Source organism: Falco rusticolus, chromosome 5 (assembly GCF_015220075.1).
Source record: "Falco rusticolus isolate bFalRus1 chromosome 5, bFalRus1.pri, whole genome shotgun sequence".
Classification (NCBI taxonomy): Eukaryota; Metazoa; Chordata; class Aves; order Falconiformes; family Falconidae; genus Falco; species Falco rusticolus.
The window spans coordinates 70515568-70659746 of record NC_051191.1 but is presented as its reverse complement, the minus strand read 5'-3'; the positions used below and the strand labels follow the sequence as shown (position 1 = coordinate 70659746).

Here is a 144179-nt window from a genome sequence, read left to right as displayed (position 1 = left end):
GCCCCATGGCAAGCAGCACAGTGAGTACTGACACACACAGAGGTATTAATCTGACTAAATTAGCCTAATTACGAGTGTTATTAAGTTTTATACAAACCAGATGCATATAACGCAGCGGGCTGCAATTACCCTAGTTTTTAAAATAACGTCTGCATTAAAACAGAAAATGCACATTCAGATAATAATTTTCCTTAAAACCATGGAAATTTCAGGTTGGTATTATTGTTCTATCCTGTTATGTTGAACAGCAGTAGAATATATGCAGTGGTTTATTCTTAATAGCTTCATTTATTAAAATAGCCTCCCGTTAGGGGTGGTAAATTACCTGAGGCATAAAAATACCTGTGAGTACAGGCGATGGCTTTAGATATCCAAGTATATGACTGCACCTGCAAGTATGGTAGACCTCTAAGTGCCAATATTTTTGCCGACAGTTAATTAGGTTCACAATTATTTTCAGAAGCAAAATTGGGAGTATAAATAAGCTGTTGGTGTTAAGCCAGCCTATAACTATATTTTAATTCAAGTCTTGAGAGGAAGAAATATAAATAGTTTTCCGGAAAAATTCAGTATGTTAAGAATAACAGTTTTCAAGGATGAACCATGTAGACAATATTGACCTCAAAATGTCTGATTGCTCTGTAATAAGGATCTATATGAAAACTGTAATCTATATTACTTTCTCTGTAGTTGGTGGTTTATCTGTAAATTAGGTATGTTCTAAAAAAAATTAAAATCTTAACATAAGTGTAGATTGTATGTCAAATATATTGAGTATCTGGACCTATTTATGAAAAACATAAGGATTTAGTAAACAGATATTTTTTTTTCCAGTTTCATAGTTTGTTTGTGGTTTTTTGATGGGAGTGGGGGGTTACGTATTTTATGCTATTTTAGTCAATAGTACAGAAGATTCAGCAGAGAACTGAGGGTGTGTCCATCAGTTATAGGCAAGAGGCACTTGAACCATAGAAGTTCTTGCTCTAATATTCTTAATGCCTGATTACACTGAAATGTTTTACTAATCTTAGATTTACTTCATCCAAGAATGACGTGGAGAACAGCTTTCTGTACAGCACTCTGTAAAGCAAGCCTCCAGTCCAATGTCTGTCTGAGGTGATTTGGGAGTTGATGACCATGTCTCCTTAAAAGATGTTCTGGTTTAAACAGATGCTAATTCCAGAGAAGCTTTTTGACCTGTTTTACTCAGGATATGAGATCAAGAATCACAAAGGTCCAATACAACCTTAGTCTCTAGATAAGATAAACAACCTTGTCCTAGTATCAGCTCCAGATGTTCCTAAAACAGCCTGTTCTGCAAAACCAAAGCCTCAGATGGTCATTCCAAACTGCTTGCTTTAAGGAGTTCTGAAGCGAGAGGAGGTAGAGGGAAAACTAGGTCTCCAAGGCTCTCAGTTTCTTCCTCTGCCACATAATGTCTCAAAAGAAATATTACACTTGTTGGGCATTCAGAGGTTACTTTTTCTGAAATAGTTTGGCTTTTAGTAAGGAAAATGCTTAAAATATAGCACTTTGTAGTAATATTGAACTGCTTGAGGTTTCTTTAGTACTAACGTAACTTTTCACTAGGACAACTCTTGCTTTGGTAGATTACAAGAAGATCCTTGAGGGCTTTATACCTGGCCTGGATAAGGTGCATTGGCTAGAAAATGCTGTTGAATTCCCTCCTGTCATCAATTTTCAAGCAATAATTCATTGATGTTCTTATTAAGCACTAGAGAGGCCTTAACAGCAAAAGAACTTCCAAGCCTCAGGTTAGGCAGGGGGGAGGATATTTGAAGTTGTGAAAATGCAGGAAAACTGTGTTGGTGGATGGGTGTCAGAGTCTGCTGCTGAGAGAAAAAACAGTGATGCGTGCAAAGACCTAACAAAACTAAGGCCATTTGGCTATATGAGTTTTCTGCCTCTCCTGTCCTGACACGCAAAGAGTCAAACTTTGTATATGTTATAATATGAAACAAAAGCCTTTGATTGTTGACAGCAGATCTATTAAGTATAAGAATTTCCAGTCGTGAAGTGAGAGGAGGCTTTGTAAGACGATTGGAAAAACATAGTCCAGGTATTTGAGCCCAAGCTGTCAAAAGGACCCAAATTCTCACACCTGTACTTAAATTATGGCTTAGAAATGCTGAGGAATCACAGACCTAGTCAAAATCAGTGGGAGCTCCAGGAGTCTAAATGTTTCAAGTTCAGGAGACTTAATTGAAAACTTTGCTGTCTTGGTAGTTTTCTTTTCTGAGAGGCTACAACTGTTTCATGCTGTCAACATCAAGAAATATGAAATCATACATTTAGATAGTATCCACTATGCAATGCGTGGTGGAGTGTGCAGTATTAAAAAGACATCTGAGTTTATTACAAGCTTTTATCTTGCATTGAGTCTAAACATACAGGAGTTTTTACCTGCCCTGTGTACTTGTGCAGTACTTGTACTTGTGCCTTACCACTGAGCGGGTGGCAAGGCTCGGTGGGTTGCATGTGCAGTAATATACTGAAATGTATGGTGGAATATGCAGTGGTACTTCTTCAGGACAGCTGAATAAGACAGGAGACAACTGTAGTCCAACAGTTTATGCGTAAACACTTCGAAAGCTGGAGATTTTCTCTTCCAGTAATGTAGCTCATCTCATTCTAAAATGTTAAACAGTCCAGCCAATGTCCCATAAACTTTCAAAAGGAGTGCAAGGGAACTCTACAGCAGAGGGAAAGGGGAAAATGTAGGAGTGCTTGATCTCCTGAGGTGTGAGATGCACTGCTGATTTTTCCACACACAGCCCTCTTCATCTACCATGGCCTGCAGCCTTAGAAATCTAGTGTTTCAACTGCCTGAACTACTTCTTTTTACATAGAAAACAAATAGGTAAAGTATGTGTGTGTATTGCAGAATATTATTGCTGCTTGAGTAGGAGAATTTCCCTCTGCTTGGTAGTCTTGTTACTATCCAATCTCGTGATAGCTGAAAGGGCTGCTGCCTTTTCTTTCTCTTCTCCTTTCTTACCTCCCCCAATCTTTAAAAGAAAAAAAAAAACCAAAACCAAACCAAAACAAAACAAACCGGTGCTGACCTGAAGTCCCTATGCCATATATTTAGAGTTAGGCTTGTGGTGTAGCCAGCACTCTTTATTGTTTAAGTGTCCAGAGGGGATGTGTTTGGGGGGTAGCAGGGGTAAGCTTCTTTTGCATCTCCTAGGACTTTGCTTCATTCTAAACGCATGATGACCCTGTAACTACAGCCTTGGTGAATTCTCTCTGTGCTCTTTACCCAGTTGTAGGTCAGTTATCTGCTGCACTTTCCGTGATGGTTGCTGGCTTCTCTGAAATACACCGAAAGCATTTCCCTCAGGTGGAGCAGACTCTTTCTGAGGAGGTTCTTCTGGTCTCCTCCATGCCTTGTTTCCACTTAGCTCCTCAGTATATCCTACTTGGAGTGGCTGAGGCCCTGGTAACTCCCTCCTGTAAGTAAAATCTAATAGACTAAAGCAAGAGTGTCCTGATTCACAGAGAATTTTATCAGCTTCCTAAAAATAATTACTGTCATCTGATATTTTATCCCTTGTTCTCTTCAATGGGCTAAATGAGCAGATCTGTGCTTTACCTGCTTCAGAGTAGCACAGTTTGTCTTGCTGGCTGTAGCTCAGTGAGCAATGACATTGTTCCAGATTAACTGGAAGGTAACACAGCCCAGTCAGGTCCCTGGGGTGCATAATCCACCGTTTGGTGGGGGATGATGGGAGTGGTGGGACTCTGGGCTCAGATGCGTGACTGGTCTTGAAGCTGAACCTGCTTCAGGCAGGGGCTGGACCAGATGAGCTCCTGAGGTCCCTTCTGACCTGAAGTCTTCTATGATGATTTCCTTGAGATGGAACAAATAAGCACATGACAGCTGAGCTGTGGTTATGGTCTATGAGAACTTTTTAGACCACAAAGCAAGGTGAAGCAATTTAGCTTAACCATTTTTATTTGTGGACCTAGCTAATGAAATTACTGTGCATTTTTCACTGACACAGAGCATATGCAGGCGAGTAATGCGATTCAACTGACAGGCAGGCTAACCTGGAGAATATTGTAGGCAGATGCAAAATTTTCGTTTGCTCCAATAGGGAGCCATGTGAACATACCTGCACAGAGGATCATGCCTTAACTTGTGGCATGGAACCAGAGATAAGGATTCCTGTTTTGCAGAACACAGGCAGAGCTTAGCTCACACCTGCCATCCATAAATTATGTAGACACACTCTTGATTGTGAGTCTGAACCTTCTTTCCCTTCCATAATTTACCTTTCCACATCTATGCAGATGCTCCTGAGGCTTATTTTCTTCCAAGTACACAGAGTGTTTGCCAGTGTTTTACCTTGCAGACCTTAAAAAAAAATGTTAGCATTGCAAAAATAATCTAATCAACATTCACTTTAAGAGACACAGGTTAAGTAATTGACTAGCTGATCTCTGCAGGCGTTTAATTCTATAGGTTGAGTGTCTATTGTTCCAGTACAACCCCAGAAATCTTCAGATTTTTATTTAAAAGCAGGAAATAACTTCAGTATTTCAGCTTCATTCTTACACTCTTAAGACTACTAAGAGCTGTGGGTCATGGTCTGTCACTGAAAAGGTAATTTTCTCTAGTTTTAAATACTTAGCACTTTTATAATGCCTCTTCATCTGATAGCTCTCAAGTACTTTACTGAGACAGGTTTCTAGGCAGGTAATGTGGTTTCTAGGTTACAGGCTAAGTGTAACTGAAAACTGTGACCTTCTCTGTTTAGCTTAACAAAAAAAAGGTTAGGAGGTAGCTTGCTTAGTCTTCTCATGCAGAAGCATTAGAAGAATTTTGCTGGTAGATTAAGGCTTTTTAATCTAGCATGCTGGGACAGCAGAAGTCCAATGACTGGAAGATGACATTAGCTTTTAGAAAAGAAATAAAGCTCAGTCTTGTGTTTTCTTTGGGGTTGTTTTTTTAAAAATCTTTTTAAAGGATTGTGATTGGAATTTCTTAGGAAAAGTTACCTTCCCCATTTAAATAAAGATCAAGCATCTTGCCAAGAGCTGCAGTTAGAGGTGCAATTGAAGAACGCAGGTAAATTGGGACCAAGTCTGCATTTGAGACTTGCATATAGAAAACTAAATGTAGGTACCTAAACCAGTAGGTTGCTGCTGTAGTTGATGGGAATGCAGGCGTCCCTTCGCTTGCTCACACACAAACGTCTGGCACCACTTCTCATGGAGCACCTAGACTACGCGTGTGGGGCAAGCAGGCTCTGAACTGTCTGTGTGGCCTCCAGCCGCTGCCGGAGAGGAGCATGGTTTTCCCATCGGTCTTGCACCTTATCAGACAGCCCTGTGCAGATGGCTGAGGTGCACTAGAGCATTTCAGGCAGCACTAGTCATCAGGCTGCTGAACTGAGCCTCAGGTTTGTGCTTCAGTTTGAACTGAATTTCTGTTCGGGAACTATTCAGTGGATCTCCATGGATGGTAATGACAGCCTAGACACTTAAATAGTTGTTTCCTCTTTCCTGACATTTTACTGCCTCTCTTATGCAGAAGGTCAAATTCAATTATCATTTACTTGACGTGAAAGTACATGATCCAAGTTGAAGACAGAAATGTTCGCACTTGTAATCAGAGGGGAAAGAGGGGATATCTCCTTTCTGAAGTGCTTGGTTAGAGGAGCTAGTTTTGGCATATTGAAATCTTTATCTACATCAGTGCCCTGATACTTACAATTGTGTTTACACAATATATTTCATTATCTTGTTGATAGGAGGTTTATATAATCATTTGCTTCAGGTGGCATGAGCATCTCAGAATAATATCAGCATTTAATATTTCCCTAGCACTCAGGTAGCCTTTAAAAAAAAAAAAAAAAAGACAAAATAATTGCTGTCCTCCACAGTGTTAGAATTTAAGATCTCACAGGCCTCTGACAGCTTGAATTTGTATCCCTAGCTTGGTTTAAACTAGGAAATTACTCTTTTCTAGACAAATGATTTAAAAGGGGGGCCAACAAAAAAAACACAACCAACAAACCCACCACAAAACCTCCAAAAATACCACTGAAAAAAAAAAAAAAAAGGCACAAAAAAACCCCAAAAAAACCAATACAACTCCATCCTGTGGGACAATATTAGCAGGCATTTGCCCCCACAGTCCATAAGGTTGCTGGTGAAGGGAAGCCAGCCTGCTGGCCACAGCAGCTGTGTTACACTGCCAGTGTCCAAGCCACCTGCTGCGGCGTCACTGCTTTTCCCTACAAAGGGTTAGTAGATTTGCACTGTTTGCTGAAGTGCTGCAAGAAGATCACCTGTCCATCAGAAAGTCTCAGACCACTTAGAAATGGGAAGCCTTGTAACAAACAGCTCTTTTAAAAGGATATATTGAGGATCACTTCACCCACCAATGAAATGCAATAGTCTTCAGGGTGAAATGCAGCAGCTGTTTAATAGTTCCTGGCAGCGCCATGGGAGAAGCGAGGAGCAGAGTATGCAATGGGAGCAGCAGGGGTAATTTAGGCAAGTAGGATGCAGTTACCTGGCCTGAATTTGGCCGAGCTGTGTATTTTACACCCCTGCTTTTAGAAGGGAGGAATAGCCAAAAACTTTTTAGGTTCTTAGTGATTCGTGTTAGCTAGGACACTGATTGTACAATGTTTTAGACTATACTGTTGCATCTACAGATGGTGTCCCAGGCTCACCTGCTTGCTTTTTCCCTCAGACTTTTGGTTCTTATTGCGAATGAGGAAAAAACACTATCCATGTTTGGTTTTTTCTTTACTATGCTTCAAAATCTCTTGTTTGGACATCCAAATTAAAAAGGATGGAAGAAGATGATAATAAAATTTCATTGGTATTCAGAGCTGTTTCAGGCAACTCAGCATCCAAACAGGATCCTCTGCTGACAAAGTTTCTCAAGCTGGAGGTCATTCAAACTCAACTAATAAAGCAGGCTGTGAGAAACTGGGGCTTGGAGAACAAGCATGGATGAGGGCTCAAGGTGTGAAATTAGAAAACAAGGGGTTTTGATAATCAACGAAAGTTACTCAGAACAGCTATCATAAAGGCTTACTGCTACTGTAACTTAGTTTAGTCAAATTACAGCTGGTGGGTTTATTCATAATCATCCATGCTACAATGGCATGCTACAGCTCCTTGTCACCACCATGGCTGTTGCTTCTTCTGGTTAGGCTTCTGGCAAGAAAGTGAAGACCAATGTCTTAAAAATTAGCCAGCAGCTCTGGGGATTTCTCTCTGGGGAAGAGGAGCATTTTCCAGCCTTAAATTAAAGCAAGGTAACTGTCCAAGTTAAGGTAGAGCTCTAGATTTTGGAAGTATTCACTAGTGACCATGCTGCATTGGCTCCGGCACAGGAGGTGCTGCTGTCCTGTGGTTGAGTATCACATCCGCTCTCCTCACGCTTGCTGACTGTGGTGGTGTTTCTCTGGTCTTGCTGTGCCTGAGGCTTTGAAAGGTGAAAGCAACTGTCTGGGTGAAAGGTCTTTACATACTTGTGGAATACCAATAGTTGTATGTGTGGTGGTTTATTACAGAGATTAATTTAAAGAGTTTAGATAATTCTTTGTTAACAGGTAAATGCTAACATGTTCACTTGCCCTTCTGCAGCAAGGATATTCTCTGTAAAATATGGAAAGTCCCTATTAAAGACACTTTGCATTTTTTTTTGTCTTATCTATCTTCTACCATTGTTTACTTCCTTCTTTAATCTGTAACTATATCTGCTTCCTTTCTAAGGTTCCTTACTTTCATTCCGGCTTGTGCCAGAAAGAATTAGAGGGATTTCCATGCATTTTTTAACTCTCTTTAATGGAGCTGGCTGTTTTATGGGAGCTTTCATTGTTCAAACAGCCCATGCGGGCACTCAAGGTAAGAATATGCTCATGACCGGTGTTCCTGAGCAGTTTTCTAATATTATTGATTTGGAGAATTAGGCAGAAGAATTAAAGGTGATGCCAAAGTTTTATTGATTTGCTCTCACAATTAAGATAGAATTAAGATAGGAAATAGCCTTCTAGCTGTAGTCATCCAATTTTAATGAGTCATCTTAGTTTTGATAGAGCTATTGAAGGATGGCATCTTGCAGGAAGCCCTCAACTCCGATCTCTATACTTCTGTCCTGGAAGACAAGAAAATAAATTGTCTAGGAAGCACCTTTTTTTGTTCATGAAGAAGTATGTTCATGTTAGGCATGTTTATGTGGAAGCCTCTGGCCATGAGAGCAATATTAGTGCTTTGAAGAATGGAGAACATAACATGCCAGCCTTTCTATTCCACAGCGTTGCAGGGGAAAGGAGGTTGGGTTGAGTGTTTTAAAGCTCTCTGGGGAATTTGTTCCACTGCTTCCTTACACCTCTCCATCTGTGCAGCTACTGGAAAAGCCAGATTCTGGGACAGTATTGTCTCACTGTGGTTTTACCTTTTGCAGATGAGTTCTGCAATTCCCAGACAACTTAGTGTTTCAAAAGGAGTTATTTCAGATTTGGCCTCCTGAGGAGAACTTAGTATAAGCCCTGAACTGGAGACTTTTCTGGGTTGCTGACTTTCAAGACAGGCCAAAATTGTCTTAGTCTTTTTTTCCTTTGCCAATGAGTCTTTGTTCAATACAGAAAGGCTTGTTTCATAAGTAAATTTTAAAAGTCCTTGACCCAAAGGACAGGGATCCTTTTGCTCACGTGTCTGAAATAGTTCCACTTGCTGAAGCAGTACTTCTAAAGATGCTTGCCATCGATAAGTTTAATTGTTATTGCATTACAGAGAACTATTCTCTTACAGAGCACAACTGCTGGCTGTAATGCACAGCACCGCTGCAGTTACCACAGTTGCAGAACTTTGTAACTGCTCATAGTTAAGATCTGGGTTCTTCTCTTTCCTGCATAAAGAACCATGTAACTTAAAACAAGGGAAAGTGGGTGTTTTGAAAGTGACAAGAAATTTTAATTCCTACTTGCAAGATCTGAACAAACGAATGGTTCTTTGACATGCAGTGCTGTTTTCAAGTTAACTATTCCATTAAAATTTTATTACAAGACATAAAAGCATCACCTAGAGATGGGTAAAAAAAACAGGAATGCTTACCCAAATGAATCAGGCAAAGATCTAATAAGTACCGAGGTATCTAGTGTGGAGAGCAGAGCTCCTTGAATGTCCCCCAGTGGAATAGATCTTTTTTTCACTAGGTAATATGGGTTCAATGAAACTAACACTTCAAGAAAGATTGTATTGCTGACTCCTTTTTTTTTTTTTTTTTTTTTTTGTCCTTCCCCTCCCACTGAAAGTATGGAAATTACTAATTTTGATAATGTTGAAATATTTTGGTTTAGTAAAATTGACATATTTTACTGCACTTTGACTTTACCTATAATTAAATATTTATAAAATAATTAAGTATAATGTCAGTATCAAAACATTTTGCCTACATTGTGCCACGATATTCCTTTATAGAATATTTTTATATGAAGCAAAAAAGGAAATCAGTTTTTGCATTTGGTTTGCAATGCAGTAAATTTTTGTCTTATTTTATATCAAGGTGATTCATTCTTATTCTGTAAGCCTGTATGAAAACATTTAATTGATTCAAAAGAGAAAATGTTCCTTTCTTGCCAGAAATACTTTTTTATAAGAGCCTTCAAATTCTTATATTGGCTGGGACCAAAAAGCCTGTATTCTCAAAATTCTCTGCAGACCACATTTACCATGTCTTAAATCTTTTTGCTCAAGATTTTTGAGTAAATTGAAAAAGTTTCCTGGCTAAAATACTCCTTACTTTTATGAAGTTGGTTGGCCAGCTTCTCTACTTAGCTTTGGGAGAAAAAAAAAAAAAGTGCAACTGATGTCTGTCTGCAATTTTGTCAGACCTCCTCCTGTTCCTGTAGATGGAATGGACCGTGCCATTATCCTGAGCAAACATCACTCCTAAATTTCCAAGGAATTCAGTCTGTAGTCAAGTCAGATCAAGCTGCTGTATTAGGATGGAATAAGCCCCTAAAAAGGGGAAGTCCTTTGCAAAACTTGAACATCTTCAGAGAAAATATGGTGACAAATGTTTAATGTTTGCTCTGTTGCTGTAGTTAGGAGCATTAGAGGTTACTTTCCCTATTAGTATGTAACAACATGTTATTGGGCTCTCACATTTTATTTCTAGAAATAAGTGGAATCTCACTGGGTATCTTCTTCTCAGTGTTCCCTGCTTGAATGAGATTAATTATTCTAAGTTACCACAGTTCATGCAATTCACAACTTGTAAATAATGGAGATATTCCTCTATCTTCATTTGTGTTGTTATGCTTCAAGCTGAAGACATAGTGTGTTCCTCTACTCGTGGCAGCTAGACTTTTGTCCTGCTCACTCATAGATCAAAATAGGCTTGGGATCAGACTTCTGTAGACTGTAGTGTGGTACAGACTATAACAAAACCAAAGAGGCAAATCGGCTTGGTTTTGTTTTTCTCCTAGTTTGATAGGAAATGTTATATACAAAACTGTCTTGTTCCATTTGTATTTTTTTCCAACTCTTCCACTGTGCTTCTTATGGTATTCTTTGATGCTTGTGATGAAGAGTGTAAGACCAGCAAAATAATATTTTTTGTTAATTTATGAAGCCTAATGTTTACTTATGGAAACTTCTAAAGATGACAGCGCTTCAGAGAATAAAATTGTGACCACTCTTAAGTCAAACTAAGGTCAAATGACACAAATTAATCTCTCATTACTGACATTTGATATTTTTTTCATCTCTTTTAAAGAGCTTGTAAAAGATTTGGAATCTGGACAATTTATGGAACTGGGGGTAAATCAAACCAACTGAAACTTTTTTTTCCTCTCCCCTAAAAAGCTGAACTAATTTATTTATATTGGAAGATCAAAGTTCTGTCTCTTTTGCTGAAGGAAGATGATAGTGTTTATGCCATGGATTTGTAAGATTTAACAAGGCTTAGCGTGCAACTCTTGGGCTATGGCTGCTTTTGTCTTGTCCTGTGATTCTTGTTTCACTAAAACCTGAGCCAAGACTATTTCTGGTTCTCCCATCTCCAAGCAATGAGACCGTGTTTGCCATGAAGCAATTCAGGGTACAGTGAAGTAGATCCTCCAGTGTGTATTTTGAAGTGCTGAAGCACAGAGGGTGTTGACAAAATTTAAACATTTTTGTATCCTATTTCATGTCACTAGTTTAGAGTTTTATTTGGGTTTTTATTGGCAAAGTTGATCAGATATCAGTCACATTCAAAGCTGCATTAATCATTTTTAACGCATTTATGGAGAATGGTGCGAAGATGATAAAATAAGACTTTTTAAAAAATCTGACGAGTGCAAACAGATGATGGGTGACAGTGATATTTTCAGTACAAGCTGGGAAACTGCTTTCTTTTGGATCTCTTACCTCTCCTAACATTTTAACGGAAGAAGATGCAAGACAAAACCTGTCCTCCTATGCCAATCATTTCAGAATACATTTCTCTAAAAATATTAATGTAAATATGTAAGGAGAAAAAAGGGGGGGGGGAGGGGGGGAAGGGAAGGTCAGAGGTAGGAAACTACTCTGAACACAGTTTTCCTGCTTGTATTTAGAGAACTGAGGGGGTTTTGTGGGTTTTTAAGGGCAAGGGGTGGTTTGGTTGATTGGTGCTGTGGGTTCTCCCCACCCCCCCAGTTTGGAACCTTGTGCGATTCTAAATACCAAAGATAATAAAGCTAAAGGATATTTCTTTCAGTCCAGATGGTGGTGTCCACTGGTGCCTACTTAGCTAATAAGGATTAGAGGCAGACTGAGACTTTAATTTGGATATGATTAAACACTAAATATATGCCCAGTAGCATGATGAAGTGATAGAAGGCAATACAATCCTTTTGTAAGACATCAATTAATTTTTTCTGTGACAATAGTCCGGATAGGTTGCAGGATAGCTGTAAAAATGCAGGAATCCATACAGAATAGACTCACTTCTGGCATGTGACTGTTTTGCTCTGTCTTCTGTGTTTTCCCAATACTAAAATGTGACGGTGTTATTCAGTAATCCAAGCGCCTCTTATGCAACTTTGGGCTTTGTTGTGAATCCCTTGAGAGCTCCAAGGGTGCTGTTGTAGTAACAGATACCTGGTATGCACTAGTATATTTCAAAGGCTGGCTTACAGCCCTTTCCACGTCATCTTTGATGGATAGCGTTGCCAGCAGTTTGTCGCTGTCAGTCATCCACCAGAAGCAGCCCAAGAAAGTGGGTGGGTTTTTTTGTCCATGTCCTAAATCTTGCTTCACCCACTTTTCTGTCTGTGTTAGTAGGATCGAGTGTTTTCTCTTGGTATTGTGTAATGTTCCTCCTTCTTGTACTACCTGAGCATTTTTCAATGCAAAATCGACAGGACTGTAAAATGTCAGTGAAAGTTTACCAGGCACTTTATTTCAACGATATATGGTATAGCAGGCTTGAAGAACTGACTTTGCCTAGGCTTAATCTTCTAATTTCTTCTAAATTTGCCATGAAATGCATAACTGATTCACCTCTAACCAATAAGAAAAAGCTCTTTAAAATATACACAGCTAAAGGAAACTTCTGCTTCTCTGTGTTGATTCCTGCTACAAAGTATTTCCATTGTTGGAATAAAAATGGAAATCAGGAGCTTGTTGTAGAAAGTTAATTCCCAGTGAGCGATTATCTATGTGGCGAACCAACCCTGTAATTGGCACTTCTGTTGGCAATCTCCATAGAAAAGTAAAAGATTGACAGAACCCAAAGGCGATGTCTTTTGGGGGCAAGTGAATTGTCAGTATATTGCATGCTGATTCAAGGATGAGGAAGTGCTGGACTCTTCCAACACAGCAGTGCCCAGGGCATCTTACTCCAGTAAAAACAAACTGGCCCAACAACTTCCTGATGTTCGTGGCTGGGAGTGAAATCCTGGAAGTATGAAGCCCAAACCCAGTCAGTGGAGGGTGCTAGAGTCTGTGTTCAGCTGGTGGAAGCTGTTAGTGGGATGAGAGGTGAAAGTGTCTAAAGGGTTTTCATTCTAAAATGAAACACATGGGTGATGTTTTAACACTGGTGGCTGTTCTCCCAAGGCTTGCTGCCAGCACAGGATCCCCTGTGCAGTAAGTGTAGGTAGAAGTGAATGTAGTCCAGGTTTATCCCCTCTTTAATGGAAAACCAGCTTCCATTTAAAAAGGGAAGTAAAAATGAAGTAAATGTTTTTGGCTGAAAATAGAAAACGGTTGCATTAATCTTTGCTGTATCCACTGATGAAAATACGTATTGGCAGCAGGATAACAGTCTGGATATCTCTAGCACTGGTGCCACCCTTGTTTCTCCATAGAGGAAGGCACCCCTGACAAACCTTGCTACCTCTTGCTGAAAGGAAAGGAAAGAAAGCCTTGCTCCTTCCTCTTGCTCTGGATGGAGCAGTGAGCTGAGAGCGAGGTGGGGAGGGCTGTGGGAGCTGGAGTCTTACCATGCCCAGTCTGATCCTGGCCCTGCCTATGCTGTTGCTCTTATAATACAGCATTTTCCAAAGGCTTCGTGGTGGTGTTCTGGCCTCACTGTCTGAACGCTGGTGATTACTACAGATGCACAGAGGAGACAAACCCATGATCCACAGGCCATGGAGGAGGCCAGTGGCGAAGTGGGGGCAGAACCCAGACCTCCTGCTTGCTGTGCTGCCCTCTCACCCTGATAACACCAACCGTTCCCACTCTCAGCACTTCAATATGGTGCCTTTGCTAGCATTAAGGTAGTTTCAAAGGTCTCTTTTACTCCCTTCTCTTAGAAGCTGCTAAATTCCTCTTTCCTCCCCCCCCCCCTTTTTTTTTTTTTTAATTCCTTAGCGCTATTTTTACATACATAGTACCTATTCAGGTTCCATTGTAAACGCCATTCCATTAGGAAGCTCCTGCTGCTCATATAGTTAGCCTAGCCAATGTAAATAACCGAGCAGACAGTGTGAACTCTGCTTTGACAAGCTGTAGCGCCGAGCCCCATGCCTGCTTTCCCTTTCATCAGATACACACGCTCTCTCCGTGACTTCTATCGGCCACTGGGGGATGTGAAATGAAAAACTACCTGATTGTGAATTATGACAGTAAAAGTTTATAAGCTACTAAAATGAAGTTATAGCACCTAGGAGCTCAGTCAACTGACAATGTTAAATGATACGTTTTAAAACTCGCTCTGAGATAATGCTACAAAAGGAACCGCACATGCCGCGGTGAGGTGGGGCTGCTCTGTGACAGGCGTGGAGCAAACTGTGGAGGAGTTAGGGAAAACTGCTGCACTGATGACAGTTGTTCTCCGTTAATCTCAGGAGAGGTAAAGGTAACTGCTTTGAAAAGAAATGTGTTTACAATTCTAAGATGTGGAGGAAAGAGAAAGATGTAAATATATGGAGGGGGGAAGGAGTAGTGGGGTGTCCTTTGACTGCTGGAGCTCCTGGGCTGTGGAACTGCTCTTTCTCTCTAATTAGAAAATGTTGACAAGCTAAGAATGACATTGGATGGCTAAAGATGGCATTAGGGGGCAAAAGAATGGTTAAGGCTGCCAGGCCCATACAGCACAGCTGTGGCAAAGAAGGCTGCTTTTCCTCCTGTCCCTTTCAGGTCATTCCAGTGGTGAATAGCTACTATTCATGTGGGTAGGATTTGATAGCAGGCTTTGAGGGAGCAAAGAAAGGCATCCTTGGACGTGCTGGTGTTCCAATCAGAAGTGTGCTTTTGATCTGAATCTCCTGATCCTCTCTGATTTGCATCATGGAGTGATCTTGGAGCACAAAAAAAATATAATTCTTTCCTTTTGGATGGAACTAAACCAAAAAAATGCTCGTGCCTGATATGTTCCAGCTGTTAGTGGGAACTGGGCTGATGTGAACTCCCCCCTGAGCTGTGTATAGTGTGGACATCACGTTCTCAGCGCTGGCAGTTTCACACTCTGTATTTGCTCCTATTGCACTTCACTACTTGGTAATGAAGACAGGCTCTCTTCTTTAAAAGCAATAAATATCCCATATTCCTAAATAATGTAAAAGGTCGTTACAGCAGTGTAGATCTCTCTCTGATATTCTGTATCTACTGTAACTTCTTTTTCACCTTGGTTTTATGTTTTTGTTGTAGTTGGTTATGGTACTTCAGGTACTGATTGTCTTCAAGCACGGACTGACTGGAGCTGGCTTTCTTTTTAAACATCTTGATTACCATAGTTATTTACCACCTGAGCTTGTTTGCAGACTGGCTCCAATGCACAACATCAAAAGCAGTACAGTTGCAAACTAAAGCACACAAGAATAGAGGCAGGGAAGGCTCCGGGTTTACATAGGTGGTACAATCCTCTGCCGAACAGAGTTTAAGCTACCAAAATGTCCCAGACATCACTGCCAAAAGCCTTGGTAGAAAAAGGTCTGATTCATGCAAATAAACATCGTGTGTAAGACAAGGACACGTTACAGACTCATAGCTATAAAGGCAGCTATAAAGAAAGGTAAAGTAAAATGTCAGGTAGTTTCTTGACAGTGGAGCACCATCCAAAGAACTGAACAAATGCTTTTTATGCATGTGTGCTTTTGTTTTGCTTAAGAAGGGCCTGTTAAAAGCATGAGAGATGTAAATAAGGATTTCTACAGACCACCTTAATTCTGGCTTTTCCTAAAACTTTCACATTTGACACTCATTTAGCTATGTGCACAGGATAATATAGGGGGAAGGTGGCCCAATCATTGCAGAAGTAGCTGTGCAGAGTTAAGTTTTCCAGTACACTTCAAATTTTTTTAGGAAAGTTCTTCCATTTCTCTAAATCTCTATTGCCTATCTGCAAACCGTGAACAAATTACACTGTAGACTAAAAAAACCATAGATGCTGTGAGAATGAAGTCTGTATAAATAGCTACAGGGGGGTTCAAAGCACCTGCTGTGATTGTGTCTTACACAAAGTTATGTTTGTGTCTTTCATATGAGCCAGATCTCATCCTGCAAGGTAAACTAATTCTGCTTCAAATGTCTGCTTTGCCAGGCAACTGGTTTCCACACAAGCTGCATGAAGGTAAATTGGAGAGATTCTTCTTCTTCTTGGCTTCCTTAATGATGGTGAACACCCTGGGGTTCTGGACCATTGCACACAGGTATGTGTGGGAAAATGAAAGCTTGATGTTTCATTTGCAGATATGTGTAGAAATTCTTGTAAAACCTGTAAAGTAGTCTGTAATAAAGAATTGGTAGTGATAGGTCATATGTTATTGTTCAAGGCTCAAACTTTAGTATTTTTTATCTACCTTGAGGAGAAAGATTTCACAGGAAAAAGTATGTGGTAAAGTTAAAAAAAAAAAACCAAACCACAAACCAAAACCAAAACAACCCCACTGATAATTAGCCATAAATATTTAAGAGATCTTATTAACATAAAAATGTCTTGAAAAAAGAGCATCCTCTCCTTTACAGAAGGACATAAATATGTTGGCATAGAGTTTAGATCACATCACCAAGTTGTCTTGGTCATGGAACTGAGCTCTGCTGCACTTGGCTTTGTACCTATATATTGAAAATGTTGCTGTTGTCTTAATGAGCTTACATCTTTAGTATAGGACCATAGGTGAAGGGGTTGCAAAAATGTTACGGTTTAAGCCCAGCCAGCAACTAAACACCACATGGCCTCTTGCTCACTACCCCCATGTGGGGATGGGGAGATAATCAGAAGAGTAAAAGTGAGAAAACTCATGTGTTAGAATAAAGACAGTTTAATAGGTAAATGTGCAAAACTTGCACACACATAAGGCAAAACAAAGAATTCATTCACCACTTCCATGAACACCTGCCTGCCCAGCCACCTGCAGGAAAGCAGGGCTCCATCACACACAAAGGTTACTTGGGAAGACAAAAGCCCTAACTGCAAATTTTCCCCCCACTTCCTTCTTCTTCCCCCAGCTTTATGTACTAAGCATAACTTTCTATGATATGGAATATCCCTTTGGCTAGTTTGGGTCAGCTGTCCTGGCTGTGTCCCTTCCCAATTTCTTGTGCTCCTCCAGCCCACTTGCTGGCAGGGCCTGAGAAACTAAAAAGTCCTTGATTTAGTGTTAACATTACTTAGCAACAACCAAAACCATCCCTGTGCTGTCAGCATTGTTTTCACAGCAAATTCAAAACACAGCACTGCACCAGCTACTAAAAAATAAATTAACTCTATCCCATCCGAAACCAGAACACAAGAAAACAGCAGACTGCTACCGTTTAGTGTGGTATGCAGTGGTTTCAACAGAATAACCCTGAAATATTTTTGATACCCTACCAAGCAATGAGTTAAAAGCAACTTTCTGCTGGAGACAATGGAACTGCTCAATTAGCCCACACACAGGAACCAATTTTGTTACCTGTAGAGCCTAGATTTAATTCTTGCCTGAAATCTTGCCTGAAAATGCTAGGAACTCACAACTGCAATCCTCTTTTACATCCAGGGTAGTTTGAAAGTTCGTCTGCCTCCTATATGCTGGAACATTTAATCACAGTTAACTTTCTGTTGTCAGTGTTACAAGTAATACTCATAGTTGAGAACAGGGAGGGAAGCAAATTGTGCCACCACGAGTGGAAAGGGTCATGTGCGAGTGGCATTCTTTCTTAGGCAGTGGGCTGCAGTTCTATGGAAATCCTTCAGAAACCTTGATGCAGTAGTGATTTGATAATGACAATAATAGAAAATTTCCAAGGGCAGTGTACTTCTGGAACTCTTGAGAAAAATACTGCTTTTTCTATTACATATAGCACTAACTTTGCAGCACCAAAGATTGCCATAGCATCTTGTCAATTATTTCAGCTGTGACCTGAGACACAAGTGTCCTTTTATTCCAGTGGCTAGATTTTGATTCTTTTCTTTTAAATGTGACCCAAGTCATGATTAGAAATGTTTCTCTTGCATGTACTTTGTTTTCCTTTCAGAAGATGAAATTTTATTCTTCTGTAAAATGAAATTTTCATTTGTGACACTGTTGAAAACAAAAAGGTTTTGATTATCAAAAAGTGGCCATAGAATTGGGTTGAACTCAACAAATAATTTTGCCATAAATTAACGTACTTATATGAAGACATCTATTGACCTCCAGTCTTCCAAAAAAATTCCAGTTTTATTTCAAACTGGTATTGCACTTCAAATTTGAGGGACCTCATTTTTCAATAAGATGACCAAAGCCTACATGAAATATGTTTTTGAGGTCCAATGTAACTGTTTCATTTTGTGCTGAATAAGACTTTTCCTGGAAAGGGGAAAAAAGGGTGATAACTATTCAGATAAAGACTGATTTAGGGATAGGGGGTAATCCATCTTTAAAACTCTAAATTAGAAAAAGTACACTAAAATTTCTCTGAGGAAAAAAGCAGGTTTATTTTTAAAAAATTTGTTAAAATGACACAGTACACCTATGATTAACACCTGCACCTCATTTGGCACTTCCCGTTCTGAAAGGTTCTAGGAAAGCACATATCATTATCCTATTTTTCAGGCTGCTTAGAAGTCCAGGACTCAGAAGGCACTGTAACTTGTCAAAGATTACCTAATAAATGAGTGAATTAGGTAAATAGTGAATTTACCTAATAACGAGTGAAGCTAATCCCAGAAAGGATGATTATTTTGCTTTTTCCTTCCCTGTCCTCCCTTGCAGATACAAAAATCTGAATCAGGAATTCACCAATGAGTTCAGAGGAAGTCTTCCTGAAGAAAACCTTTTGAAGCATGAAAAAGCCATCAAGCATTGTGCTGGTGTCCTGGAAAGTTCTCCCATTTTGTCTCCTATGGAGAAAACTTGATAAAATTTCACCCTTTGACTAAATTTTGATTGTGTTATCAACCAGCTTTCTGATAAATTACCTAGCATACTTAAGTGGAACTGCCAATGTTATTTATGAATTATCTTAGGAATAATGTTATTTATAAGTTTGCAAAATAGCAGTCATCGTAGAACTTAACAGTGCAACATCCTGCAAGGCCGTAACACATCAAGGGCAAGCAGAGCTCACTGCTTGGCGTGGTTGATGGAGAGAGGCTTCTAACCTCTGTAGGGAAACAGGCATCCATGTGTATTCGTGCTTAGTAATGGTTCAAAATTAATAAACTCATGTATGCATTTAACAAATTACTTTGTGACTATCACTTACAAATAATTTTGGAGTCTGGTATTGACTGCTTGATACTTGCAAAGGTATACTGGTGTGCTCTTTTTGGCTGTGCTACTTATCTGCTACCCAGTCTTCAGCAAGTTGCTGCTTTACCTTCAGCAAAACGGACACAGCTGCACTAACCTTCTTTGCAAATTGCTTTGAGATCTACCAAAAAATATACTGGAAACTATATAACAGTAATAAGTCTGTAAAGTATGTCATGAAACGCTGATGCTGAGGCATCTAGTCTTTTATTTGGCTGAAGCACTGTGAGATTTGTCGTTCCTAAAGGATGATACACAGAAAATTGTTAGTAGGAGAACTGGAGACCAGGAATTTTTTACATCAAAATTACTAATTGTAGCCCAGGTGAAGGGAATTAGGAAAAGAAGATTGGGAAAGGGTAGCTGCAGGTGGAAATGGGTGGAAAAAAATCATCAGTAAAATGCATTCCACTTTAAAGATCTGAACAGTGTTAAACACTCCCCAAACTGGCTGACTTGGGTATTGTGAGTGATGCTAACCTAGCACTTAATATTGCATTTTTTAAAAGTCATATTACTAAAAAGAGTGAGGATTTAAATTATGTCCTTATGTGATAAAGAGACATACCAAACCCAAAAACTAAAGGAGTACTTTTATATCAAGACATTTGTATTGGAATTGGTAGTCAAGCCAGAATGCTTGTTAGATATGAGGAATGCTCATAGGAGAAACTACGTCAAAGGAATATAATGCACATAGTGACACAGAGGGTAATTTGTGAGCTGAAACTATGGAAGAGTTGGTAAGGATAGTGTCTCTCCACCTTTAACAATTTTTAATGCTGTACCTTTGGGTTGAATGTTGTGAAAGGGGGAGCAAAATGGTAAATACATCTAAGAAGTAGTAAGGAAAGCAGTCAGAAGCTGTTAGTTTGATCTCGCTAGTATTTAAGGTTGTAGTTTTTTTAAATTAAAAGAGAATATTTAAAATCATGAGATAAAAGGAAAATTGGATAAAATGCAACACAGATGTATCAAAGGTAGATTCGCCAGCCTGCCTTAATGCCTGTGTGTAATAAGAATTCATTTTCTAAACACAACATGGTAGACATGATCTGCCTTGACTTCAGTAAAGCATTTGACGTGTGTCCTATGGGAAATAACTTATGAAGATGGAGATCAGGGTCAGCAGAAGAGCTACAAGGTGGCTGAGGGATCTGTTAAAGCCCAGATGGCAACAGATATTGTAGAAAAGGAAGGTACCCATCTGGAAGCGAGGTTTTTTTGTGGAACCTGCTTAATATCTTCCTTTGTGGTAAAAGAGACGTGTGGAATGTGTATGGATGGACGGATGGTGGAGCTGAGTATACAACTCCCTGTTTGCCCTGTAAGGAGGATGGGGAGAAGGCTGCCTGCTTGCCTTGCCCTGCCTCTTGCCCTGCCAGCAAGAGGCAGGTTCTTTCTCCAAAAGTAACTGCATAAGCTGAGCTGGTGGTGGGGCTGTGAGACAGAGAGGCCGCAAAAGCGTGAGGGACCTAGTCTCCAAGGGCACCGAAGGCTAGGAGGCAGCCTGATTTCCCCATCTTTGAGTAAATCTGTCCATCCCACCTGACGAGCAATAAACTCAGCTTTAAGCTACAGAAGCTCCTAGTTTCTTTCCATAAAGAAAAAGTGACAAATTCCTGAAGACTTGACTTGACCTTTGTCTTGGCACAGAAGAGCTACAAAGATGCTGGCTGGAATCTGCTAACAAGAAGTTTGTGGTTGCTGTCAATGCTTTTGATAGTTATACACAAAAAGAGAAGAACTATGTAAAAGAAAAATCTAAAATTTAAGCTAGTGAGTATAATTGGGCTGGAGATGCTTTTAAAACTTCATGATATTTTGTTTGTTTGTTTGTTTTAACTGCAAAAATAACAGCAGTTGGGAACAATTTAAATCAAGAACAGGAGAACAAAAAAACTTTTTTTTTTCAGATAGTTTCTTCTGGTCCATGCTCAGGCTGAATGACCTCAAACTTCCTAAGACCCTTTTCTTTTTCCCCCTCAGAAATCAAAATAGATGACAGCAGAGAATGGAATGCAGCTATTGCAGTGTAATTGTCTGATGAAGATCATTCTGCAAGAGGATTATTTAACTTCCTGGGCAGGACCTCTCTGTCGTGCAATCACGCAAGAAAGGCTTTGAGCAATGGAGGAGAAAGCAGTTGGGCAGCCCTCATAAAGAGGCACTCTGGAAGATTCAGGTTAGAATGGGCTTTAGGATGAATAGGTGACTACTGAAAACTGCCTTCTTCACATAGGGTAAGGCTTCTTCTCTCAGATTTAGTTAAGAATTTGGCCTTTTGGATCTATGGCAAAAGGAAAGGGGTGCTGATTGCTGGATTTTTACTTATTTCAGCTGGTGGTGCAGAGGAAGCTATATGCAGAAGTCTATCAATCATGCTTGCTGTTATGACACAGCAATTTAGTAGCTATACCCACCAGACAGGGATGCTTCTTGAACTGAAGCATCTGGGACTCCATACAAAGCTGATGGACTTCTTTGCACTTTCAAAGCACTGCCTAAATTTTGTAAATCTTGTACCAGCACACAGTGAAATTAGTATGAAGGACTCTATAGGTTTGGCCTTGACTTTGAAAGAAGCTGCTTTTCAAATCTGGTTTAATACAATAGAAAAAAAAAGAGGGGACAGAAAAATAAGATGTGTTTGCATGTGAAATGTTGCAATAAGCAAATGGAAAACATTAGAAAACTGCCTTTTCTGCAGCATTTTGCTGATCTATGGCAGTTTTCATAGGGAGATAACAAAACATTCTGATCTGATTGCCTGTGTTTGGGGTCATCTGTTGATCTTGTTTTGCACAAAATAAATCTAAGATATGCATGCTTTAATCTTCATCATAAAGGATTATAGTTTTGAAATTTATTGCAGAAAAAATTACCTCCTAAATGAGGTTAGGAGTGACCAGAAACATCCCAGTTCAGTTTTGTAGTTTTGAGTACTGCCTAAATTCTCTAAATCTTGTCCCAGCACACAGTGAAATTAACATAAAGGACTCTGTAAATTCAGTCTTGCCTTTGAAAGAAGCTGCTTTTTTGCTGTCTACCAGCTCTAGTTATAACTATTTGAGTAGGTGCTGTGCCCAGTGGAGGTCATTACTAACCTTGAATAGCCATATGTATGTTGATTACTGCTTGTACAGTTTAGGGTGGGTTTTTTTTTAAAGGGTGAAATGTGTGTTTTATACTGTATTTGTGTATGCATATACAAAAAAATACAAGTTCTGTCCCAGACAGTTCAGTGAGCACCTCAGTTAAGTCTAAATGCATGGGACACCATTTTGAGTGAGGAAGGGTGAAGAAAGCTCGCTGGAGAGGATTAAGATCTCCATCTGTTAAGTTTGCACTGATGATAAAACACATGCTCCCAGTTGGAACAAGATGCATTAAAAGAGCAATTTCACTTCTACTGCCTAGCAACAATGTCATTGAGCACCTGCAATAGTTTAAACATTAAGCATAATTGGCTTTGCTTGACATAAATCTGTAGTTTTGTAAATAAGAGCAGTTGAGTTTCCATGTAATACCAATTAGCTATAAGGAATGCTTTGTTTGCTGAAGCCTGCAGCTTTGCAGAGGAAAGAGGGAGTTGTTAAGACTCAGCAGTAGTAGTCAGAAGGTAGAACCCAGATCAGACATTACATCGGCTTTGAGTGTCCTTATGCAAGTTATTTAATCCATTTCGGTCAGGTTCCCTAGGTATGAAAGGAAGAATATTCAGAAGTCTTTTTTTTTTTTTTTCTTTTTCTTTTTTTTTTTTTTTTTAAAGAAACCTGAGTAAGTCTGATTCAAATACTTTGGAGGTAATTTGACAGCATTAAACCAAACTGTATGGGTCTGTGCTGGATTTCTTTTCCCTTCTTTTAGCTGGAGCTACTATTGCGTCTTGAAAGTTCTTGTAAATTTTCTAGAATCACTTGCTTTCTGCCAGTGATGGAAAAAAGCTGTTTGTGACACACTTGATATGAAAATCAGTCTTGTTCAGCTTCGGTGGGAACTCTGCGTTGTAAAGATGAGGTAGGGGAGTGCCTTCCTTGTGGCCCTAGGACAGAGCTGCAGATCAGAACTAAAGCTTTTAGAATTTAGCCTGGTGTTTGTTGCTTGTGACATGTACGAGTTTTGCCTTGGCAAGGGCAAATACAACTACCTTCCAGAAGATTATTTGAAATCTCCTGTGTTTTAATATCAAAAATTCCAAAGTCTCCTCATCATGTCTCTTTTCTGAATAGAATAAAAACTACCTTTTCTTTTCTATCTACCTGGTCTCTAGAAAGTCCCACCACAGAAATAATATTCTGTTGATGTAGCGCTTTAAATTATTCTATTTTCAGTCTCTGTCTGTAACCATAAATATAGATTTTCTCAATTCAGAGGAGGTTGGCTTTTGAACCTTAATGCAGTTTACTAGTACTGGTGCTGACTCTTTAAAGTTAGTTACTCAGTGCTAATATTCAGTGATAGTAAGACTGAGAAGAACTGCTCTGACAATGATTTTTCAGTGTTTTGAAGACACTTCATCTCTGCAGCGTACTTGATAGTGCATCCTAAGACTACCAAATTGTGGATACGGTCTACACATTTTGTTGGAGAACACATACTCTAAAAGAAAATCAGCAGAAACTTTCTGTAGCATGTTTTATGACCAGCATCTTTTCCTACCTTGCTTTTTTCTTTGGTTGGTTTTTGTTTGGGTTTTATCTTTTTTTGATGGTGGGGATTGGGTTGGGTTAGTTTGAGGTTGTTTTTTTGTCTCATTGGGTTTTTTTCCAGATTAAATTAAAATGTGTAGTATTTATATCTACAGTTTGTCTGGGGAATAGTCCACGTCTTTTCCAAACACCAGGATTTTATGTAGAGCCTAAATATGCTCTTTCCGATTACCTAATCCACTTTGAGGAAAAGGCACGTCTAGAAAATACTGCAGGTATTAACCTTACACTTTGAGGGTTAGGCTTTTTTCCTGTTACTGTGGGAAACTCCTGTTCAGGTGCTTGCTTGGTCACATCTGGAACAGCTTAGCTTAGAACAGAGGTCTTGAAGCTGAGTCTTGTATACCCAGTGGAGTGTGCTGACTGGATGGAGACTAAATGTAGAAGTGCATATTTTCTGGATACTCCTTTTTATATTTTTTTTTTCCTTTTTCCTTTCAGATAAGAAGAAATGTTTTGAAATCTAAAACACTTTACAAACAAACCAAAAAACTCAACCATGATGATGGGGGAGGGAACCAACAAATAAAACCTTACAGCAGTCAGCATTTGTCTTACCTGCTTTGTAGCCTGGTAAAAAGCATCTTTTGAAACCAGATCCTGAATGCTTTTATTATCATGTCATGTGAACTTCAGAAGCAAGATTGCTGATGAGGCTGGGGATAGTAGTTATAGTGGCACTTAGTAAAAAGGCACAGCAAGTTATCTCAGCTTTGTTTTTTGGATGGTCAGCGAATGCAATATGAAGGTACTGTCTGTTTATCTGGCAGAAAGAGGCAATCTTTGATACCAAGCAAAATCATAAATTCATAACAGATGTTAAATAGTAAACCAGAGGTTGCAAGATGCTGCTGCTTGAAAGCAAATCCAGCACTACATGCAATTCTGAATTTCTTTACCTTGGCTCATAGAGTTTTCCTGTTGTCTTGAAATTGTTCCTTTTTTAAATATTCAGGTGAAAAACCTGAGAGATTTTAATATCATGCTAACAGATGATAACCCCCTTAACAAGCTTTGTCACTGTTTATAAAGAGCTGTCATTTAGTGGAAACACTCTTTAAGCTTAAGCTGTTTGTAAGCTAAACTTTAAAGTGAGACTGTTGTATAAAACCTTGAGCATCCTGCCTTACATATTCTGTGGGCGGAAAAAAAACATCCTATGGAATGTATGTGACTTCAAGGGAGAAACTTCATTGCAGAGATCCAAATACAGAAATTATGCAGGTCTTGCAAAAATAAGCAAATAGTTTCAACAACAGAGAGAGCATCAAACTGCACCAAGGTGTAAGAAGGTGATTATTACCTATTTGAAAATGATATTGCTTCATTATGGAAGAGCTTTTGATTGCTAATCTTTGCTTGGGGTAGGAAGTTATTTTTGAGAATAAAGGAGAGTGGATGAAGGTGTTGTCTGTAAGATTGCATAGATGTTAAAAAGTCTAAGTAGAGTGGCACTGAGGGCACACCTAAATTATGTATTTCTTGTATTTAAAAAAAAAAATGACCAGAAAGAGGGTAGGTACCTTTGTAGTTCTGGCTGAAACAGTTGAAGTTTATAACTTAGTAAAACCAGTGCTTCTATTCTTTTCAGTTCCAATGTGAATTACCAGTCAATTGATTCTTGCCTCTGCAAAGTTTGTTCATCTGATTCATGGCTAAAGTGAACTATTCTCTGTCAGTTATTTAAAATAACATTCCCTGTTGTAGTAAGGGTTGACTAAATCATGGTTATTTTTTCCCCAGTTAGCATTTTCAAGCTATCTTCCTATGCACTTAGTGAGTGTTACACCTACCTTTCGACATTCTTTAGAAAACAATATTCTCACTTTCTTCAAGCCTTTTTAAGATGCACTGAGTTCCAAATAATCACTTGCACAGATGCTCATAAATGCTTCTTTTTTTTTTTTTTTTTCCAAGATACTTGTGCAGTTCCAACACAGGCTCAGGCATGTAGATCCTTCAGAAATGCTCAGAGAGAGTGGCCCAATTTAAATTATCTATTGAATGCTGAAACACAAATTGCACATGAAATCCCCAAGCTTCAAGGGTCTCTGGCAGGTCACATCCTACCAGTCACTCAAACATTTAGTCAGTGCTACCCCCATGCACCTATGAAACTGAGGCTGTTTGACACCTCTGAGAATATTTCTCATGTTAGATCTGTTGTAAATGAGCACATGGTCCAGAATAATTAATGGTAACACTTCAGTCCTTTTTTGACAGAGTTGTGTTTCTTATGCAGTTTGCGCTGGTCTGTCTATTTAACTGCAATCAGCCATGCCTGAAAGACAGGAAAGAACAAGACGGACAAGTGTGTCAGTGAGTGAACCTCTTTTCTGTAATTAGAAATGCACAGGGAATAAATTATTCTCTAATTCAAGCTGTCCAGCTCACACTAATAATAACAACCCAAGAAGCAATCTGTTTATAAAAATTAAAACAGAATTTGTGAGACTCCTTAGTGCAAGACGGGATTTGCTGTGTAGTCTTTTTCTAGTTTATCATCCTTAAAGGGCTCCATTGAGGCATTGTGAGTGTTTCAGGCTGGACCACACAGCAATTTCATGTATGTATTTTCTATCACACAAGAATAACCAAAACTTAATCAGAGAGAACTGTAGCAATTCTGGGGCAAATTCTTCTCTGCTAAATTAATGGCTGATAAAGAACAAATGCTATAGAATAAAGGTATGAACAAACTTGGCCTAAGCCTTGTCCCCACTTCTGCGGACACCTTTTAATACTTCTCCGTTCGATTGTCTTCCAGCTCGCACAGGCAGAACCTTTGCTGTGGAGGTACTGAGGAGGACCCTAGCAATGGCTTGATAGTTTTTGTTTTACCTAAACAATTCCTATGAGCCTGGTAATTCTTTGTAAAGACTAATGGGGTTCAGTTGTATCTTTAGTGGCTAAAGATTTATTTTAAATTATGCCATGGTAGGCCTTAAAATTTTCCAACCGCAATAATACTAAAACTGGAGGAACAGACTGATTCTGAAAGGTCTGTCTTACTATACAGCCATAAGACTACAGGCTAAACTCCTCCTGCTCTAGGGCAAAGAGAGTGGATAGTATCTTGAACCTTCGGGCCCCAAAATGTTTGCCTCAATGGATTTTAACTGTTTCTTGATATTTTTTTCTCTTTTATCCTGTTTTTTTCCCCTAAACTTGCATAGGTCTTAATTATGGCTGACTTCTGATTGTAGCACCTGATTAATGCAGAGCACTCTCACTGGACTTCAGCTTCCAGTCAAGTGGACGTGTAACGTCTTGAGGGTGGAGGAGGTGCCAGAGAACCAGCTTTCTAACAACAAGTCTGAAAATGAGAGTGCACAGTCTCCATTTTAAACCTGGGAAAGTAATCAGGTCTGGGGATTAGATATGTTACTTATCCTCCTTTAGAGCCAAAAGCTATAAAGAAACCACTCAGAATTTGAACAGCTGTCATAAAGCATCCCTGACATTTTTAAGCAATCTCAGATCTTTGGATGAAGAGTCATGATAGTAACTCTTATTTTGGGAAGGCTGAAACGTACACAATGAATTCTCTCTGTCAGACAACATGCTGCAAAAGAGAGTGTTGACTACAAGAAGTCAGCCTAACAGGCAACAATTTTTTATTATTATTGTGAAATCTCAGCAAATCACTTTATCTATTTTATTCTTCATACAAAGCATATGTATTGTGGTCAGTTGCTGATCTGAAAGTATAGATGAGATCCAGGGGAGGGAACAAAAGCTATCTAGGTTTTCTGGCACACTTGTGTATATACATCACTTCAAACTGAGGAGAACAAGCTTGAAGATTCACTGGCCAGTAATTCAGAGTACCTAATTAATTTAATTGCAAACCATGAAATTCTCAAATTAATTTATTATTCAAATGTATTCATGCACTTCCCTTCCCCAGGGCTCTCCCCCTAAAAAAACCTGCCTTTTCATTGCAGCTCTGTTTTGTGAACATCTGAAATCCAAACAAAAGAATATCCAGTGTGTCAGACCAGTCAGTCTTCTGATGGTGTGTGAGGGGAAAAAATACAGAACAAAATACAAAACCCTTCTGGTAAACATTTCCAGGCATCCAGGCTGAAGGAGGTATCCTTAATTCTGTTTTTCTGTTCATCCCGATAGCTTATGTAACTAATCAAAATGCTAATAACTAAACATAATACTAATTGCCAGTTCAGCATGTTACAGTGAAATGTGCAATTTAGGTGCTTGTTTTCAGTTTCTATCTCTTTTTAGTATCTCTGCTAGTGCTTGTGCTCTTGCAGGCTTCTTATGCCTTGCTCTTTGAAGTCCAAGGCAAAATCAGCCATGGCCCACATCCTTCGCTGATTGTGATTCTACAAGTAGTAGGAAGAGGGGAGAAAGGATGGAGGAGAGAGAATAAACTCACAAATCACCCTCACAGCATGCAAACTCTTCAAATACTATTTTGTATGAGCAACTGCTGCTCTTCCCATAGCTTTGTTGTTCACCATCTAACATCAGTGAGCTGTGCTAATAGAAGGATGTGGGGACAGAGGAGGGAGCTGGTGCTTTTTGTGGTGCAACTTCTCATTACAAGCATGAACAAAGTCATAAGTTATCAGAGCTTGAGCTTCCTAACTCTGCAAAATAGACACATGGTTGATTTGAAATTCGCTTTTGAATCTATTAGCAGGAATCAAAAAATAGGATGACCTCTTTCCTTTTTATCATAGTAAGCAAGGCACTTGGTCCTTCCTTGATGGCAGAATTGGGTCTGGCTTTTTATCACATGACAAAAAAAACCGAGTTGATGCTAACACCTCTGCTTCCTACACCTTCACATGAACTTGAACCTCTCATACGACCTGACCTCAAAAGAAGGATGTGTAGTAGTCTTCCTGGTGTATTTCGGGATTTGTTTTTGTTTTCTTTTGCCTTTTCCCACTTTCATCCCATCAGTGCCCTCAAAGCTTTGATATGAAGAGTACCCCATAGCATTACAGATGTTCTCTTGTTATTACAGCTCTTTTGGATGCTTTTGACTGGCAGCTGCTGGGTAGTCTTATGCTGGCATCCCTGCTCCTGCTCACCTTTCCTCTCGCCTAGGTGCAAAGGCCTTTTCTATTTGCCCCTTTGCACGCCACGCTCTAATCCAGGCTTTCTGCACATCTCAGAAGTAACTCTGCTTTCCTGTCTCCCTCTGAGGATCTGTCACCCAGCCTCACTCGGCGTTGCATTATTAAGCATTGAGCAGACACCGAGTGAACTTGGTGAAAATTGTATTTGGGGTGTTTCTCTATCAGCTTGTGTGATGTGCTGTTCCCCTGCTCTCTGGGTTGCTCCCACACAGGCAGGCGTGTGTGTGTGTATCTGCGTGTGTTGGGGAATCGACTGCTGTGGGAATCATCTCTACCTGCCTTCTTGCATGCTCCCTGCTCTTTGTCAGACCTGCTGGTTTTGTAACTGCTGCATTTGAGGAACGGTGGGGACATCCAGCGGTCACATGGGTGATAATTAATTACTCCCGATCCCGTCAGTAAGATCAAATTTCCAAGCTTGCTTGTTTTCTCAGCGTTTGACTTGTTTTTCATCGTAGCTCATTATGCTGTAAAGTGCCTGACAGGTTGGGATGACTTCTTTTTCTTGTCTTTTTCTTCCTCCCTATGTGATGTTGCTTCATATCCATCAACAACTGAAATCAGGAAATTGAGCCTTTCTCAGAAGAATATCTGAGGATATCTTTTAATTGCTTTTCAAATGGAAAATTTGGAAAAAAGAGTAAGAAAAATATTAGCTATTATTTTGAGTGTGTAACAGAGGAATAAATGGTAAATAAATGTTATTGCTAAAGGTGACAGATATATTTTTTTTGTAATTGATGACAAATAATCACAACTTCAACTTTTTATGCAACTTTTTCAAATTACCTCCTGCATAATTCATGTGTACCTTGGTTCATCTGGAGTCTGTAATGAGACTGAGAGGAGCTGTCTCCTTCCCTTCTCTGAATCTGGCTGTGATCAGATTCACTCACTGCTCATCGGGGGAACGGAGTCTCCCATTGTACTGGCTGAGTGGGCTTTTCTGGAATAATCCTAAATGGGAGAGTTTTTAAAATAAATGGATAACAAAAGACCCGTTTTGTGGTTGTCATAATGTAGAATAAAAACATCAGTGAATTCCAGACCTTGACATCAGAAGGTGGAAAGTGTTGTTTGCCCAGTCTGGTGACTGCTTGTTATATGATCATGCAGAGGAGTCAACTGTCCTTTGCCCACTTAGTAACTCCAGAAATGACACCAGCTGTAACTAATCTAGTTAGTAGCATCAGAACAGCAATATGTCTATCTGCTGTGCATCAGAATAGCCAACTTTGCTTCCTAGTTTTGTTCAGAAATATGAAAAAAGAAAATGAACCCTCCAGGGATCGAGCAAGCACATCAAAATCTATCTTTTTTTTTTTTTCTCTCTTAAGAAAAAAAGAATGTATGATAATTTTATGTAATATTACTATATTCCTGTTAATCTATCTAATACAGGAAACATTGCCCTTTTTTTGTTGTCAAACTACAAATTAATTTAAACAATATGATTGTTCCTCTGCTGTTTTTTATTTCCACATTGAGATAAGATTTGTGGAAGCCATGGGAGAAATTCTAGTAAAGGTCACTGGCCTAATCATAAAACGTCTTTAAAAATTTTATGATCCTTTAATGGAGTGCTATTGGGTAATTCCTCCTGGAAAGGACCTAGCTCTGTAATAAAGCCTTTCAAAGGAACATGGCAACTTTGGTACAGCTGTCAGCAACTATTTTCCCCAGGTTTGCACATGGTACCTTGGTGGCAGTGATCAGCAGAAATGCTTTAAATGTTTGGAAAACATATGATGCACAAATGAAGCAAGAGAGAAGTAATGGATTCTAAACATTACCTTGATGAAAGAGTATGACAATCACAACAAGCGAAATGCTTATAAAGGAAAAACATTTGTAGAAAATGCATTTGTCATCTGAACAAGTTATATTGAATTATCTCCACTTTATTTGTGAAATAACTGCCTGGTTTCAGTGTAACACGATGGTGAAATTTCAACAAATCCTTACTTTTGCCTGGGTGATGGAGATCGTGGGAATGCTATACTGGAAAATCTGTGGTATTCTCCCATTTTCTGTTGTTCTTTGCTGGCATTTTCCCCATGCACATTCATCTTCAATTCCTGCTTCAAAAATTCAGATAAACATCATAAGGTAAATAAGGGTTGTGACTGAACTTATGTCAGAAGTAAGTATTTGCATACCCTAATTTCTAAAAACAAGTGTTTCTTTAAGCCAGACCTGGGCCTTTTATCGTCTGGTGGAAATCTTCCGAATATTGAACTGTTCTTACTGATACCAAGCTTTGAAACAAACTAATTTTGAAGGGCTGAAGAAATGTTATATACATGGTTTTCACATGTTGCTGACACTGTAGTATTGAACTTTCTCGTTTCCTTACAATAAAATGGAATTCTAGGGCCATTTGAGGGGGTGCTCAGGAAAACTCGGGGCTGTGCATCCTGTGTAGCAGGTCATTAATCAGCGCAGTAGCAGAGCTGAGGCTGCACGGCAGCTCACCTGTTTCCTCCTCCACTTCTTTCTGGAGGGAGCTGCTGCTGCTTCTACTTAATGTCTCCAAACAACCTACAGTAATATGCATTTGAAGTTCTGCCAAAGGAAAGTGTAACAGTGCTTTGACGGTAGCGGATATTGTGAAGATAGGGGGTTTTTTTGTTTGTTTTTTCATTTCTGGAGATGAGCCTTTCCGTTTTTGCTTGAAGTTTTGCTTGATTAATGTATTCATTAAAGAGGAGTGACGGTAATGATTAAACAAAAACATCTTTAAAATGCAGAGTTCATTTCAACCCATTTGGTTTTGTTGCACACAAATTGGATTGGCATTGCATCCTGCACAGCAGGTACTCCACTTGAAATCAAAGACAGATGCTTTTATAGGATTAGAAAGGATATCTTGAGGGGTGGAGGAAGAGATTGAGGCTGGGGGGTTTTGTTGCTTTTTCTTGTACTTTTTAGTAATAATGGTAAATGAATAGTGATAATACTGCTGTTTTGTCTGCCTTGAGTACTAATAATGTTGTTTGCTTACAATTAAAAAGAAATAAAAGCTCCATTGTAACTTGAATTGTTAACAAATCAAGACTACTTAACTGAGATTCTTTCCCTCATAAATAGCTAATGACACCTGAGTCTGAATTTTAATGCTAAATATCTCTGAATGAAAATATTTGACTGCTGAATCATGCCAGGCAGCCACATTGATTTTTTTATTATTTATTTTGTTTTTAATTATCTGGCAGCACACATGTCTTTTAAGCGCTTCCCAAATCACTTAACCTAGTCTGTGCTCAAATAGAAACCTGGTGAGGGAGCTGGAGCTTGCAGGGAATTGTAGCTGGTTATAATAAATACAGTTGAAGCATCTCTCTCGAATGGGAGATCTCCAAGACTGACTTGTGTGCAGAACTGCTGAAGATGCTGATCTTCCTCAAATGCACTGCAGCTAGTTGACTAAGGAAGCAGAGAGGGGGGACAGGTCTGGGCTCCTATGATTCTGGCAGTACCTTCCAGTTGAAATGCCCATTCTGGGGCAGTTGGGTCATGTGCACCCAGTGAAAATTGAGTTTGAGTGAAATATCATCCTGAGCACCCAGACCCCATTTGTCAGCAAACTACAAGCCAGCGTTTCCCCCAAAACATTTTGAGATTGATTGGCATGAAAGGTGATGGTGTCATGTTATTTTTGCCGCAACAGTATTTCTGCATATTATAGTCTTTCTGATAGTGGCTACTGTAGCTTGCACTGTTTGGCACTTTCCACGTAAACCATTCTTTTCCACATTTATGTTTACAAAATATTTAATCTCTTTCTAAAGATATATATTCAAAGAACTCCTTCCGCTTCTTGACAATGTAAAGCATCAAAACCATCAGGGTTTCCCACTGTAATTGTAAATTTTTCTTTTTTTATTATTATTATTTAAATACTGTATTATTTTTAATCAAACCTTAGCCTCACCTGTACAGACGACAGTTGAAGAGAGGACCCTCTTGCTGAGAATATTCACTTTTTTTTTAGTGTTGTTGTTAATTTCCTTAGTGTGTCCAAAGATTCAAATTACATTCAGGGTTCACTTCTCTGTGCGTTTACTGAATACAACAGATGGAGCTTCTCTAACCCTAGGAACTTGTTGGTGCCTTTTGAAACAATGAAGAAAAGAGTACTGAGAAACAAGAAAGAAATATCACGTTCAAAATTTTTGTTCAGCTAATGTCTTTTGATAACATCATTTTGTGTGATTTGAGTTTCATTTCAGCTGTTGGTGAATAATATCAGTTCTAGATGACGAGAATCATGACTGCAGTGGACTCTTGTTCAGGGATTAATAAAACTTGCTTTCATTTCGCTGCCTGGCTTGACTTAAAGCCCTTTATGGGGGTCTGAGTGTGCCCAGTACAGTTCATATGAATGTGTGGCATGACCTATAGGATTTTTCAACCATAAAGTCCTAAAATTGCCATAAGCGTTTTCTTTATTGTTGTTACTGGCTTTTGTTACATTTCCTACATGTTATCTGCAAGGTATACGGTTTACAGAACCCAAAGAACTACATTTAGCTATTGATGATCATACCATAGTAAGGTGTGGCATTTTCTCATACATGACTTTACTGCTGCAGACACTAAAATCCAGGAATCTAAAAATTATAATTATTGCCCTAGACTCCTACCTGACTTTACTTTCAAAACTGATCTCTATTGCAGATTTAACCATATATTTTTCTCCTACTTAAATCCTTTTCAAGGTTTGTCTAGCTCTAGATTTCTTTAACTGTGTTCAGCGTGTATTCCTAGACTGGCATTATGAATTCTTGATGGGGTTGGGTTGGGTTGGCTCCCAGAATAAAAGTTCTTAACCTATATGGTTCACATAGCCTGGACCAAGGGAATAAATCAATAAGCTTCTGTTACGCATTTGTTTTATTATCCCACTTGAGAAATAAACTTTGCCATTAAACTACATGCAGGGCAATAACTGTCCCTTTCATCGTGTTTCTCATTCCAATCTTAAATCAACCTACAAATTCCAGAGGAAGATGTTCATTCCTGAAAATGAATAGACAGCTGGAATGCAAAAAATATAGGTCAGCATTTGTAGAGGAATTTTTTCTAATCCTAGTATTTTTGCATGAGTCAGTTTGCTTTTTTCTACCCTCATTATTAGTATATAATCTCTTTAAATGGCTGAGACTTTGAAGAACTTCGTAATGAATGTTTGCTTTCCATTGAACTTTCGGGAGAGAAATGATGCGTTCTTTTAAATTCATGAACTTAGAAACAGTTTGCTTACTCAAGAACAGTATCCCCATTGAAGAAAGATGTGGTGTTTATCATTCAGCAATCAACTTAATTGCCTTCCATTATGAAATTGGCTTGGATTTTTGGGTTTGCGCCACAACAGTTTTTAATAGCACAAATGAATTTTTCATAGAATGAGAATGAAAATGAGTTCAAAATTATGAATTCAAAGATACATTTTTCCACTGTGCATTCCTCTCTACTCCTGTTGGAAATTAAGTCGTATGTTGTTATTTCTTGTCAGAAAGACCCATCCAGATGGGAAGTCCCGCTATTTTATACTGACAGAGGCTGTAGGAAGCCAGAAATAGCAAAGCGGAGACAACCTCGAGATCTTCCAGAACTGAATGCACATGAGCACTTGAGAAGTTTTGCTTCTACCTGGTTTCAGTAGGAGCTCAGGTATCTATATAGTCATACTACTACGAGTCTCATCCCTGACCTGCAAAACCATTTAATGCTTATTTTCTCCATCGTGGGGGGAGTATACAACAGGTCAGGCAGTCGCCTTCCTCCCATCATGGAAATGACGGCCACTTCGGATCCACAGCTGAGAAATGACGCACTGGTGGTGTGTGAGGTTGAGGGAATGCATAGACAGATTTGGAGGAGTTTCTTTCTCAGAAGTGTTTTCCTTTTTTCCCCTCATTCTTTTTGCTTTCCTTTGCTTGGGAACCATGTGGTTCCTCTTAGGTTGGTCTGATGAGCCCTTGCTAACTGTAAATGTTAAATCTGAGAGGGCAGCAGAAGCAACAGAAGTAGTATGGGGGCTTTCCTAAAGGCACTGCTTAGTGAGGGGATGTCACTACATATATGAAAAAAACCCTTTGCTTTAATGAACTTGGACGTTTTTTTGAATACAAAACACATAGCTCTTTTAATATGTCTGATATTAAAGCAGAAGGATCCCTTTCCTCATAGATATAAAGATAACTTCTGCTGCTATAGAGGGTGTTACACACTGGAAGAAAATCTATGTTAGTATATGCCGATTTAACTGTGGCCAGTTGATGTTTGTATCATAGCTATTTCATTTTTTAAAAATAATTGAAAAATACCCCTTATGTTTCTGTACTAGAAGACAAATTTTGGTTACCTGTTGTATTTTGCAATAGGATCTGGTATTCATAAACAGCATTTTGCTACATATTTCACATATTGTTTTCTCAGTCTTTCTCTGTTCCTGCGATCTGAATATTAACGTAGCACTAAAGTTAATTTTTAAAGAGATTCAGGAGGCTTTCTAAAAAGAAACATTTTAAGGATGATGTAAAGTTAAAAAAAAAAAAAACAACAACAAAAAAACCCCACAGCTTTGCAATGCTGCTTCTGCTTTGTGAGCATTGATTTCCTGGTTGGATTTATTGATTTGATTTTATCATATTTGAACTAAGTAATTTACTCTGCATGTTTTTTTAATATTACTGATTTTAATGCTATGTTATTGTAAGGCTATTGTGAAAGATATACTTCTCTAGTCATTTTAAGAACTATTACTTAAGAGGAATTAAAAATTTTACTTAGAATTATCTCCCACGTGAAAAACAGTGCTGAAAGCAAATGTTGCTGTTGAATTTCATGTTGTTTAGAAAGAAGAGAAAAAATTGAAAGCTTTACTGGGGTAAAGTTTTAAGAGGTTTTGCTGGATATTCTTTTTGGGGAGAAGGAAGCTGTCATGAGAAAGAAAAAAATAGATGCAATTGTGATTGTATGGAATTAATAGAACTTTGTAGGTTATGTTGAAAATTATCAGAATCTGTCTAAATTTCTCTAAAAACTAGTTCTGAAGCCAAAGTACTTTGGGAATCTTATAATGCAGGGAAATCAGACCGCTGTCTGACACACACTAGTAAATGCTGACTTCTTCCAGTGGTAGCTGCCGTGTATGCTTGTGGCTGTCAGGAGATCATGTGGTTGCGTTGTCTGATAATAGCTGTATTTTTTACTTAACTGTCAAATTTTAAAGGATGTATTGATAGTGTGCATGGTTTAAAAGGGATGGATGTGGATATATACAGTATATGTCTGACACGGGAAATTGAAAATGTGTGAGTTAATTGTATATTGTTTTGTAGTAGGGTAAATTTTTAATCACATTGCATACATACCTTTTCGGTGAAGGAAGTAATTGATATTTGGGACACTGAGGGGTATAAATATTTTATTAAATCTCCTAAAAATAAAAGGAGTCACATGGGTTCCTTCATGAACTTGTATGTTTATAAGGTTTAAGATGAAGGAATTTATTCATGAATGTCGAGAAGCAAAGATACCATCAGCAGCAACAGCTGCTTAAATCAGTTGAGACAGAAGTGGCTTACATAGTTTTGTTTTAGATTGCTTTTACTTTTGAGGGAAGGGAGCTTGTAAACACTCACACCTTTGTAAATAAGTAAAAATCTCGGTAGGTGGTGACACACCTCCTTTCTCTTCATTTACTAAATCCCATCACCAATTCCTGCGCTCCCATCCCTCTTTGGCACTGACAGTGTGATACACTGTTACCAATATAAGCTGCAAGAAAAGTCCGGAATTTTTGGAAGGGAGGAACTTATTTTCTGAGACACTAATTGGTCTTTCTTTGACAGACCAAAAGAGGCTGAAGCCAACTGTATCATACATGGTGATCTTTTCCTTGAAACAAAACAACATCCACCGAGGCTTTCCGTGGGCTGAAAAACCTTGTTATGCTGAAACCATGAGTGGAGCTTATGGGCACTTATGTGACAGCAGCGTTATGTACTTACTGTGGCTGTTGGTTGTTTTTTAAGGCTTTGTATTAAAGTATTCAAAACCAAGAAAACATCATAATGACACAGTAATTTTTTGTTCAGTCATGCAACTGAGAGAGGTGTGTCAAGTTAAATGCGAGTGGTGACTATTAAAGACACTGCTGAATGTTTTAGGTACCAAACCCCCCTCATTTGTATCCCAAATGCTCCTATGAAACTTCCTGGGGCATTTCCTACCCCACCCCCACACAGACACACCCTTTTTTTCTTTTTTATGAAAACAGAAATGTGAATGGAGTACAGGAAATACAGTTTTTGCCTGAGTTCAGACTGACTGCAAACTGCACCATTAAGCATTACTGTCGCTAGCCCTGCTGCAATGTACCAGATTACCTGGGCAAAGAGCTTTGTACCCACTGCCAGGCTCTGGTTTGGGACAACTGTGATTAAAGCAAGAATCTGAAATAGTGTAGCAAAAGAAATATTATCTGCATTTCCCCCTTTCTTTAAAAATTAGCTATTAAGTCCCCACCCACACACATGCAAACAGAGCCAGGGGCAGCTCCGGTCTGACCCAGGAGCAGGGGTGAGGGCAGAAGAGGAAAGGCAGGACAGGTGCAGATGTGCTGGGGAGGTGTGAGCAGCATACCGAACACTGTTAGCAGGGGGCTGCCAGTCCTGTCAGAGCCCATCCTCTGCTCTCAAAGTCCTGCCTAGTTAAGTGGATGATAAATCCCGAGTTTTTTGAAAAGCTCACCAAGAGCAAGTGTAACAGTTTCAATAGATCTGATCAGCACACTGCGTCGTCCCCTCCCTGTTTATCCAACTTTGACAATGCTATCATCAGTCCCTCATGAAAATATATACCTTAAAATCTGTGGTGTTTGGTTTTGTGGTTGTTTCTTTTCCCACCCACACCCTGCCTTACTGCTTGCTGCCATTTGAGCACAGCACGTTTTTTAAAAAGCCTGTAAAAATATAGATTGGGTGATCTGTCTCTTTTAGACCATTCAGCGATGAAATTTCTACTGTACTACTTTATTGTGACATTACTTGACTAGATAAAGCCATTCTCTGTCTGAGAATGGAAAGAATCTGGCAATGTCTACATAAATCGTGTTACTCATTTCATGCTGAGACAGGGGTTCCCAAAGGGAGATCCTCTGGGACACGTCCCTCCTCAGCAGAAAAACAAACAGGGGCACAGCCAATTTCTGAAGAATGGGGCTGATCAGTTTTATAATGTTGCTGTTATTACAATAAACATTTGTGGTCCAACTATTGCAGTTTAATCTAACAGGTATACCAGTAGCTACTAAAAAGCAGTGTATAAGAAAGAAATACACCCTCCTCCTGCTCCCTCCTTTCCCAAAAGCACTTGGCATCACCTTTGGACTCCAATTTCAGGGGAATGACTGGATATTCTAAAATAACATAATGCGGGATCGTTCATGCCAAAATTACTACTTTGACCCATTTGAATACAATTGTCCAATGTTGGTGTGGCAGCTGTCAGATCCATTTCTGAAAGCACCAGTTTTTAATAGATCACGGTTTTGCAAGGTCTTCATTCAGATCCTAATGTGCTTCATAAAAAGAAGGTAAAATTCCTATCCTTGTTTTTCAGCAGTCTTAAGAGATGGAGAACTGGATAGGGGAGCTGGACAGGACTTCTGGCAAAAACTATTTTTTGTCAGGAAAAACCGATTCATTAAAGCTCTTTTGCAGAAGCATATGTTTTGATGAAACTCCTGGCATGAAGGTTTACTGAAGTCTGGAACAGAATATAAAGACAGAATTTTTATGCTGGTAGAAAAGCAAACATGAACCTTCCTGCATCGCTGTGCAGGGGCCTGGGTCACCCAGCTGGGCTATTCACCTCCTGCTAGACCTGCTGGGCAAAGCTGGCACCTCACTGCAGAGCACCCATGTAGGAGACCAACCGTAAAAACAGTCTAACACCAAGGAAAAACCCACTAGACACCAGCGAAGCAAAAGCTGCTCTTACAAGTGCTTGCCACTCGCTCCAGCAGGAACCATCCGCCCAACCCCAGTACGGCCCTTCGGCACTGAGGCTGTGGTGCCACCATGCAGCTGGAGGCGCAGTGTGTTATCCGGGGCTGCCTCTTTCAATCCTCTCCAGATGCTGTGGTCTGAGACCTCTCTGTGCAGGAAGGAGTGGGGAAGGGGGCAATTTTCCAGTCTGCTTTGTATGACCCTTGGTCTGTCCCTCACCTGCAGGCTGTCCAGGGCTTTCTGTGTGCTGTCACTAGGCAAATACCTGGGATAACTTTGGGGACAAATGCAAAGCAATATAAAACAGTGTAAAGCTGTATACACTGAAGAGCTAGAGCTCAGAAGAGTTACTTGGTACTTGGCAGAGAAAACATTTTGTTCTGTCCTACTGGTAGTTACTGGGAAGCACCTACTGACAGCATCCTAGAAATCAATAACTGTGTATGCACGGTATTTCTGGTGAGGCTGTATGGACATCCTTACTGCTGTTCTTGGCCTCTAGAAAGAGGCTATTTACTTTTCTGGTGGGGTCCTTGATCTGCAATGAACAGCCACAACTCTAAGAATAAATATTCTGCATTTTTTTACTACCTGCTTCACAGCTCAAAACTCCTTTACAGAGCCTGCATGAAACAATGGGATGTGCCTGAGCAGTGGGTAGGATAGTCAGTCTTTTTACAAGTCGGCGAACTGGAGATCTAAAAGACTAGGTGATGTGCCCATGGTCACACGGGAGGTCTGTTGCACACCAGAGACAGAGAACAGAGGTGTCAGCTCCTTCAGCATGCAGAGCTGCTCACCTGTGCTTAGCATTGCACTTCGGGTCTCCTGACGCTCTGTTCCCTGCCTTGCCCGCATTACTACATCCTCACCTAGAGGCTCAGTACTCTAAGAAGAAACTAACATTAAAAAAATGCTACCTTTTACATCGTGGCTTGTTTGGGGTTTTTTTAAACACAGGCCATCTTTTTTTTTTGTCTCCTTTTTTTCTTTTTTTGTCTGTGTGTGCCCACTTTGTTTTCCAGCTCTATCCAAAATACCCAGGACTATGTAGCTGGCTGATTAGTGTCTTCTGGGGTCTTTTCTCCTTTGATAAAATGCTGCTGGCTGTTCTGTACCTGCTACTTTATATCCTTCCCCCTCTCATATATAGCTACCTATATCATATGGAAAGGATCAAACAGTTTTGATTTTTCCCAATGATACTGAGGAATGCAATATTTATCACAGGTTACTCGCAGAGAAGAAGAAAGGAGAATCTAAGAGTGTTCCCTTCAGCTGTGTTTCTGTCAAGGCACGGTCTATGTCCCAGTCCACCTCTGTTTTGCTCAGTGTGTTAGTTCTGCTCACTACGAGGTGTAATGCAGCAAGACTGATAAAGCTGGTTGCCACTGGCCATGTGAAGGAGGAAAACCAACCAAAGCTGGTTGTTCGTTATCCCCACTAAAGTGCTAAACAAATCTCCCAGCAGCTAAACTCCCTTCCCTTTTTATTACTTACTGTACCTTGTAAATCAAATATTTATTAACTGAAAACAGCTTTGCTCACTGACTGATCTTGCAAACATGGGACAAATTCACCGCAGCTGGCTAGTAGCCAATTGCTTATTCAGGCTGCTAAAGGAAATCAGCCTGGTGGAAAGACAAACTATGTGATGATTTTTCTTCCCCCCTGCCCCCTCCACCTTACTTCCCAGGAACAAACTGCAAACGTCACTATTTTGTCTGCCATATTCACCTTTGATGCAAATGAACATGTCTGAATGAGGTCATTACTACTCTTTTGAAGAGGACTTTATTTTTGTCGTGCCTGTGTCAAAAACAGAGCTTTAGTGGTTTGAATTCCCACGAGCAGACACAGATATTGTTTCAATTAGCATATCAGGTCCATCACCTGGTGAAAAGAAAAGATCTTTAAAGCGTCTGCCTCTGTGATTGCAGCCTGATCATCTCTTATTGTCTCCTGGCTTCATGTTAATCCATGGGGGTCCTCAACAGTCCAGCTGCAGCAAGCTGAAGCCTTTGGATGGTGACAGATGACAGGATGCAAAGAACAAAACTAAATCCACACTCACTTTCACTGAAAGTGCTGCCGGTAAACTTGAAAGATCTTTGCATCGTTTGAGGCTTTGCATTTGGTTGCTATAATGAAGGTGATTTGCTGGCCGTCATCTAATAAATATCCCCGGGGAGCATGGAATGTCAGTGCAGTTGCACTCACTCACTGAAGGAAGCAACAGAACAAGCAGGAATGGCAAGACCAACTCTATAAGGAGTTTTTCATGGTCACTGTTTGCACACACACCCCCCCCCCCAATCACCTGCTGCAAGCATACACATTGCAAGAAATGCATGCAGCTGCATGGGTGTTGTCAGTGAGTCAGTTTTCAGTGACTCATTTTGTGTCCAAGGAGCCATGTCTCATGCCCCAAAGTTTTGCTTGACAGCTTTGCACTAGTGCTTGTGTCAGTTGTGGTTGCATTGATTTCACTGATTATTACCAAAAGGACTTTAAATCTTATTAATGCTTTGTGTAATTACCTTTGTTCTCTCTCTAGGACTAATTTAAGGTGGTATACAGCGGTACACACCTCATAGCAGCATTTTCACCTAGCCTGAAGGAGCAGCCAGCTCCTGGGTGTGTGTTTTATTTTCACCCCAAGGTTAGTGTGGGTTGCTCACCCTCCTCCTCCAGGCGCTTGTGGCTTGGTAAGTCCAATAGAGCATCCTGGAGGGCCCTGGGGAGCAGCCACCTCGGGCCCTAGGACTGCTGCTGGACTTCGGGCTTTTCGGCAGTGCTCTGAATCTGTATGTCTGTGCAGCAAGTCGTGGTCTCCTGAGCACTGGTTTTCTGGGCTGCAGCACAGAGCATCCCGGTCAGTGGGACCAGGCTGTGTGGTGGGGCGGCAGCAGCCTGCTCTGTTGGTCACAGCTTTCTTTGTTCCCTTCAGCTGTGAGAGCATTTAGAGCGGGGGGGGTCAGTGCTTGAAGAGGACAGGGTCCTGAATGTGTGTTCCTAAAGTCATAGGTGACCGGTTCTTATCAGGCTAGACATTCCCACCCACCCCCCGCCCAGCAAAGGCTAAAAACTATAATCACATCTGGGTCCTCTGACCCGTCCCCTTGTAAATTATTGCTAATATATTCCCTGTTTTCATTTTTATACCTTTGGATAGTTGAAGATGGATATACCATCTTTAATCACTTTTCCAAGCTGGAAATATTTTTATATTAAAAATTTACATTTTATGTTTGTGACAAGATGCACAGGCATTACTGAGCAAGCAGCAGCTGCCAGAATGCACAAATTTCCGTGTGTGTTTTACGTCCATTAGGCAGGGGCAATATCTATTTTATAGCATGCATTAACAAGATGGTCACCTGAGACTATTCATTTAGATAATGAAATAGCCACCAAGTTACTGTTGCTTTTTTAAATTCTTCTTTTAATGTGTATGAACTATTGTCTTGAAAGACCTGTGAATGCGTGGCAAGAGTGAAGTAGGGAAAGGCAAGATCTGTAGAAAGCTGCTCACATCTGGCTGTAATAGGCAAAACAGAGGGTATTCAATTAAAGGACGCTTTAAGATTTATGTAACATTGTTCTGACCTTTAGTAATTAATGACTTTGTAAAACTATTTGATGTGATACTATCCCTGGCTCCGTCACCGGCTTGCCTACCCATGAAAGATAATTTGACTGATGAAGACACAGATATAGATCGTAACAGCTAGTCTGAATTTTCCCATGTGCAAATGGTCTTCTTCACTATTAAGAATACTTTCCTACTTAGTTAATCTGGGAAATGCAGAAATGGAAGAATTTCTTTATAGCCTCAAGCATCCGTGCGGAAGATGCTGTGCAATATAGCAAAGTGTCAACCTTTATTTGCTAGCTGAATTGTTTGTGTGTTCCTCACAACTTCCCAGACTTCACTTCCAGGTGATTCAGGTCTTTCTGTCTGCAGGGTGCTGGCTGGGGGACAGCACACCTGGATCTCAAGAGGGATCATCTGAGGGAGCCATTACAAACACCCCCCATGTCCTCAGTTACTGGTTAACTGCGGCAGGATGGATGCAGCCTGCTGCTAAGTCCCTCTCCTGCCTTAACCGCTGAAGGGTGTTTGTCTTGCCACAGGTAACTGACAGATGAGGGTGTGATGGGTGTTGTGTTGTGCATAATGCCAGCACCAAAAGGTCAAAACACTAAGTTTATTGTGTGCTTTTCCTGGGTGAGAGCATGTTTATTCTTCTCTGCAATTCCGAGATTTCAGATCTCTTCCCACTCCCTGCCAAGACATCTGCCAGGGACTGAGGAAATGTTTTGAGGAAAAACTTGGACTCAAAGGTGTTTCTAAAGCAGTCTTGTGTTTACACCCCTTGGACACTTAGCTAGAAGTGCAGTTTCAAATCTTTCTTTGCCTGCTGAGTTGATAATTTATTCCAGATAAATATAGAAATTGGAGCCTTCTTACACAAACTTTTCTGATTGTCATGAAGCAATGTTTTGTGAATTTAAAAAAAAAAAAAAAAAACAAAAAAACCAACACAAAACCAACCCTAAACCATCTCCTTGTATTGTGTACTGTATCTTGTAAATTAATATCTTGTTTATGGGAACAGGCCTTGTACACTGCTAAGCCAGGTATCATCTTTAGGTTCAATGTCCCTCTCAGAGGAATGCTTATTTACTTGCTGTAAGCTGTTAGTTATTCTGAAATTGCATTTTATTCTTCAAGGTTTGTTTCCTTTCTTTGGTAGTGGATTTTTTGTGGGTTGTTTGGGTTTTTATTTGCCTTAAACTGGTCCTGATTTTACAAATAGTGCTCTCTGACACTAGAAAGCACCAAGTACAGGATCTCTGGGACACCTTTACTTTGTTATTCACAATATTTTGTGTAAGAGGATTTTAGACTGAAGCAGATACAATCTAATTGTGGTAGTCAGGAGTAACTGTACGCATGAAAATGCATTGGCCCTTGAATTTTACAGTTTCAGCCAACTGCTTAGGTATACCACATCATAAGATTATACAATTTATTCTTTCAAACTCTTCTTTTTCTCTGAACATATTTATTAAAAGGCCAAGCTATGTCCAGTTTGCACCTGATGGACCCTCAGGGAATTCATCTGGTTTGCTGTCTGTAAATGTGGCAGTCAGTTTGCCTGGGGCCGGGGGGGGGGGGGAGGGCGGGCAGCGAGGGTGTGACGAGAGGGCTCTCACCCGTGTAGCACCCAGTAACTGAGGAGAAACACTTTAGTTGGGTGTCAGAACCAGAGCAGAGAAAGCAAGCCTTTCCCACTAATTGGTTTCTAAGCGTTACTCACCGCTCTTGTCACCGTATTCACTCGCGCCCCTGGGAGCACAGCTCCTGGACATGGCTTTGGGTCCCTCTGGGTCTGCAGCGTGTGGCAGCCACCACAGCCCTTGGAGCACCGCACACCCTGGGTGCCGCTGCGGGGGGACATGAGCCATGTCTGCCAGGGGACACGGCTCGGGGGGAGCGGGTGGCTCAGGGGGCGCTGAGCCTTGCACCCCTGCAGCGGGGGTTGCTCAGGAGAGCAGGGAGCCAAGCTGGGTCCTCCTGCCTGCTCCCAGCAGACAGCTCTCTACCAAAGCTTGCCCTTTCTGGCAGCTTCACTGCCCCGAGAGCTGGCCACTGCGGCCTGGGCTGCAGCTCCTGGTCGGTGGCCGTGCTGCGGCAGTCACAGCGAGTGGGGCTGGCCCCACACCCTGCACTGGTACACTGTGTCTCCTGTGGGCAATGCAGTGGGTGAGGGACCCAATCCAGCCAAAAAACAACCTCAGGACGGGGTGGGAAATGGTTGCCCCCCGACGTGGCTAGTTGTGCCACCATGCCAGCAGCTATGACAGGCACAGCACGGGGCATCGGGTGCGCAGTTTGCCACGCAGCGTTCCTGCTCGCTTGCCTCCCTCCTGCACCAGCAGCGGGGCTAGCTCAGGAAACTTCTTGAGCATCTTTGTCTCTACATTCAGGAGGCAGCCAGGCTGCTGTCCTCCCAGGAGGTGACAGGAGAGGGAGGGGAAGAGTGACAGATTGGCAAAAGGAGCATTATACCTCTGACAGCTTATGGATGTATGGGAAACAAGGTTGGCAAAAAGCAGCATTAGGTGTTCCCGCTGCCAGCTAATGGTGTCCAGTCATGTAGGTTAGTCTAACAAAGACAGATAGTAATGGATTAGCTGTACCAGAGCAAATGTTTTATTGGCAAGTAACCATTTACAACCTACTGTGCTCTTCCATCCAGAATTTTCCTACTGAATTTCCTGACAAACCACTGTCCTAGCACCATCTAGTGTCCGACCCGCCAATGTAGGTCCTTAGAGTGGGAATACAGCCAGCTGGGGGGAAAAAGGAAAATAAAAATCAGAGGGGTTCTTTTTTGGTTGGTTGGTTGGTTGGTTGGTTTTGGTTGTGGATTTTTTTAAGCTACCATAGATTCCTACAGCACCTTCAGAAAAATCTTCAGTTGCAACATCTGAAATACTGCTTTTATTTCCAAATCATGCCATTTTCTTAACAAGATTGTCTCTCCTCTTTCATGTCTAAAATATCTCTGCATAGAAAAGGGTAGCAAGCAGGGATGGCACTTTCTTGACAGGGATATTGAAATCCTCGGTTTTGGTAGGAGTATCCTGGCTGAATGAATGAGGAGCACAGAGGTATCAAGAAGAGACTTCATGAAAAATGCAGGTTCTTAAATGTCAGTGGCAAGGCAAGCCAGCAGTTAAAATTCTGCTGCTTAAGTGTGCTGGATTACTTCCAAGAGGATGGAGCAATGGAGAGCAATGTGCCACAAAGAACAACAAAATGAGACCGTGGTATGCCTGGCAGTACGATCTGGCGTGTAAAACTACAGAAATGATTGCAAAGTGTCCTATTTCTTGTGAAATCAGATGCGCAGCAGGAATGTTGGCACTCCTGATTCCAGTCTCTGAGTGGCGTGTATCATCATAGCTTATTGCCAAACACTGAGTTTATTACCATTATAGAGTCAGGAATGTGTATTTGTATCCCTTCTGTCATATTACATCTATGGGGCTAAGTCTTGCAGTTTGTAAAGTGGAGCAGAGTAATTATCATACATAAGAAATTACTAAAATCTGACAGGCACATACCTCCTAGGAAGGATAGCCCATGGGATAACAATGGGGGCCAAAATGGCTTTGAGGAAAACTTTCCCAAATTTTCAGTATTTATCTATGGTGTGTTTCCCTTAGCATCTAACATTAGTCCCAGACAGCAGAAATACTTTTGATCCATGCATCTCAAGATACACTGCACATGCATGGCTGCCAGCGCCAAAGTTCCCTGCTTACGCTCTCAGCCGTGGGCAGCCCTAGCTGCTCACGTGATGGTTCATCAAAGCCATGAAGACCCTCGGTAGAGCCCTGGCCAGTGCTCTGACGATTGCTCCGTCTTCACTAGAGGAATCTTTGGCAACATGCACCTTCACTTCTAAAGGGAAGCCTTGTTTCCCTGCCAAAACCTATTAATTCACACCAGTTTGCCCAGAGCTCACCATTGCCCAGTCCCTGTCCTGCGGTGGGAGGGGGACATGTCGCAAGAAGATGCCAGCATCGTTTGCCAGATGCTTGGATGTTTTAGATGATTGCTGCTTTTAAAATGGAAGGGCAGAATAAATTATTAGAAGAACTTCTGGAAGAGGAAAGGGAGAGAAAGAGTGACATGAATAACATGTATGTGCCCCTTATGAAGCGATGGGCTTTCTGATGCAGGGTCACCTGAACCCCTGGCAGCTGCTGAACACTCCTATGTTAGCTGACGTGAAGACACTCCACCTGAAGTTTGTCACTTTACAAGTGAGACGATTGTTAAGATTTCAGGTGGGGACTTTTCCTGGCAGACGTTTTTCTTCACTTACCATTTGTTTTAATTATTCCTGATGTTTTTGCCTATCAAACTGCAGACTCTTCAAAGGAAAAGGAATAAGCAGTTGTCATAACAACAAAGATCTTCATTACCACGGGAACCTTTGACAGCTTTATTTAAAAATTAAAAAAAAAAATTAAAAGAAAAATTCAACCAATTATTTTTATCAGTCTGATTCATGTTCTTCTTAAACAGATTACAGTGTGTTCTCTAGCAGTTACACTGTGTGGAGGGACTAGGGCATGAATATTTATTATGATGTGAACTTTGGGGGAAAAAAAATTAAAAAGTGCATTTGTTGTATTTATAAACTTCCTGTGGCAATAGCTTGCTTCAGCTTTTAATTACATTATACATTATCAAATTAAAAGGTGGGATTTTTTCTTTTTCTCTTACACTTGTGAAACAAAATGATCATAGTATTAAATAAAAATATGGAGTTAGTCCTTCATATGGTCTAGACAATTATGTCTTCCACTTTTCAAGCCAAAAAAAAAAAAAGGATGTTAGCGTCCTGAAGATAGAGGAGTGATTTGTTTGCTGAGAGATTCAGGCCCTTTGCAAAGTTTACAGCGGACTCCTGGGTTTAACCTTCAGTTTTCTCAAGCTGAAGGAGAAGGGGGGAAAAAGATGATCAGCCATTGCTGTACCACCTTACAGAATTGCTTACTGCTTTCCCCACTCCCAGTAAGCAACCAGTTAACTGGGAGGTGTGACCTGCTGGGGCTGATGAAGATGTCTGATCCGTGGGTAGAGTGCTGCCTGGGCAAAGGGGAACGGGAGCCAAAGCTTCCTTGTATTTTTTCACACAAAAGAGGTAAATAGCTCCCACTACCTTCTGTTTAACTTGTGCACTCAAATTTGAAAGACGCTTTTCCTGATTTCACATTCTAATTTTTAGTATGAAATAAAGGCTAAATGCCTTTCATCTTTTTGAGGCATTTATAGTATCCTTAGCAAAAGGATTTTTTTACAGCAAAGTGAAGGATAATACTGGAATTGTTAAACTTGTATCCCTTAAAATAATTTACATTTGTCCTCAGTTTGAACAGAGATGTTTCTTGCTGGGCGTAATCAACAACTTAATTCTCTCCCTAAGCCAAGGAAAGAATGAATATCTGCAGAGACCTATCATTCTGTCTTCCATCCATAAAGAAATATAAAAAGCAGCTGTTGCATTCATCTTAAGAAGATGATAGCTGTAAATTACCTTGTCTCACTGGCACTTCTTCTGCAGATGTCCATAATTCCTTTGTCATGGCGATGACCATGAAAAGCAAGGAAAATCCCAAATATATAAGGCCAGACTCCTTTCCCACGAGAACAGATCACTTAACCTCAGGGATGAGAATAGATTACCTAACCTCAGGGATGCATTGGGACCCTAGTACCTGACAGTTTTTGGGCAGAGATGTTTTTATTTACTTTTTAAAAAGGACTAGCCACATACGGAGGAGCTTGTTTTATTCCTGTGAGGAGGTGATGGGGTGCTTTGTGTATTAGTTTCCTTATAGCCTACTTCATCTACCCACAAGCTGGGTTTGAAGGCTTCACTCTGATGGGAAATATGGCTGTGGCTCTCCTGTTACAGGAGATGGTGGAGGGAGTTATTATTTAATTATGACAACTACACACATACAAGACATTGCATTAGGAAACACACACACACCATCTGCTAGATACCATGATTTAGCTGTAGGCGTACAAAAGCGGAGTCTTATGAGCATTAACTTTATTCTAGGAGACTATAAATGTGGGTCTCCTTGCACAGCACTGCCGAGGGAGGCATTCAGGGGAAGAACATTCCTCGATGATATAGTCATTACTGTTTCAGCAAGACATTAATTTTTACAATAAATAAGCTTAATCTTTTTATGCAGATCGTTTTAGAAAATAAACAGGCCATTTTTATGAGCTACTTAGAACTGGGGCTGGGATGGGATTTGCAGTAAGATCCTACATACACTACAAATTGTAAGCAATTTTTAATTCCTGGGGAACTACTGCAGATCATTATTTGCTGTTGTTTTTAAATAACTTATAAACACAACATTTTTGTGTGTTTCAAAGCATTTAGAAAGTAGAAGAATTGCACGGTGGAACTAAATTGCTGATTACTAAAGAAAGAAGGTGAGTGTAATCCATGCACTGAGCTTGTAGTTTTAACACGCCAGCTTTTCTGATCGCTTCTGGAGAACTTCTATGGAAAACAGGGCATGTGGGAGCTGGCAGGGGAGGGCCTGACCACTGTCCTCAGAAGCATGAACTCCCCTGAGCTTCAGTCTGGTCTCCTCTGCTAGCCACCTTTGTAACTTCAGCAGAGGTTAGCAAACAGCAGGCAATTCAATTCTAGTATCTTTAACCACTGACCTCACTTGTAGAAAGAAAGTGGTAACGCAAATCTGGACTCCTGAGAATATGACTGTCCTGCCTTACGTGGGCTGTGAATAGTAACATACAATGAATGCATAATTCTGATGGGAACTGTCAATTAATGTTTGCTGGAGAAATAATGTGGCTGCTATCTTGATGATAACAGAGGTGTCCTTTTGATGAAGTATTAAAGAAAGAAACAATATTACTAGCCATAGTTAGTCATTTAATATCTTGCAAGCGAATCTTGAGAGGGTACTGATTTTGCCTTCTGGCCAACTCTGAGATGATTGCATTTATATAACAGTCTCTGTTTTGACACTGGATTTGATACCATGTCCTGGCCAGGAGGTTTCACAGGTTTGGTGAGATACTGTGAAGGATCTGAACCATTCCAGCCCAAAACAGCCTTGTTTTCAGAAGAGAAACGTGGCCTGTGGTTTGGGCCGCTACTGTTGACCTTGCGTGATGTGGGCTCAGTTCACTGCTCTGCCACCTGTGTGCCTGCCTGTCAGCCTGGACAAAGCAGTGTAGTCTGAGCCTTCGGTCCTCTCTTGTAAACGAGCTGATCTCATATTCTTAGGAAATTTCATTCTCTCTTTAACTGTGAAAATGATGCTTGGGCACTGTGGAAAAGGGGATCACTTAACTAGGTTAGTTTTGGTTGCATGAAGCCACGTGGTTGTGTTGACCCCAGAGGCATCCTCATTTCAACAGCTACAAGTTTATGTAAAATGCTTCAGTTCCCCGTGTCACAAAAGTTCAGTACAATTGTATTCCTCTTCTCACTATCCACTGACCCAAGCAATTGTGTCTCACAATTACAAGAAGAAAAAAATAATATCAAGTCTGGCTTTATTAGTGGAGCCCAAGGGAATTCCACCTCCAGCTAAAACTCTGCTAATATCCTGCAGAGAATATGAGATCCCACATCACATCAGGCAGCACCCCTGGATTGCATGTCTAGCTCTAGATACACCACCACCTAATACAAACACAAATGTCAACTGAGGAGCCAGGTGAACGACTCAAGCCATGAAACCAGGGCTTGAATAAACTGGCAGCAAACTGAAGCTGACCCTAGGGACATACTTGGTACATGCTGAATAAACAACTCTTCCTCCATACCCTTGGGCAGAGTCAACCTGGGTTCTTTACACCATGCAATTGTCCAAAACTTTTATTTTAAAATATCGGGTTTTAAACAAATCAAATTCTGGGCAAAAGAACAAGCACATGAAAACATCAGTAGTTTTGTTTGGTAAGGTAGGTAGAGGGTTTCTGTGGTTCCTTTTTTTGAAGAGTGTTTTATAATGTAAATATAATTGGGATGATAAAGAGAAAAAATGTTTTCATCACGAAAGCAACTGTAATTCCCAATTAAACAACGCCTAATAAATGTTGGTATTGTTCAGTCTTCATGGAGGCCACCACTAACATCACACAGTGTGTAGGCCCCCAAAGCTCTTGCTTGTTTCTAAAGGGATCAGGTCACACCACTCTGTTCCCCCCAATTTATTTAAATCTGTTACTTTATTTCAAGTGCTAATTATCTCTCACAACAAACAGAGCCTTGTCGGCTGCAATTACTGGCATTACAATAGATTATCAACAGAAAAGTGTGTCTTGAAGCAAGAAGTGTTGCCTTGGTTACCAACCCAAAATGCTCCTGGATTGCATCTGTAACCACAATTTCCTGATTATACCTGAAATATTTCATGAGCAAGGCCCCTCTTTTCCTCCTAAATTAGCGCAGGGCACCATGAGCCAAATTTTACCCAAAAGAATTCCAATTTAAATCAACGGATGGTGCAGGTTGGGAGCTGGTGGTAGGTTATCCTAAAGGCAAAAGAGAAAGGGTTTACATTTTGCATTAATAGAGGGGGATGTATTTTGCTCTTGGAGTTAGAGCACACAGGAATAATTCCTCTGTCTTCGCAAGTGTTACGCCTGACTCGTAAATGAGAATAGGCTCTTGTCCAGTAAACTGGAGCAGGTGTGTTTCATAAGGCTGTTCCCCTTCCTACCAAACACTCTGACGCATGTGAAGAGCTGGCACCGGTTAGGGAGCCTTGGACTGGTTGTAAATGCAGTTTTCAGGATAGTTGTGAGATAAGGTTTTGATTTGACTTGGCAGAAGGAGAAATGTCAGCTGTGAAGGAAGCATGAGTTCAGGCGAGAAGTTGGGAGGTTGGGTACGTCTCTCATCCTGTGTCACACAGCCAAAAGTTAAATGCCTCTGATTTCCTAAGAAACGTGCGCTTGTCTTTCATTCCACATACAGTTGCTTAAAATAGGAGGGAATCAAAGCCAGCGGAGGTACGGTGCTGAAACTTTGTTACCTTGCCCGTTGAACGAGCTTTCAGGACTGTTCAGGGAGGTGCATCAGCCTCTGAAAGGGAAGACTGAAAAACAACTGGGATATCCAAGCGATACTTCCATTAAGTGTAGTCAAGTATATCCTAAGCTGCAGTCCTACAAAGCGTCATTTATCTGGACCCCCAGCTTGTGACTCGTAATCTTTCATGGACGATTTTCTCCTTATAGGCTTTCCAAAAGCATCACAGTCAATGTTAGTGCACAGAGAGCAGCTCCCTGGTCTTGAAATGGCTGAAGAGCTCAGTGCCTGTCTTTATGCCTAAGCCTGATCAAGATCTTCAAACATGACATTCATACATTTGCTTCTCCCAGAGAAGTGTGAAAATTTTGGGATTGCCTACCAGATTGGGTGAAACCTGGTGGCAGCCTCTGCTTTCATGTAAGTTCTGGCTTAAAATGGAGCTTTTCTGATTCTGTGCAGTGGCTCAGTGTTAGGACATTTGGCCAGAAAGGAGGAGCCCCAAGTCGGTTACCTCCCCTGCCTGAACCCCACCATCTCATCTCCCTGTGCGTGCTCTTGTTGCCGGGATGGGGGCTGCATTTTCCAGCCTCCCCATGGGACCTGTGCCATGGCACAGGAGAGACTCAGCAACGATTCGGGCCAGAGGGAGGGACACCATAACCAGCTGCGTGGCTATGGTGTTTAGTTTATGTGGTGAGTTGACCTTGGCTGGAAACCAGGTGCCCACCGAGCCCTCTATCACTCTCCTTCTCAGCAGAACCGGGGAGAGAAAATAATATGGAAAAAACCCACTTGTGGGTCAAGCTAAAGGCAGTTTAATGAAACAATAGCAAAAGTCATGTGCGCAGAAGCAAAGGAAAACTGAAATATTTATTTTCTACTTCCCATCAGCAGCGGATGTTCAGCTGCCTCCCAGGAAGCAGGGCTTCAGTATGCGCAGTGGTTGCTCCTGAGGACAAATGTCATAAATAATGAATGTCCCTCTTCCTTCTTTCGCTTAGCTTTTATATCTTAGCAGATGTCATATGGTGTATGTTCCCTCCCAAAATTTTTCCCACCCCCTGCCTACTGGTGGTGGGGGAGCAGGCTGGAGACACAGCCTTGATGCTGTGCGAGCGCTGCTCAGCAGTAGCCAAAACACGGGTGTGCTATCACCACCTCTCTCGCGACCCATACGAGCACAGCACTATGGGGGCTGATATGTGACTCAGTCAGACCCGATACAGTTTAAAAGAGGGAGTCCTGAATTCCAGTCCCAGCTCTTTCTGTACTTTATCTGTATAAAGTCCATGCAATGTAAAATAGATCGCTGTCTAGGAGCATAGACTGGGACCAAAGGCTCTTGCTCTCAGAGGAAAGCTCGCAGTAATAATCTGAAGAGTTGTGGTCCCTCTTGCTTGTGCACACTCATTCTCCTCTCCCCACAGCCCACTTAATACTGAAGCTCTTTGGCTTTTCAGAGGACTCGAGTGCAGGCTCCCACCTTCGCTCACGGCTGTGCTTTGGCACATTGGCGTGCACCCATATAGGCACAGTGTTGCTCCGAGGCTCTCACCTGGCGGTTAGAGGAGGGCTTGTGGATCTGACTACAGTTACAGTGAGAAAAGACTCACGCCTGGATGTACTGGATCTCGGTTAAGCACTGTAATGCTCCAAAACCCTATGGCCAGCGGTGGCAAGCAAGGCTGAGCCCGATTTGCCTCTGTGAGGAGGCAGTGCTCCCCGACTTGCTGTCCTCTGTCACCTAATCTTGGTTAGCTGCTCATCTAGGGTGCTGCTGGCTTTTTGTGGCTGGTACTTTGGTAGCTGTCACTCTTCTAGTCATCTTACAGGGAGGCCAGGCACATCAGTATCAGGTGATTGGGGATGTGAGTTACGCAGCCTGTGAGAAACGGCGTGCAGCTTCTTGATCCTGCAGGAGCCACGCAAGCCAGGGCAATTAGTGACATTTTGCTTAAATCCGTTTCTGCATATGAATCTTCAGTTCTTAACACAGGACAGGCACTGCCTTATGTGGCTTATTTATTCTGTGTTTATAAGTAGTAAGGTCTCACCTGCTGAACTGAATGTTGAAAAACAACCATCCGTGTTCCTACTCCACTTAGTACTGCAGTGCCAACACAATTCAAAGAGAGTGAACATCGTTTGGTTCCCTCGTGTGTGCCATCCACAGAAGACGTCTGGGATTCTCCAAGCGCGCTGCGTTTGGATGACAGGGTTGCACGGCCATTGCCGGGAGCTGGGATGGCTGGCAGGGCTCTGCTGGTCACACAAACACCCGGACCTGGGACTGGGAAGGCAAAGCTCAGCTGCTGGTCCAAGCCAGGTGAGGAGTTGTCATCATCAAGGAGCTGTTTATTGGCTCTGGCTGATGTTACAGGAATTATTCATGCTATCTGGTGCTTCCTTTGGTAATATCAACAGAAATGAGAGGCAAGATATGCAGTTTCAGAAGGCCATCCCAGTCTCTTTTCTCAAATGCCACAGGTTTGGGGGGCTCAGAGCAGAGGTGTGATTTCTCAGGAAGTCTAGATCAGTGGGACTGCTGAGAATAGTAAATCATCACTGATGGAAATATTGCCTTTGAACCAACCAAAAACTACTTTGAGGAACATGTTTTTATTTCAGCTTTGGAATCACTAGCTAGGAACAAATAACAGGGTTTGGGGGGTTTCTGCAGATCATTGGGGAGCACACTGCAGAGTCACCTCTTCATTCATGTTTTTCATTCTCTTGATTTTTACAGCATGAACACTGATCTGTACTCACAGCGTGAGTAACTGGTTTCTGTTTATCCAAAACCAAATGTAAATATTTCCATAAAGATAAAATTTTAATGTAGGACTTTATGACAAAAGCTGTTATTTCCAGGCTGCTGTTAACAGATCCATGCTGCTGTGGTTTAAATGGAAAATTTTAGAGCTGATTATAAAATGTTGAAATCAGACAGAGCTATGAAGACTTGCTAACACCTGAAATGAAGAGAAGGTCCTGTCAGAGATTAAAAAAAAACAGAGTGAAGGACTGGAACCCAAATATGAAAGCGCACAGCCAGCGTCCAGCATGGCAGCACCATCAGAAGAACATCGTTATCAGTAGCGTAATAAGGCTCTCCCCCTGCACGTGTTTCTTGTGCTTAGCCCAGGAAATGAATGGTACTGTAATACAGCTCCTTCACACATACATTTTGGCTGCTTCAAAAATTAATTAATTAATTCTAAATAAACAGCAATTTCAATAAAAATAGACTGCTTTAAGAGGAAGTAACTAGGATAGAGGGGGAGTGCTGGGGAGGAACAATAGTGCAGAGAGAAGTCTGGGCATCCAGAGAGGGACAGATTTAAGGTTACTTCATTACGCTCTTACTAAAATTAGATTCTTTCCATTTTTTCCTATCTTGGGCTTTTGCATATGTTTTTTTATAACACTCCCTCTGATGCCCTAAATACATGCTTGGAAAGTAATGTAGATTAATTTCTACCAGCCCTTGATATTTTCTGTGCCTGGCAGTGTTCCACACCGCAGAGAATGAGGATAGCTGCCCTCTGAGTGTGGTTTACAGGACTGCTCACGGATGAAGCGGGCATAAGCAGGTTACTGTCATTGTTTAGATGTGGCATTTGAGTGGCCTCTAATGCGTTTTGTCTGCATGGAGCCAGCCCTGCAATATGTCTGAAAGGCTCCCCTAGCAGAGTGCAACAGGTTTTGACAACCACCACTGCTCGAAGGAAGAGCAAATGTGTGATTTAGACCATTGTTAGGGACTGTTTTTTGCAACGAGTTGTCACATTGCAAAATTGTGAAGCTGCGTGTAATAGGATGCTGACTGCAAAATGCGTTCCAGTCATGCTCTCCTATTATGTAAGAATGTAACTATGGCTGTTTGCCAGTGATAGATTGCCAAACCACAGAGGAGCAAAATACTGAAAAACTTAGCATGTCTAAACCAAAATTTTGTTCTACCTGAGGCTATGCTATTTTATTTTAAAATTTTATTAAGAAATATATTTATTGTGCATTGTTTTCCTTAGAGGTGAATGGTTTTGACACTCTATTCCTTCTTTCCATGTAGCCATGCTTCAATGAATTTTGAAGTTTTAATGAAAGTGATCAGTTTCCTTAAGCAAGTTGAAGAAATTGTTTCTCATTATTTCATTAACAGCGGTGGTGTAGTCTTCTTGTAATCACACCTAGCACCTAGAATGAGGTGAAGAAATTAGTCTGCAGTGCACCTTTAAAATGAATGGATACATAAACTCCAAAGAAATGAAAAGAACCACACAACCACAACTACTTTAGATTGATTCTAGAACTTTTGTTTAATGCCAACAATGGAAGTTTAAATGAAGGTGGGGGGGTGGGGGGGGGTGGAGAGACCAGAAAAGTAAAAATAACACTATTCCAATGGATAGTTTTCCTGTCATAGACTAAAATTAACAGCACGGCACCATGCAAGCACAGAACAAAGGGAGCTACTTTGCTCTATAGCCTTTGCAATAAGAAAAATGCAATTAAAAATGCATCCAGGTCCTTTGATTTTCTTATTTTACTACTGTTCTCTGAATGTCCTTTATTCATAATGCTTTCTTCTGTGTACGTTACAGCTCCCAAATTCTTCAGCTCCAGGATTTGGGGGCACATGAGGGCTGTCAGATCAGGCTTTTGCTCCACTTCCTATGGAATATGCTCCCTTCCCAGATGGGGAGCTCCTCTGGAATAGAAATAAGTAATGATAGTGTGACTACTTGAAAGCCACATAGAGAGAGGGAGGAAAGAGATGCTATTCACTTTGGCAGTACAAATAAAGTGAGAGCTTTCTTTCTACAGGCGTGTGTGGGAAGGGCAACAACAGAGCAATTACATGGTGGGTGGGAAAGGGGATTTTGTCACTTTGGCAGTGCTGACAGACAGAAATAAACTGCTTCTAGGGGGATAGCAGGGTAAGAACTTGCACATCAAGAGCATAAGCAGAATTAAAATGGGCCCTTAAGGGGATTTATTGAGGGCTGTGGTGTGGTGTTTTTTTTTTTTAAAGTGCCTAAGGCCCATACTATTTCATTGTGTGCAAGCCAAGAATCAGGAGTGGGGAGAAAGAGTGAGCAAGTTGCATCCAAACTAGTAAGAAACAGTTCTGATTGCAAGAATATGATTGCAACCCTTATGCAGCCCTGACAGATGTGGAAGAACAGCAAGTTCAGTGTGTAGGGCCAGCAAGGGAAGGAGTTGTGGTCAAGAAGACAGCATGGAAGAAACCACCTCCCCTTTTCAAAGCAATAATGGAGTCCCTTTCCTCTTTCTTGTGCATAAAACGATGTCACATATTGGTCACAGTGTCCGGAGAGGTGTAACACTGCCTTAGGGCACATGACACATTGCCAGGATTTGAACTAGTGTGAACTGAGACGCATGGGCACTTGAATTCCCTCTGTCTGTGACAGACTTTTTCAGCAGGTGCGATTGTGCTACTCTTTTTCTTGGTTTCCCTGGCATTCCATATTACTCATACAAAGGCAGAAGGCAAAGTCTGCTCCAGTTCAACTGGAAGAGGGGAATGAAGCACAGCTGCTCTGTACCCTTCTTGCTGTTGTGCTGTTGGCCTTCTGCAGGAAATAAGTAATATTACTAACATGGGTTAGAATAATGATTCTGATCACGGGGGTCATTTTACGTCATGATTTTTTCTCTCAAAAAGAAAACTAGTGATTTCCAGCAATATAGTTCGACATGGACAGATGTAATGCAATAATTCTGAATTGGAAATAGCAGACTGCTGCAAAAGGAATGTAAGAAATATGATATATGGAATACATAGGGATATGTTTGGGCACCACAGGTTTGTTCTACCCATCTCTATCCCTTATGTCCACCTCAGTGGGACCCTTCTGATACAGTGAATCCAGCAACTTCCCTCACCCTTTCCTTTCCAGAAGAAGTGACGGAGGGGATGTCAACCTTCTCGTCCAGTGCTGAGTGCTGCGAAGGGCTGGGTAGTGGCGTTTCCCTTTACACATAAAACATGCACTGCTATTTCATGGACCCTAGGTTTTGCCTGAGTTGCCAACAACCAAATTTGAGAGTCTCATCATTTAGCCGTGCCAAGACTGGGCAAGTCATTATACTCACTTGGTGCAGTGTTGCTTGTAACAGCAGGCTGTGCTGCCATGCAGTGCGCTACAGCTAAAAGCGAGTAAGCCTGCCTTCAGCAAGACAGCCTAGAGATTTTTTAGGTGGCAGATGATTGGTGATGTCACATAAAATTGACAGCTCTTCAGACAAAAGGAAGAAGCTTGACTTAATGAGTGCTATGGGTGGGTGTATAAGCAAAGATTTTTCTAAGAATTATCACTACCTGGGAAAGGCAATTTTCAGCTGAATTGACATTCCAGTAATTAAGGGCCAACGTAGAGAATCTTGGTCATTATAACTATTTAAATTTCCAAATTGCTTAGTTAAGAATTGCTTATGGTTGAACTGCTACTGACAGCTCCATCACTTTCTATTCTCCCCTAGCTTGATTGGCAAATTGATGAGGTCTGTACCACGCAGCCACGGCTCTATCTTGGTGCCAAAAATCACTACCTGGCACAGAACAGTGAGTAGCAACTACGGTCAGATCAAATCACGATGAATCCAAGCTTTATGTTTGCTTCTTGATCGTGAATATACATGTTAAAGGGGTCACTGGGTGGCATGTTCTTGAAAACCATGGTGTAGGATGTCATCATATTTTAGTTATTTAAATTTCCTTTATCAGTGTATGCTTTTTATTGGACTAGTTGGAATCCATATTGCTGGGCTAATACCGAGCTTAATTTTTTTCTGGCTTTTTTCCTCTGTGTTGACAGTTTTGGGTAGACAATGCTTTTCAAATGGCAAATGTTATTTTGTGGTCATAGGAACTTTCTTCCAGAGAGATGGGTAAAAGAAACATCTGGAGCTTTGGAGGAGTTTGCATTATGTCTTGAAGCAACTTCCCTAATTTTGAAAGTGAACTGTTACATGTTCTGTCTGCCAGTTGTTTTAATTCTCTTGTCATACCAAAGTCAAACAGACTGAGAGAGACAAACCATATTTTTATTTTAACAATTTAGAAGACTTTGTGCATTATTCTGCAAGAATGGAGACACTGGATCTCTTTTAGCTTTAGCATGTTGGCCTCCTTTTCTCCCTGCAAAAATGTATTAACTTATCATGTACTTTGTTCTACTGACTTAGAGAGATGATTTTATTTTTTTTAATCCCTCTTCCTCTCTACTGTCACTTTTGATTCACAGTTGCTAAGCGTTGCAAAAGCTCACCAGAGGGACACTCTTACAGTGTGATTTGCAAACTTTGAAATAACACCCACCAGCAGAAGCACCATATGCTACGAAGTTGCACAGTAAACTGACAGCAGTATTTCATTTATAATTTGAATTTCCAAAAATGTCAGCATTTTTCACATCAACAAATGCCTCAGCTTGCAGTGCATGACTCCTCTGAGTGGACATTAGTTTATGCCAATTCTGCTTAAATTTCTACACACTTTATTAATGACAGCCACATTAAAATCAATTCATTTTTATGATGGTAACTTGTGGTATTGAGACAAAATAAATCTGTGAATTTTCTGAATGTGTAGCTAAGTCGCATACTATACAAATGTGTGTGGTTTACGGCATGTGGACTTTGTGGCTCTCTGTAACATTGATAATTCAGTGCACCCTTTTTGATAATAAAATAAAGTACCAAGGAATAGTTTTTTAATCAATCAAAGGCAAACTTCACATAAAACACAAGCTGTTCCCTTCGTGGTTAATTTTCATCCAGCTGCACTTAAGTACAACAGAGCCAGCAGAGAAAACTACTTGGCAACACTTCCTAATTAGGGGACGTTAATTACAGCTAAATACTATACAATTTCTATGTTATAAGAGTTCATCTAAATCAATGTTATTATGGTACTAAAGGAATTAATAATGATTTCATACTTAGAAGCTGTTGCCAAACTACCCATTAGTTCAGAGTTTAAAATGACTTTACAATGAAATCTCTAAATCTGCATTACATAAAACACTGGAGCGTTCACAGACAATCACACATGGCACTTCTATTGTGTATTAATAACTGTGCCTGATGGCATCCCGTTTTCATGCTGGAGTGTTGATGGGGTGGGTGAGAGAGAGGGAGGAAAAGGCCCTGAGGGATAAGGCATGCATCCTTACAAACTGCGAAAGTGAGATCTCTCTCTGAGGATGGAGACCAGTCCTTCCACTGGGAGATCTGACGGGGGTGCCATGGGGCAGGGGCAGGCAGACCCACCAACAGCACCACAGATACGGCATACGTGAGCAGTTCAGATGCTAATGCTGAAATAGTAAACTGGGGGGGCATAGGGGTCGTGTGGTGGGATCACAGCCCCTCCGTTCACTGAGGAACATGGCTTGCTCCCAGGCCACCATTTCAGACGTGCCCTGCCACCTAGAATGTCAAACTTGTTATGGAGCCGATGATACATGCTAAAAGGTCCTTCACAGCATCTACTCATATTCTTGTTTTAAATACAACACAATGACTAAATTACTTTTTGTTGCATCTTGCATTTCTAGCAGCATCTGCCTTGTTAAAATTATGGCTTAGCATTTCTTAATCAATCCAAATTAGAAAAAAATGGAGAAACAATAACCTACTGTGCAGATGGAGAACTTCTCTCAGGTTATTTCTTATTAAACAGGGTTGTCCACAAGTGCCTATTACTGTCATAGAAGCCACTGCTTAGCAGCATTGTCAATAAAATGGGATGAGAGACCAAGACCAGTCTAGATGCACAGAGCAAACTGACACCTGGTCTGTACAGTGGCGGGGAAGCTACTGAGGTGTCAGTCTGCGGTGCCTCAGCACAGGCTTTGCAGGGAGAGAGTCTGAACGGCTCAAAGCCCTCTTTGTGCCCACTCAACCTGAGACAGCTCCAGTCCCCCCAGCTCCCCTTAGCACCATGTGTACAGCTGACAGCACTCGCCCTGTGCTGCAAGAGCTCGTTGGTCTTCTCCCCCACCCAGAGTTGTTGCTACCCTGGAAAACAGCTGTACCCTTCATTTCCAGTATCTTCCTTAATGTCCAGCTCCTTTTTATCTCATTCCGCCCCTTTTGTTTAATGTGGTGAACAAGGTATGGTACATGCAGACATACCTGCGGGGGGGGGGGGGGGGGGGGGGGGGGGGGAGGCGCGGCGGGGGGGAGGTGCTTTACAACTTTATTGGTTTATTTCTGAGAAACGGACAGAGAAAGATTAGTGTTGTTGTAGGGAAAAGAAGCTCAATTCATATGTTGTAAAGCAAATCAGGATCAAAGCTGTTTATTGATTTATTAATGACGCGTAATTAACTGGCAATCAGTGAACTATACATCCAGGGTCAATATCAGCAACACAACAGATAAAATGCAATACAAGATGCTTACAAAATGTAAATAAACACTTGAAAATTCAAGAAAGGGCTTCCATAAGTAGTCCCACCTTTAACACCACAGCTTCCCACCACATTCACCCCGGGTGGGGGCGAGGAGGGATCCCACAAGGCCACACATGCCCGCCTGCAGTGCCAGTCCCCACGTTGTGCCCTGGATTATCAGTCCACGCACAGCACCCCTGGGGAGGAGGCACTGCCTAGCCTGGATGGAGATGGGGACATGAGTGGGTCTAGGTGAGTGTGGGCCCACAAAAAGGGTAAAAGAACCTTGCAGGAATTTAAAGCCTGACAAAGGAAAAGCACTTTTGGCAAATACACACAGAATTTTAAAAGACAGCTCCTCATCTGCTGGCTTTGAAGAGCTGACCTCCAACCAAGTTATGAAAGTTGTTTTGGTGCGCTGCCCCAGGATGGGAACATCAGAAAGATCAGTAGATAGATGCAAAATTAACCCTTTCTAAGAAGTCAGATGTGGGAACATGCAGAGAAAATATGTTATATCAATACAGGTATTCACAAACACCTAAAGAAGATGGGCAACACTGGGAGACCTGAAAGCTTTAACTGAAACAATCCCCCAAGCAAACTAAAGTTTTGTTCCATCTGTGACAGAAGCAGTAATGATCAGACAGGTTTGCTCATCCAAATGTATCGAAAGCAGCTGGCCCTGCTGAGTACATGTGCATGGCACCCCATGCGGGACACCCCAGTGCCACCCCAGGAAAACAAGAGGCACAATGCCAGCCACCTGAAGGCATGCCCAAAGTAGAAACCAGGAAGGCTGCAACGCTGCAGGTAGGTTTATGTCCTGGCCCAGGGCATCACTGGCTTGGGGCAGAATTAACTCTTGTGCCTGTATCTTGTATCTAAAGATACCCACACATCATCGTTGCTATTCTTTGGATAGGTAACAGAGTACTCTGCCCGCAAACCACAATCTTTTGCCTTTCTGTTTATAGTGAAAGCACTTTTTAAGAAAACATATCTATATTAGTACTAAAATTGTATTTTGGTGAAACATTTACTAATATTTACACTAGAAGTACACTAACAGATAGTGCTGCATCTTTTTATGTATGGAGCAAAAGGTTGACTTGCAACAGACTGCTATTTTGGTAAGAATACCTTCTGCTTAGGAACTATTCTTAAGTTTATTTTTCAAGCGTTATTCCAAATCCATGTTATAAAATGTTTATACATGCACTTAGGAGCATGGTTATGGCATAGTTGTAAAAGAAAAAAAACCACACCCCACCCCACAACTGGTGTCTTTTTGCATACTTAAAATGTCAGAACGGATTTGCAGCTTCTCTCACCCTCGGGCCGTGCAAAGCTAACCCTTACAACCAGGGGGGGCTGCCACAGTGCCCCTATGCCCCCCAGGACCCAGCACACTCCCGTGGCGCTCACCTCCACACCATGCACAGTCACAGGTAGCCCATGATATCCGGAGGGAAGCAGAGTGGGTCTGTCACCTTAAGGATGTGAAAGGAGATGTTCCTGTGACAATAAAAGCACTCCTAAGTGCATCTCCAATCATAAATCATTTTCAAAATTGCTCCTGGCTTTTTAATTTCTTTCATTTGGAGGATTTATAGCACGCTGACATGCCAGAATGTTTATTCCATGGGCTGCCCATCACGTGGTGCCCCCTTGGCAAGGTACCAGGCTCTGGTCTGCGTTAATCTAAACCTCTGCAATGATCATCTGCAGTTTCTAATAAATGACTGATAACTCTGTGTGTAACTCTTGCAGTGATTAAAGTTAACATCAGCACAGAGTGCAGGCTGTTTCAGCCATTTTTTGACAGCTATTTGCCATTCTTCCTTTTTAGTATTGCCATCACTGAAACAAAAAGCTTCTTGTTTGAAAATTATTTATGGAGTGTTGCAGAGCTTTATAAGATTTTCATACACCACTCTGTGAGCTGGTATCCTTTTGGATTAGAGTGTACTCTCAATTTCAGGCCATGGATGAGAACAACTTGATTTCTTTTCATAGTTTGCAGCTCCAGAAATGTCCACGAATATGTATCGCGTCTTTTGACACTCCTTTGCGCCAGCTTTTGGGGAAGGCTGTGCAGAATCACAGCAGTTAAAGGCCGAGTGGACCCATTAGACCATCCAGCCCGTCTGTCTCCCTGCACAGGCTTGCACTTTCTGAGCTTAGGTGTCTCGTACTTGGTCAGGTCCCAGCTGAGGGGCTCCAGTTGCTTCCCCGGTGGGGTGCCAAGCAGTCTTGCCTAACTATTTGCAGAAAGACTTGTTGGTACTCACCTGAGATTTTCCAATTGTTATTTTTGCCTGGTGTACCTGATACAAACCCAGTATTTTGTATCAAACCATTCTCCTCCATTGCTGGAATTCACATTTACCTCCATCAACGTGCTATTGTCTGTTTGCATTGGTGATATGCAAGGGCACTAGCCAGGAACCACAACACATCGCAGTAAGGGCTGTGTGAAAACAAAACACACAAAAAAATCAATCCCTGCCTCAAGGAGTTAATTGCTTAGATGAATTAACATTACAACATGCATGACAAGACACAAGGAATAAAAGCTGAGGTCTGGGGGGTGAAGCATTTCACAGTCACAAAATACAAAGTACCAAGGTTGCCCATGCCACTGTATCTCAAACTTTGTAAATTCCGCTTTCAGTGACAGTGTTGTTCCCTGGTCCGTCTGTCTCTCTCTCTTCCAGCCATTCCAAAAATTAAGCTCATGGATGGCAGATTAGGCCTGTGAACTGTTTTCCTTGGATCTCAGTATTCGCCTCCTGATGAGGCACCATGTTTCTGGCAGGTTCGCTCCCACTCTTCTTGCCTGGATCACCTCATTCTTGTGGTGCAGCTCCCAGTTCTTGCTTCTGGTCTTATGAACCATCATCCCCCCGCCCTATCTCCCCGCGCCCCCTTTCCTACCACTTTCCCTGCTCACACTGGCACCCCTCGTTTCCTTTCTTTCTCTAACCCATGACAGTGTCTTTCTCCCTGTCTAGTCTAGCTTTTGCCTGCGGGTGGAATCAGACTCCCTGCTGGCACCACCGGCTGTACTGCCATCAGGGAAGGCAGGTGATGAGGACTGGGACCATTCTCCCCCTTGCCACAGGTTCGCGCTTTGAAATGTGGGGGTTTCACAGAGCTCAACTGCCACAGTTTCTAGGTGTGGGCTGAAAACCCCCAGCCCACTCTGTATTTTTATTTAGCTTTATTTTCTGACTCTTTTTTCAGAAGTTCAGCTGAGGAAGACATTTACCTAGAAAATTTCAGCCCAAGCAATTAGCTCGCCAACGCCACAATTGGAGCATAATGGAAAATATAACGTTTATGACTCCTGTGTTAGAGTCTCTAACTTCTGCCTAGAATAAGCGCAGTTTCTAAGGAAGGTTTTAAAGCTGTACTTGTGCTTTGCTCATGCACTTCACTACTCTTCCCTGGAAACATACCCTATTGACCAATTACGCTGTGTTCAAACACACAAGCAGCAATTAACTTACTCATCTGCCTCACCTGTCACACATGTATTTAAAATTCTGCCTTAGCGTCTCGGCGTTTCTTAATCTCATCAGCAAAACCCAAAGCACTGATGTATTCTGAGGCACTGCACTTTTTTTTTCTCTCCGTGTGTTGCATCAGTTTTACACCCCATTGAGTTCAGGAGAGCTATACAGCAGGAAATTAGGCCCAAAGTACATATACAGGTTTAAATCCATTTCTAAAACACTGTAACACACTGCTCTGCAGCCCTCTAATGGAGAAAATGGCAGACACGTTCAGCAAAATGAAATGGAATTAACACTTAACAAAGAAATTTTCCCTGGAGGAGGCAGCTCTGAAAAGTGGACAGATATTTTCCCGTAGTTGAAGCGACTTTTATTTATGCATTTATTTGTTTATTCAGAGCAGAAGGTCATGAGTTTTTGGTGAGGAGTGGGGAGGGGGTGTGTGTGAATGAAATGAGATTAGAGGGAAAAGCTCGGGTGAAATCTCCTGGAGACCACAGCCTCCCCACCTTCACTGGGGAAGCCGTTATTGCTGGGGACATCCCTTCTTCCCTGCTGTGTCTCTGAGAGACAGTCTGTGGGCAGGGGTGGTGTGTGTCCAGCGAGCAGCCATTAGCACCCAGTGATCCTCTAGGAAAATGTTACGTATTGCTAATAGCATCTCCTTTGGCTGAAGCCTAACACAATACCTGTAACAAGCAGGGTACTCTCCCATGGTGCTACCGCAGCCGTTTCACCCTGACTGGCTGCTCCTTCCTCTCTGGCAAATCCTAAACCAGCATAATGCCAAGCTGTTCCTGCTCATCACTGGTTCTCGTTAGGAGGGCTCTGCATTGGAATCTTGCCTGGCATTTTCAGGACAAGCTTAAAAAAAGTTCAGCTTTGCCTTCAGCGTGCTAGGGATACCTTTTAGGAAGCCTTTTACTTGTCTCAGCTGCCTCCTTAGCTTAAGTGTCTTAAAGAAATAGCAGTTGTGGGAATTTGCTCGAGATAAGGGTAGGGAAAAGTTATGATATTTTTCTCAGACACTGTAGGAATGTACCTGCTCTGGATCTACTAGAACAACCTACTGAGTTACTCAAGTACGTTGGACATTCACACTGTCACAGTAGCCAAAGACATCTGTCATTTCTGACTTCCTGTAAGCTGAGGCATTACCCACACAGCTGTGCCTTTAAAAAAAAAAACAAACTGTTCCCACACTCAGGAATAAAGGAGGAAACGATATAAAGATTATTCTCATTTCATCAGCTAATCTGAACAAGCTAAACGACCCAAGCCAACTCTCCAAGAAACGTGGTGGTTCCCAGTCCAGCCTCAGCACATCTTCAAGGTATTTATTTAAAGCTCCTTGAGCTTTAAACAAGTGCAGGGCCGGACACTTTTCAGACCATGAATTTCTAGGAGCCATTCTGAAGCACCGTTAGCAGAAGAGACGTGAGATTACACTGTTTTAGAGCGGCACTGGTATTTTTGCAAGTACTTGCCATCTCCAAGGATGGGTGCAGTCCGGCTGCCATGTGGGGGAAAATATGTGTTTGTGTAGATCTCACTCTGCTGTCATCAAACACTGAAAGAGCCTGTTTAAAAGTGCTGAAGAAACTAGAATGAAGTCCCTGGTGCCCAGATCTATAGTTAGAGGGGCGTCACTGGATGATGTGATCCTACCAGATTGCAGGGTTTATTTTTTTACATTGAAGGACTTGTCAACCCTGAAGGGACTAAGGGAGGAAGAATGGAGAGGATGAAACCACCTGGATGAGCAGCACTGCAGGTTTAAAGCTCCAAGTCCCAGTGCTCGGTGTACGCAGTGCATCTGTTTAACATTCTTGCTGCTTCTGGGCTTCACCCTGAGAATTGCTCCAGCACCACGCACCGCAGAGCATCCCCGCTGCGCTCACATTAGGCTTCTCTTAGTGTTCAGAAGAAAACAACAAAAGTTCCCCTTTTCCTTTACAGCTCTTTCACTTTCCATCTAATGAAGGTGGAATATAAAATGTTGAAGGAAAAAGCAGTTTTCTCCCTACAGTAGAATTTCCTTTTCAGTTATTTTTAATCTGACATCTGTTTTAACATGCAGTCACACACTACATTTATTTTAATTTTTTCCCTCCCTTGTGTTTTATTATTTACCTCCTGTTCCAAAGAGATCACAAAAGATTACACTTCTGTGAAGCAGTAACAGCAGTGGCAACGATCTCTTACTTCTCACAACTTCTCTTTTTACCCCTCTGTTTTTCCTTTATCTACATCTTCCTGTCACTGCCCTCCCAGAGGTCTCGTTACAGTTGCTATCAGATGGGGTGATGGCATTCACAGGTTCTTTTGGTTTTTTTTGAATTGGACAGATTTGTGCTAACTAGAACACAAAGCACTTCTTGTTCAGAGCTGGATAGACATACTTCGCTCTGGTTCAATTCATGACTTTAAATAACTTAAGAGTGAGAAATCACACTCTGGGTCAGCTGGTGCCTGCACTTCGAAGAAAGCCCAAGACTCTGCTGAAGGCAGCAGAAAGCAGGCAATGCTGAGATGTGCCAGCCTTCAGCCAGCCTTCTGGCATGACGCTGGCTGAATGTTTCTTTTCCCCTGGAAATGAAGATAACAACTTTAATCAACTTATGTGTAATTAAATTAAATCATGGAGAATATGCTTTCTCCAGCTTCTCCTCAGAAGTTGGTTGCTTGGGTCTGAGCACTAGGGCGGAAAAAAAAACCAAAACCATTCTCGATGGACTGGTCATCGCTACAGACGGTTTTAGCACCTTGCACCCCCAGAGCAGGCTCTCAGGCAGTAAGAGCACAGGCTGGTGCAGCCGGCAGGCACGATGGTCAGCCTTGGCAGGCGCCTCCACCAGCCCTCTTGCTCTCCAGGTTGTGACAGTGGCGGAGACCCCTAACCCGCAGGGGTACCAAACCAGCCTTGTCACTGGCCTTGGCCCAGACGAAGGAAGTGAACTGGTTGGCTGGTTTGCTTGTTGGCTTGCATGTTATCACTAATAAACAGGTGAGAACTCATATAAGTCTTTGAATAAAACCAGAGCTTGTGCTATTATTGAAATGGAAAAATGAGCTCATAAAGTTTCCCCTTGTTTTTCTGGGCAAACCACCATCCATTCTGGGCCTTAGTTTTATACAAGACTACCGTGGAGAGATGATGCAAATCTCCACCAGCTGAGCCTGCAAAGCTCTTTCCTCTACTCCTCCCACAGAGAAAGCAAAACTTGAAAAAACAAGTGTAGTCGATTCCAGTATGGCTTCCTCAGTTTGTTAACATTTTTTAAAACATCCTTTGTATTCATCTCAGCTAAGGAAGCAATTCTAAATTGATGCTTTTACAATTCATTGTTTTCAAACACTCCCTGTGATCTTGGAGATCTGAAACTTTTATGCCTCAAGAAAGCTTTGCCTCCAGAAGACCCAGTTTTCTGCAGCTTCCAACAATTAGCAATCCACAAGATGTCCCCAGTGCTCAGAACAGACATGCTTAAAATCACTAGACTCATCAGGAATGGCTAGAGCATCTTCTTGGCACTTCTTCATTGCGTCAATGTTAAATTTCATTAAAGGATATTGAAACAACTTTGTCACACTTTCTCTTGGTAAGGGGTTACTGTAGGTCCTCACAGAAGGGGAAGGATCTGTCAATTGTCTGGAACCGAGGAAAGGTCTCTACTGTATAGCTGGTTGGAACCTGGTAGTCTCCTCTTGCTTTTAGGGAGTGCAAGGACTGCAAACTTTCTCGATGTTTCTTTCTTTTTAAGGCTTATAACCCCAATTCAGCACAGTTCTGGCTTTCTGGGATTTTTAATAAAAATGGTTAATCAGTAATTTTACCTATGGTGACTTTGCATATTAGGAATACCCTTATCCTTGGTTGCCCTATTAAATAATGACTGACCAGATGGACAATTCTGTCTTTCTCTCCTGGGCAGGTTACATCTAATTAAAAGCAATTCCCTCCTTCTACCCCTACTGCACACTATACATATCATCCAGATGTCAGCTCTAGTAATTTCAGCAAAAGCTCACCAAGATTTAGATAAAACTTGCTATTGTTGTTTTGTGTTTTTTCCCCCCAGGGGAGGCAGAGAGCCAAAGTTCCAACTGAGCAAAATAAAATTAAAAGTAGATCAGTTTTTTCTGTCTCAGCAGCATGTGCTAGGGTATGTAATGTATGTTCCCTGCTTCACAAAGGAAATGAAAGAACGAACTTATACAACTGATGAAATAAAGATATCAAAGTATTACTTGCCCCAGTTGATATGTACACTTCACATATAATTACTATTTAATAACTTTGTTTCCTAAAAAACAGGAAAAAAGCTTACCCTCTCTCCCAATTCCCTCTTCTTGTAAATAAACTGATGCAGAATCTTCTAGATTTGCAGTTTCTGCTTGACTTTCTTCTTGAATTTATTCTCTTCTTTGCAAAGTAATGTGGCCTACAAAATGAAGCTATTTAAAATCCTAAATGACTAAGTGTTACAAAAATAATAAATTAGTATACAAGACTGACTTGCACAAAACATAAGTTATACTCTGAAACATATTTAGATGGGAGCACATAATTGCCTGTTCCTTTTCTAATGGCCTGAAGCACAACACAAAATCTGAACTTTTCCCAAAGTCTATGCAGTGATGGAGCGCTGCCCCCGCCCTGGTTCCCGACTGGGTTCAGGTCCCCATCGCCTTTCATGAGTTGTCTGCAGGACTGACAACCAGCTGCAGCAACCTCGAAAAATCACAACCGCCCCATCACCACAGAACTAAATAGCAGCAAACAGCCATCAGCGACAGGAAAGATAGAAGACAGTGGAAGTGCTGGTCAAGGGGAAGGGCAGCAAGCCTAGGAGACCACACTGCAGGCACTTCCAGTTCCCTGTGGGTGGGGGTGTAGGTCCTGTCACACCAGCCTCCCACCTAAGCTTAAAATGCATGTTAGTCCCTCTACCTCACATTCTTCGCTCTCAACTGGCTCGGTACTGGAATAAGACCAGCAACTGCTCTGGCCCTGCTCAGCCTCCCCCCACCCATGGCAGGGGTGCAGGAGCCCCACTTCAGCTCAGCCCACAGCCCTCAGCGGCTCCCTGAGCTATGCTGCAGAAGTGATGGTCTCCAGCTGTGCCTCCACCTCTGGGATGGACCTCAGACCTGCACTGTCGGTAGCTATCTCCAGGATGGGCCCCTTGGACATGCCTTGTCACATGTCTCCAGCCCAGTCCCTGCTGCTCCTGATGGGACCCCTAGCCCAGGTTCATCCCCTTGCATTGCCTAGGACTGTCAACAGACCAATACCTGGCTGGTACCAGCAGCTTCTGGGGGGGGCGGAGGGGAGAGACAAGGCTCTGGGTCACGTTGGGGGTCCACAACCACAGACAATATGAATACAGCGCACTTGAGTGAAAGAGAAGTTAAAGATAACCAGTCACTCTAACACTGAGCCTTCTGCTTATTCCTTGAAAAAACCCCACCCCAAAACCAGCATCATCTTTATTTGGATGTGTTTACAGATTGTTACCTTTACATTTTTTCTTACACACACACACACTCCCCACCCCACCCCCCAAATTAAAGGTTTCAATGGAAAAAATATTTAAATTACTTTCCAGTCCAGCTTCTCCTAAAACACTGGTTGGCTTGGAGTTGCACAGTATTTCACATCGGTGTGTTCGCAATGTTTCTGGGAAAGGGAAGCAGCACCGCCTTGTAGTTCCCATAAAATCCTCCATCCACATGGCTTTCCAGGAAAAGGAACCTCTCCCTCTGCAAATGGAGCCTGTTCCGTCTGAAGCAAAGTAACCAGCAGCAGGCCACGTGCACATCAACATGAAGGGAGCCATTGACAAAAATATAAACAATTCCTCCTGGCAAGTTAATTAATCGACATGCAGCTCCCATGGAAACAGTGAGGCTGTTCTCAGAGGCCCTCACATTAAATAGTTAGGTGGCAAAGTTGGACCTTCATTGATTTTAAGGAACTACACAGGGTCCTTCACCTAGAAATGAAAGCATCTCCCAAAAATAGCTTCTAGCTTCGCCTTAAAGGTCCAAAAGACAACCAACCACAAAGTGTACTTTGCAAGTGAAGTAAATATTTCTGTTGTGAACGTATTGAAATGCACTCCAACATTTTTACGGCTATAGCTGAAGAGCAGCAAAACCCAGTGCATGGCTGCTGGGAGGGCATGGCAGAGGGTCACCCTGGCAAGCACCTGGTAGGAGCTGACTGCACACAACAGGCTCTGTATTTCTGAAAGCTCAGCAGCAGAATTTTCCTCTAAATATGCAAAGAGCCAATGGATTCTTCCTTCAAGAAACTGGCAGTGAAATCAAAAGGAGTACCCATGGCAAAAAAGGCCACTTTCCAGGAAAACAGATGTGTGGATAATACAGCCACAGCTCAGCTTCATTTTCTGTGGTGAGACCTAAGCCAGAAAAAGGCTGAGCCTTGGATTAACTACTTCCTGGGAAATTAAGGCCTATTTTTAGTTCTGAGCACTGCATATAAGATTTTGATTTCTGTATATGTTTTTTCTCTGATATTTTTTTTCTCCTGTTCAACTTTCCTATCTGTCCAAGGTGTTCTGTCGAGCACTAGTGATTCAGGTGGTATAACCAGATAAATAACTGAGTTATTATCTTTATGAAGCACAGATCTCTCTGTAATGAATTTAACTTGTGGCTTGATTTACAGCAAAATCCTCCTCTTACTTCCCCGATGAGACCTACTTAAGTCAGTGAGACTAGTCAAGATGATAAGATAATTAAGTTTTTAGTACAACTCTGGTTAGTGAGCAGAATGCAGTTCTGAAGTAATGAATCTACTAGCTCTGGTCTGATATTCAAAAGGTGATTATGATTTCGGTATTGTTCTTAATGTGCTCTGAGAAAAGTACTTTTTACATTAAAGCTGTACCCCCTGTATAGGACACAATTCAAATCACCTTTTAAATCAAAGAATTGCTTTCAGAATGGCAAAGTTGAAGTTCAACCAGCTTAACAGTGACACCTGCAAACTGACAGTCAAACCCCCCTACATTAAAATGGAAAGATTTGCATGAATGTGTTTTAAAATGACAGGAGACAGGAATGGGAGCTTCTAAGCAAGTTAGACTAAAATTTTAAGAGTGAAATGCCTAAAAATAGGTCCCTGAATGCATAGTTAGGCACCTATGTAGAGGCTGCTTGATTTTCAGTTGTTCTGATCACCCAGAGCTCCCATTAACTTCAGGAGCAACTGTGGATACTCAGCTGTTCTAGAAATCAAGCCACCTTTATTCAAGGGTCTAAATATGGATGTCTGTGCCCAAGTTTGGGGGAAAAAAAGACACACAAAAAAAAAGGCGGGGTTTTTTTTGCTACAGAGACATTTTATAAAAGAAAGTAATAGTCAATTTTCATTTTCTCAGATTACAATGCCTGAAACCGAATCAACATAACAATTAACAGTGCAACACATCTATAGTAGATTTTGTCTAAGGTGAATGGAAAGCTATTCCAAGATCTATAGCTCTTAATTAGCAATCTGAAACATTCCATAGATATTTCATACTCTGCGACTGCAAAGTGTTACCAGGCCACCTAAATCTTTTTCATAGTATTTCAGTGTTGCCATTAATAAGCTTTTCAGGCTGGTCTGAGGAAGACTTTGCAAGATTAACTTTGCAAATCTGTAAGTATTAACTATTTAACTATTTTAGAATTACCATTTTTTCTGCTTTTGGATCAAGTACAACCAGCAGACTTGAGCATATTTTTAAATACTATAAAATATGAAGAAGGGAGAATTAGGCCTTTAATTCTATCCTATGCACTTGCTTGTCAGAAGACTTGTGAATGCTGTATGCTTAAAGACCTCTTTTGTAAAAGTAATCTTGAGTTGATTTTGTGTCTAAGCCATTGCCAGGTCATGCTGAAGTGCATAAGAGCCAGTCACATGATAGAAAATCTGCAAGAAAAAAGAAAATTTATGATGGAATTATATATGACTATAAATCTGAAAGTGTCAAGAAAGTAACAAATTAAAGTGATGCCAGATGAAGATGATGGATATCTGTTTGTGTGTGTGTGCATAAAATATGATGTAATATACCTTTACATACTTGTTTATAGGATCTGAACTCAGGGCTCTTGCTGCTCTGCTTGTGAAAAAAAAGAAAAAAGCAAAGATTCTTGCTGCTTTTAACTAAGCTTTCAAAAAGAGCCAGGTAGAAGACAATGCTTTACTCTTATTGTAATCTCATTTTGATGCTTTCAGTATTATTTTGTGATATTCAAAGTATCCAAAATTGCTTATGCTTTTATATGGCTCATTTCAAACTAATCTTTTAACTGTATTGTCTTGGAGGTGAGGGAGTGTTCTCTCCATTTTCTGTGTTTGTTTGGTTTTTTTTAATACCTATCTGTTTTATTGATTATAATGATTGGGACATTTTATTTTACGTGCTTTTAGATGGCACAGTATAGCAGAGCTTTGGTCATGACTGGGGCATTTGTGCGATCCCTGTCAGATAAAATGATGCTACCCTTAGGAAATCGGAAAAAACTGTGTGACACAATCACTGGCTGTGTTGTAAGACACAGCAGTGACAGCAGTGGAAACAAGAAAGTTCATGCTGCTTTGTCATAACCAGAGACATGATTTTAGGTCAAGAGTGAGGCAGAGGTAGTCTGGCAGTGAAGAAAGCCAATATCATTCTCATTGCAGGAGTGAGCCAGGGGTTTTCAACAGTCATGAATATTCACCTGACATCTCTCAGCTGTTCTGTATTTCTTCAGACATGTCCTTTTTTCAGTTGCTAGGGAAGGTGGGAAGAGGGAACAGACTGACACTTTTTTTTTCTCCCCCAAATCCACTACATCTCATGTTCTCCCACCAGCAGCAACAGCACAAGGACTCTCAGACCATTTTCTTGGTTAAAGCTAGCATCACCTCATCTCCTGGGTTTAATGAACACAGGAGTGAAGTCCAGCAGCCCTAATGGTTTAGTACTTCCTATGACACTGCACTGTTCTCAGCTATGCTGTACCCTTCAGGGCTGATACTCTGTGCCAGTGAGGCAGGTCATGGGTAGTGAGGTCAGAACCCTTCTTCCCACCAGGAACTACACATAGCCACTGCACCTCATACACTAATTTGTCTGCCAGCGAACACAGTGACCAGCCTGCACAATAATAAAATCAATTAGAAAAATGAGGCTTTGTAGAATGCAATTGCTTTTCTTCCCCAGGAAATAATCAATATGTAAAACCTACTCTATATCAAGCAGTACCATATGTAGCATGAGATGTGACTTTCTCCAAAGCATGGAAATGTATTGCGAACAGTTGGGGCACAGTGATACAAAGGGTCTGTGAGATATTTTGAGGGTCAGCTGAACTGGCAGCAGCCAGGAGTGCAGGGGAGTGCACTGCCATGTATTTGCAAAAGACTCCATATATATGCAAACTGAGCCTCTTTGCTCACTGCATTGCAAAGCTGGCCCAGGCACTTGCCAGCTGGTGGAATATGACAGTCCCAAATGTCTGTAAATGACAGGCCAAATTTAAAGAAACACTGGGCTGGAAGTGAACCTATCATTAATAATTAGTTATATGTATGTTCTATTATCTTTTAAACAGCACCAAAAAGAATATTCTGCAAAAACAGTAAGCCAGCACATTTAGAAAAACTACTTTTTCTCTCCACCAAGCTGGAAACTGTTAAACAACTAACCTGTCTCTCAATGTCTTCCAGCAAACTACTGGCACCCAGGCGAAAGAGCTCTGGTGTTAGCCATTCCACTCCCAGTTCCTCCTTCACCAGCATAAGCCAAGTAATAGCTTCTTTTGCTGTCCGAATGCCCCCAGCAGGTTTAAATCCAACCTTTATATAGGAAAAAAGAAGTGCAACACACATTTTCATTCATCAGTAACCCTAGAAGAGCAATCAGCATTTGTACACCTGCAGTCTCTAAGTGCCTGTGGTGTACGTAACAACTCTGCTCGGTATGTATCTGACTGCAAACAGTATAAACTCTGGACTAGCGCTGAGAGCTATCAAGCCACAGCCATCACTGCGAAAGATAACATTTTCATCACGAGGGACAGCAACTGAGGGAGTAATGCTTTCTTTGACCCCAGTGCACTTTCTCAGGAGCTGGGCTTGAGGTCTAATGGGAGTACTTTGCCTGTAGTGCTGAGGGATTCAGGCAGAACCTGGGATGTCTGTGTATCACCTACTGCCCACGTCACAAACTAATTCCAAATATATAACAACAAATATACGTGCAATAACATAACACTAAACGTGCTGAAATAAAGCACATGAGCCAGCCAACTCATGTGGAGAGCAGTGAGAGATGGTTGTACATTATAAAACCCCTGTGCACTACAGTTATACATGACTGGGCTGCATATTCAAACCTATCAGTGGTTTAATTTTTACTAAAATTTTCTAAATGAGACTTAAATTAGGTCTGTCTTTACCATAAATTGAAAGTTTTGTGTTTCACAGGAACTGCAAAACTTGTCTCCCAATACATTCTGGATATGCTTTCAGACACTTGATGTGACATATGTCTCATACACGGTCAGGTGAAATGCCACATATGCAGAGGCATACATGCCAAGAAGAACCTATCTTTGAGGTGAAGCATGCCTTGAATGCCATGCTCAACCTGCAGTGCAGAGCCAGCACGGAGGTGACTTGGCATGTATGCCTCATGCCAGTCTTTTGGTTACGTGCCATTTAAACACATCTCATTCTGACGCAGAGCTTGTGACATGCAGCTATCAAACCCCGTACAAAACAATTTGTCACCTGCATTAGCCGAAATGTTGGCCTGCAGCAGATTACTGAACTCTTCAAAAACAAGAATTAGGAATACTTTTCTGCACTAAAAAAAAAATAAAAATCTGAATGATCTGTACTGTAGCGCACAGTGATTCCTTCTACATTTCCCTCTGCCACAAACCTTTAGCTTGGGTACTCCTTCCCATCAGCCTCCTTCTGCAAGAATTATCGTTCTGATTTCCGTGTATATGTTCCTGAAACCTCACTGTATTGAGGATTTCTTTGTGCCTTATGGATATAACAGTAGAACCAAAAGCATCTGTTTTTAAATCGTTTGGTCATTTTTTTTTTATAGTGATCTCAGGACAAACGAACACAGAATAAATCCTTCTCTCATAATGAAGCATTGTGATAACAGCATGTTTCCAATAAGATTATAAAGAACAATAACAGGAAAAGCTTGATAAATCCAAAACATGAACACTGTTTTTTGTGGATGGATGGGTGCACGAGTGTATGCATACATCTGTTAACACTAGATTTTCAAAAGGAATTTAATACACAGCAACTGGAAAAGCATCTTCTAGACAATAAATTAAAATAGTGGGAATGTGTTTTCCCTCAGGAAGAGAAATTCTAATGAAATTCAAATTTAGATTTCTTCCTAGAAATATTACAGCTCTTTTGAGATAATCTGTGGCAAAAACAAGTAAAATAGAGTTAATAAGAGAATTAAAAACATCATGCAGAATTCCTTCTCCTTTTAGCAAATTCGGAAAGCTCTTTTCTTTGCAAAAAAGCTGACAAAGACGAGCCTGTCCTCTCCTCCATTTACCCGCTTTCCAAATGGCACATCTGACTGCCATAAAAACGCAAAAAGGAAGGGGGGTTGGAATTTAATTCAAGAGCTGTACAAAGTCCAGCTACCACTTTCCTGCTGTTTCACAGCATTTCATTATTTTGCTTAATAAGTTCATCTCCTCAAGAATTTTCTCTTCACCTTATATTATTAAAAGTAATAAGTTTTTCTGGATTGGGGGTTTTCCCAACAGAAAAACCAATTTATGTATGTCTTTCAATAATGACAGGAAAAGATTATTTCCCATTATATTGCACACTTTTCATATCACCACCACAGCTTATCATTCAATAAATGTTACTCTGCAACTTGTTCCTTTCCTCGAAGAAGTTTAATTTCTGTATTAACCTGTTTTTCCCAGCCAACGCCTTGCCAGAAAGCATCCCTACAGCAGCAAAATTAGTTTGTTAAAGAAACCATTTAGAAATCTCTTGTCACTGATAATATTGTCTTCAGTTAATAAAATCACATAAAGTCAGTTTACATCTAATTCACTGACATACACATGCACACAGACATAACCACTCATTCTTAATAACACATTTTATACCATGAATGCATCCTTTTAAAGAAAAAGGTGAATTCAACATTTATATCCAATTATAGGTACAAAGCTGTGTTAATGCAGCAGAGCCCAAGCTCTGGCACACAGCTGCTGTGAGCAGCACAGGCACTGAGGTGAGTCGCGTGGTCCCAGGGATATGGCTCAGGCTGGCAGGAGTGAGGATGCTCCCTCAGAAGCAAGACGATGGGAGCTGCTTGAGTTGAGTGGCAGAGAGAGATGCAGGCTGGGGAACGGAGGAGTGAGGACAGCCCAGGGATCCACACTGGCCTCATCTAGATGACTACAGAGAGCAGATGGACACGTCTACCCTGTTGTCGTGTGCTCCTCAAACTCCAACAGCCCCTGAAGGCACCTGAGCCCATATCCCACTTCTCATCCCATGTCCTAACATCATACCTTGAAAGGCCACCTGCAGAAGGGACAGAAAGGTGAGGTGGAGAGGACAGAAGGGTGACCCAGAAATGGGGAGAGGGTCTCAGCTAGGGATACAGTTTCCTTCCCTGAGGCTGCAGGCGAGGACAAAGCCCTCTGCTGAACACCAGCACCAGATCTAACTGGCAGCCCCCACTTGCCTGTGGATAAAGGAGGTGAGAGGTGACTTAAGCGTTCCTGTATAACCTCCTCCTGTCTCATTGCTTCAGTGCAAGGATGGATGCACAGAGAGTTCATCACTGGCTCTGCCCTATGGTTCCTGCTGCTCTTTGCTTTCACTGACCTCACTTGACAGTGGTTTGACACAAAAATGTTCTGTAACAGAACATAATGTTCTTCCAGGCCCTGTCCCTTCCTCCCTCCCTCCCTCCCAAACAACAGGATCCAACTGGATATGCCTTCTTGTCCCCTTGGAAAGCCCCTCTGGCGAGGGAGGAAAGGGCAGAATTTATCCCTTGGGTTGCCAGAAAAAAATTTAAAAAAAACAGTTGTGTACACTGGACAGACTCTTGATGGCTATAAATTTATATAGCTCCGCAGAGGTTTGTGGGAGTACACTAGTCACGGTCAGCTCAAGATTTGCCCTGTTATTAATGGAGATGAACATTTAAATACCTTAAATGGTGAAACAAAACAAATCCAAATGCAGCAAGGGATGCATCAAATTTCATGAACTTTTAAGGAATGAAGTGACACTTATTCGAGGAAGGAAAGCCAAAAGTGTTTTGTTGGCTTTTGGGGGTTTTTTAAGTATACAAATATTAGCAAATCCAATGAGGCATACAAGAGAGAAGTCCCATTACCTATTGCTCATATAGCCATGGAAGCTAATCTATGTGGATTTATATGTACTGCATTTTGAAGCGATTACACTTTCATTTCTTTCTGAGTGAGCGTGTTTGGTTAATTTTTATAAGATAGTGAGAATTACCTTGTTGCCAGTTTGCCAGTAGAATTCTCTAATGGCTCTCATCATAACTACTCCGACTGGAAAGGTTGCATTTTCCACCTCCTTTCCTGTAGATGTCTTTATAAAATCAGAACCTGTAAGGAAGTAAAAAGCTTTATTGTAGTTTTAGAACAAGAAGCACTCTGCATATACATAGTTCACTCCCTCCAAAGATGTTCTTATTCTTCACAACAATTAGGAAGCATTCCTTTACACGTACGTCCCTGTGGTGTCGGTGCTAACCTTGCTCTGGTTGAGGCTAGAGCAGGATGATACCCACCTGGTTTCAGAGAAAGTCAGACATCCCAGCAGCTAAAGGAACATCCCAACTCTTAGGTCTTTGCTTTAGCTATTAGACCAACAATGTCTTCAGGTCAGTCCAACATAATATATGTTCCTGTATGGACACTCAATAAGTATGTATATATACATGAATAGGAATGTGTCTGATTAACCACAACAACGGGGATTATTTCCTCCAAGCAAATTTTGCACATAAATCAAAATTTTATTATTTCCACATGGATCTTTCTAAACAGAAACAATTTTCTTTTTTTTTTAATTGAATTTTACTCTATTTAGTCTCATATTTGACAGCCTACTATTGTATCTCTCACAGCTGTTTGAAGTGAAAGAAATCCCACGTGTACTTACAAAACCAGCTGTGGCATACCATAAACTAAGGTAAATCCCCCTTCTCATGCATTTTGCTGTTGTAACATTGCAAATTACTCTACTTAAAAGCCATGGTCCAATATAATGCAGTAACAAGGTCAAAACATCCGTATTATTTAAGGAAGGAGAGTTAGCCTTGGCTTATTTTTTTTTTTCCTGGTTTCTCACTTGTGAATGATATTATCCACTGCCTGTTCTGAATACTTGTGTCGTGCTCTTGTGCATTCTTGCTGTTCCAGGTTAGCTTAAAATGAATCCTGTAGAACAATGTAACAAAAAAGCTAAGAAACTAACCAAAAAATTTGCTTTGCAGTGTATGATCCTGCACTGACACAATACAATGACAAAACTTCTTTAATTGCATTAGGGCGCACTTCATCCCAGGGAACCCACTTAGAAAAGGTGTACTGTGGGATCATTAATTATCAAAAGTAATCGGGAGAAGAAGAGGAATAATTCAAACATCGTGTAGTAGTGCATCATCCACTTAAGTCAATTGGAACTGCATCTGCTTCCACTTCAAATTTGGCTTAGGGTCCGTTTTCTCTCTTATTTGAATGATGATGCCTCTACAACATCCCCTAGAGTAAGCAAGGAAAGTTTCACTACTGGCTCAAACTAAAGAGTTGCCTAGATTACATTTTGACAGTGTGCTGTGGCACACTCCAGAGACCCATCTTCCTGATGACACAGTCGATTGGCATACAGCGAGGTCTCAGCCTGGTGGAAAGTTAAGACAAAGCCAGGCATGTTTCTGTGCCTTGTGGTTTAAACATAACCGAATGGTATCGCTAGCAGCACGTCTTGTAAGACCACGGTTTTCTCCTAGGCACTGACTAGGCACCCACTGGTAATTAAATTGCACCCTCCCGCAACAATTCCCATTCTAAAAAGAAACAGTTATTTGTGAAAAAAGTTCTAACTCCAGAGAAAGTGCAACGTGCAAGAGAGGCAATTAATAGTTGATTGAGCTTTGCAAAGAATGGAGCACATAGGAGAGACAATTGAGTTACATATTTCAGCTACTCCCTTCCAGAGAGACACTATGGACATCTGATAGTCATATTAAAACAAGTAACAGTGGAAGTGAAACTTCAACATCACCAAATTGTATTTTTAATTTCCCTTTCAAAATGTAGCACTTAAAGTCCTTCAGTGCGATACTTTTCATTTTTTCTAGTATAAGGTAAGTCAAAGCTTTTATAAGTCTTATAATTACAAGTCTCTATGGTACAGTTTCATTAAAAACTTTCATTAAACAACAGCTGCCCTTGTATATGGTCTTCTAATCAATTTGGTCAAACAGAATGACTTCTAATCAGCTGTTGATAAAAATAGAAGATGAAATTTTAATTCTAATAGATTAACCACAAACTCAAGATAGTCTTCAAAATCCATCTAGCTCTATTCTCCAGTGGATTTAACGACTATTCAGCAACTCATTACTAAATAGAACAAGATGAACATTTTCCAGTTCATTAAAGAAATGTACTATGTATTTTTGCATTGTCCTCATGATTCGTTACAGGGAGTCTTAATTACAAGATAATGGATAATGGTTATTAAATGCAGACTCCAGTAATGAAGCTCTATTCATTTGCGAGCCTCAGAGACTGCAAAGAGGGGAAAATAAAATTACTAGCTTCAAAAGATTAACGGATCAAATTATTATTCAATTTTGAAAATCTCATTCAGACTTCATAGAAACAAGAAGAGATTAAAAACTAGTATTAGTACAAAAGTAGTGCATTTATATATTTATTTTTATATAATATCTTAAGGCTATTACCAGAATAATCAGCTTTAGATGTGATTATTAGACAAACATACAGCCAATTTAGTAGCATCCTCTAACAATGAAAACAATAAATTTTTATTTCCTGAACAAATTCTATTTATGACACAAGAGCCTGCCAGCGGGACTGCATGCAGCCTCTCGCAGAAGACAGAAGACGCATGTTAGCAGGGAGCACCACAATGGAAGGTGCTATTAATGTTTAGATTTCAGGAATGAAAAGAGGGATTTAAAAACTGACCACTACCATAAAAAGCACCTCATTAAGTTGAATTTACGCCAACCGTGTAAGGGAGTTTCACCAAGTTTATTTCTTATTCAGATTTTCAAAAACAAGACTAAGGAATGAACTTCAGCAGGAGTTTCATCTGGAAACAGGTGATGATTTACAAACCGAGTTTTATCACCCATCTTATCATCTTCCTACAAATGTATACACCCAAAAAATCAAGTTGTAAGGTTAAAATACATGCTGGATGGCTTTCCTTTTCCATAGAGTAAGTTACATGATTCAATGAAACATTAAAACAAAGACTTCAAAAAAATAGTTCTTCAGGGTAGATTTGTAGGCTCAGTGAGCCTGGAAAATGTGCTGCTCGCTACTCTCTTCCAATGTGTAACCACAACAGTGCGCTGCCTTGAAAGGCAGCAACTCATGTAAGACTCATTGAATCAGTCCAGAGTGGCGACATCAAAGCCTTTTTGAAACACAGCAGCATCACGCGCCCACTTCAGGTGGGCTGGCTGCCAACCTAGTAACCCACCTGTGTGTGATACACTACAGCATCACAGCCTGACACGCACAAACCCCATCAGCTTGCTTTAACCAGAGATGGAAATCTGAATAAACCTCAAGAAACGTGAACAGTGCCACAGTCTCTGTTTTGAGAGGCTCTCTCTGGCTGAGAGCAACCGAGCTCTCAGTGTCATCAGCAGCCAGACCACCTGGGCTGCAGTCACACATCTTGTGAAATCAGGTAGAGTATTTTAAGATATTAAATGCCCTCTTCCCTTGCACTCTCACCCCCTACACACAAACGACCCTCAGCCACTGCAATCCACCAAGGACCACTCAGAATAACCCAGGTGAAGGTGCGCATGCTAAAAAGAAAATCAGTGCCTTCACAGCGCGTATACCTAAAGGTCAAGATGAAGTCCATTACATCATTTCTGTTTTAGATACTCACACAGCCTTACTTGTGGTAGCACCTGAGCACAGGTGTAAAGCTTGAAGTATACAGAAGATGAGTGACTTGCCCGAGGCCTCTCAGCAAGCATTTGGCAGGGCAGGGATTGAACGTCCTGGTTCCTGAAGGCCAGAAGAGCCTGGCCTGCCGCTCTGCTATCCCCTCTATCATCTCAAAATGCTACAAAGCTTCCCAGTCCACGTAACATTGAAGCAGAGCACGAGAACTGGAGAATCTTATTTAGATGACAGTACCCAGGAAGCACACTCTGGTTCCATAATTAAGCAATAAGGAATAATAAGCAGTATAGCAATCGTGGAGTAATCACAACCTTTTGGTTGTGAAGTGCTTCAAATGCCCTTGGGGAATGATTATCTCCTGGTAACTACAGACTGTGTTGTTGCCTTACTCTTAATAAAGAACAAAGATGCGTCTGGCAGTTTTAAACAATAGTTTAGAGTGACACGCTTGCAGAGGGACAATTATGCCACACTACTTTGTAAGTACTTGCAATGAGCACAAATACTATCTTGGTTGCTGCAACTCAGATATAGCAATATGTGGTGACGTAGAGTGAACACGTACCCTTCCAGGGCTTCTAGGACTGGTGGCAAAAAGAGCATGCTGCTGAGGGGACCTGAAAAAGCCCTGGTGCTTGTGCTGACAAGGTAAGCAATGACAGGATAGTACATTATCAAATGTGCATGATGTCCCATTAGCAAATCATCTTTCTATTTTATGAGTACCTGAAATAAGGGTCTTAGGATTTACACACAATTAGCCTGACTAGGGGCAACCAAGTTATCTACCCTCTGAAAATGAGGCAGGGCAAGATATAAAAGGCTAATGTAGTAGCCAATTCTTGTCAGTAATTGTCCACTTACATGTCCTTATCCTACTCCAGCAGCAAGATAAAATACTTTCCCTGCTAGCTTAACTTTGCCACTGAGAAGAGAATACAAAACTGTGACAACTCACTTTAGCAGTAGCTCACCATGTAGCTTTAACTCCACTGCCAGACCACTTGGTTAGATGCCTATGCATGTTTTCACATGCCTGTCCATTTGACCATTTTTTAAAATGCTAGCTTATAACTTGGTCTTTTGTGAACTGCTATTTTTTGCAATACCTTTTGGAAAAGTGCCTGCATGGAGGGGGAAAGAATATTTAAAAAATCACATCATAGGGCTACATGTTTAATGTCTGTTTACAAGTAAGATAACTTTCTAATGACCCATCCTATCATCTCAGCTTGGTTTTCAACACTCAATGGATGCTTCCTCTCTTGCATACCACTTCCAGTAATAGGTGTTATGCAGGCCAAATGATGCCTTTAGGAACACTTACACATGCACACGAAGGGACAAATTATTAAGACCATACTTATGCAAAATCCCCTGTAGATGATACCTGAAAGAATTCAGCATTGCTGAATTATGCATAGCTTGCTAATGCACTATTATAGTGCCTACCACAGGTCTCCACAGAATACTGTTACTTAATTAGTATTAGTTTCTTGTGTATTCATTTAAAATGTGTTTCTTTAGAAGATTCAACAGAAAGATCCATACCACCTTCTGTTGCTTGGCTATATAGCATGGGCTTTTGCTATTTTTAGAGCATTCCTTCCAATCCAATCCCTATTTGGTATGGTGAAAGAGAAGATAAATAATTGACACGTGCTCCAGGCTCAAAGGCCACAGCTGGAATCCCGGTGAATGGTGGTTCTTGGCTTTAGGCTTCAAACCACACTAAAGCACAGGAGGAAACATGCTCCAGTCCCCTCCCGTGTTGCAGCAGGCAGAAGCAGTGTTGGGAGATGCCAGGGTGCAGGAGCAGCACAGGCAATTACGTGCTGCTGGAACAGCCATTTCTCTTCCTCTCCGAAGAAGCAGCAGCAGGATATCTTTCCAAGAGTGACTAGTAGGACCACAGGGAAGCTTAAGGAATTCCTGGATTGTTATCTGCTTGTTAAATATCGTGTTTCTTTACCGAGATCTCATTTTTCTTCTTTAAAACTGTGTACCATGTATTACACTCAAGGGCTTTACAGTGTATGACCTATATTAACCTTACTTAATTTTGCAGATGGCATTACTGGAACTGGTTATACAGTTTGCCTAATGACACATGACAAGCCAAAGGTAGAAAGAAGAAATAAATCAATACATTCCAACACCTAATCCTAAAATTACTATTAAATCACTGAGGAAAAAATACACCTTTCTTCTCAACTTAGCCACTTGCAATCCTGTCTTCCTTTACAGACTACTCTGCAGGCTATTTTTTGCCACAACTCTTCGGATTTTGAGTAAGGCACAAAATACAAGAGACCGTGCAAATCTCCTCTCTGCTCTAGCACAAGCTCAGCCCAAGAGCACACCGCAGTGTGCACCCACGGGAGGAGGCAGTGCTGGTGGCTGCCGGCCCCAAATGCCCTAATCTGTGGCCTCCTCCAGCACAATACACATGACCAAACAGAAGCAGGTAGCTGTGGCGCATGTTATCCAGTGGAGAGAGGAGTGAACAGGGTCAAAGGAGTAGCAGTAGTGGTACAAGAAGATAAAAGAGTATTGGTTACCATTGGCTTTAAGATGTGGCTGTTCCATGAGCTACCAAAATACCTGAAGGATAAGGGGAAGGGAGTAGAAGAACCACAAACAATCGAAAAAAGCATAGATAGTGTGCTAGTGGTGAAAGTAGCTGCAGTACCTGCATAAAATCTAGTGGAAGTGCTCTGCAGCACGCATGGAGGCACAAAGCAGCAGACCTGCTCCCTCTCTGCCATCACTGCCACCGTCCCCACAATTACACAGCAGTTACCTACAAAAGAGGCAGTCGTATCTTTCAATACCTCATTCCGACTCCTTGCTGCAATAATAGTGATGGCTGAGTTTTGCAGATTGCCCTAGTATCCAAAAGTCACCATTTGGTTAAAAAAAGCTAAAGGTTATAAAACACAAGTATATGGCCATGGTCAGGGGCTAAGAAAGGAATGGTGACTTTCCCTGCTTTGGCAGTGTTAGTGTCCCACATACAGCAGCTAAAGGCATGCTGTGTGTTTGAGAAGGAACCATAACATTTATTCTCATTCCTTTGCCAGTAACACACAGGTTGCTGCTAAAAAAAAGTTGAGTCTCTTGTTTCAGGTTAGATGCAGGCACTCAGGTTCTCAGTACTGAGCCACATGCTCCTGCTAGGCTGGGTGAAAAAGCAAAATGCTGTGGGAGAAACTAGATTTGATTTGAAAATCTAACTCATTAAGCTTCTGTTACAAACACTGAATTGTATTGCATCATTTACTTGTTCACACTTAAACTAATCTGAACAATGATAAACTATCCTAAACTGTGATATAATTAAAACAGCACTGATCTAGGTCAGGCTTTTTCCCTCTTGGCATTCATGGGTTTGGATCAATACATCTCAGTCTCACAAAATGTTGTCCAGTACATGACGTTATTACAGACTGAGGCTAAAACCCTGATATATCTACCAGTAATAGCACTGCAATTTGGAAGAAAATAATAAATATGCATGGCTGCTTAGAATCACAGCACTACGTGGCATATTGCATACCACATTTTAGCAATCACATTAGCTTTGTGCTTTTTAATGTTGATACCAACTTTGAAACAAATATGTTAACATTAAAACTCAGGTATGCTTACATATTCTTTATTAGCTTGTAACAAAATTACTCAAATTGAAGAAATAGCTGTTTAAAACCCATTTGGAAATACTCCACACTGAACAGAGCAAGTAGAAAATCAGTCTACTTTATCAAGAAGGTGCTATGAATTTTAAAGATTTTTTAAAAAAACTATACATTATACAGCCAAAATCATGAAACTTCAATGTCATTTTGAGTGTTTTTCAACACCTCATGCTAAAAGCAGTTTAAGAGTCTGTTCCAACCCTAACCCAGAGAAAGGCAGGATTGATTTTTGAGATTTAAAAGTCATGTCTTAATGCCACCGTCAGAATCTGTCCAGCATCTAGCCTCTTTGTCATGCAGAGGACAAACAGCCAGCATCAGCCCCTGTTCCACACTGTTCCCTACACATAAAAGGGCAGCTGGCACAGCTGGAAGCTTCAGCACTGGGTGGATTTCCAGTACCAAAGGCATTTCTCAAGAGCATTTCATGGCCAATGTCAAGCTTTTGGCTTTGCCTGAAAAAAACATATAAGATGCCAGATCTCACTGGATTCATCTGTGATGGATGTCCTTGTTTCCTCCTGGCTTTTACTGATCAGGTAAAATAGGTTACTTAGGAGCTTGCATAGAGGGCTGAATAATCCACTCCCATGCAATCACTAGGAAAATGTTAGGCACTTTTAGTTTAATTTTTATGATACTCGAAAGCCTTCAGTACAATCAATTTACAAATATGTAGATTCTGTCATGGATCCCTGGGTGCATGTGTTGGGCATTCTCTTGATGCAACGAATACCCAAAGGGTAACACCCTGGAAGGCCTTACCTACATATAAGGTAGCACAGTAAAACGACGAGCTATGCTTGGTTTTGAAAGGTACCAATCTTACTCACGGCTCCTGTTTCCCAGAAGTTTTTGCCCCTCAGAGTGTTTCCTTCTTCTTTCTCCAACTTGATAATTTGACATCTGGCAAAACAGCAAAAGCCCACATGTGTATGCTGCAATGTGGGTGAGAAGATCCAGGACTGACAGATGTTTTCACCACTGTCAGTAGGGTTGTTTTACAAGGTTTCTAGCTCTTCAGGTAGCATGAATACCAAAAAGCCTACCAGTCCCCTTCAAGAAAAACACAACCAAACCCCCTAACTGTGCAGCCACACTCCAAGCAGGAGGCAACTCTCTGCTGGGGACAGGGAAAGACTCTTCTGGTCTTTTAAGAAATCCTTTTTTCCCCCCACTGTATTATTAACGATGCTTACATGGCAAAACTAATAATTTTATTTCAAAGGGATGCTTTATGAAGGCATGTTGCTGATAAATTCAGTCAGACTTTTCTGGCATAACAATCTACTGAGCAGTACTTTAAAAAAAAAGAAGGAAATCAAAAAGACCCTTAAGCATAGTCAGAAATAGACAGCAACTCATAATAAGGTATTTAACGTGCTGGGGCATTGTTTCTCCACCACCATTTGTCAACAGCTTCTGTGCTGAGCTGGTCATGGACCGCAGTCATGGTGAGATCTCAAGCCAAAAGTACCAACAATCTGATTAAACAACTGCCTGGGTTTTGGTTAAAAATAATTGAAACTGATATAGAAATGCACATTTCATTAGTTCACTGGTGAGATTAAGACGGTATTTCAATCTTCAAATCTACATTTTATATATAAGCTTACATTTTAAAAAACCTACACTAAATATATGTTATAATTTTGTACTTTGGCATTCCAATCTTTTTACTGAAATACTGTGAATGAAAGAAATTGAGGATCAAACTGTCTTTGTGTTAGATGTATATATATCCTCATAGGTATTTAGTGGCAAGTTATTAAATGTCACTATTCATTGAGACAGTACATTTTATGTCTTTCTTACAGAAAAAAAAAAAATCTATCTAAAGTTTGTAGCTTTGCATGGCAATATTTCAGAGCTTCACTTTGGTATCAATGGCTTCTTCATCCACACTTACACGTTCAGAAATAGAAGTGGTCAAGCAAAACACTACCTGTGTTTTACCGAGTTGTCACTTGCCAACCTGCCGTGGTAGTGATGGGGTCACCATCACATCAGGAAGCATGACCACCTGGTCTGTACCTTCCCTTCTGTAATCCTAAGCTTCTGACATAAATAGCAAAAACTTGCAGTACTCTCTCCATTCGAGCTTGGTCCTAAGCATGCTCTGTTCAGGTCATACGGAGCATAACGGTAAGCAAAGCCACCCAATGCTGCACCCCAAAGAAACAGATATTTAATGTGAACAGACAGACCCTAACTTGATAAAAGTAAAGCTTTGCAAGATCCACCATTTTAACTATGACTTCTTACAATATCTAAATTGATATTAATATTTCTGTAGTGGCTGCAGTTATTCAGTGTCAGGAGTGGGATCATGAGACATACCACCATGTTCCATGTTTCATACATAATCTGAAAGAAGATTATGAAAGTTTTAACATGATCTGTGGGGCTTTTGTTTTTAATAGCAGACACTTTTAATTAAGTAAATCTTGATAATGCCAGGAGACTAAAAATGAGGAAGCTTAAAAACTTGCCACTTGGTTCTTTTCTCCCACGTTCCAATAACGACGTGCACATTGCAATAATGCAGCTTTTTTTTACAGATACTGAATCATAGCTGAACTTATAAGGAATGATGTGTTCAGCATTTCTCTACATCAAATCACATACAAAGGTATCTAATAAGTATTTACATTGGAAAACACTGGCCTGAAGTATAGCAGTGTTGCATATCCCTGATCTATCAACTAAGCACAGTATTCACTTTGCTAGAAATCTGTACAGTGCTTTGAGGCCCTCAGATATTAGCCCGAAGCAAAACCACATTGTCTTCATTTAATTACCTATCTTTTTGAACTTTCTGTGATCAACATGACTGAGTTAAACAGAACGGTTACTAGTAACAGGAGACCATTGTTAACCAGCAAACTAAGATGGGGGTGTGTGCATAGAGCTAAGAATAAAAAGATGCTGCTGTATGCTGTTTGCTATTCGCTTCTCCAATGTGAATTTACAAAGGGGAGTGAAAGTGCAACATCAATTGAACTAGCAAGAATTAAAAGAATTAAAATCCCAGGAACCAATGAAGTCAGAGAAATGGAAAATGGATTCAGCCCTAAAAAGATAAAATTATTTAACAACTTATTAAAACAGTTCATCATTGTAATTAAAATCCAAGTGCCTAGAAAAAAGTGGCACAAGAAAGGTAATTATTTATGAGGAGACTTTAAAAAGCCATTTATTGTCAATTTGGGAGAGAATCAGCCTGAAAGAGTTGGTAGTAAAAAGAAATTGTTTGTTTATTCATAAAACTTATTTTGGTCTAGCATACCACTAAGAATCCATAACATCTGCTCAATGGCAGCTGTAAGTAACATTAGGAACACTCAGCCAATTTATATCTTTCTTTTCTATTAAAAAATAAACAGGTCTTTTTAAATTATTCACTAGTAAATTAACATAAAAATCAGTGCTGTAGCAACTCACATTTTGTGGAAAGGCATCTGCAAGCTTTGTATTATCATGATGATCTAAATCTTTCTACATTTCACTGACTACTTTACTCTTTATGTGATGTCCCACCTAATCTAGCAAATTAAAATGTAGAAAACCTACAAGCCACACCAGAGTCACAGCCAGGAATAACAGAAAACATATCACTGATACCTCAAATGCCATATTAGTTGCCTCCTTCCAACCTGGAACAGATTCTCTTCTTCCTTTTGCCTTCCACCATTTAAAAATTCCACTCAGTCTCAGATCCTATCCTGCTTCTGTCTTTCACAAACCAGACATCAGACAATAACCTCAACTGGCAGAACCCTTCTCCTAAGTAACAAAATGCAGCAATATTCCTAATTAATAATTATTTTTTGTCATCTGCAGCATTTTCATACACAGATTGCAAAGAGCTCTGTATGTTCCTGTGTTTCACTCCAAAACTGTATTCTTAGGGAGTAAAAAAGGCACAGGAACCCTTCAAACATAAAGGCTTCTCTTTACCCCTCACTAACACTCTTTTTTAGTTAATCTCTTTAACATTTCAAAAGAAAAAAATATTACTTTCTTCCTAGGTTTCTCTCCTACCTTCAGTTCTTACCTCCCAACATAAGCAAGTCCCTGCAAATGAACTCGCCAAGAAGTTGTTCAAAAGCATGGAGTAGCTCTTTATTTTACTAGGATTTTTTTTGGTTTCCTTCTAAGCAACAAACCAGCATTTCTGCAGTACACTCTGGAGACAGCTAGTTTAAAGCTAAGTGAGCTGTAATTCTAACCCAGGCACCAGAAAATGCTGGAAATGGCATCATTACAATTGCACAGGGTCCATCCAGCTGAAGTTCCCAGAGGAGCCTGCCTCGAAGCTGCAACCGTGCTGCAACGGGCAACCAAGCAAACTGCTGTGAAGCTACATTTGCTTATATCCAGAGTAGCTGAACATACAGTACCTGATTACAATATAAATGTAACCAGCTAGCTATCAACGGCATGTATATGGTATCTTGTTATCAGGGCACGACCTGAAAATGCTACCCCTCCTCTTATTGGGGACCAGAAGTCATGAGAAACATGGCATCCCCTCCACCACACCCCACCAAGCTGCTTTCTCATTCTGGGGCTTGGGTTCATTTCACAGCTCCATTTATGCGGAAGGCTCTGTGTTTCCTTTGAGCTCTCTACATGTCCATTATCCAGAACCAGTGGGAAGAAGGCTTTTGAAGATACATGATTCATAATTTTGTATTGCATAATTTAAGTTTAATGTGCTGCACAGAATATGGAACATCATAATCTCTTTCTTCTTTGGTCGGCTAGGGATGAATTAACAAATCTTCTTGATAAGCTACAAGACTTCACCTCTGCAATGTTTGGGATAGGCTGGTAAATTGGACATTGGATTGGCAGTGTAACTGCAAAGTGATGGACAGAAGACTTTTTGCTTGACAAAATTTTTTCTACATCTTAGATTTAGGGAGAACTCAATTTGAGAAATCAGCTGCAGTTGTACACTGCAGGGAAATCACTTTATAGCGCAAATGCTAAAGGGGAAGAAACATCAAAGGTGCAAATGACAATCAGATGTCAGATCCCTGTTGACTTGCCATGAAGACTACGGACTTTGCTGTCATCTGTGCCTTTGAAAAAGCTCTCTTAAAAGCAGGACTATTACAGACAGCTCTGGGAAAGCTATTGTCTCTGGTAACTATAAAGTAAGACAATTTCTTGTGTCTGACTATGTTTATCTGAGAGACGCTGAAATTAAAACCTACCATTTCAGAAAGGGAATTTTAAAAAAAACATAAATCAGGAACACTTCTCAGAGAATGAAATTCCAAAGTATAGTTCCAAAGAAGGGAATATCTTCTGTTCTTTTCAACATCTTCCCACCACGGTTTGCACTCTGGCAACACAAATCAAAGGAGCACAGAAAGCCTGGGAGACAGGCTTCAAGTAATCCAGGTACCTACCAAGGAAGTTCAAATTACTTGTGCAATTCACCAAAAATTCTGCAGGCAACCACAGAGGCAAGTTGGAAAAAGCCATGGAGCTCTCTTTCTGAACACCACGGAAATGAGCACATGCCTGAAGAATATTGATGTATCACAGAAACACAGAATGGTCAGGGTTGGAAGGGACCTCTGGAGATCATGTAGCCCAACCTCCTGCTAAAGCAGGTTCTCCTAAAGCAGGCTGCACAGAATTGTGTTCAGTCAGCTTTTGAGTGTCTCCAGAGAAGGAGACTCCACCACCTCTCTGGGCAGCCTGTTTCAGTGCTCTGTCACCCTCAAAGAAAATATGTTTTTCCTCATATTCAGATGGACCTTCCTCTGCTGCAATTTGTGCCTGTTGCCCCTTGTCCTGCCGCTGGGCACCACTGAAAAGAGCCTGCCCCCATCCTCTTGACATCCGCCCTTAAGATATTTGTATGCACTGGTAAGATCCCCTCTCAGTCTTCTCCTGGCTACACAGGCCCAGCTCTCTCAGCTGTTCCTCATAAGGGAGATGCTCCAGTCCCCTCACCATCTTGGTAGCCCTCCAAAGGACACCCCTCCAATTCCTTGTCTCTCTTGAACTGGGCAGCCCAGAACCAGGGACAGTAAATAGGACCATATCCTATGGTCATATTGTAACAGAAATATTTTCCTTTGAGAAAAGACTGACAAAGTTTATTAAGAAGACCTTTTAAATTGCAGTTAAGCACTTAAACTCATACGGAAGGGAAAATGTTAAACACAAGCATAAATGTTCACATTTGAATAAGCAGTTTTGTTTAGCTCAGTGTGGAATGTGTATGCAGCACCATGCAATCTGGCAGCCAGCTTGGGTTTCAGCCTGTTTATCTGCACTTAATGACGTAACACTTTGAAATACAGCATCAGCACTATTAGTACATGATCTGTTAAAAGTTAGTGCATGTTTTTGTATTAACCTCAGTGTGTCTTAACACCCAGTTTATCAGTAAGGAAATTATCCATAACGTCCTTATGGCAAACATGACTAATTTTTGTCCCACTTTAATACCTCAGTAGGTATTTCACTTATGTTTGTGGCCATCTTTTGTTAAGCTTCTTTGTTTTCCACTGTATTCCTGTTCCTTATGAGTAAATAGGTTCATTCAAATAAGTGTCCATAGTGTTTTGAGATAACTTATTGATGTTCAAGATTACATAGTCCTAGTGTATTTTTCTACTCAACATCTTCCTCTTTAGAAGTCTAATTTCACATTCCTGCTGTCACGAGCATACACCTTCAAATTAGATAGGCATGATCAGTAGGCCTTGCCACCTTTAAAAGCAACAAAAAAAATTCCAGGACCTACAACCCTAAATTCATGCTTAGTTTATTCCCACATCTTTATTAAGTTTCTGTTAAGGAATTTGATTTTCTAACTAGTGTTCCTACTTGCAATCTCTTAAAAGATACTTTAATATTTCATGAGCCAATTTTGTATAATTGATAGATACAGTAAATTAAATATTTATTTCTATTTTTCACTGGTTTAGTAGAATTTAACACCTGCTGCTGATAGAATAAAAAAACAACCTGATATATCAGAGAAATAAATAGTACCCTGTACATCTATTGATTTTACATAATATTTCCATGTTTTAAAATTGCATTCTCTCAAACCATTACCTTCAATACCAGAGCTTCACAGATGCAAAGTTTTTTGCTAGGAAGCCGTGTTATTTTGATGGCATGTTTAACTACAACTATTCACTGTGCAACGATTTCTGAGTCTGAGGCGATATGAAACTTCAGAAGTTTTAACTCAAATTCTAACAAATTATTTAACATAGAAACAAGGTTTCATTCATGGGGAAAATTAACGCAACAGGAGTGCTTTCTCACCTCTCTGCATCAGTTGTTATAAATTGAAAGTATACCATTTAGATATTCCTTAATTAACATGCTTTGCAAAGATCTTGAATATCAGCAAAAGAAAAATGCTATTCAGGCATTTAGGATAGCTTGCTAATAGAAGGTTGACCCCTCTCAACAGTATGTTATGCTGTCAGTACATGCCTACTCACCGTAACCTACTATTTCACAACCAGTTTTCAAGGTTGAAGCACAAATGGCCACTTTCTTACAGCTCAAGAAGCAGAAACCTGCAGATCAGGGTTCAAACCCTTCTCTGAGATCCAGTGACAAGTCCTAGGATTTCTAGGGAGTTACCACACTCCTGCTCCTCTGTGATTTCATGTAGGGCCATACTGCTCATTCCATTTGGCGCAGTGCAGGGAGCAAACACCAGAGCACAGCAAAACAGGCGCACAGGAGGCACAGTATAACTCTTACATTTAAAAGAACATTTTGAGCAGAGTGCTATGAAAGCAGATGCACTGCTGACTGGCAGTGATGGTCAATCATGCAGTGCGCCATACCGCTACCCTAAAGTACCACTGCAAGCAGTGCCAGATCCCACCTCCACTGCTGCCCCTAGGGTCAGTTGTACTGGGAAACCAGAGTCAGCAGCTTCTACCAGAAAATTTCCAGACTTCCTCTTGCTCTGTTTCCCAATTTCAGTCATGACCAAGGTATTCCATCTTCATGCATTGGCATGGAAAATTTCTGCCTTAAAATGAGAGGAATATATTTCTGCTTATACCCTAATTTACTAGACCTCACAGAAGTCCTATCAAAAGTGCAATGTTAATTTTACACATGGAAAAACAGAGAAGCTAACAGAGTTGTCAAAGGTGATGATAAGTTAGGAGTCATTCAGCTACCTCAAACAATCCTACCCATCTACTGGCTTCCTGACTTGGTATTCTTCTGGTGAGAAGTACTTGGAAATAGCACTGTTTCTGTTCATAAACCAGGCTGGCAGAGGGAGAAAGTCCAGTGGTGTTGTGGATAACACAAAATCAAACATACAGGTACAGACCTGACACATGTTATCTTTCTTACACTGGTATTTCTTTCCTGACCTCAGCAGAGGGTGTATATTGCTATTTTCTGATTACAGTGGAATACCATTAATGGAACAGACTTTTCACAAAATTAGCAAACTGAGTTGCCAGGCATCCTGGTATGGCAAATATGAACGGCCCCAGATAACTATCTCCCCTCAGATATGGCTGTATAGGCTAGCGTACAGTTCAGTAACCACATAAATAAATGCATAAGAAAATGTGGCATCGCATGCACGTCTGGGTTTCTAGCTTAACAAACTGCAAACAAATGAGTTTTTACTGTACACACTATAACTCTGTTCTCCCCTTACAGACTATCGACTATCTCCTCCCCCACCCCCCGCCCCCCCAACATCTCTCTTTCCCTTACATATTACTTCTGTCCTTTACTTACCCATACAGGGTCCTGTTGCTCTTCTGACTCTACTGAAAAGACTTTTCATTAGACCCTGCCCAAACCTTGAGTGTTTTTCAACCACTTTCTGTTCCTTCACTTCTGATTCCCTATATACACATTATTGAGTTTCAGACAGATATTTTGAGTCTCATTTTGCATTCCTTCAAGGTCTGCTTTACTCAAGCCCAATATTTTTTTTTGTACTACTACTCTTTGTATGGACTCTCATCAGTCATCCAAACCCAAGGATATTATGTTTGCATTGTTAGAACTTTTCAACTCCAAGCTTATCTATCACGCCTACATTATTTCTAGTGATTAGCTGCAGCATCACTGTTAAACTTGTAGGCAATTACATTATTTAAGGGAGAAACCTTGTACTGCCTTACCGAACGTGCAGCTATCTGCATTTTTATACTACTGGATTTTATTTCCCCCCACCCTGTTTCAGAATAAATGAAGTCACTTGTTCCCGTAAAAACCTCTTTCAGACTGATTATATTTAAAGACCATCCATCTTTTGATCTAACTCCTAACTCAAAAACTGTTTTAGTCAATAATATCATTCAAAATTTTGAGACAGATTGTGTCACTTTTACCTGCTCTGTGTCTTGGTTTTCCACAGCACATCTTGTGCTTGTTCCTTGCACTAAACTTTCAGTGATGTTAACCAGAGCTCTAAACATGCAGAAGAACCACAGACTATGCAGAATGCAGGACATCTGCTGCAGCGGACAGGGAAGTTATCAACTACTAATATAATTCTATAGCGTTAATGACTGTCTTACAACAGCCAACTGCAATCACTTCTACATATTCAAGACAGTAACCAAGGCTATGTTCCTAAAACAACATACAACGCTGCATCTGCATGATGCAAAGTGCTGAAGTAGTACAAACTCTGCAAGTTCAAATTTATCTAAAAATTCTGAAGGAACGGGCAGACCTTTGGACAAATGAGGTATTGTCTGCATGCATGCAGAGAGAAGTCTGCTGACAAACATCATTTTATGCAGTCTTGGTAAACTAACAGAAATTCAGAAATGTGCTCATGCCTATCTAATCTGTACTGCCAGAAGATTTCAGCCAAAGAAAAATGGAATTATTTACTGACTTACAGCACAGGTGGGAGAACTCTCTCTGCACTGTGCTTTGTTGTCTGAAGACAGACAGATGCAAGAATAAGTTGCATTTCAACATCCACCTTCCCCAGCCAGTGAGCGCAGCTTGGCCAAGCCAGAACAGCAAGCAATCCCCATCACACCTTGGACTCACTCTGACTCCTGCTTGGTTGGAGGGAGCGAGGAAACAGCTACCTGACTGTGACCGAGAAAGCCTTAGTCACCACTCAGGTGGTAAATCCTCCTCCCACACATTCAGAAGAGTAAGGACTTAATAGCTTGTCCCCAGCCCTATACTCTGGACCTCCAGACCAGAGCTTAACATCATCTGTCACCCTGAGACAGTTCACATCTGTAAAAATGAGCTGACAATTTTGACCTGGTCTGCTTTCAGAAGATGACAGCCATGCATTGCCCCTGATTTCTGACGGATCTTTTACAGGGTAAAGTGCACCCTTTACAGATACACTGTACACTCAATACAGATGATTGTATTTCAGATGTGTAAAATGAGACACAAATTGAAATTTTGTTTTATGTGTGTTACCAAGCCTCCTCCCTTAGTTTGCCTTTCATCTAGAAATGCTCTATTTTGATTATATGATTTTATATATATTTGATAATATGATTGATATAGAAATGGGCTCTAACAACTGACTGACTTAGCATCAAATTACAAAATGGGCTCTAACAACTGACTGACTTAGCATCAAATTACAGCTGAAGTTGTAGACACATAATTAAATCAATACACAATACAACTCACATGTTATTGAGGGGACCCTCAACTTTTGGTTTGAGCATAGGATTTAAAGCCAGGAACTCACAACTGATTGCAGTTTGACTTGTCTGTTGGTATCTTTGTCTCATATTTCACAGGGTGATTGTAAGATTTATTCTGCTAGTGTCAGTATGTGCTTTGAAGATGTGAAGTGCTATCTAAGTGCCAAGTAATATTACTTATTCAGCAGTCTTGTTTCCTACATTAGTCACATTTTCGGAAAGCATACCTAGTTTTTCAGTCAAATTTTGCTAGTTCAGTTTCCTTTCTTCTCTTTCATTTTTCATGAAACATCAGCTTGATAGAAGTTCTGGATCATGGTGGTCCACATCCAGCGGTAGGAAAGTCATCTCTTGCACTTACCTGCTAGCATGTTTACAGCCACACCACCTAACCCTGCTCAAAAGAAATCTTTGCCAGACAATTCTCAAAACACCAATAGCTATTGGTAGCTTAGATTTTGTCTTCCCATTATTCATACTAAAAATGGATCTGCACCAATATTAACTGCAGTATAAACTCCCTTATTTAGAGCTGAGGTAAAAGCTTTGTGTAGCCAGGCATTATTTTACAATGTTCCAAACCATATCTCTTGGACTCTCTCTTATAATCATTAAACTGTTACACTTTTTCTTAATTCAGGACAAGACTTTTGTACGCAGTGGGATGTTTTGGTCTTGAGGATTTTTGAGGAAACCTCTTCATGCACTACTGCTAAGTCCTGCATTTTCTTTGGGGGAACATTGTGGCACTGCTTTCCACTTTAACAGACAAAGACTGGATACTACAGCTCTCAGCCAGTCTCTGGATCCAGTACAGGGCCAGCCTATTTGTGCCTTTAAGTTTTGGTAAGGTTTGCTGTGAAAACAGCAAGTGTGTATTGACTGGAGCCACTCCTGTAAAGCAGGATGAAGCCTGGAAGGATTTGATAGTGGGCTCTCCTGTGAACTGCAAAACACAGCTTTTCTTCAGTGTTTGGCTATATTCTTTCTGTTCACTTTGGAATGAACAGTATCAAAGCATCTAAAAAAATTTCTGTTCACACATTTCAAGTGTTTTAATTTTCTTCTTCTAGACTATCAATATCAGAGACCTTATTACCTCAGCCATCTTCTGCTACTTTTTGCAGGGCTTTTTTGTCCTAGCGACTTCAGAAGTTAGTTTGTTTTAGCACTAACTCATTACCTTTCTAAATTTAATTTTTACATTTGTCAATATCTCAGCTTACAATTTATGACTGACTGCTTCATGACCTATGAAAAAATTGTTTTAAAGCCATACATTTAGTAGAGCTGCAGAAGAACATACATCACTCCTTTCTGATCTTTCCACAGGTATTTGTTTAGATACATAAAATGAAAACAATATCTTTCACACATCACTGCTGTGTTTCCCTTAGCCACCCAAAGAGTGACATAAAAGTAGCTGTAATATCAAAAGCAGGTTTTGACAGTTAAAATGACACAGATTAAGTTTTCACTTTTTAAGTTCATTCACTTAATCACTTTCTCTGCCCCTGCCCCAGTCTGTATATCTTAATTAATATGAATTGTTACACAGAAGAATAAAGATTCTGTAATTAGGTGATATAGTTAAAATGTGATTTTCCAAAATAAAAACCTTACATGTGACTGAAATATGCAACTAAATCATCCACACCTTTACCTAAGTATTTCTTTCCCCACAAGTTTATCACCTTTCCCTTCCTTGTCTAGCTTCCTCGGCAGCTTCTGATGTTTGTGTCAAAAAAAAATTAAAAAAAAATTTAAAAAAAATGGCCTAACTCTCATAAGAGAACTGTGTACAAGACCTACTTTTTTTAAGGACACCAGGATGAGGAAACAGAATAGTTATCACTGGTATGGGGGAGTCAGGCACTCCCATCTGTGTCCCTTAGGTCTGTTTATTCCAAGAAGCTACAAAGACACAGATCTGAGCATCTCCTGTAGAAATGGATGTGACTCGCACAAGTATACACAAGATGATGGAAACTACTAGTTAGCTGGCTCCGCTCATTGTCTGGAAGTGTTGAAGATGCAGTAAGTTTCCCTTGAGAAGCTTATGTACTCAAACCACAGCCAAGACTTCAAGAAACTCAAAGAAATGGTAGCGGACGTTATAAACCAATAACCAAAAATTCCCTGGTTCAATGCTGAGATCTTCTCTCGGTCAGCTTTCTGAAAACAATGTGCTCCTTTAGTAGTGACATAGAGCCGCTGATGTGCCATCCTACCTGCCGTTATGTCCTCTGTAGTACTGCAAAGATTATTCTTGCCAGGTGAGTCACTGTCCTTACAGGGCTGTCAGCCTCTTTCACTCAGAAATAGGTTCTTAAATATTCCACAAGATTTTATTACATGTCAGTCAAGTCTGGAAAGGTATGGTTAAAAGAATTTAAGAGAACCGGGTGCCTGCTCCCTTCTTGATGTCTTTCTCCTTATGTACTGTGCTAGAGAAGGAAGAAAAAGTAGTCATAGTAGTAGTCCTGATACAATTTCAGACACAGGAGGAGCCAAGAACTTCGAACAGACTCAAATTGTTTTCATAACTCACTGTGAAGAAACGCTTTTTCCCCCAAGTCCCCAAGGTGCAAGCGTTAACATCTTGTACACAAGCGCGTTGTGCAAAGCACCATTTCTGCAGCTGGCCTCCCCCCGCAGTGTACTGCTGGGGTCCGCACGCCTCGCCCGACTCAGCCTCGCCTGCGGGTGTGCAGCGAATGGCTCCTGCCCGGTCCTGCAAGGGCTGTGATTCAGGCCACAGCTGTTTGCCTGCACAAGTGGCCTGTGCAATCCGCTTTGAATATAGAAGCGCACAGGCACACCACCCCAACCTAAGCATGGCCCTTAGCATTCTTTTAAAACCCCAGCCAATGTAGAGATGCAAATTTTTTGACCTTTTACCATCCCTTTTCAAGGTCAGCCTCACATCCAGTGGCTGAACCCCCACCTGCTAGCTGAATCAGACCAAATGTAATATGCTCTGGCTCCCAGCATACACCAGTAATTCCTCAAGCCTGTATAAGGAATACTGTATACAAATTTTGGGAAGTTGTTTAGGAAAGGAGACATCTGGGTTGTATTCCCTGTTCAGTTAATTGCTTTGTGCAAAGCAGAGCAATTTTACCAGGAGGGACCCAGTCCTTAACAGCAAATCAACTGTAAACTTGACCTCTGTGTGGGAGAAGAACCCCAGTCAAAGAAAACAAGTCCCAGACATCCCAGGCAAGCTTTGTAACCACAGAGCTACTGATAAATCAGCACTGTGTTACTCTCTCAGCCTTCTGAGTCTCATAAATCAGACACATGGAAAATACATACATTTTATGTACATGTTGCAACACACCTAGTGGCTTTGTGCTTCAGGACCTAGGTGAATGTGTGCATGCTCAGCAAGAGCAACAAAAACATCTGTAAGTTCAGGATTTTGTGCTACCTACATGATAGGCTTACATTATGCACAGTAAAGCGAGAACAGTTTAAGGACTGCACACCATGTCCTCAGTTGCACTGACACAACTGCATGCAAGGCAAGGCTGTAAACCAGATTACTGAGGCTGTGACCATTTGAAAAAAAGCACTGCCAGCCAATCACAAAAAAATACACAACAAACTAGTTAACCCTTTTCTGGAGTAATTTTTAACTGTATTACTTTGAATGCAGCATGACAAACACTTCTAACTGCACAGCTGAAGGAGCAACAAATTTTGGCATAAAGGACAGGAGCAACTGACCAGAGGCAGCAAAAACTTCTAAAGCAAGTTTTGCAGCTGAAACTAGTATACGGTGTCACTAATTTCCCCATATAAAACTAATTACTAGGGCCGAGTGTATCAGAGCTGATGTTTTTATCTTCAGATAAAAGTTGCTAGGGCCTGCCATATCAACAAGATTATCTGGGTTTTTTCTTTCTTCCTTTTAAATCATAGTTCCAGTTGAAAAAGAATATATGGATACTAAAGCTAGAATTTAAAACTACTGTGACGAATTACCTTCTCCCCAGAATGCTACAAATACACAAATCAAACAAAATTTAACTGGAATTTGAGGTTCTCAGCAGTTCTGACAAGTTGCTCTGAAAATCTGGCTCTCCATACATGCACACAGGGCACTAAAAAATTTCTTAGTTTTACACCTACCCACAAAGAAAAAGAGACTGAAATAAGGAAATTACTGCATACATTCAGATGGATATGTATCTTGTAAAACAAATAACTATGCAAGCCAAATCATTAACAATAGAGCCATCTGCTGTATTTCAAAAAAACTACACCAGCAAAAAAATCTGAAAATGTTAAAATGCTTTAAAACCTGAATTTTTCAATATTCCATGTTACAGAAAGTGATCATAATGATTAGTACATCAGTTTAAATGACAGGAAATGTGTATTTCTTACACCTCTTCTAATTAAAAGCAATATTTACTGGCATAATACTGATCCTCTGTATCTAATGCTACTAATTGACATTGTAACTGAGCATGTAAAAAGCCTGAAATCCTTCCCATTCCATTTGAAGCAGATAAGCATAGTGTTTGTAAGGAGACAATGAGGTCAGCAGCAAGTTGAATATGTATTTAAATACTGACAACATGCTTGGATTATTTTTTCTTGCTGTAAAATAAGAAATTCTAGGTCTGAAGAGCTTACTATAGAGAAAAAAAAAGAAAAAAAACCAACAAAAAAGCAAACCACCACAAACACCACACAATTGACACAAAAATGAGGGAAAATTTAGAAGCCAGACTAACCAAAGTGGTTCTTAGTGTATCTTTATATTTGTCTCTATTAATATACTTGAAGACCCCTCTTTCAAGCAGGTGTCTAGAGCCCAGTTCAAAGTTCATAGCCTTATCAGCCGATTACTGGTTTTATGTCTTAAAAATGGCATTAAAACACAGCTCTAAAATCCTGGTTAAACTAGGGAAAGTTGTACCACTTCAGGTCCAAAGCTGCAGAGAGAATACACTGCTGTAATGAGCGTTCAGATGAGTGCTTTTCTACGTTCAGTCTGCAATGGCTATAGCTATGCAAAAAAAAAAGTAATATCTACAAACTATGCATAACCCCTGAAAACGCTATGCTGCTCATGGGCACGTGCTTCTAAGCTGAAAGATTCAGCATAAAAGACAGACTCCTAAACATTAGGTCAGATGTAACCAAATTTTCAAAGACAGGGAAGACTGAACACCTTTTGAAGTGCCAATTAATTACCAGTAGCAAGTGCCACCACATTTGAGCATGCCAGTTAAACCCAGTTATAACCTAGCCCATCCTAGTGCCTGCTGGAGAGCACAGTGCTCATCCCCTCACTGCACTTCCAGTACAGTCGGTTTCCCAAGCCACATTCACATTGTGATCACAAACCACAAACCAGAGTGATTGCAAACCAGAAACAAGAGCTGTCAGCATGAATCTTCACAGGGAAATTCCCCCTGCATCAAAAATAAGCTTATGAGCCATATACCTGCACCGCGTCTGTAGCTCATCACAGTAGCCTGGATAATATGTACATCTGCCGCAGATGTGTGTGTCCTTATTAAACATACCAAGGATCAGATGTTTGATGACAAATATTACTAGTTCATATAAATTTTGTCATTCGGCAGTTTTAAGTGTTATTTAACATTTCATGCATTTTTTGTAGGTTATACAAAACAAGTGACACTTCATTGCTCCACCTGCAACTTCAGTAACTGATGTATAACTTTTTTCTACTATCGGCAAAACTAAACTCACAACTAGAATTTTTTAAGCTTCATAAATAATATAGCAAAGACATTCTTGGCTTAAAAGCAAAACCACACATATTTACCTGCCATCATAGCTATCATACTGGCTTTGTAGACATTAGCAAGGGACCCCAGTTCACCTGTTGCCAAGATTGTTTTCATATGCGCTTCTCCGCAGGCCTCACGGCACTGACGTATCTCCTCGTAGAGACCTGTGGATAAAAGCATGTGCAAATGATCAAAGTCGCCTGAGAGACGTTTTCAAGTATGGCTGTAATTTCCACTTCTGGATTAATTTCCAATCTTATAATTAGTCATAGCACTCAAGAACTGAAGTTTTGTAAGTTCAATAAATTACATGACTGGAGGTAATTAACAATGCCACACAGTTTCAGACTTAACTTAATAGCTATTAATGTCGGTTCTCTCAAAACTAAGAATGTGCACAGTATGCCAAACACTCATGAATACATCAGGAGTAAAAAACGCTACGATAGTTAAGATTGATTTTAAAACATCTTTTTCAGCAATATGGTGGTACATTGGATCAGTACATTGAACGCAGAGACAGTTATGTTTTCCCTTCCACGTCATGCCATCAACCTCTCTGTCCCATTCAGCCACATTTGCCAAAGGGCTCAGCCTAAAAGACACCAAAGGTGTGACCAAGTTGTCTAATCTAGTGCCACCTGAGATGCCATCACATACCCCCCTTGGATTCCAGCTGCCACTCCTGGAGGCTCCACATCTCCCTTTGGTTTCCTACCTTTCCCTCTGTGGGACCATATTGGCAAGTCTGATCACGGAGCTCAGTGTCAGTGTTCAGGCATCTGATTCTCAATTTCAGCTTCTTGAAAATAAGAACTTCCTGAAAAAATCAATGCAGTCTGCTAATTCCTGTTGAGGAGAGACTGAGGCCTGGGATCACATCTCAAGGACCAGCAAATCTGCATGGATCTGCGTTTACAGTCCACCTCAAGTAGGTGCATTGCCCACAAGGTTAACAAGGACTCAGACCATCCTGTGCTGTGACCTCAAACTGCCCCAGCAAAAGTGAAGGAAGCACCGCGGCAGGGCCAGCAGGACAACATCTGTCCACCATGCTGTGGACCTACAGCTCCAAGGGCAGAGCTAGACCCTTGCTTGCTGAGGAAGCCAGCGGGAGCTCAGGATGGAGGTTTGTCACGAGCCACTTTTATACACACAAGCGCTGCTGCTTGCACTGACACAGATGGCAGGACTGACTTACATAAAGCCTTTCAGAATGGCAATAAAGCAGACCGTGATCTCTGTATCTTCACACCACTAGGAAAACAAAAAGCAAACCCTGCCTCGGAGTCATCCCTTCCTCCCCACAGAGAACTCCACCGCCTTCAGAGGGCCCCTTGCTACCAGTCTGTCTTCAGACCTACAGCTCTCCTTAGCTCTCATCTCCAAGCAGTCAGCGTGTCCCTGAGGCAAACCAGGACACATCCCACCTAGCTCACCTCTTCCCAGCAAACCACCACTCAACCATCTGGCCCATCAGCTGCAGCCAGGGAGAAGCAGGGACAGGGAGGACAGGCCAGCATTTGGCTGCTCATGGACATTGTCCAGAGCAGACCATCCCCTCACAAACTCCTGCTTTCGGATTTATGAAGTTTCATGGCCAGAGGGATGCTTAACCTTCTAACAGTTTTATATTTTCACAGACTCAGTAAGGACTGGAATAAGGCTAGAAGTCATGGACCTGGTCAGGTAACGCAACACGGGGGAGCACAGGGAAATCCTCCCACCCTTTTTGGCAAAATTCAGCAATGCTCCCATAAAATTTTAAACATAGGGAGACTAAAAGAGGTAGAAATTACTGAAACATAACTGTTAGAAGCGGCCACTTGGTGATGTTTAAGAGTCCTCCAGTGTGGAGAGACAAGCAGCTCTTACAATGTAACAGCCACCACCTCTGGAATTTGAACTTAAAAAAGAAAACGCAAAATAAGCACACAGGATTCTTTGCAAAAGAGTAGTTTTCACAAGTCGTACTCAATCTTCCAACACATAATCAAAAAGTTCTTCTATGGAAAGCTAAAATACAGCTTTTAAGCAATCTTCCTTGCTAAAAAAGTCCAGGACATGGCCATGAAGACTAAATTTTTTCAGCTTTCTTTTCCTCTCAGTCCTCAAGCCAGACCTGGAAACATACAGTAGGGTTTGCCAGCTGCGGTGCGGCTGGACCTCCCCTCCATCCGTCATGCTGCAGCATCCTATTAGTGCCATCAGCACACCAGGCAGCCCAAGATGGGATCCCTGGGGTGGGTCCTCCAAGCCCTACTACACGCACTAGTAGAGAACTGGCTAGTGCACTTAGGTCCCTTTACAGGCACCAGGCCTCACCTTGTTTCTTACCGTGTACCAAAGGCGTGAATTAATCAGTACTGGCATGCAGTCTAACGTGTTTTATTAATCAATTGATGACACTCCAGAAACATACATCAAATTGACACTCAGAAAGGAAATACAAAGAACCTGCGCTATTTCCTTGTGCATTTGATAACACTGCTCGTGTTAGATCCAAATGCAGTCTCTTTCTGTGGAGTGGCTCTTTCCTGAAGCTTTTGGGAAGCCAGGAAAAGCAGCTTTCATATTCTTCTAGTTTCGGTAAAAAGATGAAAAGACTCGAGTTTTTTCTACCTTTAAGATGTGCCACCAAAAATGTCAAAATAAAATCAACAAAATGTACATTTAGGTACATTTACATTTCTTCCATGAAAAGAAATTATATCCTCATAGCTGTTGTTCACTGGAGTTAATACTGCAGCTACAGCATCCTCCCTATTGTTGGAAGGTACTTTTACATGCAATTAGTGCCAAGATCATTTGAACAGTCACTATCTGACAGCATGCATCAACCCACAGACAGGAACAACTGAGGATCTTCAATCATCCATGTCTATCAGGTTATCTGAGGTGGTGGAAAAGTGGGCATACTTTAATAGGGCAGGTGTGTAGGTAATAAATACCGCTCTTTATTCAGAGACCAATTATCGCAGACAATAGCTGGCATTCATAGGACATTCTCAACCCTACAGTAAAAGCACAAATAGAAATGCAACTACCTCTGGGACAGAGAAAATTAGCCAGTGCACCCCAGTTCCAGTGCAAGAAGAAACCGCTTTGATACAGAACAAGTGCAATAACTCCTACTCCTTTCAAAAATAAAAAAAAAGTAGCTGCTGTACTCAGTGAGATTTAATTCAAGGTACAAATAACTTTATTATCCTGAAACTTCCTGGCAAATGTCTAAAGTATTGGTGAAGTTATCACACTTGAAAATGCACTCAGTGTCTCAAGGGATCCTGAGCTGCTGCTGGGACAGTCTGTACTGCCAAAAAGTCCTCCGCTTAACTCCGTTCCATCAAGCCAAGCAGGAGCACAGCTGGACACTGCAGTTCAGGGAATATCTGACCTGTGCAGAACACCAGTAACTGACACAGCAGATAGAGCTTCTCTGGTTAGCAGCAGTGGCACAAAGATTTTGGGGAAAACCTCTATTGCAGAAAACCCTGCAGGAATATTTTCAGCTGTGAGCTAAGACCACCATGAGGAGGTTGTAAGAGACTGTCCTGACTGCTAAAAATAAGGAAAAGAAAATCAAGAGTTATCCATTCTAAAGGAAACCCGGGGGGGGGGGGGGGGGGGGGGGGGGAAGGAAGACCAAACCAAATCAAACCACAAAAATGCCTGAGCAAGCCAACCTACATAGAATGTATGTGCAGCCAAAAAAAAAAAAAAAAAAAAAATCATCACAGCTGTGGTTTTAATTTCACTGTTATGACAGTGTTGGAAGGTGTCTTTTTTGTGGTCTTCCTAGAATTGTAATTATTTGGTACATTACATTGATTTTTAGCAGCTATTAAATGCACCAAAGAAAAATGTTCCTCCCCCTACACATTTCTCAAGCAAAGATCCCTGACAATTAGTGCTGGCTATAATCTGCCCTAGATTTTCTAGATGGTCTTTTGCTTTGGTGTATTACATTTGTCCTAAAAATCACAAAATAAAGGGGATAATCCATATCTCCTACAAAGGAAACGAAAATATTAAGAGGGGGAAAAAATCACAGCTTAAATTTTTATGAAACAGCTCTTCTCCAAAAATGTGGTGATAAAAACATTTAATTTTTTTTTCCAATTCAATTTATTTGCTGTTTTTATCTAGTCAGTCACATTGACTGATGTTAAGGGTAGAAACTGAGACAAGGAGGGAAGATGTTTCGGATTTATGTTGGACCAAAAGATGAAGGTAATCGTGATGGGAAACTGGAAAATGAGCTGGAGTCCCTTCTGTCTTGCATGTTAATGGCAGGTTTGTTAACAAAATGACAAGCACAAGGCTATCGGCACAACACGACTCTTTCAGTTCTGCTCTCAGCCACATATGTGCAACTCCAGGCTCCAGCGATTCACATGAAACTGAAAACAGAGCTTGGCTTCAGGACACTGAGCTGCTGCTGCCAATATAAGACAGAAATCATGCAACTAGACTTTGAGATCCCAAGTCAGCTTGCACATCTAGAAAATGGTTAAATCCAATATAATATTTCTGAACAACATGTGGAGTCTTTTCCAAGTCTCTGGAGCAGGGAGTGTACTTTCTCTGTGCTGTTTATAAAGTATGTGGTTCAAGAGAGCACCCCGATCCCTGAACAAAGTATCTAAGCTCACAGTTGAATATTAACAGAATTAAAAGGCAGCGTTCATAACGAGGTTATACCCAATACATTTCATAGATGCAGCCACATTCAAATTTCTCAGAATAGACTTGGGTTTTTACCTTTTCTTGTAGGAAAATGCAACTGACGTAGAGCAAATGATGGGTTAACAATACCCCTGAAGCCACTGACATTGTAGTATGTCCAGGGGGTTGCTAAAAGCTGTGGAATTAGAATTAACATTACAGCACCCCAGACAGATTCAGAAGGTACAGTAACTCCAACGTATTCATTGATAATAGGGAAAAAAGAGAAAAATAAATAAATCTGTTTTCTTTCAACAATTTTTTGGTCAGTTTCATCACTCTATATACAGACATCACATTCTGTGCCTAAAGACAGTATCTATATTGTGTTTTTTAAGCTTATTCCATACTTTGTCAAGTGATACAGGGCAATGGTTGAGTAAACGATTGTAAAGTAGTATTGCTTTAAAAGTTAATATGTTGTAGAAGGTATGTAAGTTCATAAACTTAGATCTCATTTAATGTTATTTCCCAATGTAATTTAGCTGTCCAATAAAACTGCTTTCATGTTCAGTGCTATTAAAAAGATCTTAAGAATTACTTCATAAAGATCCAGAAGATACATTCTGATTGTTATAAAGAGCTCCAGCAATATTTAAGAACTGCTTTAGAATAACTTGACATAATTGGACATATACTAAAATATGTAATAACCAAACAAGCCTTTGAAACAAATCACAAAGCAACACTACTCTATCATGGTGATCCCAAGCATTGCACAGGTTAGAAAAAAAGCTAAAAATATAAGAAAGGTAACATAAAGCCCTCTATGATGTACAGATTTTTGTCAATAACTCCTGAAGTGGTGAAGACAGGCAACATGAGAAAATAACAATAAAAATATATTAGTGTCATAAGCAGAAGTTCTGTCATAACTGCAAGGCAGCTCTAGCTGATGAAGCACCTCGAACACAGGCGTAGTTACTGCACTACACTTCTCAATATTATGTAATACAGGGACCCAGCCTAAAAAAGACTTCACCCCTTCTTCTAGCTTTCTTAAACATACTTTATACATTGTTGTGCATCACATTTAATCATTAGACAGAGACGCAAACCTGTATGTTTGCACAGGTGACATCCTCTTTAGCTTGCAATAGAGGTAAGACAGAGCTCTAGATTTCCACCAAAACATCCATATCACCTACTGAAGTAATTTTTTTGGATGGGCAAGTTAAGTATTGTAATTTTTCACCCTGTATCATCGTTATCTGTATGGCAAGTAAATTCTGTTCCTGAGGTAGCTCTTTTCAAGACCATGTAAATATGTGCCATATACAGATTCACGATCAGGAATAAACTTTCAGACATTTGGAAATAATTTAAATTCTGCCCTCAGTAAAAAACCTAACCATTGCCAAGAAAGAAAAAAAAAAAAAAAAAAAAAAAAAAAAAAAAAAAAAAAAGATGGCTTCCTACCTTGTCATAACTTCATAACTTCAGCTCTGGATAAAAGAATATTCATACCAGATCAAAAGTCATCCTTAATTGACTTATTTAGTAAACAGCTTTATACTACATCCATCACATTATGTCTATGTACTACTTCCCTGTAATTTGTGATCACAAAACTCAATGCATTTCCCCATACAGAAAAACCTAACAATTTATGTCCAGTCCATTTCGGTCACCGACACAAACTTTCTCTCTGAAGCTAGCGCTGTGTTTCTTCTCCGAGTTCTCCTTCACAATCCCAGACAATATAACCTCAGCCTGCATTTGCAATTGCCTACATGCACTAACTCTCTGATCTCTGCTTTATGCAGTTTGCACTCAACAGTGGTTTGTACCATGAAGTCTGAAGCATGGTAAGCACAGTTATGGCAGAAATTGCTACAAGACAGACTTTTTCAGACACAATTGCTGCTCAAGCCCAGTTTAGAGGTCTTTTTTTAGTCTTAGTGACAGATCACTGACTCAGCTTACTTTGTATCCAAGACCAATACGTGCTCTCAGCAGAGCGCATCTCCTAGAGGGAGATCATAGTGTAGACCCTAACAAAGATACAGCGTAGGAAGATGTGAATGTACTCTTGCTGCCAGCTGGTACAGAACTTGATCCATCATTCTGTCTTATTTAAAACTGCTCAGTCACCCAGCCTCTATATGCAGCAATTTCTGAGGCCATACCTGAACTTAAAATAGCCACTCTGAAAGAAAAACATATCTGCAACAACGCCCATCCTCAAGAAGCCAAACATTTGTAAAGCTGCATATATTTAACAGCAAAAGGACGGAGATGGTAAATACTACAAAAGAGGTCAAGAAGTTACAGCATGTGGAAATCAGGATATCAGTCCTGAAGACACAGATGCACAAACATGGGGGTTTTGGTTCATGCTAACTGCTAATTGAAGGAAGACCAAAATAAGGAAATATGATCTGTTACAATGTTGATTTTATTTCTGCATTATACAACTAAATGGAAAACTCATTCCAAGACAATGATGTGTTTACCTTCACATGGAGATTAGTTATAGCAGCATTGTCAGCACTTAAGGCAAACCATTCACAGTACATTAAGGAGGCAATTAGAGCAAAAACCATCTTCAGCATTATTGTTCTTACTAATTAGTAGTAGTCTACAGACACAAGAACATCAATAATAATATGAACAGCCAATTTGTACCCTCAACTTTCAGGAAAAAGAAAACTACTAAAATACATATTTTTGTCAAGAATTGAAACATGTATATTTAACAAGGTATCATCTACATTAGCAACCCCTTGGGAGTTTTAAAAAACTGTTCAAATAATTAGGCATTCACTTCCACTTCACTTGCTGTTTTTTTTAATCCTGTAAACAAAATCCTCTAAAGGCACAGAAGGAACAGACCTGAATTTTCAAAACACAAAGTAATTTTGCATGCCCAGCATGACAGGACTTGAAACATCATCCTTTTAAAGAAATGCAATCATTTGTCATAAATTCATTAAATAGTTTTTATTTAGTTCAGTGCCCCAGATTACCAGTCACCCGTGGAAGAGGGACCAAATTCTTCAATGACTGATGTGGAGACCTGGGGAAAAGACGACAGAGCTTGCACGTGCATATACAGAGGTTTAGGTTCCTTGCCAAAGGGTGGGTGCTTACCTTCCCACTGACCAGTCAGCACCAGACTCCTGCTAATGACAATGTCAATCTCCCTGGCACCATATTCCACAGCTAGCTTTATTTCGGCCAGTCTGGTTTCTAAAGGAGTTTGTCCAGATGGAAACCCAGCAGCCACTAGCAAAAAGGAGGATGCAGGTAGAGGGAAGAAAATGTTTTATAAATTGACCATAAAACTGCATATACCTTTAATACATCAAAGAATTTGAATGTTATTTTATTTCTTATCCTTACCATGATTCAAAAAACCTAAAGGCACCTCATCCTACCCTCACTTCATTCACAAGAAGCACTAGTTCTTCCCTTAAAAATCAATGGCCAGCAAGATACTAAGTACATCTTGTGAAAAGGTCTCTTTTCACATACCTTAATTTTTTCCAAAACAGCCTATATAAGAAAGCACAATATCTATGGCATCCAGCAGAACTGAGCAAACAAGAAGTGAATTCATATATGAAGCAATACATAATTTTTAATTCTCTCTAATTCTAAGTAGTATTTCAAGTTAAATTCTAGTCATATGTTTAACAGCTAAATCACAATATAGTAAAAATTGCTTTCAATGGGGTCTACTGAAGATTAAGTTTAAGTACGAAACCCAAATGTACCTTTGCAAATGGAAAAAATAATGGCTTTGTCAGAGATACTCTATTTCTCTGACATATAAATGCATTTAATGTGTAATTTTTCCCCTACACAACAATGAAACAACACCACAAAAAAAAAGCACACCAGAAAACATGGACCTTAGCATTAAGTACCAGATCTAGCATCAAAGTTAGCCTCTGCTTTGAGTAGGAGGTTGGCCCAGATGTCATCCAGAGCTCCCTTCCAACCTGCATAATTCTTCAATTATTCTTCTTGCTTATTGTAGATTCAGGACTTGTCTGTCATGTGTGGTGACTGGAGAAGAGCTGACACTACTACATTTGTAAGTGCAAGTCCTGAACCTGTGGGCTGCTCAGCAGGCAATATCCCTTGCCTCTGCACACAGCTTCATGATGTGCTGGGTTTGGCTGGGTTAGAGTTTCTTCATAGTACCTAATATGGGGCTATGTTTTGGATTTGTGCTGGAAACAGTATTGTTAATAAGGCATGTTTTAGTTATTGCTGAGCACTGCTTACACAGAGCCAAGGCCTTTTCTGCTTCTCACGCTGCCCCACCAGCAAGTGGGCACAAAAGGCTGGGAAGGGCCACAGCTGGGACAGCTGACCCCAACTGACCAAAGGGATACTTCATGCCATATGATATTATGCTCAGAATATAAACTAGGGGAAAAGTTGGCTGGGGGTCGCTGCTCAGGGACTGGCTGGGCATCAGTCAGTTGGTGGTGAATGATTATTTTGCATTTGCATTGCTTCTTTTTCTTGGGTTTTATTTCTCTCTCTTTTTTTTCCCCCCCTTTTAATTACAGCAGCAGCAGCAGCAGTGGCAGTAGTGGTATCTAATTTCAATTATTAAACTGTCCTTATCTCAACCCACGAGTTTTCCCACTTCTACCCTTCCAATTCTCTTCTCCCCCACATCTGGCTGGCAGGGGACTGAGCAAGCAGCTGTGTGGCACTTAGTTGCTGGCTGGGGTTAAACCATGACATCAAATTATAATTAAAAGCCAAACAACTGATAGGGAAAAAACTTTGTATTTCAAAACTCCTAAAGCTTTTATTTCAGCATGATTAGTAGTAGTAGTAGAAGAAGAAGAAGTATTTATTAGTAGTAGCATCATCTGCTTAGCGTCTACTGATATTTTGCCCAGCACACTATCTCAATTTCTTCTATTCAGGTGAGGAAAACAGTGATATATCTTAAGGACCTCTTTGAAAATCTTCCAGCAAAACAGACTTGACATTCCTGATAAGCTTGAAGTTGAAAGAAAACAAAAGACTATACCAGAAGCAAATCCTCTCCTCCATTTTCTTCCTTCCACCTGCTACCTTTTAACCTTACTCTCTGAAACAAAACCTTGTCCAAACTTCAGGATTTTTCTACATATTATATAGCATCAAAATATTTAATTGGGTATTTTTGAATAAAGCTTACCTGAAGCTACAGGTATGTTACAACCTGCAGCTTTTAGGGCATTAACAGCATCGGTGACTCTTGCGGGATATACACAAACCGCTCCAACAGTAATACCTGCAAAAGCCACAGTTCACTTTTTCATATATAGATTTCCACCTTCTGAAGTGCAATCCATATTATGGGCACATGTGCACTGTTCTTACCTCCCATTTCTGCATTGTCACAAGGGTCTTAAGCATCTAAATAGGGATGTCATACTGCTCAAATGGTTCAGGTAATTCTCCATATTGTTGCCTACCTCGTGTTCCTTCACCTGACCCTGGGAGCAAGTTTGCATTAGCAGGAGTTGAAACACCAGGATTTTTATCAACAGATTCACTTTTTAATGCCAATGCATGCAGTTAAGACATGCTTAGTCAGCGCATTACTACTAGAGAAACCACACTGCCAAGCTCTGTCCTTACTTGTTGAGCCAGACTGAGCCCAGCAGCAAATGAGCAGTCTATGTTAATGCAGTCCAACTGCATTTCTAGTTAAAATGCTATTCTCTCAAAGTCTTAGGTAACTGACCTCATACCTAATACTTCAACTGTCTACAGAGTCCATAAATCCAAGTTTTAATAAAAGACTAATCTTTGATATTTTACATGTATGACTTAAAACCAGAGGCCAGATTCCCCTCTGTTTCTACATCACATGACTTCGATCACTGGACCAATGCTTATTTAAAACTGAAATATTTCAATAGTAAAAGCATGCCCCAAACGTTGCAGGGATTTTCTTTTTGTTAGATCATCACAAGGTCAATGTGACAGGACAAAAGTCAAATGGCATCACTGACACATCAGTGACTACATCTGGAAAAAATCAGAAATGCTGCTCAGATGTAAAGAGGTTTTATTGATAGCTATATTGACTGTGTCCATTTGCTCTGAAGTTTTATTATGTTCAGTCTGGAGTGTAATGTTGGGACTTCCTATGGAGCCTGCCTGAGTAACATCAGTGACAGTTCTACCACTAGTTCTTAAGGGCCATCTTCCACCCCTTCAACTCTGTTGACTTAGCTGGAACTCCATGTGTGTGCAGGGCTGTACGTATATGTGATAAGCACACAACCACATATGCTCACTACAGGGCTGATTCCTAAAAGTAGACTGGGCTGCAAAGATGTTAAGATCCAAAAATGGACTGTTACGATACTATCTTAACTACTGAAACAAGCAGGTACAAGACAATGTTTTCTGAAGGAAAAATAACATGATTAGAACTATGGAATGCATCTTTTCTGACAGGCAGTGGCCAGCTTGGCAGTTACATACAGAAACAGCAGCTAAGTGCTGAAATCCAAAGGAGTCACCGAACACTACCCCCTTCTCCAGTTTACTAAGGACATCAGCAGATTAACAGAATATTCAGTTAGTTTCACCTTAGTCCATTGTTATTAAAAGACACACATTGAGGTTATACAACTGTGACATCAAATTTGCTCATTAGGTATCATAACTTGCAGTGTCACCCTGTGTCCATGCTTCACTTTGGTTGCCAAACTAAGAATGGAATTTTTTTTCTCCTTGTATTCTTATGTTAACTCAAAGGAATAGATATTTTGCAGTTAGAACTTAAGACAGTTGCTTTGAATTAGACTGTATAGGATCTAGTTTGTTCTGTCAGGACTATCAGTTCTGAAGTGCTGCCTACCAAAACTGTTTCCATTATAGGAAGAGGCCATTTTTACACCTTTCTGAAAACTGAAAAAATAATGAGGAAATGTAGACATTTTCTCTATAAAATACACACAACAAAAACTATTGTACCTTTATCATGCATGTCCAAGGCTTTCAGCAGATCCTCTCTAATGGGATGCTTTGCTTTAAAACACAGTCTATGAACATTTGAAGGAGTATCATCGCCTGAAAGAGTGGTAAGGTCTATGCAGGTGACAGCTTTCAGCAGCCAAGCAGCCTACAAAGAGAGTGAAGCAAGGAATACAGTATTTCCGTTTACACTTCCAAAGCCAAACTGACTTAGAAGATGCAGGAATCAGAAGCTTGGCTCTCACTCTAAGAATGAGGAATCGCATGGGATATAACAGGAAGGATATGCAAAGAATGATTTATGACAGACAGGGTTGGCAGATATTTGTTCATGTCTTGAGCAGTTTTAGAAAGGATTTGGAATCAAAAGTCCACTCTCTCAGAATCAAAGGATCAAGTTCCAATTTTTGGTGAAAAAGCTAACTACGAAATGGCACACTGTAAGAATCAGAACAATTTTGACCCAAACAAAAAGCATTTTGTTTCAAATTTCATTCTGTAAGACAAAGATAAAAACACCACCTATGCGAGGAACCTCACTGTTATAATATGCTCCATTCTATACAGTAAGTCTGTATCTTTAAGGCTTGTATGCATGAGAAATTATACAAATGCTGTAAGAGGAGCACAGGTTTGCAATTGCCAGTAACCGGATGACTCTACACATCAGTAATTTGCACATGGAATCAGTGGGGGGTAAGAACCCAGACCTTTTAATGCATAGGGTCTAGACTCCAGATGTTTCTACTTCCGTGTGAACGTGGAATAAAAAACATCTGTAATAATTCAGTGCAAAAGACAAAAGCAAAAGCTAAGTGACTAGGCTAAAGCACTGCATAGATGAGAATGCTACAGAACTTTAAAAGACTTACTAATCAGAGAATGGAACAGAAGCACAACTAAAAAAATCTTGAGCTTTTTTACTTAACAAAAATTGAGCTTAAGACATTACTTTGAAATATTTGTGTAAGATCTTCCAGCAAATTCTCATTTACAGTGACGGCTTCACTAAAAGCTGACATCTCTTAGTGGGCACTTGTTCAACCAGGGCAGAGCTTGCAACAGCAAAGTCCATTTGAGTCCATAAAGCCCCTCTCTGACTGCTCTGTCCTGCGACACGATTTGTCACTATAGGCAGCAAAACCTGCTTCTGCATGGAGGCACTACTCTGCAAATCTTAAGTGTCTGGCCAGCCTACAAACCTTTCACATTTTGCTGATAGAAGACTCCTTTCTGAACTTGCATTAAATGTTACACTGAAAGGTGCTCTGGGGTGACTGAATGGAGTAATGAACTGACCTCTGTTAGTCTAAGCTTGACTGTTTGTTTCTAACCAATTTCTACTCTCACCCTATAATACTTTGAAAGGGTTTTTCACTTTAAATGGTTTTAAGTTTCTTTTACTTGGATTTTTTTATCCTTTGTTTGAGGGAATTTTTGTCTCATCTCTTATGACATGAATCATAAAGTCATCAAGCCAGATGTTGTCAGGGAGTTCCAAGAACTGGTACCAACTTCATTTTTTTTAAAAAAAGGGTTTTTCAGATGTGTATTTTGGGAAATGGGTTTCAAAATTTGTATCTGTGGTGCTACTTACATTCAAACATGCAAAGGTTCAAAATCACCTCAGTGAAATAAACAGCACACGACTATCCAGCAATGACAGTGTTCAAACACAGGAGAGATTATTTTGGCATTCTTCAAAGTAAAACCTTACTTGAGTAGCTCACTACTGGTGTTGCTACACAGAGGAGTGGAGAAATGTTAGTACTAATTAAACATTTGTCCTACAGCGATGTTGAACGAGTGACACTAAATCCCTTTCTTCCCAATCATTCTTTGTAAAAGAAGGAAAGCCTGTGCCTCTCTAGGTCTTTGCTTCTTATACAGTAACTTTGGTCAAATCAGAAGACTTAATTTTTACATTACTGCACCTGCAGTATCTGAAGATAGCCAGGGTTATGGAATATCCTCTGGATTTTCTCACTGACACTGTTTCCCAACCCAAAGCCACTGGACTGCTAAACTTGGTATCAAGTGACTTCTCATGCATAAGAAACTTGAGAAATGCGGAGCGTGTGTCTAACTTCCCTCAGTTTATGTCCATTTTTTATTTAATCATAACATTCAAAGCACAAGCTTTCAGGTTCATGTAACAGGAGGAAGTTCCTTTCTATCATCTTCCAGTAGGATCTTGCAACTACATCCAATTATCTTCAAATTGTCACCCACAAAATCTGTGCTCATTGCAAACGCAACTTCAGCCAGCCAACCCAGAATGGCTCCCCGACATGCTAAACTGAGGATGCCAACTATTTTGAACATATTTTTGTAAGAATTAAGTATAATTCATTTATTCTTGCTTTGTTCTATTACAAAGCGCTGTTAAGACTGATCCTTCATTGTCTCCTTCCTCCTGCTTCCAGGCATTCAGTTACTGTTGCAAGTAAATGACTTGTTGAGTGTGTATAGGAGGGGAATCACACACATTTGCTTGCAGAACAGCTGTTGGGTGAACGAAGAATCAATTTGTCCTTTGGACACCGGTTACAGCCCCATGGCTGAGAGCTCACTGGGAGCTCCGGGTCTGCTGCATGGCATTTCTCAACCCTCGCTCTTGGGTGAACATTGCCAAAGCACCCGCGGCACCCTGCGGCCAGCTCTGCTCGTCATTCCCCTCTCAGTGCTTCCCGTCCTGCCCCTGCACATGGCCATGCCTCACCTGCTCTGCTTTGCAGAATGCATTAGTTCACGCTGTTGACCTGATGACTTTGCATTACGATTCTCATATACAAACTGGAGAAACCAAAATTCACACCAGGCCAGTATCTGTCAATTGTGCCGGGGGGCACTAAACAGCAGAGCCTGAAGGTAAAGTGCTGAGATACTCTAAACATATGCATTCAATGCATACAAGTCACCCTCGTAGAAAAGTTCATTTGCACCACTGGCTTTAGCGAAGGTTATGTGAACCTATTTTCTACTAAGATGGATGGACAATAACCGATCATTAGCCTTATCTCAGAAGTTGAGAAGTCAGTCACCTTAACATCAGTGGGTTCGTTCTTTTTTTTTTTTCCTTCTAGTTTTGTTGGGGGTTTTTTCCCCTTTCTTCCCCTGAATGCCATAGCCAGCCAGGATTTTGGAGTTTTAGGTAAGAACTAGTTGAGCAAAGACATTACACGTGTTGGGGATATTTAAGTAAAGAAAAATCATCCAGATAGGTCAAACTTGACAGGGACCATGATCCCTTACAGCTTTAAAATTAAAAAATAAGAAGGCAGCATGCAGAGAAGACTGTCTTCAAAACAGAATAAATGTGGTGGGATAGTAATATACAATTTAATCCACTCATGAATAAAGATGACTTAAATTCATTTGCGGTTTTGCCACTCATGAGTTATAAGGTTCTTAACTTGTTTGGATAAATGCATCACGTTATTCCATCCCATCATCATCAAATACAAATTATTAAAATAAGACATGGACAACCACATCTTTTAAGTTTACATGTATCTTGAAAAAAATTCAATATTGCAGCCAGGAGAGGAAGAGTGACTGCTTTAAAAATACAGGAACAGAATGCATAAAAAGAGCACTTACTTGCCAATTACCTTTCACAGTTCTCCATTTTTTAATTTGTTCTGCATGCCTCACAACTGCAGGTCGATTCACATGCACTTTTGAGATCCAGCCAAGTTCTGGGGTGGAAAAGGAAAAAAAAAAAATATTTTTTCTGTGTTCTTTTAGTATATGGTGTGGGACTTCAGAAGAAAGTTGTAACTTGGTTTGGAACTTCGGAATACCATATTGTGCTTTCATGTCCTTTTAAGGACTTGCATACTTATCAACAGTACAAAATAAGACAATAGCATTAGCTTCTGTTATGGTATGGTCTGTGAACTGGATGTTTCACACAGCATGTTTTGTTTGTCTTACAACTGAATTAAATTACTGCTGGCGAGAGACACTATGTCGCCAGTCCTGGGCTATGAAGTTTATCATACATGTCGCATGTAAAAAAACCCTGCAGAACAGCCTTGTGCCATTACTGACTTAACTCTTGATTCCAGAATATGGTAACATTTATTCAGTCCTTTGTTTGTCTGCTGGCACCCAGGATACAACATTTTGTGTGTGTGTGATCCTTTGTTTACAGGAACTGTACCCCACATGGTCACCAAAACATCTGGACAGACCGCTGCATAACAAAGCATTTGGGCTGTTATTGTCTAGAGCTAATGGTACTGAATTTGCTACTAGGGCCTGACTAACTGCAGGTTTCCAAAACCACTGAATTCCTGGGCAGCATACCTCCCTGGAAGCTGCCCAGATGTGTGCCTGCCTTGAGAAGTGCTCACCTTGCCAAGCACCCGGGAGGACACAGGGCAACATCTTCAACATGTAAATTCTTTCAGGTGCCCACTGCAAACAGCCTGGCTCACAATTTCAATGACTTTTGGTATCCATAAACAATAACTAAACCTAAAGACAAGCAGATGCTCAACATGTACTAAAATAATGAAACTGTTTAAAAACAGAAGCACCAAAAGTTGGACACTACTTAATAAAGGGCAACTGACTGATAAAGGAGAACTAAGGGTTCAGGCTCCAGAATCTAAATTTTCTGCTTAGCATGATAAACCAACGTCTTCAAAATCTCTCATATCCCAAAACATAAATAATTCTTCTAAATACTAATCATATAAGCAATCCATGAAAACACTCTGAAAACAGCATCAACAATCATTAGTTACCAATCATCAGTAAATCACCACCATCAATCATCAAATATCATCAACAGTTAAGGTCAGCATATGGACAACGGGCTTAGATACTAAGAGATAGTAATTCCAGGGGACTTAATAAATTAAGAGCATTTCATCTCTACAAGTCTTCACTACTGTATTAAACTTACATTTCACTTGAGCACATTGATTAAAAAACATTTAAAACTTTTTTAAAAATCCAATAGTCAAAATTACTAATTTTGTACAGAAATCTTATCCTCAAATATTTTTCTTCCTATTTCAAATAGCCACAAAAAGTTCAGAACTAATGTACTAGCTAAAGTATGCGTAAATACAAACTTGCTTTGCTAATTAGACTTACAGAAAGCTCTGGAAAAACCAATTTAGGGTAAAGATGACTCAGTGGAAATGCAGGACAAAGGCATGAAACAGCTGAAGAAAATCTTGTACTGAACATAGTAAGTCACCTTTCCTATTACCACATACAAGTAATTAAATGAGTGGTACCTGCAAGGTCAAAATGTTAGCCAAAAGCAGAAAAAGTAAATCAAAGAAGGAATTTCAAAGGAATCCTAAGCAATTTAAAGATTTCTTTAAAAATTTAGCATCAGTCTGACTGTATGGTGACAAATAAAAAGAGGAGCTTGCAAAGCTGCAAACCAGCTGAACAACGAACCCTCCTTACTTCTTTCCACTTCCAAAGCCACAGGTTTATCCATTCTGCCCCAAAAGCAAAAAGCTCAACTGACATGTAGAAAGCAGATGAGAAAAGCTATTGCAATAAAACCTTTGGCTAGAACTTTGATTCTTTTTGGATATTGATAAATGCAAACCATACAAACACAGAGAGCTGAAATAAAAGCTAGCGAACCTCTACATCCTCTGCAGTTGCTCTGAGGTCAAAGCTGCTTCGTGATCAGCAAAACATACATCACTTTCCATGAGACCACTATAGGCAATATTTGACAAAGTCCACAGGGAAGGAAAATACGAATAAATAAAAAAATAAATAAAGGAAACACCGACGCTGTATTGTGATTCTCCTACTATGCACCAAGTGCTCAGGCAGAATCATTTAATCATAATTCAATTTATCAAGGTAACTTTTGAACCCTACTGGGTGCATAGTGACCTTTCAGCCCCCTTGAAAAGTGTGATAAAAATCAAAGCAAGCAGTTTAAATAAGGAACTCAGCTTCTCGCTCTCTAATAAGGATCACTTCAGTTGCTCTAACCTGTTCTTTCTACATTATGAAAGACAATAAAGAAATCCAACTAAATAATTCATTTATAAAATTTATAAAAAACTACAGCCTTCTATAGACAAGTCTAGAAGAATATGAAGATCATGTCTAATCTGCTAGATATGGAAAATTTAGGTTTCAGATGAAAAGTTTGGAAGAATATGAAGATAGTGTCTAGTCTGTTAGATATGGAAAATTCAGGTTTCAGATTAAAATTGAAGTGACAGAACAGAAACTTCCCCCATGAACAGGTTAACTCTTCATTACTTATTATTTGGAGAGGATCCAGCCTGATTCATCTTGTGTTGGACTTCGGTAGAAACATACATACAGCTATTGTGCCTGCCCCCACCTGACTTTTGAGCATAGCTTCTCGTAGTCTGAGTAAACTTTTCAGGAGATAGACCACTGCACACTAGATTAGCTTGAAGGAAATAGTCAAGTACAAAACCATTTGGAGAAAGGAAGAAAAAAAAAAAAAGGAAAAAATAAATTTGTGATCAATGGGAGAAGAGATGGGGAAAAACAGTAGAAATGAAATAAGCTACTGCTGTTGCTTTGCCCAAAGGCACCTGGGACACTTACCATGTATCGGGTGATCAGCAATAGTCAACTACGTGTTCTTTGCAAATATGATTAAATTCATTGTCTTAGGCCCTTTTCTTTGCGTAGCACATTTTACTTTCTGTTTTCAATAACTCAAGACTACTCATGAAGGTAGCTGACACATGTCAATTCAGTAAGGTATAATTTCTAACATTTGTGCCTGACACACAAGTATCCTTGGAAGAGCAAAGAACTGGGATCTCCAAGTATTTTTTTGAATGTGGGATATCAAACCACTGCGCACAGCACAGGCAGAAAAATTTTTTAAAAAAGTCTTAAAAAACCATCAGAACTCCATCCTGTCTGTACAACTTAACATGAGACATTATGAAGCTTCCTAAAGGAAATAAAATGGTGTAGTAAAAACAACGCATGGCAAGGAAGGACAAAGGTTCTGGTAATATGCAGCAGCAGATGGAGACTTCTATCTAACACAGACCTTTTATTCAAGCCCACTTCTCCATTAATTAAAGCAGTGGGCAAGTGAAAACAAATATGTCTCAGTATAATTGTCTCTAAATAGACTTTCAAAGTTTGTAGTGTGAGGTCTCACCAAATCGTTAAATGTAAGGCTCTATTCAGAAAAATCACTCGCAATTCCAGCTTTTTTTTTTTTTTTCATTAAAAATGAGGATAAAATAATTATTTGAAATAGAACTGACTGCCTTCGGATTCTCCCCCTCCCCCACTCCCCCAAGCTTTATGATTTAGTATCTGGCTAAGGAAAACTATATTTAATTAGGCTCATTAACCTTGCAGTGTGAACACATCTTTTTTTTTTTTTTTAAATAAGTCATCTGCTAGTCATCTGCACAGTCATGTGGCTTCAGGGATAAAAGTAATTAAAGCAGTTACACTATAGCTAATTAGCCAATATTCTGTAATCACTCTTGAAGTTTACTTTTTTTCTCTGAAGACATTTGAAAAAAATCATATTCAAAATCTTAACAGGAAATTCATCTCCTCACTTTGAAGAGCACGAATCCAAAAATACCAAGCATTTCCTCAGAAAACAATAAATAAACCCACTTCATTAGTATAATTACATAAATATCTAAGACACCTAACACATTCCTCATAAAGCAGACTAAGCTTTCAGAAACTTAAAAAAAAAAAAAAAAAAAAAAGGCGTAGATGGCATCCCTTCAGATGGTAAAACAGAAAGCTCAAGAATGCCTGAGGCTGTAGTTTCACAAGCATTTTAAGACAGCACTGTCCCCAAAAGAAGCTGCCCCCTCCAACTGGTTATTTCCTCCTCTGTGCCAGAAACAGCATGTGTGCTCCTGCTCCTACCATGAACACATGATAAAAATGGGTAAGGGAAATGATGACAGCTGTTATTTCTGGAGAAGCAAGTGAAACATGCCCTGAACCTTTAGTGGAGGAATGAGGTATTCAGCTGGACACAGGCTGACCCCAGCCGGCCATGCATAGCTGAGCAAAGACACCAAGGAGAGGGAAAATGCTTCAGGAGCAGGTTTTGTTCCCGTTACCTTACCACGTAAGCTGCTCAGAGGTCTGTGGGTTATTCTGTTTCTTTGGGACAGAAGCTGTAGCTATTTTTCCCTAGTGACTCTGGCTACGGACCTATTTTATTTTCAAATGGGTCCTCCTTCTACAAAACAAGTTCAGTCTCTAAGTCATCAGCATTCATATACTCAAAGCAGGACACCAAGATGTGAGTGCTGAACTAGAAATCAGCTCTGCTAGCTTGTGGCAGTAGTAAAATCACACAATGCTGACCATGGATCACATGAAGTGGATCGTGGTATCCTCCAAAGCACTTTGAAAACCACTGCCAAGCCTTTCCTTAGAAAGCGAGCAGCAGAACAACAGCAGCTTGATTTCCTGCAGGTCCAAGTCTTCTGCTGTTCCCTCTCTTCTTCTCTGGCTCCAGAGAACTCTCCTCACCCCAATAACCCAGCTGTCTTGTTATGCTTCTTACAGCTATGGAGTTAAACAGGAGGTTGTCACTCGCATAAAGCCCGAAAAAGATGTAAAGTCATGTAATTGCCGAGCTGTGCCTGTCTTTCCCTCAACAGAGGGACTAATTTGGCCACTCCACCCAGTGACTGACTTATTTCGAAAACGTCTAACTGTCCTTTAAATTTGATTAAATTATCCAGCAGATTCAAAAGGTGTTAGAAAGGAACAGGGAAGAAACCGCTATGGTACAGGCTAAAAGCAGCTATTAATATATTAGAACAGAACTATGCTGTCTTGAAAAGGGACACAACACTTCATTCTCTAAATGCCACTTACCAACAGGCTAGCTCTCACATGTAAATGACTCAGAAATACCAACTCTAATTAAAAATATCAATTGAAACATAATGAATGTATTTCTGGCCCTTCAACTAGAGGGACTAAGCAACACAGATGGATTACTCATTTATTTTTTTTTTAGAATTCAAGAACATACTTCTCAAAACAACTGCAACTAATTATTCTTTACTCAGAATATATATATACACACATATACATACATAGACACACACACAGGTAGTCACAGAATAATTTGAGTTGGAAGATCTCTGAAAGTCTTTTGTCCAAGCTCCTGTGCAAAGCAGGGTTCAGCTCTGAGCTCAGGCCAAGCTGCTGAGTGAGGGCTTTTTTCAGTTGAGTTCAGAGTGTCCCCAAGGATGGAGACTGCACAGCCTTTATAACAACCTGCCCCACCACCTGACTGTCCTGCGTGAAGTTTTTTCTTTTATCCATTATGAACTTCTCTGTCTCAGGACAAGCCTGCTGTTTTGCTTCATCCCATGATGCAAACCTATGATGAGCCTGGCTCTACTTTCTTGATATACTCCCCGCAGGGATGAGCAGGCTGCTGTTAGGACCCCTGAAAGCATTGTTTTCGCAGACTGAACCAGCCCAGGTCCCTCCGCGTCTCCTCACAGGGCAGGTGCTCCAGCCCCTGGACTATCTTGGTGGCCCTCTGCTGAACTTGTGGCAGTTTATCAATCTCTTTCTTCTATTGGGGGCAACAAAACTGGACACTGTCTTCCAGATATGGCGTAGTAAGTGCTGAGCAGTCCCACGAGCTACTGGCCATGTCCCCACTGGTCCAGCCTGGGGGGTTGCTGGCCGTTTCTGCTGCCGGGGCTCATCTTCCCCGCTCTGCCTTCCACCCTGCTCAATAACACTGGACTCCTGTTGACCCATTTCCCCAGCCAGTTTGGGTCCCTCTAAATGACCTGGCTAATTTAGTCTCATCTGCAAACTTTATGAGCAAGCAGTTCATTGCCTCTTCCAGGTCATTGAAAAAAATTTTACACAGGATGTATCCCAAGCTAGACCCCTGCACTACCCTACGTGGTACCAGCCGCAAAATAGAGTGTGACCTATTAACCATCACCTTCTCTGCCCAACCATCCAACCAGGTTTTTAACATTTTGGTATCCACCCATCCAAACATCCCAACTTGGATACAAAATATTGCAAAACAGAGTGTCAAAAGCCTTGCAAGTGGATGTAAATGGCATCCACTGCTCTCCCCTTGCCACCACATCCAGTCATTTTACTATGGAAGTCAATTAGACTGGTCAGGCATGATTTACCCTTTTACTAATACAATATATGATGTAACTATGTGACTGGCAATCAGCTTTGCTGTTGTTTTGCCACATGACCTTTGTTACTGTTCAGGCCATTCCCCCTTCCCATTTACCTTCTGAGTGGCCTGAAGAAAGACTTGTATCCAGGCACAAGTTCAGGCTCCATGCAAACAAGCTGTATTATCTGCTTGGCTTTAAACATCCTACTTGCCATCTTCTACCTCTGCTCAAGGTTACCGACTGTCTGTCTTTCTCCATGAATTCTGAAGCTGTTGCATCAAGACTCCATCTGCACAGAACCCAAAATCCATGTGGCAGATGTCTGCATCCCCACAGTTAAACCAAAGGAGCATGCTACTAGCTTACACTATAAAACAGATGTTCATTGATGTGTTTCACTATTTTGTTGTGAACTGCATTAAAAAGTTGCATCTGATGTTTTCCTGAAATGTGACAAAACATAAAGCATCTGTTCCATTATACTCCAGTGTCCTTGGAAGCAGAACAGGAGAGGCAGACTCTTTTCAGGCCCTGCAGGCATCGTGGTGAACCCAAGTACCAAGAATGATCTCACCAACAGTCCCTGCAGAATGACAAACTTACAAAATTCCTTATCTCCCTTCTTTAGATGATTCTCTGATGACAAACGTATCACTGTATTAAGACTAGTGACCCTCTGATAGTTCGCATAAATCAGTGTCTTTTTAATCTCTGTTACATGTACCTGTTCTTTACTACAAGTAAACACCTTGTTCTTCTACTAAGGAACAGCGATAGGAAGAAAGAAAGAAAGAAAGGATGAATTAAGGGCTTTTACAAAAGTGCATTTATTTTACAAAAAAAACCCAAACACATGGGAAAGCATTATATACCACAATTTGAGAAAAGATTGGCTTGTCATTGATAAACAAAGAGATGCTCCCTAACAGCTGCATCAGAAATTTACTGCTTAAATAATGACATGGGGCAGCAAGTATAGAAACAGCAGACAAGAGAAAAGGACTGAAAACATTTTTAAGTAAAAGATATTTTACCACTAGGTGTCCCTGTTAGAAAACTATAAGCCTACAGAATGCTCTGTGACATACAGGGCAAATCATTTGATTTATTGTTAAAGCTGCTGGCACAAGCTGGCAAAACCTTCAAAAGCCAAAGGGCCTAAGTGACAGAAGCAGTGTGTACCCTTAGCAACCATGAAAGATAAAGGCAAGGGTTTAACATGTCCTTTTTGAGTACTGCTATCAGCCAAGACACAGCATTAAATAAGATACTGCAACTTAAATATAGCACTTCACATAGTTCAGATGTGCATTTAGTGGGAGAGTGAATGGCAGGGAGTTTAATTCTCTCTTTAAAGCAGTCAGCATAAGGCAGCTGTTAGAAACAGCCACAGTGGGTATGCTGCTTAATATAAACATGGTCATGGCTGCACCATTTCCCTACTATGTCTGTCCTGCACATCCAACCCAGCTCATTTTGACCGCAATGGATTCACACAAAGATCACTGGGAAGGGATGGCAACAAGTACCTGCAGATAAGCTGAGGGCAGTGGCCTTTCCAGGTAAATCAGTTGCAGCTGGAAGAGGCCATATGGTGCAGCCCTGAAGACATCCATCCCTCTGTGCTCTCCGTTAATAATCTTGAGCATTAATTGACTCTGCCTCTTGGGCAGGGGACAGCTACTTACAGAAGACAGAGTTACATTAAATATTTGGAATGTACTCAGATTATTTTAGTGGCTGCAAAAAAAGCAATGATTATGTTGCATTGGTCAGCTGCACATTGAGTAATTTTCCCTCGACTACAGTTGTCACAGTACGACTACAGTTGTCACAGTAAGATCCAGCCAAATGTTACTGTTGTCGCCCATCTCTCCCAATAGTTTCCCACTTGGCAGCACAGCCTTCTTTACTACATATATGCCTGTCTGTCGGGGGATGACTGATAAGAACTGAACTGACTTCACATTCTGGACTCTCCACACATACTGACAATTAATTGTAAGGATAAATTTACACTAAGAAAAGGCACAGCATGCACCTAGTTTAAAGTAACTGGACCACATCTGCAAATCTCTGAGCTAGCTTTTTTTCAAACAGACATTGAAGTTTTGCCACTGTTATTAACACGTTTCTTTCAGCAAAAAGAGGGTGTTGAGATGATTACAGGTGAAACTCACCTGTCTCTGCAAGCAACCCACAAATAAGCACGTTACAGAGCAATGAGACAGCTCACTTTCAGGAACTACATGTCAATGACTTCAGTGAATGAAAATGCACTTGGCTTTCAGTTATCCACAGGCTAATCATTTAAACTGCATGTTAGCTCTGCCCAAAGCCTGTGCTTGTGCTAGAGACCGGAGCACAGCCACGTGACGCTGTGCAGCGTGGCCTCCTGAACTCCTCTCGTGCTAACTTTGAGATCTCCCTGTTCCACACCAGCTGTCCTTTATTTCTCACCTTCCATGATGCCATGCCTGTACCTCGCCAGGCAATTGTCCATCTACTCATATTGACCAAATTATCATATGCTGAAGGCAGGCTGTGGGAAGGCTCACCACCTTGATTCATTCCATCACTGCAGCTGGGTCTCACTGGGTGGAGAAGTCAGAAAGCTGTAGCCCTTTCTCCTTCCCACCCCAGCAATCAGCAGATGGAGGGCTCCAGCCGGGAAATAGCAGAAAAAAAAAAACCCTTTCTCGGCTGCCCTCTGTCGTACCTGAGGCACAACCACCTTTCAGGTCTGCAGACCACCTGTAAATACCTGGAAAATCCTTATCAGTTTTCAGAGAGCAAGCGACAGGGAGAACAATAAGGAAAAGTAAAACCCTGAGTTTGCAGATCAGAACCCAACTAATAAGTGTTCTCAGCCTCTTGGGGGGAAAGCGGGGGGAGATTTGTTCAGCAAGAAGCAGACAGGTACACAGAGGGCACCGGGCCCAGCCACCCGCCAGCCCGGCGCCCTGCCCGCGCCTTCCCCGCCGAGCCCTTTTCACCGGGCGTAGCAAGGGCGAACAGGCCTCCCGCAGCCCCCCGTTCGTATCCACGGCATCTGTCAAAGGATCTAGGGAATCGCAAGCACGTTCCGACTTCGGCTTTTCAGAAAGAGAAGGTTTTGCAGCAGCGCGGCGGGGGCGCGGGCAGACACCAGCCCGCAGCCCGCAGGCCCCCGCCACCTCGCCCGCCCGGCGCTCACCGGCACCGTGAGCCCCGTTCCCGGGGCGGGCGGGCGGCCCTGCCCGGGCCGCGGCGCCCAGTCTGCCGCCTCCGGAGCCCCTCACCCCGCCACGGCTCCGCAGCCAAGAGCTCCCACCGGTGGAGCCGCGGCCGGACACACCTCCACGGCCCCCGCCCGGCGGGGACGCCCCAGCGGGCACGGCCCCGGCCCGGCCCGCAGGCCGCTGCCCCTTACCCAGCTCGGTGCCGGGGTTTCGGCCCGCCATGGCCCGCGCTGCCGGCGGCTCCCCGCTCCCGCAGCCCAGGAGACTTCGGCCTCACCGGTCCCGCCCCGCACGGACAGGAAGCGGCGGCGGCCAGTCTCCGCGGGAGCACGGTGCTGCCCCGCCGCCACCGCGCCCGCACCGAGCCCACCGCACCCGCGCTGCCGGCGCTGAGGCAGCCCAGGCCCTGCCCGGCCCTCCGCGGGGTGAGCGCGGGGCCCGCCGCCACGGCAGCCCCTGGGGCACGCCGGTCCGTCAGCCGTCCGCGGCACCTGAGTTGCCATCTCGGTAACGAACCCAGACAACTCCAGGTTTCTTCGGGTTGAATCTTCAAGTAGAAACTGGTGTCACAGTACACTGTGGGCTCTGGGAACTGACTAACCTTGTGAATTTCTAATGAACTTACTAACCTGGTAAATTTCTAGTAACACCTACAAAATCAAAGACTGGTAACAAAGCCACCAATAGCTTCACAGCCCTTGCTTTGTTACCGAGTTGTAATGACAGAAACACACGTGAAAAATGTATTAAACCTTGTTAATATTCTCATTTAGATGAAGTAACTTGCAATTTTAGCCCTATTTGCTCAGTACTAGCAAAGAAACCACAAACACAACAGCATCACATAAAGCAGCCAAGGGTCACGGTTCTGAAATCAGAGGACGTCATTCCAGACATCTCCAACTGAAATGTTGCACACCCTAACTGAAACACAGCTCAAAGGCCACAGCCTGCAAGAAGCATCACCATGGGGCAATCTACGTGTTTCTTGGATTAAGCACATCCTCCAGCTTGTAAAATGAACAGCTTCCAGGTTGAAGCACTAGATTTTGAGCCCTCACAAGCCTTAATGGAATTAAAGATAAGGCTGAAACAATTAGCTATAAATCAGATGCAAGTTGCTTCTTTTTAGAAAAATGCAAATAACTGCAAAACTAATTTTGGAATGAAGTCAGAGAAATAACATGCTTAACACTACTATTGCACTAAGAAAGAATGATACCATGAGTCATGGTTTGTTTTCCTTTTTACTTCCCCCTGCCCAGCAGCTGAGGCTGGAGGAGACCCCTGTCAACCACCTGCATCCAACCACCTGCTCAAGCAGGTTCAGCTTCAGTAGGTTCCCTAGGGCCACTGTCTAGTTGGGTTTTGAGTATCGTCAGGAATGGAGGCTTCACGACCTTTCCAGGCAACCTGTTCCAGTATTTACCACCCCTCATAACAGAAAAAGATTTTTTATACATTCAGACAGAATGGCCCATGTTTCAATTTATATCCTAAATGTTTAGCTTCAATTTTTCTAACATGACAGCATTACTGTACTCTTAGGAAAAAAATCCAAAAGAATCTAATTACAAGTACAAATATGAAAAAATAAAAAGGTGCATGAATAAATATACCTCTGTATAAACTTTTCTTCTTTTCATACAGAATGCATTATGTAAATTCTTCAGTATAACATTAAAAGGAAATGACAAGTAGAACAGCAATATTTTCTTTAATGAAGAAAATATGATTTGTAACCTTGAAAGAGTAACTTTTTTTATCCAGTCTGGGGAACTAAACTCAAGCTTTATACAGATTCAGAGCCAACCGCTCAGATTTTCCATGTACAACCCAGTATTTCAGGCAGCATGTTTAATTTCGAGTTTTAACTGGTTTTGCTTTTAGAGACTCACTTTTACATTCAAACTTTAAAGAACAAAAAGACACAAAGCTTACACAATCAGAGAACTTGCCACCCTCGGTACCAGCACTAAAACATCCTTACTGCTTTTCTTCTGTATAGTACAAAAGCAAGATGCTCAGAAGATTACATAATTAACTTGGTTATTTCTCCATTCTGTGAACCCAACGCTCAACAGTAAGATATGAGTTTTGAGTCATTTTATTTAGACAACTGAAAACAGTTAAACATTCAGAAGCAGCATACAATGAAACAAAACCCAAACCAAATATTTTAAGTACATAATCCCTTCTTTTCAACTAAAGCCAAATTTTCCAACTTTCAAGGAGGGGAGGGAAAGAGGAAAAAAAAAAAAAAAAGGAAAAACCATTGTGTCTCTTCTCCATAATAAAGAAAACACACTACAATGAGTCTAACAAACTGGAGAGACTGGATCTCAGCTTGCACACTTCTTTTAAAAGACAGTAGGCAATCATGCTAAAGAGATAGCAGAACTCTACCAGTCTTTTTTTCTTTTTTTTTTTCCTTTTTTTTTTTTTTGGATACTCAGTTCTCTTACAGACAACACCTAGCCAGTTCCACCGCATTCTCATCAATTACTGCCCATCTTTGCCTTATGTAGAGAGCACACTCTGGAAGGCTGCTGTTTATCACTGGTCACTTGATTTAGTCTTGTATGTCCGCATGTCGCATAACAGTTGCGATAATCAGGCCTTAACTTCAGGAGTTGAGCTGTACACTGAATCTGAGTTTTCAGAGGCAAGATCTTCTGCAATTAAATAAAAAGTATTATTTAACTTCACCTTAGATATATAAACCAAAGAAACGTTGCACGGATTGCTTAAAGACAGATTCAGTTTGTTTTCCCATTTAACCTGATCCAGTTATTCCACCCTGTATGTTCAGTCTGCACAGCTCTAGTCACTAGTCTGACACTTACCAAATGGTCATTTTCAGGAAAAAGCAAAGATCTTTGAGAAGAGCGAAAAATGGCAAAAGGTACTTGGGGAAAACTACCTTGTCCACACTAAACATCTTGACTGATCTTTTAACACTTAGCCCAGTTGAAGCTGGCAGTTCAGTGCATTACCTATTTCCTCCTCTGCAGTTCCTGGAAGGGTGGTCCTTGCTTTTGCTGCTTCTGCATTCTCCTCTTCTGTAGAGGGGAGGGAGAACAAACAGTTAGTACCCTCAGTTACCCCCAACCCACCTTAATAAAAAATAAAATTCAAAAAAATTTCCCACTTAGTGGTGAGAAGAAACAGCTGGGTAAGCAATTCCATTAATGAATACTCACTTGCAGTTTCCTAGACATTACCCCCGCAAGTATAGAGAACCAAATTACAATATAATTTTTTTAAAAAAATATATAAAAAAAGTCATCCACATTTCTTTCTAGAGACTTTTACCTCTTTAAGACTTATAGAAGTGGTATTTCATATTCCTTACTCTTTAACATAAATATACATCAGATTATTTGCTTAAATATCCACAGAATATCTATATTCAATAAGCTTACAGGTTTTAAGTTAAGTGCTGTAATGGCAGCTACAAAAGTAAATCCTTCAATCTTAACAGATTTGAGTGGATATAGAAACCCTCAGAAGACAGTACAAGTTGCTGTATGAAATTCAATGTTTATCACTTATGAAAGTTAGTAAGTGCACATGGATCAGCCAAATTTCACCAGAAACAAGCACTTACCAGGAACTACACACTTCCAGAGACCATAGGTTTTCCCTACTGTTGTCTGCCACAGCCTTAGTGTACCATCCTCAGAGCCACTTGCATATAACTCTCCATCAGGGCTAAATCTCACACAGTGAATTGGACCAAAGTGTCCTTTGTAAGATTCTATAAGGGAACATACCAAGACCATTAATTTCAAATTTCAGCCAACAACTGAAATTAGTAAGTAAAAACTGATCAGAAGAATGGAGAAAAATACTGACAGGGGAGCCCTTTTAGCTTCTGATGCAAAACAAACCTTCTATTAATTCTTATTTCAGCAATCTCCAATTTAGGTAACTAACATATTAATGTTTTATTAATTGCAAGAAAACTGGTGCTTATTTATTCTAGGCAAAACTACAAAGCAAGCCAGTAGCATGGAGCTCACATGCCCTGTTCCTTCAACCACTCACTCCATACACATACAATTTTAAACAAGAACAGAATCAAATAATACACTTAGAAATACACTTTTTAAAAAATATATTTGGCCAACATTATCAAGAACACAAACATATAACATTTTTCATAAAAGCAAGTAGCTGCAAATTAGAGACACCTAACGAATGCTATGGTATGGCACAAGTTAACATACAACTTGCTATTGCAGCTACACAGAATCACAGAATTGTTTAGGTTGAAAAAGGCTTTTAATATCTAGTTCAAATATAACCTAGCATGACAACTTTTTCTAAATAGGTGCAAGAAGCTATTTAATGGAGACTTTAACTAGTCAGGTATAGTGAGAAAGGAAGGAATGCTTGCTTAACTGATAACATACCTTTTCATCCTCTTGCACAGCATGCTATGCAAAGACCTTATTTGAGTACAAGCTTATTAGTCTTATTTCATTAATCTAATACCCATTTCAGAACTCATTTTTGATTACAGAAAACAAACATACCTAATTCTTCTCCTGTATTATAGTCATATTTATAGAGTTTAAAATCTTCACCACCTGCAACCAAACATTCCTTTGCAGGGTGAAGTGATGCTGAATTGATTGTAGCAGGTGCTTCAAATGATTTAATCTGCTCTAGACTGAAAAATAAAAGTTTGTTAACAAAAGTTCATTTAAAAAAAATCCTGAAAGCAAAGAAACCGTGATTCTACTAATCACAACTGCTTTTAAGAAAAACAGAATACACCCACACGGTTTCTGAAACAATTTTTAATACTTGAAAATCACACTTGTCAAGTTAGAAACAAGTTCAGAATAAGCAAAACAAAAGCTCACACATTCAGAACTACTTTCTGGAATATGCTTAAGTGTGTAACTTGCTTTCTTAAGACAACAGAGATGTATAAATAATTAGTTCTCTGAAAAGCACTGAACTGAAACTGAATCCTGATTTAACCACAAATACAGTTAGTATGAAAATGGCACTGAACCTTTGAAGCTTAGTATTTCATAGACAGTTTGGGTTCACTATTTTAGAAGAGGGTAGCTGTTTCACACTCTGCCTCTGACAAGACAGCAAAGACATTGACTAATACCAGTTCTGACAACTTGGTGATTTTAGTTTTTACCCACAAATAAGCCCATTACTCAACCTGTGCAAATTCTGTGGTCTGGACTCACGTTTCTGCACTATGAAAAGCAATAGTCTTCCCGTAAGTTATCACAAGTATCTGTCCTTCTGGAACATACTCCATGCTGCTCACTGACATTGCAACATTTAGTGCCTTCACTTCAGTCATGGTACTCCGGTCCCAGAGGCTTAAGAGGAAACAAAAAGGAAAAAATGAGACTCTACAATTACTTCAGCAAATCAAACAATTTTCACCTCCCATCCGTGTCAAGATTGGGATCAAAAAAGCCACCTAACAAAGAACACTGTTTGACTCCACAGGTACTTCAGATTGTCAGTGGCGTCCTTACCTTCATTCTCATCTAGGCAAAGTTTTAAGACATGCTTACTTTAAAATACTTTTACTTTTGAAGCTTCATGCAACAACATTAAATGGTACACAGATCATTTAACTACTCAAGGATTCTCTTAGAGATCAGAAATCTTGTTTTTAGTCTGAGCGATAGAGCTTTCTAGAAGCAAGGCTTGAAGATTCCATTCTGCCTGTTTACCTTACAAGGCAAAGAGGTAGTAATGCCAACTTATACAAAGAACAGTGATTAATTTTAAATAATATGGTTTTCTTTGTAGGGGTGCAAGAACTATCTAAACAGAAAAGAAATTAAATTGTTCTGCTATGACAACTAAAAATCTTCATGCATTAACTGACTGCTGCACTTCTATGTCTACAGAGAAAAATGAACAAGACCAGGCCCTTGCCTGTCTTGAACACTAGGAAACTGAAAAGATCTGGAGCTGAAAAGGAGACTACAGGGAAACTGCACCAGTGACTTCATGCTCCCATCCTTCCTTCCACAATGTAAAAAACACCATTCTGCTTCTCTCTGTCCTGAGCCATAAAGAATCACTAATCAGCTAGGTGTGAGACGACACTGTTCATATCAGCCAGAAAGCTGAGGAAGCAGTTAGGCACATCTCCCATCTTTTCTGGACAGCATAGTTTGAGGAAGGGTCTTTGTTAATTAATCTGCCAAGCAGCCAGGTTTGTCTAGGTTTCAGCACATCTACCAATTGAGCATCAAGTAAACAAAATACAACCATGACTGGATGAGCCATCTTATAAAAACACTAAAGCCTACTCAACTTATCAGCATGGCAGAGAAATAAGGCTATGTCTATCAACAGTGCGCTCTTTCCAGATACTCTTCCCAGTCTTTTATCCTAATGCCTGGCTAGTCCAGGCCTCATGCATCTTTCAAGGCTCGATTGCAGAAGACAAGAAAGCAGTATCTCAGCACAATCCGTATGCACAAGACCTCATCTATAAATTCCTCTTCTCTACGATTGCAAAAGGCATAAATTTATTCTTACTATGCAGTTCTCAAAACCCAACTCTTATCAGGGAGGACACTTTCAAGGAGTAAATCAGAATTATTACAAAAGTTGTATATCTAATTGCAGGAGAACTGTATTAGGCATGCAGCTATAATAACCTAGGATCAAATAACCTGTGTTACTTATACCCTTTATCAAAACACACAACTATCTTCTTGTATAGATTATGATGATAAACACAAGTGAGCTTCTTAGATAAAAGAAAGTTACTTTTACTTACCGGACAGTTTTATCATCAGCTGAAAGAATCTGTTTGTCATCACTGCTCCATAAAGCCTTTTTAATGCCAGAAGTATGTCCACTGACAACATCAGGTTCTTAAAATAAAGCCAAATATTTTAATACATGTAAGAAATTGAAATACCATCATGCAGCAGTTTGGGCACTTTAAGTTATATGGTTTTCCATTTACTAGAAACATAAAATTACTTCAAGCACTTGTGACTTTATCTGTAGATCTTACTCTAGGAACTGGATAAATGTACACTGGGTAACTGATTGGCTAAATTTAAAAAGCATCATGAGTTTAACATCAAGGTTCTCTAGCTTCATATTACACATCAGCAGTTTAGTATTCACATTAATTTAAACAAACTTAAATATGTGGAATCTTTTTTCTTTCAGATAACTAAATTATGATTAATTAGACCTATTTCTAATGAGTCTGTATCAAACTGAAACATGCTATCCTTGAAGTCCATTACAGGTAAACTCCAACTCACTTGTAAAAGCATAAACTTAAAACCATCGAGGTTATCTTACTATAGCCACTATAGACACTACATTTGAAAAAACAATCATCAGCTTTTATAATTCATAACAGAAAGTAGATCTTAATTTCAGAACTTAATTATTTAACTCCACGAAACAAGAATCAGTTCTAAAAGACTCACCTGCTTCTGGCTTGCTCAAGTCATAGATACGCAACAGTTTATCTTGTCCACCTGTTAACAGATAATTGCTATCCTGAAACAGAAGTTATAAAGGGTCAACTCTATTTTGAATCAAAATACCAGCCTTCACCCATGAGTCTTTAAATAACAGTTCTTTCTCTCAGAAAGCCTCTTAACACACTTAACTACAGTTAAGCTACAATCCTAAAAACTAGAAATGGTATGCTAGATTATTTGCCTGTTAAGATACACACGTAAAAATTTGGGAAGTAACTAATAGCAAAACAGACCTTAAAAGCTTACTTCCCTGATGAAAAAGGTACAAAGGTTTTTCATACCTGTGTAAAATCCACACTTTTGACAATGTGTTTGTGAGCCAATGTGATTAGTTCATCGCCCGACACAGCATCCCACACTTTGCTAAACAGCAAGAGAAAATATTTGTATTTCAGTAGCACCAGGACAAATCCACCTCGATAGCCAGATTAGTTTGTAAGCAATCTTTCCTGACACCATCATAACATTTTATCATAAATGCTACATTCTTATGTATTCTTATAAACGAGTTAGTGAGAACACTTTATACGTTTTTATTAAAGCTTTTTTTTTTACTATGCCACCATTTAACTTTCTCCTTTTCTTCAGGACAAAGCAGACTAAATAGTATTTTACTTTTAAGACAAAGGGAGCTCTCCTCTGCAATTTTATTGACAGAGATTGCCCTCTACTAACAGGATTCAACTTGCTAAATATTAATTTATGCTGCAAACAGCACAAACAAACAACAAAAAACATCAAAGAAATAATTTAGTAGAATTTTCAGAAGAGCTTTCTTGTAATAAGAAGAGACTACCTGGTAGAAGCAAAATAAAAATCACTCTTTTAACTCTGCCAGAACTACAGTTGCTAGAGATTAGACACACATAGAAATGTTATTCTAGTGAACTGGCACGCTAATTATGTATATTATCAAGAAGCAGTCACTTGTTCATCACAATGGCATTAACTGCAACTGCTTTCAAGAACCTAAAGTCTAGGTTTTATTTTGGCTAGCCATAAATAAACTAACAATTACTAAAGAAAAACAAATGGCTCGGTAATTTACTACAGCTACATGTCACCAAAGAGCAGTAAAGACTAAAATCAAACTACAGACTTCAAGGACAGATAATCACTTACGCTGTAAAATCTGCTGCTGCTGTAGCTGCTTTAGTGGCATCAGTGTTCAAAGTGGCACCCCAGACAGCACCTTTATGACCGAGAAACGTGCCAATCCAGTCTCCTGTGTCACCCTGGCGCAGCATAGGCTTACCATCTTCAGAAAAACAAAATGAATATGGTAACATGATAAAAAAAGGAAGTGGGTTAAAAAAAAAAAAAAAGATTCCTTTGCACCAGCATGTGTAAATACTGCAGATTTTATGAACCTGTTCTTTGTAAAAGAGTTTAGCTGAAGAGCTTAGATATGCAGCTGTACTTGCTGCATGTACCCAACACTGTGTAAACATTACAATACTACTCCAAATGATTTAGGTTTGTGTTAAGGTAATACGGAGACAGAAAGGAGCACAAGTCTTGTGCTTGCAATCCATTATGTTTAAAACACATACAGAGATGGTGTAAAAATGAAATAGACTTTCCCATGATTATTTTTTCTGGGAGGCTATCAAAAAGCTCTTCACATAAGAAGATATTGAGCTGAACCAGAAGTGCTCCAAGGCAGAAAGAAATGTCTTTTTGAACTTAAGAACACATACAGAAGATTAACATATACATGAATGAAGGGGAAGTGCTATTCACATAGTGAGTTCTCATGGGAAGGGGGCGGACGTCGTCATCCTACACCCAGCGAGGCAGCTGCCCTGGCTAAACGGGAGCTCTTTAAAACCCACAGCTATGCGCACAGCCGGCGACAGCGGGCAGTTAGAAATAAAGCTTTTCGAGGCTTACCCCCCCCGCCCCCCGCCAGCAGTTCGGATCCAAACTGGGCGAATGCGGGCTGTGATACCCTCCCAGCCCAAAACAGCGACTAAAGCACCACGACAATCAGCCGCCCGCTCCCTCCTCCATGCGGCAGCACCGTGCGCTGGCGTTACGCGGCAAGTACCGGCCTTTCGCCGGCCGCACAGGGCACCGGGCACGACCGCCTCGGCGAGCTCCGGCCGCTATACACACACACGCCGCCACCCGCTCGGGAAAGCGAGACGCGGCCTACGAGCAGGCGGGCCGGCCCGCCGCCCCCACCCCCCGGCCCAGGGCGGCCCGCCGCGCAGACTGCACAACGGGGCCGGCGCCGCCGCTCACCCTTGCAGGCGCTGATGAGGAAGTAGCCGTAGGGGGTGACGCCGCTGAAGGCCAGGTCCACCACGGGCCGCGTGTGGCCGGAGCACGTCAGCGGGGTCTGCCTCATGGCCATGGCGGCGGCGCGGCGGCGGGAGGGGGGGGGAGGGGGAGACGGCGCTGGCGCGAGGCGGAGGCGGGGCGCGCGCGCACGGAGCCTGGGAAGGGACACGAGTCCCCTCCTGCCGGGCAGGAAGCGGCAACGGCGGCGGGGAAGGAAGTGACGGCACGGAAACGCTTCGGAGCGGAAGCTGCGTCAGCCAGCGGGCGCGCAGCCGGAAGCGCCGCTAGGCGCAAGCGCGCGGCATTCGTTGGTGTTATCGTTGCCGGGGAGGCGCGGTGGGCCGGGCCCGGGCGGGGCCGGGCGGGGCGGGACTCTGCTCGCCCGGGACGCCGCCCCCCTGCGGAGCCGACCCGAATCGAGCCGAGCCGGGCTATGCCTGGCGGCCTGTGGGCGGGAAGCCGGCCCGCCCCGCGCTTCCCGCGCTGCCGAGTGCCTTGTCAGCCCTCAGGGCTTCTGCCGCCCCCGCGCGTTCTTTTCTCACCCCCGTTCCCGAAGGAAGACTGTCTGACTGACCCCAGGGTAGGGTCCAAGGCTCCTCAGAGCTTCTTTATTGTGTCTAGGAGCTCTTCTACAGCAGTTCCCGGCAGGTTCCAGCTTGCACTTGCTTTTCAGCAGTTGGGGTGTCACAACGCAGCCTGTCTCCCCATGCCCAGCTTCTTCCCAGTTGGCACTCTGTGCCCCTGTGGTGCTTCTCTGGCCTCTTCAGGCTCCTAAACCAGCAGCAAGTAAACCCTGTCAAAAGGAAGCGCAGCTCTTTCTGTAGAGCTAGCTCCCTTCATGGCTCTCTGCAGGATCCGATAAGCCTTGCCAGCCACGGAGGCTGGTGGAAAGACAGATAGGGGGGATGTAGCGATCTCGGGATGCATAGCAGCACCCACCTGGGTTTGCATAAAAGAAGAGGGAGCTAAGATGGTGGTGGTGGTTAGGGCTGCCCTCAGAAGCATCTAAAAATGGCATTTGAAGATGTGTCAACAGCCTTCCTTAAAAATTAGGTTATTTAAAAATGCTGTTACTCTTCTTTCAAGAGGCTAAAAAATCAGAATGATTGACAGCTGCTCATCTACTTTTTCAAGTCTTACAGCTAGGAAAAGCATTAAAATCATTAACAGATAATTGACGTTTAAAATAACTTTGGTCTTCCACAGGTTCTCTTTAAAGGATAGGCACCATATTTCATTTTCTGACCTTCTGGTATTTCATTTATACCCCCAGAGTTCTTAAAAGTAACTCCTAATGATTATGTAATTTCATGACACATTTTCATGCATACTAACCACTGCTGACACTTCCAGTTTTTCCACACACAGCCACAGACTACCACATAGACCTTTTAAGTACCTGAGATTTTCCAGATTTTTTCCTTGCAGTGATAGCAGTCTCTCACTGTGCTTTGCCAAATATTCAGCCTATAGCTGAATCTATCAAGTCTCAGACAATCATGGGGAATTCAAATGTAGCTCTGAAAGATTTAAAATTAACGTTAAAAATAACTTCCCAAAACGTGTGTTTGTCTTGGTAAAACTGACTGAAGAATTTTCTGTATTTTATCCCGTTGTTAGGAATACTTTGAGAGCTTAATGTACAAAATACTCGGCAGAGTGGCTAAAACTTCAGAGTGCAAAAGTCAAATGCCGTTTTATTATACTTTATATTATAGCAGTGTTTCAAAAATGTCATGGCATATTAGTGTTCTAAACTTTACATGTATGTTCTCTGTTTGTATTATTCCTTGTAATTTTTTTTTCTTCATTCCTAACCGTATATGTGTTTTGATTCTCAGTAGAGCCATTACACACCAAAAATACATTTATAGGAATGGGGCAGAAACTAGGGGTATAGATGGAGATCCCTTATCTAAATATTATATAAATAAATATCTAAATAATATTTAAAACAGGACTAAACAAATATTTATTAGTTTCACATTTTTCAAAACCTAATCTAAACATATCATTGTGTCTCCTAATTGGAAATGCTGCTTGGGTTTGCATTTTAAAAAACTGTTCTGGTAACTGATGTTATAAACTTTCTGAGTGTGTGTGGGGGAAAACCAAGGGTCGGTAAAGTTCAAAACTTTGTACTGAATTTAAATTACCTACTTAAAAATCAGTATTGAGGAAGGGAAAGAAAGGGAAAATTGTGTTTAGGGAAGTTTATGATTTCATAGTTTTGATTGATTTTGCCTTCTGTTAAATTGGAGCATGATTTTCCACCTGCACAAAGAAACAATATGACATCTACTTAGGAAGACATAAAATCTGTAACAGGCAGACATGTAAAAACATTTTCAACTTGCCAGTAGGTAGCTGAAAATCAGAAAAGGAGAAAAATCATGGAGATGCAAAACCTATAAAGTCTAGACATATTAATAATCCCATCAGGCCCAGAAAAACTATAGGGTAGTACTATGAATTAAGTTTTTCGTATGCTGCAGGAACATGAAAATTCTAGGAAAGGAGCATGATGGGTGTCACTAAAGCCAGACCCTTAAAAAGAGACTTTGATACCTACTGTGGGACCTGGGCAGACTTGAGGCATCATACTGTTAACTGCTGTGTTTCATCCTGAGGGAAATAATTGTACTGGGTAGAGACCTGTGTACTGATCATCACCTACTGGCCAGTTTTATAAAAGTTATGAAACTGCTAGTAGATGGACTTAGTACAAGCATGTAGATGATTATGTGAGCACTGATCCCACACAGTGCTGGTGTCTGCCTCCAGCAGTAGGTGCTTGATTGATTCCCAGTTAGAGCCTGACATTTCCCCACTGCCCCCAGCCTCAACCTCTCTGGCCTCATTGCCCAGGCACTAGCTCCTCCATTCTGTACCAGACAGTGGCTTCCACAAACTGATTTTTGCCTTCCGCTCTCGATGTGTTTCCATTCCTATGTGCAGTAACAGTATAGCCACATGGCTGGACAAAAAGGATAGGAATTAGGCCCTTTGAGTCTAGATTTAACAGTGATATAGAAGGATATGACTTCTTAAATCACAGTTCTAGAAAGCAAGGGGGAGCTTTATTATCTTTGGGAAATACGACTAAGGACATACAGAAATAATACTGAGAATAAAACTATCTACATTTTTTCCTTAAATCTTTAATACAAAACAGAACATAGTAATTGAAAGTCTCTGAAGTTTGTCCTAGGCCTAACTCGGGGTATATCATGCATAATGTAGCCAGCCAGTTTGTTTGGCGATGATCTCAGACATTTCCTGCTACATTCTGGTGTACATTCTGCATCTGTAGCCCAAATCCAACCAGAAATTTTTAATGCAGAATTTGTTAAACTGGGCGTGGGGAGGGGAAGTACTACCATGAAGCACGTTTGTGGCTGGAGAAGGAGAAACACTTTGCCATGGAGCCACTGCAAGGTGAATGAATGACAGGTGTGTCCAGAAGGAAGTATTTCAAACAGAAGCAAGAGCAAGGATTAGAAAGGAAGGGGCCAAACACACACAGAGCAGGAGCAAAAAGAAATGCTGAACTGATCCAGCATCGTCAGCGAGCTCTTGCTAAGGAACACATCCTAATATCATTTCTATCCGATGTGCTTCCTCTGCTTGTATTTAGAGCTGTTGTTTTCCTCTGTTGGAGCCTACCAGCCTTTGGCCCTAGCTGCCACTCCTCTGGCATTTCCCCTGCCATTGCCCTCCTTTTATCTCCCTAGTAGCATCTCCATTTAAATATGTTTATTCCCCACAGTCTGAGGATGTTTGATTTAGAAATACACTAATTCTGTGCCCTCAGGCTAAGCTACTTTTAATACAGAGATTGTTAGAGAAGCTAGGAACTGTGAAACAGGCCTCAGTTCTTCAAGAAAGGCCAGAGAAGGTACAAGGAAAAATAGAAAAAGTAGTTACTTACAACTGAGAGCCTAGCAAGCTTAAAATAAAAATACTAAGTTAATACTGAGTTTTATTGTTTTAGCCAAGGTGATTATTTATCAGATTCCAATAATGTTACAAATAAAAGAGATGTCATTAAAAAAGTTTTATTCAAAGTTTTGTATTTATCTACTTATTGTCCAAATAACTGTCTTGTAGTGTTAAATAAATATTCATCAACTCCAGTTTGTCGGCCTTGTAATCATACATAGTAATTCACCCCATTACTGCACGGAATAACAAGTATGCTGATCATAGTTTATAAAGTATCTGGGCAAGACTCTTAACATTTATAATTCAGTACCTGGTTAATTAAGACAACATCTTTTCACAGTCAGTGATTGAATTTCCTCAGAAATCCTGCTGACAATGAATAAAGCTATCCTATGAAAGGTCATGATTCTAGTGCTTTGATTAAAGTAAATCATGCAGAGATTGAATTAAGTAGAGGGTGTTTAGTATACATATTTACATTTCCAAAAGTTGGAAATACATTCTCTTGCCACTGAGTGGAGCTCTTTACATATTTATTAGTACATTAATTACCTAGCTGAGCACTTCTACTGTGAGGTGGCTTACTGATGTTTTCATCTTGTACATAGCAGCTTTGTGGACATAGTGCTCAAGAAGTTACGAAATAAATTAGCTAAATAGGTAAATGGAAATCTCTGGGTGCCACAAGAAACAGCAGCAAAGCACCCCGTTTTTTTTAGCAGACCTTGAATTTGCATTATTTTTATATGTTGTGAAACATTCAGTGTAATCTGTAGGCACACTGATGCTCTCTACCTCTTTGGAGAAATGTCCCCTACTAATCTGTATAGCTAACCAAGGGGAGGGCGGGGGGTGGGGGGGGAATGGGGGTATCGGGATGGAACACAGGATGGGGGGGACGGGACGGAGGGCAGGATGGGACCACCTCTAAAAAGCCCAAGGAGTATCTGTTTGCTAAAGGATATGTTATGAATGCTCCATGCAGTTATGTGAGAGCAATTGCAGAGCACGTTGCTGTGTTTTCACTGTAGGAACAATTACAGCTGAATGCCAGCCTTGAGCAGTCAGTTATCACTGAGTAACAAGATGTAAGGCAGATGTAATCACATTTCACAAATAATAGAACAGAGTGCTTCAGGTCAAGGAGTCCTTTCTAGATCAGCCTTTCACAGCAGGTGACCATATTTCTTCTCATTTCAAGCAATTTCTTCTAACAGATCTAGGGAATGTGAGTGCTGAACCACAGACACTCTTCTCTTGGATGTGCACGGTGGTATAGTTTGTGGGTGTGAATAGAGGCCAAGGGTATTAGACAGGGAAATGGGCTGTGGAGGGATAGGGAAGAGTCTGAAGATGAGTTTGAGACAGCAGCAAGGAAGAGAAGCTACATGGTTTAGCAGGAGAAATACAGCACACGGAAGCTGGGTAGAAGGGGAAACAGGAGACTTACTCAGAGTCCAGTTGTGTACCTCATAGTGGGATGTGTACTTTTTTTCTCCTGTCTCTTTATGTGAGGTCAGATGTAAGAACACTTCTTTAATCACCATCTTAGTGCTAAGATCTCAAAAGGATTTTTACTCTTCTGAAAAGAATATTTTTCCTAATGGTGTCTGCATTCAACTTAGACAATCAGGAACCTTTCCATCTCTCTGGAGGTCAGGAATCAGGCATGCACCAACCAAAGAGTGATGAAACCAATAAAGAATACTAAAAATTGTTTTCTCTTTGCTTTGATAGCTTTGTTCCTTAGTCTTCAGGTCTCGTTACGTCTTTTGGAAGGACAAAGTGCTGGCCAGGTAGACAGGAGACTGATAAGAAAAAGAAAGGCTAAACTTTAAATAGCCAGTGTTTTCACTGAAAGGCTGAGCCACTGCAAAACCAAAGGGACAGTAACTGAAGAGGTTATTAAAAAAAAATCCAAGAAAATGAAATTCTTCCCCCGTTTCTATCCAAATGCTCTCAGAATATACTATTGCTACAGCTAACCCTCAGGAAATAAAGGAATGTAAAGTAAATATATACATATTTAGGGTCTAGGCTGAAAGGTGTAAAGACATAGCTGGGGAACCTCAGACAGGGTCAATATAGGGAACATACCCGGAGAGGAAAATATAGTGCATGTATTCCAAAATCCTTTACTAGGACTGTTCTCAATCAATCCATTTAACAGTATAGAATGTTGCAGTAAGCTGATTTGTATGTTATGCATTTATAGAAGCAACAAAGGTCAAAGAACAGCATTATCACAGCTCATACAAGGCTTGGTGGGATAGGTGACCTTGCAATGTTAATGGGGGAGGTGGGAAGGGGAAATGGAAAGGAAGCTACATAAGTGTGTTCCCATGCTTAGAGTTCTTGTAACCAAGACAAGTGAAACAACGAAGTTATGGGTATTATGGTTGCCATTTTCTGGCTGAAATAAGCCATTTCTATATTCTCTTAGCAGCTTTTCTCTCTAGACCATTCAAAGCATGACTGCACAGTAAAGGAGGAGACATAGGAGTAACATAAGATTCTTTTCCTACCTCTTTTCAAGCCTCATATTGGAACCACTTGGTAATTCAGGCTAGGTAAATAAGTATTATTTGCCTCTGCAAAAATAATTTCAATAAATAATAATTGCTTTGCTAAAGGAGAATTGAAGTTGTCTGGCAGTTCATTTGCTTTCCAGGAAACAGTTTAGCAGAATTCTTATTCTCTAAGTATCATCACATCTGTAATACCTCTCTCTGAGCTTACTGTACTGTAAGAAACAGTAATACAAATTTTCAGGGGCAAGCTTTAGCTGAATTCATTCATAATTGTAGTCTCCTTTGATGTTTTCACTTGGAAGATGTTCTTCACAGTGCAAGATGTTTACACTTAGTGTTCTAAAAAGCTAAAGTAATTCAAACATCAGCCACTGAAAATCAGCTATAGCAGACATCCTCAGTCCTACTATCCTAGGTGTAGTTAAGCTGACTGGACATATACAAGTGTGTGGGACCAGACAGAACCTTCCCAAGAGTGCCAAGGGAGCAAGTCAGTGCTATTGCACAGCTGCTATCACCTTTAGAAGTCATGGGCATCGGGGGAGGTTCTTCATAAATGGAAAAATGTAAATGCATCCATCTTCGAGAAGGACAAGAGAAGGATCCAAGGAACTGCAGGCCAGTCAGCCTTACCTGTATTCTTGGGAAGGTTGTAGGGCCATTTCCAGGCCAACAATAAATTATGCCTGACCAACCATACTGCATTGTATAACAGGATACCTGGCTATGTGGATGAGAGGAGAGCAATGGATGCCATGTACTTTGACTTTAGCGAGGCTTTTGATTCAGTCTTTTATAGTATCCTTAGAGCTGAAGTGCTAAGAAATGA

The 144179-nt window shown here is 40.8% G+C and overlaps 3 protein-coding genes across 14 annotated transcripts in view; 1 reads left to right on the top strand and 2 right to left on the bottom strand.

Annotated features, from left to right (window-relative positions):
* Positions 1-33464, top strand: part of SLC15A5 (solute carrier family 15 member 5) — an 85611-nt gene extending 52147 nt beyond the window's left edge. For 6 of the 9 annotated variants that reach the window (XM_037387429.1, XM_037387428.1, XM_037387427.1 and 3 more), the window contains 5 exons: positions 3288-3476; positions 7765-7896; positions 16010-16118; positions 18645-21369; positions 26139-33464. In XM_037387429.1, the coding sequence (XP_037243326.1) occupies positions 3288-3476; positions 7765-7896; positions 16010-16118; positions 18645-18789 (575 nt within the window). In that variant the 3' untranslated portion in view covers positions 18790-21369; positions 26139-33464. The remainder of the gene's footprint in view (positions 1-3287; positions 3477-7764; positions 7897-16009; positions 16119-18644; positions 21370-26138) is intronic. The other 3 variants (XM_037387425.1, XM_037387426.1, XM_037387424.1) reach the window with 3 other exon arrangements.
* Positions 33465-70066: 36602 nt separating this feature from the next.
* DERA (deoxyribose-phosphate aldolase) lies at positions 70067-127431 on the bottom strand. 4 transcript variants are annotated; one of them, XM_037389500.1, is made up of 9 exons: positions 127266-127431; positions 117297-117394; positions 113694-113841; positions 111898-111993; positions 109839-109973; positions 102053-102181; positions 78172-78284; positions 74326-74475; positions 70067-72558 (listed from the first exon to the last, which is right to left on the bottom strand). In XM_037389500.1, exons 1-9 carry the CDS (start codon positions 127294-127296, stop codon positions 72502-72504), a joined length of 957 nt encoding a protein of 318 aa, XP_037245397.1. In that variant the 5' UTR covers positions 127297-127431; the 3' UTR covers positions 70067-72501. The 4 variants fall into 4 exon arrangements, with proteins under 4 accessions (XP_037245397.1, XP_037245398.1, XP_037245396.1 ...); XM_037389501.1 differs by lacking the exon at positions 127266-127431 and adding an exon at positions 118055-118116 and having other exon boundaries at positions 102110-102181; XM_037389499.1 differs by lacking the exon at positions 127266-127431 and adding an exon at positions 118055-118103.
* Positions 127432-128770: 1339 nt separating this feature from the next.
* Positions 128771-137106, bottom strand: LOC119149004 (serine/threonine kinase receptor associated protein). Its single transcript, XM_037389814.1, has 10 exons — positions 136836-137106; positions 135711-135846; positions 134870-134951; positions 134532-134604; positions 133859-133955; positions 132294-132431; positions 131616-131752; positions 130685-130834; positions 130071-130136; positions 128771-129749 (listed from the first exon to the last, which is right to left on the bottom strand). The coding sequence occupies exons 1-10, from the start codon at positions 136945-136947 to the stop codon at positions 129688-129690; spliced, it is 1053 nt and encodes a 350-aa protein (XP_037245711.1). The 5' UTR covers positions 136948-137106; the 3' UTR covers positions 128771-129687.
* Positions 137107-144179: the final 7073 nt, after the last annotated feature.

Bases quoted from the DNA above. Each gene is read 5' to 3' on its own strand.
- DERA (XM_037389499.1), bottom strand. From the start codon at position 118,097: ATGTTGAAGATGTTGCCCTGTGTCCTCCCGGGTGCTTGGCAAG. The intron at 109,974-111,897 runs GTAAGCTTTATT...CCTTTTTGCTAG, and splicing joins TAACATACCTGTAGCTTCAG to TGGCTGCTGGGTTTCCATCT. The intron at 78,285-102,052 runs GTAAATATGTGT...ACTTCCTTACAG, and splicing joins TATGATAGCTATGATGGCAG to GTTCTGATTTTATAAAGACA.
- LOC119149004 (XM_037389814.1), bottom strand. From the start codon at position 136,947: ATGGCCATGAGGCAGACCCCGCTGACGTGCTCCGGCCACACGCGGCCC. The intron at 134,605-134,869 runs GTATGAAAAACC...CTTCTGTTTCAG, and splicing joins AAAGTGTGGATTTTACACAG to GATAGCAATTATCTGTTAAC. The intron at 130,137-130,684 runs GTAAGTGCTTGT...TCCCCTCTACAG, and splicing joins CTGGAAGTGTGTAGTTCCTG to AAGAGGAGAATGCAGAAGCA.